Source organism: Schistocerca serialis, chromosome 6 (genome assembly GCF_023864345.2).
Source record: "Schistocerca serialis cubense isolate TAMUIC-IGC-003099 chromosome 6, iqSchSeri2.2, whole genome shotgun sequence".
Taxonomy (NCBI): Eukaryota; Metazoa; Arthropoda; class Insecta; order Orthoptera; family Acrididae; genus Schistocerca; species Schistocerca serialis.
In genome coordinates this window covers 339,461,682-339,605,860 of record NC_064643.1, presented here as the reverse complement: position 1 = coordinate 339,605,860, position 144,179 = coordinate 339,461,682, and the positions used below count along the sequence as shown (strand labels likewise).

Here is a 144,179-nt window from a genome sequence, read left to right as displayed (position 1 = left end):
CTTATAAAAATATAAAAAGCTCTTCTCTTTCGACCTGAAAAACAAACTTGTACAAATTCCGGCATTTCCAGTTGTTGATCACAGCAGTATTAAACTGCAAGGTCTTTCTCAGGAAAGCTGACGACTGTTGAACTGGTGATGAATGCCTAGTTACGATGCATCTGTCGCGTTCGAACTTTTAATAATATTTAGTACTTACTGTTTATCAGTTCTGGAAGACAAACTATTTGCTCTCTTACGTGGATCTTCGTGATTTCACAGTCAATTAAGGATATTTCACAGTCAATTACGGATATACGTCACGTCAGGTATGGAGGGAACAACATGGTGCACCACACATAGTTTTTCTGTTCAAATGGCTCTGAGCACTATGGGACTTAATATCTTAGGTCATCAGTCCCCTAGAACTTAGAACTACTTAAACCTAACTAACCTAAGGACATCACACACATCCATGCCCGAGGCAGGATTCGAACCTGCGACCGTAGCAGTCCCGCGGTTCCGGACTGCAGCGCCTAGAACCGCACGGCCACCGCGGTCGGCAGTTTTTCTGTGTACGTGTAGACAAGTGCACAGATTTCCATACACACGGTGCCCTCTACCGTCTTATCAACGTATACAGGCCCTCCTAACCCTCCTTGACCTCGACGTTGTTGTCTGAACAACGCATCAGACACAGTTACCATCAGAGCGAGTTCCTTTCCATTCCACTCCATCAATCAGCCGCTCTCTCGAGGCCTTTTCAGTAGCAATAGCCTGCATTGTTAAGATCTCTCTCAGAATATCAGGCAAGTGAGTAACATCTCCATCAGTTAATGACATATCTACTGAATCAACAGTAATGTCTGCCTTTATCCTGCACTCACCTCTTACCCTATTACAGCTATGTGCTTTTCCCTCCTACTCGATCTCATTTCCAAAAGCCCTTCACAGATGGAGTCTATCTAAACTTCCCTCTCTCCCTCTCTCACAACTCTCCGTGTCAGTAATTATCTACTGTACACACATATTAAGTCCATCTGTTAAGTTATTGTTATATTTGCGAATAATCCCAATACGACTACGCAGAGTACTTAGACGCGGGAATTTGCCTTCCTCTGCACCCAACCGACTACCGTCTCATCCCCTGCCACTATCGACATGATATGGGGAGCATGTGGTCAGTACACAACTCTCCCTGTCGTTGCTGAGTTTCTCGACCTTGGAACCGCTACTAATCGGACGAGCAAGTCCTCAGTTGGCCTCACGAGGTAGACTACACCCTGTACCAGTCCTCCCACTAAGGGAAAACGCCTGGAGATATCAAGAATCGAACCTGGGTCTTGTCGTCCATGAAGACGAATGCCTCGCCAATATGCTGCCGATATGGTTGCACTATCGGTCGGAGGATGGCATTCACGTATCGTACACCCGCTAAGGCACCTTCCACGACCGCCAGCGGCGTGCGTCGGTCCCACATAATGCCACTGCAAAACAGCAGGGAACCTCCACCGTGCTGCACTCGCTGGACAGTGTGTCTAAAGCGTTCAGCCTGACTGGGTTGCATCCAAACACGTATCCGACGATTGACTGGTTGAAGGCATATGCGACACTCATCGTTGAAGAGAACATGATGCCAATCCTTAGCGGTCCGTTCGGCATGTTGTTGGCCCCATCTGTACCGCGCTTCATGGTGTCACGGTTGCAAAGACGGACCTCCCATGGACGTCGGGAGTAAAGTTGCCCATCATGCAGCCTACTGCGCACAGTTTGAGTGGTGACACGACGTCCTGTGGCTGCACGAAAAGCATTACTCAACATGGTGGCGTTGCTGTCAGGTTCCTCCGACACACAATCCGTAGGTAGCGGTCATCCACTGCAGTAGTAACACTTGGGCGGCCTGAGCGAGGAATGTCATCGACGGTTCCTGTCTCTCTGTATCTCCTCCATGTCCGAACAACATCGCTTTGGTTCACTCAGAGATGCTTGGACACTTCCCTTGTTGAGAGCCCTTCCTGGGTCAAAGTAACAAAGCGGACGCCACTGACCGCGGTATTGGCCGACTAGTCATGACTAAACTACAGACAACACGAGCCGTGTACCTTCTTCCTGGTGCAATGACAAACTAATCGGCTGTCGACCCCCTCCGTCTAATAGGCGCCGCTCATGCATGGTTGTTTACATCTTTGGGTGGGTTTAGTGACACCTCTGAACAGTCAGAGGGACTGTGTCTGTGATACAATATCCACCGTCAGTGTCTATCTTCAGGAGTTCTGGGAACCGTGATGATGCAAAACTTTTTTTGATGTATGTGCAGTAAAAGAAAATAATTCCGTGAAAATTTGCCCACCGTCCAGCTTGGCATAGACAGCTGCACAACTACTAGAAGACAGTAAGCTGTGGCACGTAGGGTAATGCCATACAGCACGTGTTCGCTGCGGAATTCCGGCACTTGCGGCCGGATAGCAAACACCCGTAAAGAACCGGCTGGCCAGATGCGCAATGCAGTGGAGACGGGTGCCCGGCCAATACGAACAATGAGTGCAGTGGAGCCTTTACGTCCAGAAATTGGCGGGTGTGAGCGTGCTCGGCTAATTGCAAGGCACCCTACGCCCCCGGCTCGCCAGCACTTCGCTTGTAATTAGGCGCCGCTGTCCTCCATGCTGGTCCACCGTCTTGCTGACCACGCGATTCACTGAGCGCCGACGAGGACTTCGTTGCAGAATACCGACGACTCTTCACTGGCGACACAACTTTCTCGAGCACTTTCAAGCCTCACCAATCAGATAGGGCGGGATTAAAATATTATACACTATCTCGTCAAAAGTATCATGAGATTAACATGCTGCGACTTCTACTCTTCGACCGAGCGATAGCAGTCCTTGGCACACTGGACTCGCATACGGGAGGACTACGGTTCAAAGAGGACTACGGTTCAAACCCGCTTCCGGCCATCCTGATTTAGGTATTCCGTGATTTCCCTAAATCGCTTCAGGTAAATGCCGGGATGGTTTCTTTAGAAGGGCACGACCGATCTCCTTACCCATCCTTCCCTAATCCGATGGGACTGATAACCTGGCTGTTTGGTCCCTTCCCAAAAACCAACCAATCTACAATTCGCCTGTAAGTCGGCTTGAATTCTGCTGGGAGAACTTTCAGTGAGATGTCAATGTCTGTGGAGGAATAGCAGGCCATTTATCCTCAAGAGCCGAACCCAGAGAAGATAGCGATGTTGAATCCTGCGTTCTGCGGCGAAGCCAACGTTCTAACTCGTACCAAAGGCGTTGCACCACTTTCAGACCGGGACTCTGAGCAAGTCATTCCATTTCAGAGATGTTAATTTCCACGAATCGGTGCTTCACAGAGGGCACTTTATGACAGGGCGCTTTGCCGTACTGATGAAACAATAATGGTCATCGAACTGTTCCTCTACTGTACACAGTACAAAATCTTGTAAAATGTGTTCATTTCCTTCTTCATTTAGCATTTTCTTAAGAAAATTAAAAGGAACACGCTCTGACCATCGTAACAGTACCTCTTCCATACTTCAATGTTGGCACTGTACATCATGACAGGTAATATTCTCCAGGGGTTGGCCAAACGTTAACCGATCGGATTGCCATAAAGTAAAGGTGTATTAATCACTCCAAATTTCAGGCTTCCAATCACTCATTCTACATCTACATCTACGTACATACTCCGCAATCGACCATACGGTACGTGGCGGAGGGTACCTCGTACCACAGCCAGCATCTTCTCTCCCTGTTCCACTCCCAAACAGAACGAGGGAAAAATAACTGCCTATATGCCTCTGTACGAGCCCTAATCTCTCTTATCTTATCTTTGTGGTCTTTCCGCGAAATGTAAGTTGGCGGTAGTAAAATTGTGCTGCAGTCAGCCTCAAATGCTGGTTCTCTAAATTTCCTCAGTAGCGATTCACGAAAAGAACGCCTCCTTTCCTCTAGAGACTCCCACCCGAGTTCCTGAAGCATTTCCGTAACACTCGCCTGATGATCAAACCTAGCAGTAACAAATCTAGCAGCCCGCCTCTGAAATGCTTCTATGTCCTCCCTCAATCCGACCTGACAGGGATCCCAAACGCTCGAGCAGTACTCAAGAATATGTCGTAGTAGTGTTTTATAAGCGGTCTCCTTTACAGATGAACCACATCTTCCCAAAATTCTACCAATGAACCGAAGGCGACTATCCGCCTTCCCCACAACTACCATTACATGCTTGCCCCACTTCATATCGCTCTGCAATGTTACGCCCAAACAGTCAATCGACGTGACTGTGTCAAGCGCTACACTATTAATGAAGTATTCAAACATTACGGGATTCTTTTTCCTATTCATCTACATGAATTTACAATCAACTATATTTAGAGTTAGCTGCCATTGTTTACACCAATCACAAATCCTGTCATAGTCATGTTGTATCCTCCTACAGTCACTCAACGACGACACCTTCCCGTACACCACAGCATCATCAGCAAACAGCTGCACATTGCTATCCACCCTATCCAAAAGATCATTTATGTAGATAGAAAACAACAGCGGACCTACCCCACTTCCCTGGGGCACTCCAGATGATACCCTCACCTCCGATGAACACTCACCATCAATGTCCAGTGGGGCCGTTGTTGACACCACCTCAAGCCTCGTTTAGGACCATTATAACCCATTCCTTTTAACTCATTAAGTACAGTCATTAGGCTAGATGGAGTGCTGGTAACACTTTAAATCTCACGAGTGATTTATTCCCCTGATTACGTACATATTTTACAACCGCCCTCCGTAATGCTCGATGGTCCCTCTCCTTCAGTATATGAAGTCTACCTGGTCTTGGTTCAGCTCTGATTGCTCTCCTGCTTTGCCACTTCACAATCACAGCTTGGGCAGCTATAGAAGGGTTGAAATGTCTCTGATGGTTTTGTTACTCAGGCGACGTCCAATGAAAACTCCATAGTCGATGGTAGTGAGCTCTCGTGATCTAGCCATTCCGTTATTACTGCTTCTCTACTAACGTCGTAGTAGTCCATGCCTGGTCTTATATGGCGGATCCTCCCCTCGTGGCATTTGGTGGTGAATTTGGCATTACATAGCGGTGTCACGACGCTTTTTATCAGACACGGTAATCGACGATGTCCACGGGTTTGTTGGCCTAGACACAGCGCTTGACAGTGCAGTGTGGATGAAAAGGTGCCATCATCGCTATAGTGCACAATCGAATACCGTTAATAATATAAATATGTTTTCTGTATCGACTGCAGTGCATTTTACTAACATACGAGGCGTACTCGGAAAGTAAGATCTGATTTGGCGCGAAATGGAAACCACTGTGAAAATCCGTTGGAACATGGCACATACACTACTGGCCATTAAAATTGCTACACCACGAAGATGACGTGCTTCACTCGCGAAATTTAACCAACAGGAAGAAGATGCTGTGATATGCAGATGATTAGCGTTTCAGAGGATACACACAATGTTGGCGCCGCTGGCTACACCTACAACGTAGTGACATGAGGAAAGTTTCAAACCGATTTCTCATACACAAACAGCAGTTGACCGGCGTTGCCTGGTGAAACGTTGTTGTGATGCCTCGTGTAAGGAGCAGAAATGCGCACCATCACGTTTCCGACTTTGATAAAGGTCGGGTTGTAGCCTATCGCGATTGCGGTTTATCGTATCGCGACATTGCTGTTCGCGTTGGTCGAGATCCAATGACTGTTAGCAGAATATGGAATCGGTGGGTTCAGGAGGGTAATACGGAACGCAGTGCTGGATCCCAACGGCCTCGTATAACTAGCAGTCGAGATGACAGGCATCTTATCCGGATTGTGCAGCCACATCTCGATCAATGAGTCAACAGATGGGGACGTTTGCAAGACAACAACCATCTCCACGAACAGTTCGACGACGTTCGCAGCAGCATGGACTATCAGCTCGGAGACCGTGGCTGCGGTTACGCTTGACGCTGCATCACAGACAGGAGCGCCTGCGATGGTATACTCAACGACGAACCTGGGTGCACGAATGGCAAAACATCATTTTTTCGGATGAATCCAGGTTCTGTTTACAGCACCACGATGGTCGCATCCGTGTTTGTCGACATCACGGTGAACGCACATTGGAAGCGTGTATTCGTCATCGCCATACTGGCGTCTCACCGATCATGATGGTATGGGGTGCCATTGATTACACGTCTCTGTCACATCTTGTTCGCATTGACGGCACTTTGAATAGTGGACGTTACATTTCAGAAGTGTTACAACCCGTGGCCTTACCCTTAATTCGATCCCTGCGAAACCCTACGTTCCAGGAGGATAATGCACGACCGCATGTTGCAGGTCCTGTACGGGCCTTTCTGAATACAGAAAATGTTCGACTGCTGCCCTGGCCAGCACATTCTCCAGATCTCTCACCAATTGAAAACGTCTAGTCAATGGTGACCGAGCAACTGGCTCCTCACAATACGCCAGTCACTACTCTTGATGAACTATGGTATAGTGTGGATGCTGCATGGGCAGCTGTACCTGTACACGGCATCCAAGCTCTGTTTGACTCAATGCCCATGCGTATCAAGGCCGTTATTACGGCCAGAGGTTGTTGTTCTGGGTACTGATTTCTCAGGATCTATGCACCCAAATTGCGTGAAAATGTAATCACATGTCAGTTCTAGTATAATATATTTGTCCAATGAATACCCGTTTATCATCTGCATTTTTTCTTGGTGTTGCAATTTTAATGGCCAGTGGTGTATAAACATGTTTTCTGTATCTATCACTGTGCATTTTACAAACATACGAGGCGTATTCGGAAAGTAAGGTCAGATTTGGCACGAAATGGAAACCACTGTGAATATACGATGGAACTTGGCACAGATGTGTTGGGCAGTGTCTTTAGTGTGCCTGTCGATCGCTTCACTTGGTTCTTTTCAGTTCAGAGCGCAAAGTCATCACGTAAAAATTCATAGAACAACAGTGCCTCCCACCAAGTATGTAGATCTGGTGAGAGATTTCGCCTGCAGCTATGCAACCCATACAACATAACTTTCATGCTTTTCTTTCCTCAAGACAATTCTTAGCCGCATTCTGCTGGGGCAATGAAGACGCTTCTGCAGCGTTTCCGATGGGATCACTTTGATCACCCACAATGCAGCCCTTAATTGGCTCCCTACGATGTTCACCTTTGCTCACATGAACCCTGGCTACGAAGGCAACATTTTGGCGCAAACAACTAAAGGCAGACCAGCGTAGAGAATTTGTGGAAAGCACAGGCGGCTGCCCTCTGTGACGAAGACACTGGAATGTTTGTACAACGCTACGCCAAATGTCCAAGTCGAAGTGGCGACTATTTACAGAGGCAGCTGGAAGGTGTGGCTAGCTGAAGCGAATAAATTTTTTTTTTATTTTCACTGTGGTTTCCATTTCGCGACCGATCGGACGTTACATTCCGAACAGCCCTCGTATGACTGCTTTCAATGTCTTACGCACTAGCATCAGAAACGAAATGCTTGGATACGAATGTAAACTACAATCTGCTGATTATGACGCTGCAGTTAACATTTCCGCAATATTCGTAGCCAAGTATTTTATACCTGATGATAATACATAATTCGTCGAAAGCAGTTACGTGTCCATAAAACACTTTGCGATCGAGACAGAAACTTTCTATATTACTAATTTAAGGTGGTGCAAAACATTTGAAACCCCCAGAAAAAAGGATACCATCTATAGGAGAAAAGGGTAATACACAATATCTACAGAAACAAAAAAGGAAAAATGTAACAAGTGAGAAGCGCACGTATTAAAAGAGGAGTAAGGCAGGAACACCTCTGCTGTTCAACTAGTATACCGAGAATGCAATTAAGAAAATAAAAGAAAGGTTTAGAAATGGGATTAAAATACATTGTGCATCGCTTCTGCTATTCGTATAGACTCATTTCACAAGCACGCAACTTGTCACTCCACTCTTTTCCAAAAAGAACGTGCTTTTAAAATTCGATACCATGCACTGGCCGCTAGGAGCGTCACTGAATAACGTGCGCGTGAGATATCCTACGCGAGTCAGGAGCTTCGGCTTGCGTGAACCAATCGGTTGCATGAACAGGAGCAGTATGCGCTAATTACGTGCTGCAGGCAACTCATTCGGTTTACAGGTGCTCCACTGTAACGAATGAAGCAATTTATACCAAACTGGGCACACGTATCATTTGGAACTTGGAAAAAAATTACTGTCGCATCAAGACCCTCTAGCACCTCTAGAGCTATGTGTGTGCGAGCGGGGGGGGGGGGGGGGGGGGGGGGGGGGGGGATGAGATAAAAGCGTAACTAATGGAAATCTGAAGCATTTTGAACCAAATTTGGTATATACCACATCTACTAAGTTTTCATAAACTCGCTCACTTCTGTGTCTAATTGTCTGTTCGGTACAAATACTGAAACTGATTTTATTTTAAATTCCCGAGAGACTTGAAACTTTCAACATATTTCAGAAATGGATGATAACGCAATATTAACTACCTTTTCTGTCTGGTGGGTGGCGGATGGTACTTTAAGTACTACCACCAATTCACTATTTTCCAGTTTCATTTGTGAGTGGTTTGCAGGAAGAACCATTGCTAGTAAACCTCTGCATGAAATTGTATCTCTTTAATTTTTACATTCAATGTCCTTTCACGAAACGTACGTAGGAGAAAGCAGTATACTAGTTGACAGGTAAAGAGAAACTGAAATAAACCTGAAATTTACCGCATGTCTCTGTTCTTATCGTATCAAGATGTCTGAGATCGATTGGAAAATTTCACACACATACAACACTAGTAAGGAAAAAAAAATTATTTAAATAAAAATAAAATTTTAGTGTTACACGCTTTTAGATCACACTAAAAAGTATAAAATCACTTCTCACAGCCCCAGTATAGGTTCCTAATCCCATACAAATTGTTCTGAAAATTTGTGATTGAATTTATAATACCTATGAAAATGCTTGTAAGCTTTATAACGAAAAACGTAGAGTGCACGCAATACAAACTGATGCACGGATAGTTCATCTCCTATTATATATTGAATCTTAATCTGAGGAAGAAATTTCTGAGAATGTAGGTCAGGAACACGGCATTTTATGGAAGCTCATCACATTCTGTGGAAAAGGGGAAAGAAGACGATCCAAGTCTCTAAGAGCTGGTATCACACAAGGATACTGATAATTAAGTGGAGTGATAAGAGAAGGAATAAGATGGTTCGTCGCAGGAATGGAGAGAAAAGAAATATATGAGAAACACGGACTAGAATATTGTGCAGAATGATAGGACAATTGTCGAGACATCAGGGAATAACTTCCATATTTGAGGGAGTCTCAGAGGGCGAAAAGTGTAGGGTAGCAGAGATTGCAAGGTACAGAGTAGATGAATGAGGACGTTGGGTATAGGTGCTACTCTGTAAGGAAGAGACTGGCAGCCAGCTTGTATAAAACCAGACAGAAGACTGATGATGAGAAAAGACACAGATAATTATAATAGCAAATATTTTCATGATCGCAAAATTATGTTAATGCAAAATGCATTTAATGCAGCTGTTACATAGGTAGTATTGTGTGGAAGATTTAATGAATACTTGCTGTATGGGTACAGAAATCCATATGAGCTAAGTGATAATCTGAAAAGCTAATCTGATGAATATGCAGTTACACTCATTTAAATAGTATTCCATAATTTAAGTTTCAGTGTTTATAGTCTGATAACTGTCTTTCTCTTATATAAGTCTGAAGAAAGAAATACATATTATATATAAAAAGGGAGGTATGCATGTGTGTGCGTGTGTGTGGGGGGGGGGGCCTTGCGCATCTCCTCCTTAAACACAGGATCGATTTTAACCAAATATGGTATGAATACTACTCCCTGTCTGGAAAGAAGTACTGCAGTAGTAAAAAGGGTTGCTAACACCTGACATATAGGCTGCCCTGCATGATAAGTGATAGTGTGTGTTGTATTGGAATGTATTTCTGTTGGTATGGGGGTGGATGTACAATGGCTGAGCAGAGAGAGGAGGGAGGGGGGGGGGGCTGGACAGAGAAAGGAGAAGAAGCTGATGGACAGATAGTGGGACTAGGAGATGGGCAGACAGAGGGAAGATGAGTTGGACAGAGAGGACGAAATGGGGAAACAAAAAAGGGTAGAGTGAGAAGGAGATGGACAGGGAGATGGGAGGAAGAAATAGATGGAAAGAGTGAGCGAGGGAGGGAGCGAGGGAGGGAGGGAGGGGGAGGAGGAGGAGGACAGAGAGAGGAGAGAGAAGAAGATGTGTGATATATGCCATACAGGTACGCAGGCAAAGCAGAGGGTAAGAAGCCAATAATAAAATTACACACTAAAGCAACTAGTGTCACCTGTCGGCAGGAATTTACGTCTTTGTATAAATTTTTTATCCAAACTCTTATTTGACGTCCAGGTTAGGCACACGTTTGGATACTGGAACTGAATCTTGTTTTTCAAGTTCTAAGGTTTTCAGTGAGTGTTCTATTAAAAATATTTTATCATTTTTTAACTTTTCTATTTTTCATCTCTTGCTGCTTGTTTTTGTATAATAAAATGGCTATCACTCATATGTTCCTCTAATCTTCATTATAAGTGTCTAATGATGGCAACAGCAGAAACAGCGTAAAAAATGAAAACATTTTAATAACAGATCGGTTTCATTCGGAAAATATAGACTAAGTTAGTAGCGGATAATTTGTTGGTTAACGGTCCACCTACATTGAGGTCATATTAGACGAAGCACGAGCTTAGTTTGATTAAGTTTGGGGCCGGAATTGGACGACGGATGGAACGAGCACGGTATTCTCAAAGAATTACTTACAGAAACAGCTAACATCTGTATCTGAAATAGTATCTGAAAGTCACTATGTCACTATTTCGTAATACCAGTCTAGTCTATTAATGCGGTACCTATCCACGTCTACGTCTAAACGCTCTACAGCGCACAGAGATTAGCGCATGTTACCAACATTTGTGATTTTCTAAGCTACTTTATTCATAAAAGTTAGTAGACTTCCATGGCCAGTCTCATTTTGAGTAAAATAAACTTGGTTGTTAGGCCGCGTTATTGTAATACACTAAAGCAACTAAACAGCTGCCGTTTGGACCGACTTCCTGCGGTCCTCCTCAGGGCGGTTCACAATGATGTGGCCTAACACCCAAAATTATTTTCTACTACTGTATGGAGCCAGGGAATAAGCATGATTCCTTCTCTCCCCTATTATCAGCAGCGCTACAGGAGATAGAGGCAGCAGAATCATCACAATCTTTCTCGAATACCGGTTATCTGACTTCACTCAATAAAATCAAAGCGAGAATAATTACAATTCTCTGCCACAGACCTATTTCCGATCTCTGTTATATTTTCGTGTGTGTTGTTCCCGCTTGTTATGGTCTTCACAAAGCGGCTCTGAATTCGCTAGATATCATTTCAATTGGTTCAAATGGCTCTAAGCACTGTGGGACTTAACATCTGAGGTCATCATCCCCCTACACTTAGAACTACTTAAACCTAACTAACCTAAGAACATCACACACATCCATGCTCGAGGCAGGATTCGAACCTGCGACCGTAGCACCATCCGGTTCCGGACTGAAGCGCCTAGAACTGCTCGGCCACTGGGCCGGCTAGATATCTCTTGTAATGTCTATTTGATAATGATTCCATACACTGGACCAGTATTCTAGAATTGGACATCCCTGCGACTTGAACGCGATTTCCTACACCGATGCACTGCAGTTTCACAGAATCCTTCCGCACTCCAGTTTCCCGAAACCTTTCCAACAAGTCGATTTTACCTTACATCGATTTTACGTATGAGTGCTAATTCATATCAGTGCTTTTTATTAGCAATAATATTTTAAAAAATAATTTTTAACGATACGTGAAGCATATTTGTTATTATTGAATGTTATCTTTAAGCACAAGGCTCTTAAAAGTATTTACTGCGATTGAAATTCATAAATTTTGCCATTTTCAGTCGCAGTGGGAAGTTAAAGCTCACTGCTCTCTGTGATTGAAAATCACAAAACGTCGAAATTCCAACGGCAATAAATATTTTTAAGAGCCATATGCGGAATGAGTACACATTCGATAATTACGTTAAGGCTGTGGCTCCAGTCCTCATCAAAATTCTTAAATCTTGCTGTAGTATACTATCTGTAATTAAGTGTATGATAAAGTCCTTTCTTATGTGTTACTAATCAGCTGATGGAAACTGCATACCTGAGCCAAACGTTACCTAAACAGGACAGGTGCTCGTCCGGAAGAAACTATGACGTAACTCAAAACAATAAATACGAGTCTGAATATACAACTAATGTCTAGGTTTCGTTAATATCCATATAAGTCCTTCCGTTTTATGGTTTTATACTGGGTGGTCAAGACAAAACAGGCAAGGAAAGTGTTCGCGGCAGTTCGTTACAATGTAATGTTAATAGCTAGTAGGACATTAGAAAATTATCCGAACAGGTCTCGAACACCGGAAAACAACGTTCAAGTGAAAGACAATCTACAAGAAAGTCAGAAAAATCGCATTATCCGTTACATGCGCAAATACGAGTTGAAAGGAAATCCTATCTGTACTTTAGCTATTAGAACCTGCACCTCTGCCATCATAAATATTCTGTTGTACGTAACTTACAGTTACCACACCAGTTTCTGCCGTTAATTTCCGAATGAAGAGGTGTCATGACACATGACATTTGCCACCTCAGCTTTTACTTTACAAGGTAATGCTTAGTTCAGCCCTGACTGGGTAAGTAAACTCACAGATAACGTGTAACTGTGCATTAAAAAATCATCATCGTTACAATGAACAGCGATTGAATGATGTTATGATTGGTGTTTGGTGCGCAATTTCGGGGCGAGCTGTATATTGGGTAATCGGTAATAAGGAGCATGAGATTACCGGTCAAATTAACGGCTTAAAAAATATTTTTTTACGTTGCAGACTAATTTTCTCAGTGAGGCTTACATTCGGAAGGAAAGCTCAAAAAAAGGTCCAGAGCACTAAAAAATTCTATTTTCGTTGTTTCCAGTTCGAAACATTGCTTTGGAGCGACACCTGCCATTCTCTTAATCTTCCAAAGAATAAGGGATATGACGGAAAGAATAAATCCCTTAGATGCCCTCGTACGCTTGAGACCTTTCTGTGCAAACTTCATTAACTCACTGCTCCGTTTGTCGTGCCTAGTAAGGATAGGCAACACGCGAGTCACTGTTACAACAGGGATTGCAGCCGCTGAAGGCAGTTGGCTGCGACCAATGTAGGAACGCACATCAGTATTGTGTTGCCTGATTCGATAAATTAAACCGAACCAAAACGTAGATGGAAAAAAAAAAAAGTGAGACTATGGCATGTAAAGATACAAAAAGAGTGAAATGGGATGGCATTGCTCTTTGGACAAGACCGATATGATATTACAAAAGGAAAAGCGACAAAGAAAGCATAGATTCATAGAAGTAATGCCACCTCCAGTATCAGTCACTACTAACGGAAAGATAGCGGAAGTCGTATTGACGCCACAAAAAGGTCATAGCGACAATTCGGTTAGAGTCGTAGTTATGTTACGATGAATTTCGAAGTAGCAAACACAATTATCTGAATGACTAAGTAACTATATGAATACAGTTCGTGTATGTATTATTCCCTTCGTTCTATAATTAGCGTGGAATTTGGCCTACTAACCGAAGCGCCGGCATAATGAGATCGTAATAAATTTATGAGTTCGTGAGGCGGAATGTGATCTCCCTCATGTAGATTTTATGACTAACTTCTGATGTGTTCACGTATTTATGAGCCATCTAATAAAGCTCTCTCATATACGTGTATGAGGTATCTAAATCTATATTTGTACTCCACAAGCCACGGTAGAGTGTATGGCGGGGGTTATTTTATGTTATTTCTAGACAGTACCTGACATGTTCTACTGAAATGGGGCGATTGAAAAATGATTGCATTTGTACCTATGTGCGAGTCCTAAACTTGCTTATTTTGGTATTAGGATCCTAAAAGCTGAGCTGAACGGAGGAAGCTTAGAATCTAATTGCAGTCTGTCACAAATCCTGGTTGTCTAAATTTCCTCAATAGCCTACCCTTCCAAGTTTTCTCATCTGAGCTCAAGAATCGTTTTTGTAACAGTTTCATAGTGAGCTAACTGAGTGGTAAGAAATTTAGCAGCACCCCTCTAAGTGCTTCGATGTCTTCTTATAAACCGATAAATTTTTGGTTTCCAAACATTCAAACAGTACTGAAAAAATTGAACACATTAACGTTCCGTACTCTTTACAATTCCCTAACACACTCACAATATACCGCAATCTGCCATTCGCCTTACGTGCTCGTTCTATCGCATCTCGTTTCGAAATTTTACGACTAATTTAATTGACAGAGCTATCGCCGGTGAAAGTGAGGAAGAACTGAAGAACTTCTTACATAGACTGATTAAGCTACTCAGCACAGAACACGGACTGAAAGTAAATCGAAAAAGGCGAAACCAGTTAGGAGTAGCTGAAATTATACTAATGATAAACTTAACAGCAAAATCGGAGACCACGAGGTAAACCAATTTTACGATTTCTGCTACCTTTGAAGGAAAATTATACATGATGAACGAAGCAAGGAGGACATAAAAAGCAAAGTAACACAGACAAAGACGGCATTCTTGGCCGATAGATAACTACTAGTAAGAAACATTGGCCTCAATTTGAAGAAGAAATTTTTGAGGATGTACGTCTGGAGAACCGCATTTTGTGAAAGTGAATCGTGGACTCTGGGAGAAATGGATACCGGAGAGAATCCAAGCGTTTGAGATATTCTATAAAATGATGTTAAAAATAAGATGGGCTGAGATGTCGAGATTCTCCACAGAATCGGTGCGGAGAGGAATCTGTGCAAGACATTGATGGAAACAAGGGACAGGATGGCAGGATACGTATTAACACATCAAGGAATTACTTCCGTGGTACTAGAGAGAAGAACTGTAGAGAGTTCTAAGTGCGAGTGGATATATCCAGCGAATTTTTAAAGAACATCTTCTGTACACCGTGAGCTGCACTTAAATGTGTATTAGCCAATCTGGTATTCCGGTGTATAATCCATCGCATCGTCAGTGGCATCTGATATAGAGGAACAAACTACCGTATGTACATTAATTTCTACAAGTCAACTATATACATAACAGCAGGAACATATATGAAACCCGCGGTACCTCACAGAACACAGGTTGTCGTGTATATTACTGCTGGGGGATTGACTTCACTGACATTCAGTGCTCGTTTAAGAGAGTGAAAGCAGTCTGCTAATGACTTTAATAGAAACATCACCATTCTTCACAAAGCGGAAAAAAGTACATTATTAAATATTCAAGAAGAAATCTAAATATTCACATACATGACGAAGCACCTGGACAACATACTTAATGTGCAAAGTTATGGAATATGATGTGCATACAACATTTCAACAGTGTGTTAATCAAGAAAGTTTAGTTCAAAATCCCTCCATACCCTGCTTGTAAAATTCTCTAATTTGACGTGATATGTTGAATTATTTTCTAATTTTGTTCCTTTTGCATATTTTACACTTATACATCAATTGATAAAACATGATTATATCCAAGCGTTTGAGATATTCTATAAAATGATGTTAAAATATAGATACGTATGATTTTCACACATTTATAATAAGAAAAGATATTTACTACAGACTCTCTGATCTGTTAGATCCATGTTTACACTACATGACAGTAATGTCAGATGTGATCAATAATTCTCACTGCCTAACATTTGACAGCAGTAACGTACACGACGATCTGTGTACTGTGAGGTAGCACCGATCTCATACTGTATAGTATTAACGTGAACATGGTGATGATTGGTTTCCAGCTGTAAAGATGGGCGTTTGCTTTCTAGAGGCACATCAGATTGAACATCATGAAAATTTACAGTATAATTCACATGCATGTCATTGGTGTAGAGGTACATAACGTAGTTGGACTTACGTTTCTGCTACTATGTCTTCAGTTGTGAAGATTTTGCATATAAAAAATAATTCAGAACGTTCGGTGAAAGTTCTGCTTATAGGTGAAGAGGCTGGCACAAAGAAATTCTTGGAGGGCCGCATCGACCAGTCAGAAGGCTGCCATTAAAATTGTATTCGAACACTGTAGGAACCAATGCTCAACTTTATCCTACAGTCATCCTCATTTAAAGCTGCTATTCGTCGCACCAAATAGATATTCTGTCCAAGACATCCGGAACCTCCCTACAGCCATTCTGCGACGAGACTTTCTCTTACGCTACAGCGTCATGAGCAGATAGACTGACATTGCTGCCTCCTGTTTATACACTTGGAGAAAAGCAGCTCTCGTGTCGCACTTCTTTGAGGCAATCCTGACGTCACATTCGTATGAGGTGATGGCTCGCCGTCCAGGACAACTCTCGGCGACGTATGCAATACGCAGAAAATAAAACTTTTCAGAATGTGAAATGAATAAACTTGTATGACGTTCAGGACAAAGTAGGAATACACTACAAAGAACGAAGACAGCGTAATGAACGTTTACGAAAACGAGACAACTTTCATTCGTAGGCGAAAACACAACAGGGGTACAGATTCAAAAAAAATAGTTCGCCGATAATGTATATTATTTCCGGTTTTTCATGTCAAATACCTAGAAGATGCACCTGAAGAAATCGATAAATACGTATAAGTCGTGAAATAATATCAGATATGTTCAGATATAGCTTAACTGTGTTAGCGGAAAGTCGAGAAGTTCATGCAAATTCATTGTGCCTACTTCCATTGCTTCTTCGGCATAAAAAACAATCTGCAGTGGCTGTTCTGGCAGTTCTTAGCAAAAATTCGTCGTTTTTTTGGTCTAATACATTTGGGTGTTTGTAAATACTGCAGACTGGTCATCCATGTCCAAACTGTAATCGTCACTCTTACCAAAATTTCGAAGATCGTACTCCGCTTTCTATTGTCGACTCAGGGACCTTGACAGCCAAGCTGTTGGTGTTAGCATAAAGGAGGACTATCTGTGAAGAGGCCAGAATTACGTTTGGTTCACCTTTTGAGTAGGTGCAAGGATAACAGTCTTGATGACTGACTAATGTAGCCTTGTAAAACTATTCAGTACGTCCTTACTATGATGGTACTGTGGCACAGCTGAAAACAATGCGGAGATACAAACGTCATATTTTTCGACAGCATGCATCTGCATTGTTTGATGGAATTCTCCTGGATAAAACACACTCCCCGTTCGGACTACCGAAGAGGTTGTTGTATTCATGCACCGGTCAGCCAGAACATTATGACCACGTACGTAACAGCCAGTGGATCCACTTTTGGCACGGATAACAGCGGCGATGAATCGTGGCTAGGAAGCAATGATGCCTTAGTAGGAGGGAGTTGGCACCACATCAGCACACACATGTCCCTTATTCTCGTTCATTCCGGCCACGTTCAATCACAGATCTGGCGAGGTGGGGGACCAGCACATCAACTGGAACACGTCATTGTGTTTCACGAGCCATTCCATCACATTACTGGCTTTGTGGCATGGCGCATTATCTTGTTGAAAAATGCCACTGCTGTCGGGAAATACGATCGTCATGACAGGGTGTACGTGGTCTGCAACCAGTGTACGACACTCTTTGGCCTTCATGGTGCCTTGCACGAGCCTCACTGGACCCATGGATGCCCACGTGCATGTTGCCCAGCTTGTCTCTGTCCACAATACAGGTGTCGAGGAGCTGTCCCCCTGGAAGACAATGGATTTTCGCCCTCCCATCGGCATGATGAAGACAGTGTCGGGGTTCATCAGACCATGCAACGCTCTGCCACTGCGCCAACGTTCAATGCCGATGGTCATGTGCCCATTTCAGTCGTGGGTTGCCGATATCGTGGCGTTAACATTGGCACATGCATGGCTCATCAACTACAGAGGCCCATCGTCAGGAGTGTTCGCTGCACGGTGTGTCACACACACATTTACTCTGCCCAGCAATAAAGTTTGGTGTTAGTTCTGCCACACTTTTCCGCCTGACCTTTTTTTTACCAGTCTGCCCGTCCTATGACGTCCAACATCTGTAATGAGGGATGACCGCCCAGCCCCACTTTGTCCAGATGTGGTTTCACCTTTGTTTCGCCATGTGATGAAGACACTCACCACAGCACTACTTGAACACGTGACAAATCGTGCAATTACCGAATGCTTGCGGCAAGTCTCTGTGCCATCAGAATCTGCTCTTGGTCAAATGCTGCTGTCATCTGGATGGTTTTACGTCAATAGTAGGTTGGTGGTCATAATGTTCTGGCTGATTAATGTAAAACAGAAGCTATTTAAACATGGTGCAACATAGGACTTTATTTTGGGCTGAAAGTCGTTCCGGTACCTCCTTTGGATTTTTTTCTTTTTTTTTCATCTCGCTGGAACAAGTCAGCACTATAGATTTAAAACAGTACATGCATGTTAAATCTCACCCCTCATCCCCTGGCTGCACCTCTCCTCTCCAACCCCCGCCCCCTGCCTCGCCTTCACTGTTGTGTCCCCCCCCCCCCTACCCTACCCTCCACCACTACACCCTCCATCCCCCTCCTGGATGATGCTCTCTCCCCCTCAATTTATCCCTCCTATCAACTCTGATCCTCCCCTCCCCCTCCCTTCCTCTGTCTTTCTCCTGGGCTCCCCCTCCCCTCCTTCCATCCTGTTCTTTCCCTGCCTATCCTCTCTCTGCCTCCCTTCTCTCCCCTGAGTCCTGTTGCATTTCCCTCCTCTCCCTTTCCTCTTTGTCTCTCGCGTCTGCCCTACCCCTCTCCCCCCCCCCCCCCAATTATGAGTCCTCTCCCTCCTTTGGTTCCTCCCCCCTTTCGTTTTTCCTCTGTTTTCCTCTGCTCCCCCTTTTCCCCCCTCATTTGTCCAGGTACCCCCTCCCCCTTCCTCCTGCCTTTGGCTGTGGCGTGTCATCTTTGTGCCGACTTTTTAGTGCAGTGTTTCTAGTGATTGTTGAGTGTTGTGCGTCTTTTCCGAAGTGTTGCGAACGGCCATGACACTGTCGCTGGGTGTGATTTTTATATCTTTTGCGAAAAGAAACCAGACTGCCGCCGTGTACTTTTAACTGTCTGTCTACTATTTTACCTGTCTGCTTCCTGTGTATTTTACTAGCATCGCCCACCCTTTGTTTTATATTTTAACTTTCCACAATTTTCCGCCGTTTTACAATTTACGTCACGTTTTATCGCCTGCTTTTATTGTTTCTTATCTTCTTCTGTTTAAAAAATTCTGTAGGCTGTAGAACAGTGTACTAAGCTGCTGCCAGCCCGCCCCCTTCGGGGGGAATTGAAATTCAATAAAGGAAAAAAAAATCGCAACGTAACTCAGTATTACGGAAGTTACGAACGACAAAATGTGACTGAAGAATATTATGTACAGTCTGTTTCATAGCAATGTCACATAAGGTGGGGAGGAGAGGAGGAAGATCATGGCATCTGCATGGTGAGGAGTGGAAAGAGGGGTAATGTTTTTAACTTGCATTGCTACTAACTCAGGCGCCACGCACCAATCAGTTGCTACGGTACGAATTCCACACGGAATTAATGTTTCGTGAAGATGTATTATAGCGATGTTCGTGTTCAAATGCTTCATTGATATAGTAATGAATATGAATTTAAATCAATCAAGATGTAATACAGTTCAATTAGTAAATGACAAAAGACATTTGAAGCATTTGCAAAACATCTAACTACGTGCCTCATGTTACATCGACTAGCTACAATGCAACTACTTGAACGTTGCGGCTGGCAGCAGTCGAAACCATGACGTGGTAGTCAGGAAGACTATTCCCTTGAGCCGAATCGTAACGAGCAGAGCTAGGGAAGAAAGTAACACTGTTATGAGGACAGACGATAACACTTATTTATATTAAATGTGGTAGTTTTATTGTTTCTACTATTAATAAATATGTTTTAAAAACCTGAACATCAGAACAGTATTTTGTAAAAAATTATTTCTCATTGTAAATTGTATCGTAAGTTTTCAAAAATCGAAACTTCTGATTTCTGTGGTCTGGAGGGACGGCGAGGGTTTTATGGTTGAAGAGGGGCGTTCCAGTAGCTAAAGTCTTAGAAAGTAAGAACGAGTCCTATGAAGAATGGGTAGCTCAAACAGCTAATGAGACTTTTTTGGGAGACATTTTTTTTTTGGGAGAGGGCGAAACGTGACTGAAGGTAAAGATGTATTCATAGGACACATCAGAGGCATCAAGGAAAGGCTACTTTAGTAATGGAATAAGTGTGTATTTTGGGAAAGGGAGGAACAAAATTTGTAGAGGGAGACTAAGGCTTGAATACAACAACCAGTTTGTAATAGATGTAGGGTGCAGTTATGCATCATATGTGAAAAGACTTGTACTGAAAGACAAAAGGTGAGAGGTGCACAGGACCAATCTTTGCACTGATGAGTAGTACAGCAGTGTTAAGTCTTTCCCAGCTCCACAAAGGAATGTAACAATTTTAAGCTTTCTGTCAGGGGACGGAGTACTTAAAACTTCAGACAGTGTATAAAGCGGACGTCCATTAGCAATTTTGCGACGTGGCAGACTGCGGCCATCAAACACGCGTTGGCGCGACATCAGAAATTCCGGCCGGTGCCTCAGTTAACGGCACCCATCTGGCCTTTAATTGCTGCCACAAATGACCGAAGTTCCGGATCAAAAGGGAGCCGCGGGGGGCGGCGTGGGAGAGGCACGTAGCTCACAGGTGGCCTGCGTCGATACCCAGCAGCCCTGGCCCTCGTATGAACGCACTCCACCGTTCTGTGCAGCTTGCAGATGTGATCACAGTGAAGACGTCGGTACATTTATTGTGATATAGAACGATGGACAGGTCGACCAGCGCAAAACTAGGAGACACTTTGCCAGGCACACAATGCGCGATTTCTGTAGACTTTATCAACACTAATAAGGGGACCGTCAGAACTTTCCCTGACTTACTTCATTCACGTTGACAGGGTGTTTAGGGCACGACGAGAACTTCAACAAATGTCAACAGAAGGACGTAATTCTCAACCGTTTTTTAGAAAATCGAGTTTGATAATCTTGGCGTGCTTATATACTTTGTGTGGTCGCTAGTATCCAAGGATACTGCAGCCGAGTAAATAAGCGCTTGGTTTCATAAGCGTGAGGTCTGAGGATAGTGTCGCGCTGGTGGTACTCTTTTTCATTCCCACTTATCTGTAAGAACAGATTTATGATTCTGCACTTTTCGATATCTACCGATTCATTTGTAAGTAGGCTGTTTAGGTTTTTATGTTGGTAACGCCAAAACCACTGACAGTGCTGTGTGAAGTCTGTGGCTGATTTGCATTGTTGGAATATTCGCTATTGTAGTGTAGGGCAGTTGGATGTGAATAGCGCGTACTATTGCGCAGTTGGAGGTGAGCCGCCAGCAGTGGTAGATGTGGGGAGAGAGACAGCAGAATTTTGAGAGCGGACGATCTGTATGTGTGTCCATCAGAAAGAGTAAATTTGTAATATTGGATATCATGAACTGATTATATATATATATATATATATATTCAAAAGTCATCATTCATATATATATATATATATATATATATATATATATATATATATATATATATATATGATGACTTTTGAAAATTATTAAGGTAAATACATTGTTTGTTCTTTATCAAAATCTTTCATTTGATAACTTTGCCTATCAGTAGTTAGTGCCTTCAGTAGTTAGAATCTTTTATTCAGCTGGCAGTATTGGCGCACGCTGTATTGCAATAGTTAAGAGTAACGAAGATTTTTATGAGGTAAGTAATTCATGAAAGGTATAGGTTATTCTTAGACAGGGCCATTCTTTTGTAGGGATTATTGAAAGTCAGATTGCGTTGCGCTAAAAATTTTGTGTGTCATTTTAGTGTTGATCAGAATAAGTAAAGAGAGAAATGTCTGAGTACGTTCAGTTCTGCTCAGCTATTTGAAAATCGAATAACGTAAGGGGTTTACCAGGACAGTAATTCATAAATTTTTCTAAGGGGATGTTTCACATTTGTTATTTTCATAATTTTTACCTGAGAAAGCGGTTTTGCCTCGAAAATTTGGAAAGAAGTTTCCCATTATAATCGTATTCAGTGTTTATTACATGTACTGTATGTCTCAGTAATTACAATGTCGCCGGCTGCTGTGGTCAAGCGGTTCAAGGCGCTTCAAAAAAATGGTTCAAATGGCTCTGAGCACTATGGGACTTAACATCTATGGTCATCAGTCCCCTAGAACTTAGAACTACTTAAACCTAACTAACCTAAGGACAGCACACAACACCCAGCCATCACGAGGCAGAGAAAATCCCTGACCCCGCCGGGAATCGAACCCGGGAACCCGGGCGTGGGAAGCGAGAACGCTACCGCACGACCACGAGAGGCGGGCCAAAGGCGCTTCACTTTGGAACCGCGCGACCACTACGGTCCCAGGTTCGAATCCTGCCTCGGGCATGGATGTGTGTGATGTCGTTAAGTTAGTTAGGTTTAAGTAGTTCTAAGTTCTAGGGGACTGATGACCTCTGATGTTAAGTCCCATAGTGCTCAGAGCCATTTGAACCATTTGAATTACACTGTCCAATCATATTAATGTTGCCTTCTGAAAAGAAAAGAAAAAAAAAAAAAAAACGCATAGCCGCCTTTTGTAGCGCGGACGGGTGCGTGTCGTGCAAGAAGAGTCAGTGAGGTTCTGAAAGGCACCGACAGGAATGTTTCTCGGCTGACGATGCATGGCGAGAACAGCCGGATCGAGGTGGCCCCACAGATTCTCGATTGGGTTTAAATCAGTGGAGTCTGGTGGCTAGGGGAGTACAATAAACTCATCTTGGTGCTCTCCGAACTACTCACGTACACTGCAAACTGAGTGACATGTTGCATAGTCCTGCTGGTAGATGCCATCATGCCAAGGAGAAACAAACCGCTCGTAGAGATGGGCATGCTTCCAAGGATAGATGCATATTTGTGCTGATGCACTGTGCCTTCCAGAATGACGAGATCACACAGAGAACGTCACGAATACGTTTACCAGACTATAAAGATCCCTCGATTGCTGCAGGGTGGTTGCTTAGAGGCTTTTCACGCCAATGGATCGTAAAGCGTGAGTCATCTAAAAGGGCACCTGTCGTCACTCGGTGGACGTCCAATTGTGGTGTTGGTGTGCAAATTCCAACCTTCGTCGTCGATGGATAGCAGTCAGGATGGTTGCAAGAACCAGATGCCTGCTGCTGAGTCTCAAAACGCAGGAACGTTTGCTGAACGGTCGTTGAGGAGTCTCTGTTGGTAGCTCCTTAGGTCATCTGGCCGTTCAGTCACGCAACAGTTGCGCATGTATTGGCCTGTAAACATCTACGAAGCTGTCGTTGATCCGTGTCATCTGTGGCCCGAGGTGCACCAAAACTGCTTCGGCGCCGTTTCTGAATAGCGTCATTTTCCCATGCACAGTGTTCTGTAACCACGGCAGCAGGTGAAAACTTTACCAACTTATCCGTTTCGGAAATATTTCCACCCTCGGCCCAAAAGCCAATGACCATGCCAGTTTGGACGCCAGACAAATCTCTCCGTTTCCGTATTACAACGTGTCCCCACTGTAGTGGGACGCGAAATTGAAGCGTCACCCATCCACCAGTGTCAGCCCAGTTTGCAGGTGAATATAAGTTTAATTTAGTTTTTTGTTTATGTATTTTTGTAATAATTGTAATGGTTGTGATTTGTCTAAAGTTTTGTATTTATTTTTTATGTTTCATGTATGGAGAGGGCGGCGCAACGGACGGAGACAGCATCTTCGCTACCGGGACCAGAGAGAAAATTGCTGGCCACTATACGTCGCGGATCGACAGCCAAAGAGCAACAGAAGATCCTGAAACCGAGTTGTTGCGTCGTGCTTCTAAAAATTGAAAATCAAGAATTTGTAATGTTTCTACAACAATGACGTCATAGAAAGTTTAATCATGTTGTAAATGTTCAGTTCTGTCTTGTCAAGGCTCAGGTTCACGTCTATATGTAGGAAGATAATAAACTAGTGGATGCTACTAAAGTTTAAATACGTGTTCCGAGAATTTATTTATGAAGAATTATGTTACGTAATTTATTTGACAAGATTATTAATTTTTGACAACGTCCATCGCGAGTTTGAATCTCGAAAGTTTATTCAGTGTGGGTCTAATATTTATTAAAGCAGATCACTTGCATTAATATAATTTCTGAGGAGAAACAAACGACATCTAAATTGAAAAAAGTTTGCGCAAACCAATTGGCCTGATAGATGAAATGCTGCGCATACGACTCAAATGATGATGTTTTAATCACAGTTTCGTTCAAGAACCATTCAGAGACAAATTTAAAAAAGGATTTAAATAATTTTGAAGTGTTTTGTAACTGACGTAGGTGACGAAGTCTGCACATGGTCATACGTCAAAAGAAAATCATTCATACAAAACTTACGTCGTTACACTACACCACCAACACGGTTTATATACCCTCCACCGCTTGTGCTGCCACCTGTCATCAGTGAGTGTTTATTGCACGTTAACATCGAAGATGTGACGCGGTCACATTAATGTAAGTGGACCGTATATTGTTTTATATGTTTCCACGATCACTATCACTCTGATTCGTGCAGTCCCCCATGGGTTAACATTATACTGTACTTACGACAAAAGTACATATAATAACTGAATAAAATTGACTATACTGATCTGATTTAAAGTGCTCGTGTATTCTCTTTTTGTATCCAATCTCCTCATGAAACAAAATTTTCTCGTTGCTCAGGATAAAGATTGTGAAAACAATAAATGTGTCATTAAATTTCCGCAGTCATAATAAATGTGTTAGAATAATGTGGAAACGAAAAAAAATCACATACTAGTCAGATTCGCTCCAGAGACCTCGCGTTTATGAAACTAAGTGCTTACTCTCCCGGCTGCGGACGCTGAATACTAACGACGATACAAAATACGTAAACACGCCTAAACTTTTCAAGCTCGGTTTTTCTGAAAACGGTTGAAAGTTGCTTCTTCTTGTTCATACATGTTGAAGCCCTGTTCATGCTCCACAAGCCGTGTCAATAGGAATCAAATGGGCGAGGGGAATTTCGAACTGCCCCATTGCAGGCTACACCTAGGAGTTAAAGCGTATAGATTTAGGATAGGTCAACGAAGGGTCGCTACACTTTGGACGTGAATGGATGGTATGGAAAGTCACTTCAAAATAGGAACGCGTTCACACTAGGCCAGCACATCGTCACCAACGGTGAAAGGGTGTTATCAGTCATCCCTCGTAAAATAAAACATCGGAATACGGTATCAGAACTAAAAAACGCACAATGATTAAGTATATTTTTACAAACTGCTGCATAACTGCAGATAAATGCAGTTATCCAGAAAAATACAGAATTTTTTTCTTTAATCCCAGTCAAATATCACAAACAATTGTCGCACTATCGATTTCTGTTCATAGTCACCATCTTCAGATCTGAATAGAACTTAAGCAGCGTTACTTAACGTCGTATGATTACACCAAAGCGGCATTGTACTAAGATATAAAAGAAGTTACCTTGGCATAGTGGAACAGGTATAATGTGAACAGCCCAGGTGTTCACAGAACAGCATTTTTTTTTTTTACCTGTGTGGGAGCTTGTAATAAAAGATGGACTCACTCACTCATTCATCCATTCATCCATTCATTCAAGCAAGTTAGAAATTATCACCTTCACACACATGGATACAGTGTGGGGAGGAAAGAAAAAACGGTGTAACCGTCCAGTACAATACGGTTTTTTATTCTTCAGTAAAATATTAATTCCAAAGATAATTAGGAAAACAATTTGGAATCACTGCTGAGTGATTGTTATACACTGAAGTATACACTGAAGACCCAAAGAAATTTGTAGACCTGCCTAATATCGTATAGGGTCCCTGAGAGCACGCAGAAGTGCCACATCACCACGTGGCATGGACTCGACTAATGTCTGAAGAAGTGCCGGAGGGAACTGACACCATGAATCCTGCAGGGCTGTCCAGAAATCTGTAACAGTACGAGGGGCTGGAGATCTCTTCTGAACAGCACCTTGCAACGCATCCCAATAATGTTCACGTCTGGGAAGTTGGGTGGCCAGCAGAAGTGTTTAAACTCAGGAGAGTGTTCCTGGAGCCACTCTGTAGCAATTCTGGACATGTGGGGTATCGCTTTATCCTGCTGTAATTGCCCAAGTCTTTAGGAATGCACAATGGACATAAATGATTGCAGGTGATCAGACAGGATGCTTACGTTGGTGTCACCTGTCAGAGTAGTGTTTAGATATATCAGGGGTTCCATATCACTCCAACTGCACACGCCCCACACCATTACAGAACCTCCACCAGCTTGAACAGTCTCCTGCTGATATGCAGAGTTCATGGATTCATGAAGTTGTCTCCATACCCGCACACGTCGATCCGCTCGATACAATTTGATACGAGACTCGTTCGACCAGGCAACAAGTTTCCAGTCATCAACAGTCCAATGACGGTTCAGTCATCAAGGGTACACAAGTGGGTCCTCGGATCCGAAAGCCCATATCGATGAGGTTTCGTTGCATGGTTGGACGCAGACACTTGTTGATTGCCTTGCATTGAAATCTGCGGCGATTTACGGAAATGTTGCACTTCTGTCAAGTGGAATGATTCTTTTCAGTCTTGAATGGCCCCGTTCTTGCAGGATCTTTTTCCGGGCGCAGCGATGTCGGAGATTTGATATTTTACCGGATTTCTGATATTCACGGTACACTCGTGCAATGGTCGTGCGGGAAAATCCCCACTTCATCGCTATCTCGAAGATGCTGTGTCCCATCGCTCGTGCGCCGACTATAACACCACGTTCAAACTGCCTTAAATTTAGATAACCTGCCATAAGACTAGCAGTAAACGATCTAACAACTGCACAAGACACTTGCTGTCTTATGTAGGCATTGCTGACCGGAGCGTCGTATTCCGCCAGTTTATATATCTCTGTATTTCAAGAAGCATGCCTATACCAGTGTCTTTGGCGCTTCAGTGTACATTGTCGCCAAAGACTTCCGAGTCGGCACTCAGCTTCGAGTTCTGGGGAATGAAACGCGTGAATGAGGGATGAGAAAGTGGGAGAGGCCCAGAACAGTCCTATAAAAGAGGTGGCACCCACAACTCACTATTGCCACGGAAAAAAAGAAGACTAATAGAACTACGTATTCATCAGTTCATATATTTCAGACAGACGTGTTATATATATGCTCCAGGCCTGGACTTCTGAATTCAATTGTTTCCGTTTTAAAAGGCAATTAAGAAGGTCAATTCCACGAGGCGCAGAGCTTCTAGTATTATCCATAATTTAATTAGATTTCTAGTTGAGTGATCAGTTGTTTATTTTACCCAAAGAATCTGTATGACAGTGTAGTTATTTAATTTCAGCTAATCCAGTGAATTCATATTTGAATACCCTACTGATTGTTGTGAAACCAGATTTAACACACATTAGCTAGCACAGTCGTTTAGGTATGAGCTTGTATCATTCTTGTGTGTGGCAGACCTCAAAATAGTCTTCTAAACGTAGAGCTACACCGCAGGTTTTAAACTGGAATGCACTTTCACTTCCATTTGCTCTTGAGTAGTACAAAAATACACCTTTATGTGACATTCTTTTTCTTTTCATTTGGAGGTATGTACATTGGAAACTGAGCTCACGGTCTCACCTGATGTTACATAGTTTTGGTACCCGTTGATGGTATCCCACGAATACTCAAGATAGCTATGCATTCGCTAGCATCTGCAGTTCAAATGTTCAAATGGCTCTGAGCGCTATGGGATTTAACTTCTGAGGTCATCAGTCCCCTAGAATTTAGAATTACTTAAACCTAACTAACCTAAGGACATCACACACATCCATGCCCGAGGCAGGATTCGAACCTGCGACCGTAGCGGTCGCGCGGTTCCAGACTGTAGCGCCTAGAACAGCTCGGCCACACAGGCCGGCGCATCTGCAGTAAACCGCCCTCATCACTAACAAATCCCTTCGTCACGTTGGCTGTTTACCAAGATCAGCTATCAACTGACACATCTAGCCTCTGCTTAGTTTTAGAATGTATTGTAGAGCTGTCTATTAGTTAGAAAATGAACTCCATTCATTCGTATAGTGATTCGCGCGTTTACGATCTGAGCTCGTCATAAGATTTAAATGTCATAGCAACTTCGTGCGACAGCTCTTCGCTCTATGGGACAGCGATACTTGTAAAGCGTGCAGTTTCTTTTTGTTATTAACTAGCGGAGAAATCTGGCGATGCGCAGGTACTACACTCCTGGAAATTGAAATAAGAACACCGTGAATTCATTGTCCCAGGAAGGAGAAACTTTATTGACACATTCCTGGGGTCAGATACATCACATGATCACACTGACAGAACCACAGGCACATAGACACAGGTAACAGAGCATGCACAATGTCGGCACTAGTACAGTGTATATCCACATTTCGCAGCAATGCAGGCTGCTATTCTCCCATGGAGACGATCGTAGAGATGCTGGATGTAGTCCTGTGGAACGGCTTGCCATGCCATTTCCACCTGGCGCCTCAGTTGGACCAGCGTTCGTGCTGGACGTGCAGACCGCGTGAGACGACGCTTCATCCAGTCCCAAACATGCTCAATGGGGGACAGATCCGGAGATCTTGCTGGCCAGGGTAGTTGACTTACACCTTCTAGAGCACGTTGGGTGGCACGGGATACATGCGGACGTGCATTGTCCTGTTGGAACAGGAAGTTCCCTTGCCGGTCTAGGAATGGTAGAACGATGGGTTCGATGACGGTTTGGATGTACCGTGCACTATTCAGTGTCCCCTCGACGATCACCAGTGGTGTACGGCCAGTGTAGGAGATCGCTCCCCACACCATGATGCCGGGTGTTGGCCCTGTGTGCCTCGGTCGTATGCAGTCCTGATTGTGGCGCTCACCTGCACGGCGCCAAACACGCATACGACCATCATTGGCACCAAGGCAGAAGCGACTCTCATCGCTGAAGACGACACGTCTCCATTCGTCCCTCCATTCACGCCTGTCGCGACACCACTGGAGGCGGGCTGCACGATGTTGGGGCGTGAGCGGAAGACGGCCTAACGGTGTGCTGGACCGTAGCCCAGCTTCATGGAGACGGTTGCGAATGGTCCTCGCCGATACCCCAGGAGCAACAGTGTCCCTAATTTGCTGGTAAGTGGCGGTGCGGTCCCCTACGGCACTGCGTAGGATCCTACGGTCTTGGCGTGCATCCGTGCGTCGCTGCGGTCCGGTCCCAGGTCGACGGGCACGTGCACCTTCCGCCGACCACTGGCGACAACATCGATGTACTGTGGAGACCTCACGCCCCACGTGCTGAGCAATTCGGCGGTACGTCCACCCGGCCTCCCGCATGCCCACTATACGCCCTCGCTCAAAGTCCGTCAACTGCACATACGGTTCACGTCCACGCTGTCGCGGCATGCTACCAGTGTTAAAGACTGCGATGGAGCTCCGTATGCCACGGCAAACTGGCTGACACTGACGGCGGCGGTGCACAAATGCTGCGCAGCTAGCGCCATTCGACGGCCAACACCGCGGTTCCTGGTGTGTCCGCTGTGCCGTGCGTGTGATCATTGCTTGTACAGCCCTCTCGCAGTGTCCGGAGCAAGTATGGTGGGTCTGACACACCGGTGTCAATGTGTTCTTTTTTCCATTTCCAGGAGTGTATTTATAGCTGCGCGCACCCCCGTACCAGCCAGCGACTCGTCTTATGCTTCACGTTTATGACCTCATAGCTCCTATTTGTCATACAATAAGTACATTCATGGCATATGCGGATACTGTCTGCAAAATGTGTTGCGAGTGGAGTTAGTGGCAACGAAGTAATAAACTTAAACATCATACACGAAGCTGCAGTTTTACACGCACTTAACTGTTTACGACGTCGTATCTCCTGAAATGTGTATCGTACAAAGATATAATTTTGCATTTACATTCTGTGGTATACGTACATACTGTTTGTATAACGTACATTTAGTAGTAAATAAATAATAAATTATAACGTAATGACTCAAGCTGTGATTTTACTGCACGAACAGCTGAAAAATAAGAAGCGATGAACATTTTTATCTTTCATCCTTCGGCAGGGGCTGTCAGCGAGAAAATTTTTGTAAAGGTGTGAAATAATGTGCAAAGTTCATTGCAAGTCGCTAAGTACTCTCATTCTCAAATACTGAATCAATGAAGTCTGGTAGTTCACGCGTCGCGGGTTACGCTTCTTTTTCACCCCCGGCCCCATGACTGATAGATTCTTACCCCCAACAGCGATTGTCACCTGTCAGTACGGCATAGGTACACCAGGTTTGGTTCATATTGGTCCAATGCTTTAATATCAGATGTGGAACATAGAAATTTAGACGCATATGAGTACTCACTTCCAGTTTGTATGGGATGCTGTGGAAAGCTGGCACCTTAAGTTTTGCCATTCATTATTTTTTTGGAGCGCAACCAAGTCTGTGTGACGGTACGTTATTGACAATGACAGATGCATATTATGGGGCCACAGTCATAATTTTTATGCTAGTAAATTAATATATAGTAGTGGCGGCTCACTCGATTCAAACTAAAAAAAAAAAAAAAAAAAAAAAAAAAAAAAAAAAAAAAAGGCTCTGGCTACAATCCTCATTCAGCATTTCTTAGGAAAGGGAACCGTCACAACATGAGAGCTATGAGAAGTAATTTTTAACATGAAAACTGTTTTTAATCTTCTTAAAAAGATTTTTAAAAAAATCAACAATTGTTATGGTGACCACTGATAGCGGTACTAACTCTTCGTTACTGTGGTCAACTACGAGAGCGTACTTAAAAGTAATGCTCCCGAATTTTTTATTCTCTTCTCAATGTCGGTTTAGTTATTGCATGACATACGTATTACTCGGTCGACTGCCCCGCTTTGCTGACGCAAGGTGCAAAACTCTTCCGCTAGAGGTGTCCGAATTGTAACGTATAACACGGTGGTGTATAACATGATCATGTCGGTGTGTGAGAAGCAGGTTTGTTGTAATCGAATTTCTAACTGAAGAAAAACTGGCCCATATTGAAATCCATAGAAGAATGAAAGCTGTGTACGCTGATGATTGTATCGGCGTCAATAGTGTGTGACGTTAGATTATTCGTGTTAGTAATGAAGGAAACAGGAGGTCAGCACCTTAACATGTGTGACAGAGCTCGGAATGGACGACCTAATACGGCAACCAACGAGACTATCAGAATTGGCTTGGTGAAACCATCCGAGAAAATCGTAGGGTGACATAGCTACAGCTCTTAGGTAAGTGTGGCATATCACGACAGCGTGTACAGGCCGTCATTGGAGAGCTGCGGTACAGAAACTGTGCACATAGTGGTTGCGTCAAATGCTCACTCTTGACATGAAATAGAGGAGACTGGACAACTGTTAACAATTTTTTTGCGTTTTGAGCGTGAGGGTTATGGGTTCCCTATCGACACTGACAGGTGATGAAAGCTGAGTTCATCATTTTAGCTCCGAAAATAAGAGAGCATGAATGGATTTCCGCCGCAAAGGATCACCGAAGATCAAGACCGTGCTATCAGCAGGCAAAGTCATGAAACTTCCTGGCAGATTAAAACTGTGTGCCGGACCGAGACTCGAACTCGGGACCTTTGCCTTCCACGGGCAAGTGCTCTACCAGGAGACCTTCTGTGAAGTTTGGTAGGAGACGACGTGCTGGCGGAATTAAAGCTGTGAGGACTGGGCGAGAGTCGTGCATGGGTAGCTCAGTTTTATTCTGCCAGGAAGTTTCATATCAGTCCGCACTGTAGAATGAAGATTTCATTCTACGGAGAGTCATGCTCACAGTGCACCAGGACATTCAAGGTGTGGTGCATCTGGAAGTCATAACTAAAGCACTTCGTCTTCAGGCCACAAGTGGCCCATCGGGACCATCCGATCGCCGTGTCCTCCTCAGCTGAGGATGCAGATAGGAGGTGCGTTTGGTCAGCACACCGCTCTCCCGGTCGTTATGATGGTTCTCTCTGACCGGAGCCGCTACTATTCGGTCGAGTAGCTCCTCAGTTGGCATCACGAGGCTGAGTGCAACCCGAAAAATGGCAACAGCGCATGGCCGCCCAGACGGTCACCCATCCAAGTGCCAGCCACGCCCAACAGTTCTTAACTTCGGTGATCTGACAGGAACAGGTGTATCCACTGCGGCAAGGCCGTTGCCCCATGACTAAAGGCATGACCATAAATTCAGCAGTGTACTATGAAACCCTCAGAAAACTGGAATTACTAATTCGAAGAGTTCGTCGGCAAATGGATCGCCCTCTCCTTCACCATGACAGTGCCAGACCACAGACGAGAGCACACTGGACTCACAGTCGAGAGGACGACGGTTCAACCCCGCGTCCGGCCGTCCTGATTTAGGTTTTCTGAGATTTCCCTAAATCGCTCCACGCAAATGCCGGGATGGTTCGTTTGAAAGGCCACGGATGACTTCCTTCCCCATCCTTACCTAATCCCATTTACCGATGACCAAGCTGTCAGGGGCCCCCCCTCCCCCCCAAACCAACCAACAGAGGAGCCCTGCGACATCTGCAACAATCCTACGCCTTGAGTTCACTGTCACTTTGGTCCTCCTTACAGCTACGACTTGGCCGCATCCGATTTTCATCGGCTCCGAGACCTTAAAGACGATCTTCGAGGACTTCATTTTGATAGTGGTGAAACGTTGCAAACAGAGGTGAGATTGCAGCTCCGTCCGCAGTAACGATATCCACAAACCTGTCTCTAATTCGAAGAAATTTGTTCATCGCCAGGGTGACTACGTTAAGAAATAGATGTGATCGTGTTACTGTAGTTAACATCAGTTTAGTTACATTCGTGGAGGAATGTTAATAGCGTTTGTTTTATTTAGCAAGAGCTAAGAGTTTTTACTTAAAAAATTCGAAGGCAGTACTTTAGAGCTTGTCCTCGTAACTTAACATTATTAATGTTTTAGTGTAACAACATACTAAATTTTTATTTGGTAATAAAAATATCCTCGGTTGTTACAAATATTGGTGAAAACGTTATACATAAACCTTGAACACATGTGAATTACAAAAAATGTTGGTTTTCCATAATAGCGCTGTTTTTATAAAGTTCTCACATATTTCGATTTCCCAATCATAATGCTCACATTCCTGAATATAAGAGAACTGATAACTACAATTATATTGTCCTAATTTTACCTATAATGTACAATTTGCTTACAGGTAGTATTTGGAGAAACAGTGTTCATTCATTGTCTTCTTCATTACTGAAACAACTTTCACACCATTGCAGCAATGTGTTCTAAGCACAAAAATTACTTTATATGTGGTATCAATGTTTACTTTTCCTTTTCTTGACTGTAGGTCATATCATGCATCTGTAACTTCACCTGCCTTCTGTTCATTTTTTTTAAATTTATTTTTTAATTTTTAGGGGCACTTTCACTGGAAGTTTTGTTATAGGTATTTCCTTTTCAGCCTCAGTTGACGATGTAGACAAAGAGTTGTTAACTGTTCATAATTACTAACTAAGCAATTGAATTAAAAATAATCAACTCATAGAGTACATATAATACGATTATATTACAGTTTGGACTCACCATATTTATAAAAGCAGAGAGACACTAGAACTGTAGTGGGATTTGATACACCTCAGCGGCAAAATAAGCATCTGTGTTCCTCCACGAACGAAGCTAAACTGATGTTAACTACAGTAACACCATCTACAGCTTGTAAAAGTAAGCTACGAAAGTGTTCAAGTACAAATCATGCTCTATTCGTGACAATGTTGACAAATAACGAGGATGTGTGAAACCCTAAGACAGTAACGAAGGGTTAAATAAATTTGAGACGTAACTATTGATGGATCGATTAGTCGCATTTACCACAGCGCGCTATCAAAGCGCTGTCACAGGTTTCCTGGACTCCGCCTAGCGCCAAGCTGTATAAAGCACATGCGCTGAGGAAACGTTGGTAAGTGTGACGAGGTAGTGAACACATCCAGTCGGCGATTGCCGTGTTTACGGCAACAGCTCAGTACACAGTAACCAGGGAGACGACTCCAGTACGTGGGAGAGAGCCCCAAGGTTCCATACTATGCCCACTACTTTTTCTTGTGTATATCAATGACCTGTCATCTGTTTCATTACCAGATGCCAAATTTGTCTTATTTGCAGATGATACAAACATTGCAATAAATATTAAATCAAATATAAATTTAGAAAGGGCAGCTAATCAAATTTTTACTGACATTAATAAGTGATTCATAGCCAATTCACTGTCATTAAACTTTGAAAAGACCCATTATTTGCAGTTCAGAACTTCCAAGAGATTTCCTCTAGTGTGTGTATAAAATATGATGACATGGAAATAGGAGAACTTGAGAGTGTAAAAGTGTTGAGATTACAACTTGATAATAAATACAGCTGGGAGCGACATACTAACGAACTACTAAAGCACTTAAACAAGTCTGTGTTTGCAGAGCGAATGATTTCAGACATAGGAGATATAAATATAAAAAAACTGGCCTATTTTGCTTATTTTCACCCCATTATGTCATATAGTATCATAGTTTGGGGAAGCTCCACAAACCGAGAAAAATTTTTTAGAATACAGAAGCGTATAATAAGAGTAACGTGTAGTGTAAATCCAAGAACATCATGTCGAATTCTGTTCAAAGAATTGGGTGCACTAACCACAGCTTCTCAGTATATTTATTCCTTAATGAAATTTGTTGTAAATAATACATCTCTTTTTCCAACTAACTGCTTAGTACACAGTATCAATACTAGGATTAAGAACATTATACATAAAGATTTAAAATCACTTACTCTGTCCCAGAAAGGAGTCCAGTATTCAGCAGCGCATATTTTCAATAAGTTACCAGCAACAATTAAGAGTTTAGTTTCAGACAAGGCACAATTAAAACATAATTTAAAAGAATTTTTGGTGGCCAACTCCTTCTATTCCATCCATGAATTTCTCAGCAAGTGCAGTAGACCATTTTAATGAAATTTATTATACTTTAATTTTCGACAATACTTGGTTGTAACAGCCAAGTAACTACCTACTGTGTAAATGATGGATGTATGAATAGCAGATGTAAGTCTTAAGTCTGTAAGTAGTAGAAGTTTAATTTTAAATCTTCTACATAATTTACTGTTCTTAACTGAGGATCATTGAAATAAATAATTTACTTTAATTTTTGACAATACTTGGTTGTAATAGCTAAGTAACTAGCTACCATGTGAATGATGGATTTAATGAAAGCAGATGTAAGTATTAAACCTGTAAATATTAGAAGTTTAGTTTTAATTCATGAACATAATATTACTGTTTATTGACTGAGGATCATTAAAATTAATGAAACTCAAGTTTTTCTTACATTTTTGTAATGTGTTTATCCGACATGTTCCACACCCAGGAGGATCCCCTCTTTTGTGGGTCTATGGAATGAATAATTAATCTAATCTAATCGAGTAGTATCGCCGAAGTCAACAAGCACACGGCCAAACTATCCGCGGTCTCAGCACCAATAACCAGGAAGAGCTTGTTGGTTTGTTTCCGTAGCCCAGCAGGTTGCTGCCGGCAATGCACAGCAATAAGGGGCACGTGCTTGGGCCGTATCTATAGAAGCTGTGAACATCACGGTACGTGTCTTACTGAAACGTGTGACTCACCTTGCCTTGCACAATTTTTGAATTATAGCCGAATTAATTGATCTTTGTGTAACGGCATTTGTTTGAAATCAGCTGCAGAAGTCTATGTTACTGCGTTTAGCGTGCTGGAAGTGTTCTTTAAAGAATACTGCATGTCTGAGCTGTTCATCTACTGCTTGCAGAAGAGGCCTGTTCTTTAAATTATTTTGTAATAATTCTATGATCAACTTTGAAGCTGTCGTTCGATTCGTTTTGTAATAATTATCTCGTCACTTTAAAAGCGACGACGTCACCTGCGGCAATGGCACGGATTCTGGGATAATTCAGTTTTTATTAGAAATCTGAAGCCTCTTATGCTACACCGTATAAGTATCTGCCAGATGCCGAAAGTTTTCAAAAGCGTAATCTGGAAGTTCAAGTTACGTAAAGCGGACGACGGTAGTCTGCTGAATTGTTTAATAAATTAACTTAATTTTGTTAGGCAACGTTCAGACTAACGATATTTTAGTGCAATTAGAAATAAAGCTATTGTATATTTTCTTAACACTCCAATGTTTCTTGGTTTTTAAGAGTTTAATATTTGTATTGGGCTTACGTATTCGGTAACTGCTATTACGATTTACACATGTAACAAAATCTCATTTTCAAAATTTCATTTGTTTCCAAGTGTAACTGGAACTGTGAGTAGCCTTACTTTTAACTGGGAAAGCTGTGAACAGGTAATAACAGCTTCTTGGAAAATAATGTATTTTGAGAGAAATGTACTCTTTGCTAGGCAAATCAACCACAAAGCTCCACTGTCTAAGTAACCCGACCTCTACCACCGTTCCAAAAGCGTAACGCGTTTGCTCAAAGTAAGACTTTGTGCAGCCGCAAAGGATGCCGTAACTCCCATATTGCGGCTGAGGAACAGAGGTCACAAAAAAATAGGGAGATTCTGCACTATTCTGTTTCAAAGAGTGTAGACGTTGTTTTGAGGCAAAAATTTATATATTTTTGTGCTTTGCATCTAGATGTGTACTCCGGAAACCTCGTCACTATGTGTGGTGCACGCTACTTTTGGTAGCACTGTAATTCCTGTAATTTCTCCCCTAAATAATGCGTGGTCAGAACAGTCGGGAAGCTACATTCTTCTGTTCTTATAGCCTGCCTAATGGAAACAGCATGGTCGCAAACACCTTGCCAGTTAGGCTACGATAGGTTAGCTTCAATGTTCTCAGAAAACCTAATAATGCAGGTACCGCTATACCAAACTCTTATACACATCCACCCTCCACAAAAAAGCTGCACATAGGTCAATGCTATACAGAGTCCACAAATTTCCACATCAACATACAGAACTCCAACAAGAAATAAAAACTATGAAATACACTGCACTGATATTACAGTGAATTAATATTTGTTCCATAGATCATGAACACGACATTTCGTAATGATGTGGAACGTTTCAGTTTAACATAAATTTTCTTTACATAACATAATCTTTTTACAATTACTACTTCATATCTAACACTTTATCTATCGAGTAGAAGGAGTTGTCATTCAGAAAGACTTACTTTAAAAAAAAAAAAAAAGCTGTTTGGCTATCTGTCAGTCTTTTGATGTTATTTGGTAAAAGAACAAAGATTTTTTGGCAGCATAATTCACACTTTTCTGAGCCAAAGATAGATTTAATCCAGAATAGTGAGGAACATTCCTACTTTTAGTGTTGTACTTGTGTTATTTGCTATTATTTTTGAATTGGGTATGTTATCAATAACAAATTTCATAAGTGAATGTACTGCGAAAGTACTGTGAATATCCCGAGTTCCTTAAATAAATGTCTGCAATGTGATCTCAGGTAGGCTCTAGGTATTACTCTGATTACATGCTTTTGTGCAATGAATATTTTTTTCTCTCTTACCCAAAAACATGATGCCATATGAGAGCAACGAATGAAAATAGGCATAGTAGGCTAATTTACTGATACATTTAGCACCAAAATTTGCAGTAACCCTGATAGGACAGGTAGCTGAACTTAAATGTTTCAGCAGATCATCAGTGTGTTTCTTCCTATACAATTTCTCATCAATGCAAACACCCAGAAATTTTGAATATTCTCCAGTATCAACAGACTTCTGTTCAAAGTCTTTAATTAACAATGATGATATGCCGTTTACTGCACTGAATTGTATATAGTGTGCTTTCTCAAAATTTAGGGAGGGTCCATTTGCAGAGAACCACTTAATAATTTTCTGAAAGACAATATTTACTATTTCCTAGGCTAATTCTTGTTTGTTGGGTGTGATTTCTATACTTGTATCAACAGCAAAAAAGATCTAGCTTTGAATCTCAATGACTACAGAGTGGCATGTCATCAGTACGCATTAAGAACGATAAGAGACCCAAGACTGAACCCTGTGGGACACCATTCTTGATACCGCCCCCGTTAGATGACTCTGTGGATTTTTGCATACTATCCATACTGTTAACTTCAACTTCCTGCATTCTTCCAGTTAAATATGGATTAAACCATTTGTGCACTGTCACACTCATACCACAATACTTAAGCTTATGTAGCAGAATTTCACGATTCACAGTCAAAAGCCTTTGAGAGATCACAAAAGATCCCCAATAGGTGACGTTCGGTTATTCAGAACAATGGATATGATCCTTCACTCCTTAATATAATGTCATAACAGACAAAGAAAGGACTTAACAAACAACAACAGACTACACTCATAACTGATAGCACCCCATCATTGAAATATGTAAAAATGGCGTATCTTGGTATAGTAACTGATAAATTATCTAGGTTATTGAAAAGTATGCACGTAAAAATCAGCTTCAGTGCCACCAAGAACGTTAGTGGGATGCATATTCACAACATGAAACTGCCTGATAGAGATCTTGATGCATCTGGCCCTTACAAAATTACCTATAGTCAGTGCAACAAATATTATATAAGCCAACAGCAGATATTTAAGAACTCTATTCAAAGAACAATAGAGCGCTAAAAATTCGAGAAATGTAACATACTAGCAGTATCAACGCACATTAAAGACATAAAACACCCTCTGATAATCGAAAATAACCTTGAAATTATGCGCCAAATCGAAAAAATTGAAAAAAGCGGTATCAGGGAAGAAATGGAGATTTTCATTCATAACACAAAAATATAGCGATAATATTCATAATGACATAACGGAATTCAAAGCCTCAAAGCCCGTCACCAATAAACGTGGATTGAGCGATCGAAATTGTTCGTTGTTTCTCCCAAAAATATTTTCGAAAATTTATTTTTGTTCGGGGGTTTATCTCTGTTTTCCAGTTGTCGGTGTTGTCAGTGCATGTGTTAAATAATGTGGGTGACAAGCTACACCCATGTCTTAGCCTCTGGGTCGTTCTTAATCTATTCTTCGTCCTCCTGGTATTAATTAAAATGTCGGATGTTTAGAATATTCTTTTTATTATTTTAATTAAATGGCTGGGATATCCTCTGAGGCTCATAATTTCCATAGTCTAGATCTTTTTACTTTATCGAATGCATTTTTGAAGTCGATGAATACAGTATGAGTTTCCAGCTATCACCTGAGCACTTGCGTATACAGGTTTAATTCAAACTCCACCGACCAAATGTATAATGTTGTTTACGGATATTTTCGTGTAATGGAAGCTTGGTGGCTCGTTACAGGAAGGCAACGAAATTACAATTTATTCCCTTTGTTATCCCAATTACGTATTTTTTCCTGTGAAATTACCTTCACAACAGTGAAAATCCGATAACATGAAGTCACCAAAATGCAAAGCACAAAACCCAATGTATTAAAACTATTCTCAGACACAAAAGTACTGCGATATGGTAGCCGTTGCTGTGGCAAGAGTACAATACACTTTGTGCCTGTCTTTCATTGCATTCACTGATCTCATACACAAGGTGCATATTGGCGGACTTTTCCACAGTGCCGTTTATCACTGTTTGCGAAGGACTAACATTGCTGGATAAAAAAGAAACGTAGAGACCAGATTAATACCGACAAGCTTTCTGTTGACAGTAAAAGTGCCCCTAGTGAATGGAACAATATATGCAGTGCATACCATCGACATTTGAACTATTGTGCCGATATTTGCAGTGCAATGCAGAACAAGAATAAACAGAGGTAAGAAATTAAACGAAATGCAGTTAAAGTTTAAGGAGCTGCTGGATTGCTCATACCAAAATAGTCAGAAAGTATCCCTAAAGAACCTCAAAAATGTTGTCGGTGGAGTTTGGGTTCACCTTGTAAAAATTAATGGCGTTACAACACTTCATCTAGGTACACATGAAATTATATCTATCGATTTTGTCCCACAAAGAACGACGTGTTTAATTCTATCAACCTGGGAGCCGTTGTCGATAGCAGTCTGAATCTCATGCACGGTGTGTTACAGATATATACTGTTCCCAAGAATGTATATATCATTTTGAGACACCCTGTGGGGATTGGACAGCCTTCAGTATACTGCTGCCAAATAGCTTGATGCCGTGGTCACAGTGCACGCTGTGAAACGGTGAAACTGATACCGCACTTGCTGCTAGAGCCTAAGAGCCTACTGGGGGCGGCCGTGTCAAATTTAGATGAATGAAGCTGTTCGTGATAGCAGGAGGTACGTCAGGTCAGGCCGCCATTAGAGGCTACTAATTGATATCTGGACCATTTCTCTCCAACTCAGGTACGGCATGGCGCTCCGGACTACGCGCAACATATGCATTAATTTACGGGGTATAGCATTCATCAGTGTCAATGCGGACGATAACAGAATGAGCAGCAGTGGCCGTGTGTGCGGCAATAGCAACCCCCAAAACATCAGTTCGGTATTACCTTCTCATCGTTCACCAATAACATCCTAGAGGGGTTGTACGAAGTGATATGGGTGCCACAGAAATAGAGGGAAGACGTGCATTTTTTTTTTAAATTAAGCCATCTGAGTTGCCTGATGCGATCCACTATCACCTCCTCTCCCATGCCAATTCTACAGCACAGACTAGCTATGACACCCGACGTGCTTAATTATTTGATATATTCCAATTTCCGTCTTCCTCTGCAGTTTTTACCCACCGTAGCTCGCTCCAGTATTCCCCGATGTCTTAAAACGTGTCCTATCACCCTGTCCCTCCTCCTTGTTAGTTTATTCCTCATGTTCCTTTCTTCACCGTTTTTACGGAGAACCTATCTGATTTTTACACTCTTCCACAGAATATCTCAAACGCTCGGATTTTCGCATTTTCCAGTTTTCGCACAATCCATGATTCTCTACCATACAACACAGAGGTCCAAACTTACATTTTCAAAAATGTCTTCTCAAATTAAGGTCCTCGTTTAATACGTACAGAGTTCTTTTGCCCTTGCAATAGCCGGCCGCTGTGACCGAGCGATTCTAGGCACTTCAGAACCGTGCTACTGCTACGGTCGCAGGTTCGAATCCTGCCTCGGGCATGGATGTGTGTGATGTCCTTAGGTTTAAATAATTCTAAGTCTAGGGGGGACTGATGACGTCAGATGTTAAGTCCCATAGTGCTCAGAGCCATTTTGAGCCTTGCAATATCTAGGAATGCTCTTTCTGTCTGGACTAGTCTGATAGCTCACTCATTATGTTCTTCTTACCTCTTCCGTCAGGAGCTATTTTGCTTCTAAGGTACCAGAATTCCTTTACTATACTTACTTAACGGTCTTCAGTTTCGATGTTAAGTTCAGGTTTAGAGCTACAATTCCATTTTATAGTGTCACAGCACAACCAGAGTTAGTGTGACATTACAAAATGGGCTTGTAGTCCGAATCATAGGTCGTTTAAAACTGAAAGCCAAGACGGCCGGAATCCGCTAATAAAAGGTAGTAGGAGTAAGCCACTAAATTACAGGCCCATATCATTAACGTCGATATGCAGCAGGATTTTGAGATATATATTGTGTTCGAACATTATGTCGAGGAGTTCCTTGAAAAATTAAGCTGATTCTTATTGTATTGCTGACAGCGTTTACTTAAACTTATGGACTGACTTTTTTTCAGGTTCATGAACATTTATTTTTATCTGTTATTACTTTTATGTTATAAGTTCATGTACTGACACGATCCATGACCTTGGACATTTGCTCCTCAATTTGGTCCTACGGAACTTGACGTGAAAATAAATAAATAAATAAATGAATTACCTCGAAGAAAACTGTCTACTGACGCACATCAGCCGGCCGGTGTGGCCGAGCGGTTGTAGGCGCTTCAGTCTGTAACCGCGTGACCGCTACGGTCGCAGGTTCGAATCCTGCCTCGGGCATGGATGTGTGTGATGTCCTTAGGTTAGTTTGGGTTAAGTAGTTCTAAGTCTAGGGGACTGGTGACCACAGCAGTTAAGTCCGATAGTGCTAAGAGCCATTTGAACCATTTGGACACATATCAACATGGATTTAGAAAACATCGTTCTTGTGACACACAGCTAGCTCTTTACTCGCACAAAGTGCTGAGTGCTATTGACAAAAGATTTCAAATTGATTCCGTATTTCTGGCTTTCCGGAAAGCTTTTGCACTGCACCACAAAAGCGACTTCTTGTGAAATTGCGTGCTTACGGAATGTCGTCACGGTTATGTGACTGGATTTGTGATTTCCTGTGAGTGTGATCACAGATCGTAGTAATTCATGGAAAGTGATCGAGTAACACAGAAGCGATGTCTGGAGTTCTACAAGGTAGAGTTTTAGGTCCTTTGCTGTTCCTTATCTATATAAACTGTTTGGGAGACAATCTGAGCAGCCGTCTTATGTTGTTTGCAGTTGATGCTGTCGTTTATCGTCTAGTAAACTCATCAGAAGATGAGAACAAATTGCAAAACAATTTAGGAAAGACATCTGAATTGCGCAAAAATTGGCAATTGACTCTTAATAATGAAAAGTGTGAGGTCATCCACATGAGTGCAAAAAGGAGTTTATTAAATTTCGGTTAAACGATAAATCAGTCTAATCTAAAGGCCGCAAATTCAACTAAATGTCAAGTAATTACAATTACGAACAATTTATATTGGAAAGAACACACAGAAAATGTTGTGGGGAAGACAAACCAAAGACTGCGTTTTATTGCCAGAACACGTAGAAAATGTAACAGATCTACTAACGAGACTGCCTACACTATGCTTGTCCTTCCTCTTTTAGAGTAGTGCTGCGCGGTGTGGGATCCTTTTCCAATAGAATTAATGGTATACCTAGAGAAAGTTCAAAGAAGGGCAGCACGTTTTGCATTATCGCAAAATAGGGGAGAGAGTGTCACTGAAATGATATACGATTTGAAGTGGACATCACTAAAACATAAGCGTTTTTTGTTGCGGCGGAATCTTCTCACGAAACTTCAATCACCAACTTCCTCCTCCGAATAAGAAAATATTTTTCTGACGCCGACTTACATAGGGAGAAACGATCACCATAATAAAGTAAGGGAAACCAGAGCTCGCACGGAAAGATATACATGTTCGTTTTTTCCTCGCGCTATACGAGATTGGAATAATACAGAATTGTGAAGGTGGTTCGAACAACTCTCTGCCAGGGTCTTAATGTGATTTTTGTGTGTGGTTGTGTGTGTGTGTGTCGTGACCGAAGAAGAAACACAACTCACTCTTTAAGTACCCAACAGGATATGGCAGCACATGTCTGAGGTGCTCGACAATTTTTGAAGAATCTGCACCCACCTTCGCTGCCGCTTAAAAACAATTAGTCTTGCAATTACTAGTGTGACTTCGATATGAGGCGAGTTCGCGATATTCGACGTTCAAGGGTTAGAATGGATGTTTGTTACGGTAGTTATGCAGATCTGAAGATACTTGTACAGGATAGACCACCGTGGAGTGCTGCATTAAATCACTCTTACAGTGAGGAAGCTGTTTCTCCCAGTGCCTATCTTCTCTATACTCCCATAACATTTGAGAAGTTTAGAAATGTATCTAATGTAATTTTTTTTCATTTTAGGTAACAAAGAAAACTTAAGCGTAGGTTCCGAACCAATACTTGCTATGCATTCGCCACTGAATGAATTGGTTGTACTTTTGTTGAGGGGGGGGAGGGGGGGTAGTGGGGATTACAATAATCGTGTTGAAGAGGATATTCCGTAAGAAACTTCTCTCTTCGGAAGTTTACTGCAAAATGCGATACCAGGTTTCACGCGGCGGGGGTAGAGGAGCGGAAATTTACCGGACTGAGCAGCTCGGCTCCCCCATTTCAGGTGAGCGATGTCGATATAGCGTGACCCACTCATACCAGGAGGTGCCATTCCGCAGCCCACGTGGCGACGTCGGGCAGACTGGAAAAGAGCGTGCATGCCCACTAAATCACTATCTTCGTCTCTAATAACATTTCTATATCTGAGTGTACCCTGTCGACCTTTGTCTTCCAAACAATATTCCGAGATTAATGAGTATCTCTCATGAACTCAACATACACGTAAATTTCCTTGTGTGTACGGACAGCTATTTTACTTGTCTTATGAAATAGAACGACCGTATATGCTAAGTTGTAGATAAGACCACTGGCGGGCTACGATTCATTGCTCGCATACCGGTAGACTCAGTTTGCCTGCATGAGAGAATGCACGCGACACACTTTTACAGGTCGTGCTTCAGTACTGCTCAAATTCGCCGCCTGGCATAAAAAGTGAAGCGCCCAGAAGGAGGAAAGGAAACGAAATGAAACTACACGTGCCGAAATGGTGTGTGATGTTATTTCAGTGATTATCTGAAAAGAATTTAACAGTATGAGCCCAGTTGTCAGTATGATGTTGCACCCCCTCCAGCGTGGATGCATGATCTGATTCGGTTGGGAAGAGTGTTGTAAAGCTGATGTAGCCTCTTCTGAGGCAAGCTAACTCGTCTACAGACACGATAAACTGTGTGCAGGACGTCGGCGTGCTAGGCGAGAACAGGATGATCAAGTCGCGCGGTATTAACATCGCATTTCATCTACATTAGGTGGTGGGTGTAGGCGCATAGTCCACTACATTTCCCAGGTACGAAAATTCTAGTTTAAGTGAGGCAACAACACATTTATTACAGTGGACGTCTCTGATCATTGGGGATTGTAGCTGCGGACAGTGCACCACAGAGCACCAGATAACTCACCAGCTCATCGCCGGACCGCCGGACAGTAAAGCTGGACCGTCCCCTCACCTTCAAAGACCACTGCACAGATACAAGAATGAAAGTCCGTGCTAGGAACAATATTATTCGAAAACTGACAGTCGACAACTGGGGAGCACATCCGAATGTCCTCCGCACATCTGCCCTTTCTTTGTGGAATATAATCACGTGCATATAATTTGTGTGTGTGTGTGTGTGTGTTTGTATGATATTCAACAATATATGTATTATATGTTATGTTCTGGACACGTATAAATAAATAACCATACCAGAGGAAGACCGCATTGCAGTTCCTTCTCTAAATCCCCGCACAAAAGAAAAAATGGCTGACGTCAAAATAAGTGTCCAAGGAACAGAAAACCAACTGAAATCACTCAACAGAGGAAAGTCTACTGGACCTGACGGGATACCAATTCGATTCTACACAGACTATGCGAAAGAACTTGCCTCCCTTCTAATAGCCATGTGCCGCAAGTCTCTAGAAGAACGGAAGGTTCCAAATGATTGGAAAAGAGCACAGGTAGTCCCAGTCTTCAAGAAGGGTCGTCGAGCAGATGCGCAAAACTATAGACCTACATCTCTGACATCGATGTGTTGTAGAATTTTAGAACATGTTTTTTGCTCGCGTATCAAGTCATTTCTGGAAACCCAGAATCTACTCTGTAGGAATCAACATGGATTCCGGAAACAGCGATCGTGTGAGACCCAGAAAATATTACATACAGGCTCCCAGGTAGATGCCATTTTCCTTGACTTCCGGAAGGAGTTCGATACAAAAAAAATGGCTCTGAGGACTATGGGACTTAACATCTGAGGTCATCAGTCCCCTAGAACTCAGAACTACTTAAACCTAACTAACCTAAGGATACCACACACGTCCATGCCAGAGGCAGGATTCGAACCTGCGACCGTAGTGATCGCGTGGTTCCAGACTGAAGCGCCTGGAACCACTCGGCCACACCGTCCGGTGCACAAGCTGGTGCACGCCAATGGCAGAATATTTAAAAAGAGTTTATTCTCCCGCGCGCCTCCTAAGCATCTGTTAGAAGGGTGTTAAAGGTCATGGGGGATGTTTACATCGGATGAAAAGGAACCCCTGAAATGTCTGTCATGCCGTACTACGGATAACGATATCTACAGTCCGATGTGTTTCCATTTATTCGCCTTTGGCACCGCACAGGCGATCTGCCGCGCGAGATTAGCCGAGCGGTCTAGGGCGCTGCAGTCATGGACTGTGCGGCTGTTCCCGGCGGAGGTTCGAGTCCTCCCCCGGGCACGGGTGTCTGTGTTTGTCCTTAGGATAATTTAAGTTATTTGTGTGTAAGCTTAGGGACTGATGACCTTAGCATTTAAGTCCCATAAGATTTCACACACATTTTAACATTTTTTTGAACAGGCGATCTGCATCTTCAGTAAGACTAACCAACGCATTGTTATTCCCGAATTGTGCCAGAATGGTTAGAGGGACACCCCACGGAAATGGTGTTTGTGTGGATCTCCCACGTCCATGTCACCTGACTTTCATGAAGCATCTGTATATAGTATTTGCACCTTTCCATCGGTCTCATTGTGATGTCTGTCTGAGGCTAATCCAAAACGTGGTCCGGAAAAAGTGCCAAAGCGTTTCTCCTGGAGAATGCACCTGCCCCAGTTGTAGTAGCTGTAGATATAGGACGGTCACCCAGCGAATGTATTTGTCTCTAGGTAAAGGTAAATAGAAACATGGAGGCATTCGAATAGGACATATTTATGACTAATGAGAAACACTGGCAAACTACAAGTTATTCAAGAAAGACAAGATTGCTTTCAGAACGGATCATCCTTAGTAGGTGAGTGTTTCTTTTAGTGTAGGGAAAGACGGCATTACTTAACAACAACGAAAATTGCTAGAAAATCATTCAATTGGTGGTACAAAAAAACAAAAAAATACGAGCTGGTGTATGAGATGTGGAGACATACATATCAAATTCTGCAGAACGCTAGGGAGCAAGTGTTTCTCGTATGTGACACGTAACAGCAACATAACAGCAAGATCTTACGTACTTCGTCTGCTGGGAAGGCATAAAATGGTTGCACATGACAGCACTAACTGTCCGTTAGTGATTGCTGATAGACAACTGGCGGAGACCCACCCAACTGAGTCAATAAATGTCACTGCACAGGCGATGCTCTAAGCTAGAGTCTCTGTTATCAACTCACTGTTGTACAGGGTGTTCTAGGATTCGGGGGTATCACAGGAACGATCATTCGAAGTAAAAAAGTCTAGTAAACATAGGCTCTAAAATCCATACCTTAGATCACTTCTTCATCTTCGATACTGTGAAAAAAATTTCTTCTTCTGCGAGCTCACTGCTTACCATATTTTGGGAGAAGTTAGTATGGACCAAAAAAAGAAAAAAATTGTATAGTAAACATGGGCCCCAAACTGCATACCTTAACAGCTACGAGGACTTGTTCAACAGGGCAGATGTGTTTCCCAACAGTGAAGATGAACAAGTTGTCTTCGCTCTTAGTATAAGCACTTTAAAGCCCATGTTAAGTGGACATTTTTTTCTTGTTTTGATCCATACTACTTACATGAATATAGTATATTCAGCTGTATGTCGACTTCTCACCAAACTACTTTACTTACAAGGGAACCTCCCCATCGCACCCCCCTCAGATTTAGTTATAAGTTGGCACAGTGGATAGGCCTTGAAAAACTGAACACAGATCAATTGAGAAAACAGGAAGAAGTTGTGTCCAACTATGAAAAAAATAAGCAAAATATACAAACTGAGCAGTCCACGGGCAAGATAGGCAACATCAAGGAATACGTAAGCTCAGGTGTGCCGTGGTCCCGTGGTTAGCGTTAGCAGCTGCGGAACGAGAGGTGCTTGGTTCAAGTCTTCCTTCGAGTGAAAATTTTACTTTCTTTATTTTCGCAAAGTTATGATCTGTCCGTTAGTTAATTGACGTCTCTGTTCATTGTTATAAGTTTAGTGTCTGTGTTTTGCGACCGCACTGCAAAACCGTGCGATTAGTAGACGAAAGGACGTGCCTCTCCAATGGGAATCGAAAATATTTGATCGCAACGTCGTAGGTCAACCGATTCCTCCACAGGAAAACACGTCTGATATATTCTGTACGACACTGGTGATAGCATGTGCGTCACATGACAGGAACATGTTGTCGACCCACCTAACTTGTACACTTGGCGAATGAGTAAAAACATTCTTCTACCTTGCCCGATTTAGGTTTTCTTGTGGATCTGAAAATCACTCCCAAAAAATTTAATTTTTCACTCGAGGGCAGACTTGAACCAACGACCTCTCGATCCGCAGCTGCTCACGCTAACCACAGGACCACGGCGCTCGTGAGGTATAGCTATCCTTGAAGTTGCCAATCTTCGCTATGGACTACTCAGTTTGTATATTTTGCTTATTTTTTTTCATAGTTCCACACAACTTCTTCCTGTTTTCTCGATTGATCTGTGTTAAGTTTTTCAAGGCCTATCCACTGTGCCAACTTATAACTAAATCTGAGGGGGGTGCGATGGGGAGGTTCCCTTGATAGCAGCGAAGTAATCGGTCATTTTACTCTGCTGTCTATTTAACCAATTTACGCTTTATAAATTACGTTATATGTTCATCATTTCATTTGCAGTTTCACTGCTCCTTCTCCTAGTTTCGTACAACATGTTCACAATTGAAGACATGCGCGGAAAAACGGGGTAGCCATCAAATGTAAAAGCTTAGAGATACGTGTTACCGTCTGTTGCTGAGTATGGGAACTATCAAAATTGACATTGGTCTCACCCCTAACACTCTACTGCATAATGTAGCCATTTGGAAACAGACGGCAAATGTACGTACAGGGTTAAGGAAACCACTCGTACATGCAAGATGTTGCTGTCTGGCAACACAGTCAGTCTGGCTTCATCGAGTTAAACTGTTTAGCGCCATTATGATGGTAGACATGGTTAAAATTCGGTAATCTTTGCTGAAGGTCGAGTGTACGGAAACACAAGCAAAAATAGCCGAAAGAATGAATTATTTCTGCCACTAAGATCACATATAGTTACATTTTTAATGTACGTTAAATGTTTTTTAATGAGAGCACAAATTATATTCCCATACCTCTGCAGCCGGCTGAAGTGGCCGTGCGGCTAAAGGCGCTGCAGTCTGGAACCGCGAGACCGCTACGGTCGCAGGTTCGAATCCTGCCTCGGGCATGGATGTTTGTGATGTCCTTAGGTTAGTTAGGTTTAACTAGTTCTAAGTTTTAGGGGACTAATGACCTCAGCAGTTGAGTCCCATAGTGTTCAGAGCCATTTGAACCAGCCATACCTCTGTAACTCAACGATTAATAATTAATCAATATTTTCGTATGGCAACAAAACTAAAATGTTGAATAAATCAAAATTTCTGTGCTAAACCTGTTACTTAGTATTTTGGTGTCGAATCTTAGTCCAACATATTTTTTTCACTGAAACTGGTTTCCTAAAACAAAAGTCATGCAATAGAGAGCTAAATGATATTTAGGAGTGACACCAATGTCAGTTTTGATAGTTCCCGCACCCAGAAACAGATAGCAACACTGATCTCTAAGTTTTTACATTTGAGGGCTACCCCGTTTTTCCACCCATGTCTTCAATTCTAATGGCTTCTGAAGCGTAACTCACAGCTGGGATAGCCACTTTCTACTTTCTTCTCCCTCTTCTTCTTTTTCATCATCTCTCTCGCTCGCTTCATGGTCACTGAGGCCCTGATTCCTCATTTCATTTGCTATTTCGTCTTCAGTTTGCGCTTCGGTTGCAACAAGGTCATGTTACAAAATGTTCAAATGGCTCTGACCACTATGTGACTTAACATCTGAGGTCATCAGTCTCCTAGAACTTAGAACTACTTAAACCTAACTAACCTAAGGACGTCACATACTTCCATGCCCGAGGCAGGATTCGAACCTGCGACCGTAGCGGTCGCTCAGTTTCAGACTGAAGCGCCTAGGACCGCTCGGCCACAGCGGCCTGCTGCTGCAATGATTGAGAATATCACAGTTGATTTCTGGTAGTAATGCAGATAGCGGCAGATCATCAGTCATCGAACGTGTCTACAGTTTCGGCGGAATTTTCTTCCTTCCATTGTGATTCCCGCATGGCAAAAATAGTTCTTGATGGGATGGGTTGCCGGTCACTGTGGCGGAGCGGTTCAAGGCGCTTCAGTGTGGAACCGCGCGACCACTACGGTCGCAGGTTCGAATCCTACCTCGGGCATGGATGTGTGTGATGTCCTTAGGTTAGTTACTTTTAAGTAGTTCTAAGCCTAGGGGACTAATGACATCAGGTGTTAAGTCCCAGAGTGCTCAGAGCCATTTGAACCATTTGGGATGGGTTGTGATCCGGCTCCAAGCTTTGGTAATGTATCTGATTGCATTCATCAGTGTAAGAGAAAAACACTCTTTTTCTCATTGCATTGTATCATTTCCAGTAATAGTAGCTTGCTATGGTGGCATTTCGGAGTCCTAATTACTCCTTGCTCCATGGGCTGCAATAAGCTTGTCATATTTTCAGGAAGAAAAACAAGCTTTATACTCTCCAGACTAGAGAATGCTGGATGTGCTGAACGGTTGACATCAAGAACCAATATGTTCTTTTTCTGACTTCTAAGCTCCTCGATCCCAACGCCTTATTTCAGCTTTTAAGAGTTCAGAGGTCATCCAGGACATCTTATTAGCACTGTAGTGCACGGTCAGATTTTCACATGCTCAAATTACCTAGGATTTTTTTTTATTTACCTTGCAAGAGAATTGTTTCTTCTCAGTTCCGTCTGCGTTAGTACAAACCAGAACTGTTATTCATTCTTTAGATAACTCGCCAACAACACAGTTTTCGCCCTTGAATTTCAGAGTTTTGTCGGGTATCAACTTAAAGAAAGTGCTGGTCTCGTCTCCATAAAAATGCCAAAGTCTGCATATCCTCCACGCATTGTAAGCCACACGTTGGTTTCACCTCTCACTTTGAGAGAAGTAATGCAGTGACGTTGCTTGAATCTGTCAACCCACAACCTACAGACAAATTCCTTACCTTTTAATTTCTTGACAAAGTCTTCTACTTTCACCATAAGGAAAGGTCCACAAATAGACGCTTCTCTGTTGCTTAAACCACTTAAGCAGCGCTTCATCCACGTCACTCCGTTCAGTTTCTAGTAAGCTTTTAATTTTAAATTCATTTTCTTCAAACGGAGAAACATTTTTATCCTTGTTCTTCCAAATCGTTTGGGCTGTGGAATTTACCAGGCCATATTGACGACACACGTCAATCATTTTAGTTCCATTCATGGTTTCATGAATCACTTTCAATTTTTTTCCACCGTTAAAACTTTTCTTTTACTGGCCATGCTGTTCTACAATGGGTGCACTTTGTAACAGATTGCTACGTAAATTGATGTCACGTGGACTCTTGAGTACACAGACACTTGAAAAATCTTGTTGCTAACTGACGCTAAAAAATAACGTCATGTGTGTGGCACACACACGCGCACATATATATTGCCGATGTAACCGATGTCGTTATGAGAAAGTTTAACTGTATTATTGTTTTCTTTTTATTATTACTGTGTGATGGGAATTTAAAGTTTCTTTTTTAGAATAAACAGCCCTGAAAAGAGTTTTTGTTATGGTCTCCAGTATGCCATAACTCTTCGCGTTACTTTATCCTATACAATCTTCATCATCTCTGCGTTAACTGCTGCAACCTACATCCAAATTGCTTTCTGTAGTCAACCTTTGGTCTCCCACCTCAATTTTTACCCCACACTCTTCCCTCCGTTACGAAACTGATGATTCCTTCGTGCCTAAGGATGTGTCCTATAAATCAAACTTTCTGTTAGGTAAATTGTGCCATAAACTTCTTTTCCCTCCAATTCGCTTCAGTAACTCCTCATTAGCTCTTCGATCTACCCACCTAAACCGAGCGGGGTGGCGCAGTGGTTAGACACTGGACTCGCATTCGGGAGGACGACGGTTCAATCCCGCGTCCGTCCATCCTTATTTAGGTTTTCCGTGATTTCCCTAAATCACTCCAGGCAAATGCCGAGATGGTTCCTCTGAAAGGCACGGCCGACTTCCTTCCCAATCCTTCCCTAATCCGATGAGACCGATGACCACGCTGTCTGGTCTCCTTCCCCAAACCAACCAACCAATCCACCTAATTTTCAGCACTCTTCTGCAGCACCACATTTCAAAAGCTTCTGTTCTATTCATGTCTGACCCGCTTATCGCCCACGATTCACCTCTGTGCATGTCTACGCCCTACATGCATCCAGAAATGACTATCTAACGCTTAAATTTATATTTTGAAACAAATTTCTTTTTCAAATATGCCTCTCGTGCCATAGCCAGACCGCATTTCATATCCTCTGCCTTGGCCATCATCATTTGTTTTTCTGTCTATTACTTCCAGTGTCTCATTTCCTAATCAAATTCCTTTAGCATCACTTCATATAATGCGATTAAATTCAGTTGCTCTTGTTTTCCTTTTGTCGATGTACATCCTACAAATCCTTTTCTTAGCATCACACATTCCATTCACACTTTTGCCGTTGCACGTCCTTACAATGTCGTCGAACCTTCTATTCCTTCTCCCTTAACTTTTATTTCTCCTCCAAAATTTTCTTTCGTTCACTTTACTGCTCCCTCCGCGAAGGCTGGGAACAGGCTACAGCTCTGTCTCACTCCAGTCTCAATAACTGCTTCCGTTTCACGTGCCTCTACTCTTATAACTGTCGTCTGGTTTCTGTAGAAGTTGTAAATAGCATTTCGCCCCCTGTATTTTATCCCTGCTACCTTCAGAATTTCAAGTAGCGTACTCTCGCGAGCTTTATCTAAATCTACAAATGCTATTTAATACGTTAAATAAGATTGTTCCTTGATCAATCAGAAGAAAAATGTATTTGACAAGGAACTAAAACATATAGGTACATCACATATGAATGAAAGAAAAATTCAGTTACAATTAATAGCTCGTCCAGCCAATTGCAAGGCCGATAATTGCTTGGCATCTCCGAGGCAGGCTTGAAACCAAGGTTTCCGCTTATTTATGTGGAAGAGACGTCCAAATCCGTCTAATTTGCTTTGGCAGCTGCTTCAAAGTGAATATCTTTTTTCCGTGCAACTTCTTCTTGATGTAAGACCAAATATTGTCAATAGGATTAGCGTCAGGCGACTGTGAGGGCCAATCTAGTATCTGCACACCTTTCTCCTTTTTCCGGTCGCTTTTCAAAGCCTATTGCCGTGCTTCCGATTATTGTCCTCCTGCAGTAATCAATCTTCATTTTTGTCAATGAACCAACGTTTGGTAATCGGCATCAAACATCTTTGATAAACACAACGCGTAAGCTGCACTCGAGTTTCTTCTTGCGTGTCTCAGTCGAGAATTCAAAGTAAACTAACGCTTTATGGACAATTCATAAAGGACAAAGGGTCCCTCTGTTCGCCTGTGAAAGAACGAAGGTGATATCTTTTATCATCTGTGTGTAGTGCGGACCACGCTCTCACTTTATAGGCCGTAAATGTCGGTTTGCCCTTCTAAGACCTGTCTTTGATACGTCGTAGGCTCAGTACTGCCACACTTGTCGCTGCACCGGAAGGTAGTAACGAAGCGTAATTCAGATACCTCTGTGAAATTCAGTACTTGGTCCACGCATACTCCCAAACGATTTCGCAATCTGACACGAATGCAAGGCAGTATGTCCCACGGTATTTCTTGGTTTTAGAAGGACAACAGTGTCCCTCGACTTCGGCATTTAAGATACGGGCTCTGCCTTCTGCCTGTTCCTTTTTTTCCCCCCTCCTACTTGCTTCTGGTCGCTTTTCTTTCTAGCGAGCAGCGCAACCGACCGCTTCGATTCATCCGCAAAGAATATACGGGGGCTAAGCACTTGCCAAATTGCTTGTAGAGCTTGCCAAGACCAGCGTCGCAAATCTGAGAGCGGACGGTGGCCAATGGTAGGGGTGGAGAGATCTCGCCGCCACTGCCTGTTGTCTTAGCATTCTAACGACTCCCGATACGTACGAAATGTTTCGTGCGTCCTACGATGCTGGCCCGCGCGGCTTTCTCTTCACCCTCCTCTTCGTTAGCATTCTGTAATAACTCCTGAATAAACCAGCTACACGCCAGCGCGATCGGGGTATCGTGGCTGTTGAAATAAGCGCAGAAGAGCACCGTTCTGAGAAACGCCGTTATTTCATGGATACATTTGTGATTTTCATTCACACCATTCCCCATTCAAAAGCGTGGCTTTTCGAATATTGGATCTGATGCTCACTCGCGGTAGCCAGAAATACATTCATTCATACATTTAATTTGTTAGTTCATTCATTCATCTAATCTTTCTCAGACTTTGTTCTGTAAATTTCTTCGTAAAGTAGAATCTTTATGGTTGTGGAACGAGTAAAATTACACAACTGAAGGCTACTTTTTTTTAGGTAAAACAGCAACCAATTAAAACTAGTGCTAATATACTCACTTTCAACTGGCGTGGGGCCGTCCGGTGTGGCCGGGCGGTTCTAGACGCTTCAGTCTGGAACCGCGTGACCGCTAAGGTTGCAGGTTCGAATCCTGCCTCGGGCATGGATGTGTATGACGTCCTTAGGTTAGTTAGATTTAAGTAGTTCTAAGTTCTAGGGGACTGATGACCTCAGATGTTAAGTCGCATAGTGCTGAGAGCCATTTTGAACCAACTGGCGTGCCTAACTTTTCTAGCTGACATAACTTTTGATTCCTTAAAGATAATTGTAATCTCTCTGTTCCTAGACAAATAGTGATCGCCGACCGCTGTGGCCGAGCTGTTCCAGGCGCTTCAGTCCGGAACCGCTCTGCTGCTACGGTCGCAGGTTCGAGTCCTGTCTCGGGCATGGATGTGTGTGTTGTCCTTAGGTTGGTTAGGTTTAAGTAGTTCTGAGTTCTAGGGGACTGATGTCCTCAGATGTTAAGTCCCATAGTGCTTAGAGCCATTTGAACCATTTTGATCAGTGGCTCGCGCAACAAACACCTTCGAGTTTTCGAAACTTCAGTAATCAACGACAAACAGACAATGGCTTTAGTGTTTTACTAGAAGCACCGAAGATTTTTGCCATGTAATAATGTCAATAACAGTAATAATTTCTTTTGGTTCAAACGGTCCAGTGCAAGTATTCTGAATTCAACGCCACTTCGACGACTTGCCTGTCCCTAACCTACCTGTTTGATTTCTACGCTGGTGTCCAAAATTAAAACAACAATCCGCTATTTCTCCTTCCTGTGTCCAATTCACGATATAATTATACAAAGTGTCTACAGATGTCCGTACGATCGTGGTCTGCACGGAAGAGGGCATTCCGGTCAACGGAAAACCACACCAGTGATGGCGGCAGGGCACCCATTAAACAGGGTAATATTTTCCAGGTAATCCAACATCCACAATCCGCTGTGTACACAGTCATAGACGTTGGAGTATGGTACAGAGAAGACACCTACCGGTTTCTCTGCAATGGAGAGCCATAGGAAGAATAGAAGTAGGACAGTCGGAAACTGATGTGGCCGGATGGCTTACTGTTAATCGTTCTATTGTTTCTCGGATATGGCGACAGTTGGTAGAGACCGAAACTGGATCCCAAAGACCAGGGTGGGGCCGACCACGTGTGACGTCCGAAAGAGAGGACCGCTATTTGACTAAGGGCAACTGGCATCTGATCTCGCAGCATCCACTGGATGTGTTGTATCAAGGCAGGCGGTGTACATAAGGTTTCGGCAGAGTGGCTTTTATTGTCGGAGACATGCTGTACGTGTACCTCTGACGCGCCTTCACAGAAGGGAACGTGTAGACTGGAGTCATTAACATGCCAGTTGGACGGTCGAACAGTGGGCCAATGTTCTTCTCACAGATGAGTCCCGATTTGGTCTGGAGAATGATTATCGACAGAGTCACATCTGGAGGTAACGTGGAACGCGATTTCGGGACCCAAGTTTTGTGGAAAGGGACCGATATCGAGGAAGGTCCCTATGTTGACCACTCTAACAGCTCTTCATGAAATTGTACAGGTGACTCGACAAGGTTTAATTGCTGTCAGGTATCGTGACGACATCTTAGGACCTCATGTGCGATTGTTGCGAGGTGCTGTGAGCGAAGACTTCTTATTCATGGACAATAATTCTCAACCTCATAGAGCACGGGTGGTTGATGTTTCTTGGAAACGGAAGATACAACATGCATGGCGTGGCCTTCCCGCTGTTCCGATTTTAATCCCATAGAGTATTGAAACACGTATGCAGCGATGGCGAGCCATGACAATCTCTGACCAGAGAGTAGTAGCGCGTGCGAGTTGCGAGAGAGCAGTTGCGAGCAGCAGTCTGTCGGCAGTAGTAGTCTTGTACAGTTGCGGGTAGAGTCGCGAGTGGGACGCAGTCCGCGGGCGTCGACATGGGTCTCTGGTCAAGATGCTGAATGAGGTATATTGTTAAACAAGGTAATGAAGCTGCATTGCGCACATCAGATAATGTAATGTATATTTATTGTACACTCCTGGAAATGGAAAAAAGAACACATTGACACCGGTGTGTCAGACCCACCATACTTGCTCCGGACACTGCGAGAGGGCTGTACAAGCAATGATCACACGCACGGCACAGCGGACACACCAGGAACCGCGGTGTTGGCCGTCGAATGGCGCTAGCTGCGCAGCATTTGTGCACCGCCGCCGTGAGTGTCAGCCAATTTGCTGTGGCATACGGAGCTCCATCGCAGTCTTTAACACTGGTAGCATGCCGCGACAGCGTGGACGTGAAACGTATGTGCAGTTGACGGACTTTGAGCGAGGACGTATAGTGGGCATATGGGAGGCCGGGTGGACGTACCGCCGAATTGCTCAACACGTGGGGCGTGAGGTCTCCACAGTACATCGAAGTTGTCACCAGTGGTCGGCGGAAGGTGCACGTGCCCGTCGACCTGGGACCGGACCGCAGCGACGCACGGATGCACGCCAAGACCGTAGGATCCTACGCAGTGCCGTAGGGGACCGCACCGCCACTTCCCAGCAAATTAGGGACACTGTTGCTCCTGGGGTATCGGCGAGGACCATTCGCAACCGTCTCCATGAAGCTGGGCTACGGTCCCGCACACCGTTAGGCCGTCTTCCGCTCACGCCCCAACATCGTGCAGCCCGCCTCCAGTGGTGTCGCGACAGGCGTGAATGGAGGGACGAATGGAGACGTGTCGTCTTCAGCGATGAGAGTCGCTTCTGCCTTGGTGCCAATGATGGTCGTATGCGTGTTTGGCGCCGTGCAGGTGAGCGCCACAATCAGGACTGCATACGACCGAGGCACACAGGGCCAACACCCGGCATCATGGTGTGGGGAGCGATCTCCTACACTGGCCGTACACCACTGGTGATCGTCGAGGGGACACTGAATAGTGCACGGTACATCCAAACCGTCATCGAACCCATCGTTCTACCATTCCTAGACCGGCAAGGGAACTTGCTGTTCCAACAGGACAATGCACGTCCGCATGTATCCCGTGCCACCCAACGTGCTCTAGAAGGTGTAAGTCAACTACCCTGGCCAGCAGGAGATCTGTCCCCCATTGAGCATGTTTGGGACTGGATAAAGCGTCGTCTCACGCGGTCTGCACGTCCAGCACGAACGCTGGTCCAACTGAGGCGCCAGGTGGAAATGGCATGGCAAGCCGTTCCACAGGACTACATCCAGCATCTCTACGATCGTCTCCATGGGAGAATAGCAGCCTGCATTGCTGCGAAAGGTGGCTATACACTGTACTAGTGCCGACATTGTGCATGCTCTGTTGCCTGTGTCTATGTGCCTGTGGTTCTGTCAGTGTGATCATGTGCTGTATCTGACCCCAGGAATGTGTCAATAAAGTTTTCCCTTCCTGGGACAATGAATTCACGGTGTTCTTATTTCAATTTCCAGGAGTGTAATTAATTTTCAAGAAGTGCCCCAATAATAATTTTGTTTTGAAAGTATTTTACCAAAGAGCTATTTAATTAAAAAAATATTTCCCTTAACAAAAGTTTCAGTTAAATTAAAAAAAAATATTTGCGATGCATTTCCTCCAAGCTATGGCGAAAAATAAGAGCAGATGCAGTTATAGTGAGGTAAGAAATCAATTCTAAATTTTTGAACAGGGCCAAAAGATCGACATTTCGGTCTATTTGCGTTTTTCATTGTCACTGAGATTTAATTGTCATTAATTTGTCTTTCATTATTTTGTGGGGAGCTTACACTTGGGTCAGATTGCGATTTTTACATTTAATTGTCATTGTCAGCAGATTAAATTGCTGGGAGGATACACTTGGCTCCCATTTATTATTTTTTGTTTAAATATTTCTGTGGGGACGATATTGCTTCGTGGCTCCATTATTTATTAACTTTGTTAGTTACGCTTAATTTTCGGTGGGGAGGTTACAGTGTGCCTGGGATGCACTACGGAGAGGGGTTGCATCACGTCAGCATCCACCAACAACTCCCCGAGGCGTGCGAGCAGCTCTGGAGGAAGAACTGGCGTTATTGTCTTAACATGAAATTGATGGCATCATACAAAGCATGCCCCGTCGTTGTCAGGCCTGTATTTCTGCCAGTGGTGATCACACCCCATACTCAGCACAGTATTCAGTTGTCACAATCTGTGTGCAAATCCCTTAAGTTGGAAAGAACAAAGCTCATTTTTGTCTACCATTATGCACGTTGCTGTTTTTTATGTTCTGCATTCTTTACATTGCTTCTCCTTTACTATCGCCTGTTTATACTGTTTTGTGGCAAAATAAACGCAACGTAGCAAAACTTCTTTTTGTTGCTTTAATTTTGGACACCAGGTACATATTCAGCAGATCGTATGGGGCGGTAATTATGTGGATTGCCGTATTGCTATGATATTGTGTGCTGTCTATTTAATATATCATTTTTTGTCAGTATTAATTTATACCATGTATGTGCAATTAATAGGATTTTACGCATTTATTTACGATGCCTTTTTTAAATGTATGAGACCACGCTGAAAAGTAATGCATCCGCATTTTTTTTGTGAATATTCTAAAAACTTTTTAAATGAAAGAAATATTGTTAATATTCTGCATCTTTTTTATTCATGTCTACACATTTTCTTCTTAACATAGTGACCCTGGTGACAAACGCATTTCATCTAACGAGAGACCAGTTTCTTGATACCGTCACTGCAGGTTCACGGAGCCACAACGCCAACTCTGCTCGCACCACTCCATCTTTACCAAAGTGAATTCTTCGAAGGTGTTCCTAAAGTTTTGGAAAAAGACGAAAATTCGATGAGACCAAGTATGAAGGGGGAACCCAAGGTGTCGGATTTTTGCAGATGTTGCAGCACTCCTGAGGTCTGGCACTGTCTTGCTGAAGGAGACGGTGCTCCACGTGTGGACGAACTCTTAGAATTCGAAACGCTGTTACAGCGCGCCATCTTTCATGCATCGACATAGTAACGCTATACACCGACGAGTTATACGCTACATTTCAGAGCCCTCTAGCGTCAGTGGGCTGCAAAAATGTAGACATGAAGAATAAAGATGTAGAGTTAATAACGTATGTTTTATTTAAAAATAGAGTTATCGCCTTAATGATTCGGAGGTATTACTTTTTAGCACGTCTTCGTATTCATATACCGTGATGACTGTGTAAACCAAAACTGGTAGATATAACACGAAACAATTAAAGAGCTTGTGTCATGTGTTTTAAAAAATGGTCCAACAGGTTGTCTCTCATGCCTTCAAAAGTGTTCATAATTACATAATTGCTGTCCCCCCCCCCCAAATTCTATCAGTCCCTCCAGATCCTCGAGCGCCATGCACTCCGCCACACCTTCCGTATACGCCTCCTGTCCCTTACACGGATCCTCTACGACCTGATTCCTTTCCCCCATCTGCTCCTTTTCCTCTAACATATCTGCGTCCTCTAGACCTCCCGCCACCTTGCTCCCCCTCATTCCCTGGTTGCTCCTCTCCTCCCCAAAACCCTGCCTTCTGCCGTGCCTTCACCGTTTTATCCCTCCTACCCTCCACCTCTACACCCTTCATCTCCTTTCCCAAGGTGGCTTCCGTCAATCCTCCCTTGACGATGATGCCCTCTCTCCATCCATTTATCCCTCCTATCAACTCTGATTCTCACCTCCCCCTCCCCCTCCCTTCCTCTGTCCTTTTCCCAGGCTCCCTCTCCCCCCCCCCATTCCATCCTGTTTTTACCCCATCTACCCTCTCTCTGCCTACATTCTCTCCCCCGAGTCCTTTTGCATTGCCCTCCTCTGCCTTTCCCCACTCCCTCTCACGTATGCCGGCCCCCCCCCCTCAAGAGTCTTCTCCCTTCATCGGTTCCCCCCTCCCCCACTTCGTTTTTCCTCTCCTCCCCCTTTTATTCCCCTCATCTGTCCAGGTCCCCCCCCCCCCCCCACCCATCTGCCCTTGGCTGTGGTGTGTCATCTTTGTGCAAACTTTTTAGTGCAGTGTTTCAAGTGAGTGTTGAGTGTTGTGCGTCTTTTCCGAAGTGTTGCAAACGGAAATCGTACCATCGCTGGGTCTGATTTTTATATCTCTTGCGAACAGGAACCAGACTGTCGCCGTGTTTTTTTTTTAATTGTCTGTCTACTATTTTACCTGTCTGCTTCCTGTGTATTTTATTAGCATCGCCAACCCTTTGTTTTATGTTTTAACTTCCACAATTTTCCACCATTTTGCAATTTAAGTCACCGTTTTTATCGCCTGCTTTTACTGTTTATTACCATCTTCTTATGTTTTAAAAATTCTGTAGGCTGAAGAGCGGCATACTAAGCTGCTTCTAGCCCGCCTCCTTCGGGGGGAATCGAAACTCAATAAAGGAAAAAAAAATTGCTGTGTAATGAGTCACCAGAGATCGAGGGATCCTCGTACCGAAATATGGTGGAAAACAGGACAAGCACCACAATTTTGACCGAGCGGGATGGGCACGCGCATTCGGGAGGACGACGGTTCAAGCCTGCGTCCGGCCTTTTTTTTTTTTTTTTTTTTTACTTTATTGTTATTTTAAAACCTGTACAATTCAGGTAGGCTGGCAGCGGCACACTACGCCGCTCTTCAGCCATAGCGTTTTACAAGAGTATAAAACATGGTGAATAACAATGAACAAAGTGACGGGCAAAAGAGAGAGGTCACAGAGACATAAAAAAAACACGGAGTCGTTCACATGTGACGATAACAACACGGAAAACACGTCGGCACGGCGCACAAAACACTGGGGAGTCCGACGGCACAAGTGAACGTAGGAGTGGGATGGCGGACACCAAAAACACTATACGACGTCACACACACGAAGCACAAAAGGCGACGATCTCCGGCGCGCGAATGTTCACTATACGTGTGCGAGTCCGGGGACCTGCCAAGAGAGGAGGAGGAGGAAGGGGAGTGGGAGAGCGAGAGGGGAGAGCAGAGATGCCACGGGCAGGGGAGATAGGGGGGAGGGAGGAAGGGGGAGAGGAAGCCCGGGGGAAGAGGGGGAAGGGAGGGGACAGGGAGATGGAAAAAGAAGGGAAGAGAAGAGAAGGGAGGGAGGGTGCCGAAAGGAAAGGACACGGGAAGTGGGGGGTGGGGCAGGGTCAAAGTTGATAGGAGGGGTAGATGGAGGGGACGAGGACATCATCAGGGAGAGGGAGCTGGCGGAAGCCACCTTGGGAGAGGGTATGGAGGGTGGAGAGATGGAGACCGGGTGGGACGTGCGAATACAGGCGCGGCAGCGGGCGGGGGTGGGAGAGGAGCGAGGAAACGAGTGGGTGAGGAGGATCAAGTTTACGTGAGGTGTACAGGATACGTATCCTTTCAAGGAAAAGGAGGAGGTGGGGGAAGGGGATGAGATCATACAGGATCCGTGTGGGGGAGGGGAGACGGATGCGATAGGCAAGGCGGAGAGCATGGCGTTCAAGGATTTGGAGGGATTTATAGAAGGTAGGGGGGGCGGAGATCCAGGCTGGATGGGCGTAACAAAGGATAGGGCGGATGATGGATTTATAGGTGTGGAGGATGGTGGAGGGGTCCAGACCCCACGTGCGGCCGGAAAGGAGCTTGAGGAGACGGAGTCGGGAACGTGCCTTGGCTTGGATTGTCTGGAGATGGGGAGTCCAGGAGAGGCGACGGTCGAGGGTGACGCCAAGGTACTTAAGGGTGGGAGTGAGGGCGATAGGACGGCCATAGACGGTGAGATAGAAATCAAGGAGGCGGAAGGAAGGGGTGGTTTTGCCTACAATGATCGCCTGGGTTTTGGAGGGATTGACCTTGAGCAACCACTGGTTGCACCAAGCGGTGAACCGGTCAAGATGGGATTGGAGAAGGCGTTGGGAGCGTTGCAGGGTGGGGGCAAGGGCGAGGAAGGCGGTGTCATCGGCAAACTGGAGAAGGTGGACGGGGGGCGACGGCGGCGGCATGTCCGCCGTGTACAAAAGGTACAGAAGGGGGGAGAGGACGGAGCCTTGGGGCACACCGGCGGAGGGGAAAAAGGTGTAGGAATCGGTGTTATGGATGGTGACATAGGAAGGACGGCGGGAGAGAAAGGAACCGATCAGACGGACGTAGTTAATGGGAAGGGCGAAGGTTTGGAGCTTGAAGAGGAGACCGGAATGCCAGACGCGGTCATAAGCGCGTTCGAGGTCAAGTGAGAGGAAGATGGCGGAGCGACGGGAATTAAGCTGTTCGGAAAGGAGATGAGTGAGGTGAAGGAGAAGATCGTCGGAAGAGAAGGATGGCCGAAAGCCACACTGGGTGACGGGAAGGAGGCGGTGCTGGCGGAGATGCTGGTGGATGCGGCGGGTGAGGATAGATTCTAGGACCTTGCTGAAGACCGAGGTAAGGCTGATGGGACGGTAGGAGGAGACGGCGGACGGCGGTTTGCCAGGTTTAAGGAACATGAGGATACGGGAGGTTTTCCACAGGTCGGGGTAGTAACCGGTGGACAGGACTACATTGTAGAGCCTGGCCAGGGTGGAGAGGAAAGAGACAGGAGCTTCACGAAGGTGACGGTAGGTGGCACGATCGTGACCAGGAGCGGTGTTGCGTTTTGTGCGGAGTGTAGCAATGAGATCCTGTGTAGTGATAGGGGCATTGAGTTCCGTGTGTGTAATGTTGTCCAAGTACTGGAAGCCAGGAGCGAGGGGAGGGGAAGAGGTGTCAGTTCGATCGCGGATATCTGGGAAGAGGGAGTAATCGAACTGGGGATCATCGGGGACGGAAAATACATCGGAGAGGTAGGAGGCAAAGTGATTGGCCTTACTAAGGGAGTCAGGGAAAGGGTGATCATCATGGAGAAGAGGATAATAGGGGGAGGGTTTAGTTCCGGTAAGGCGACGGAAGGCCGACCAGAACTTGGACGAGTTGATTGGTAGGGTTGCATTTAAACGGGTGCATGTCTGTCGCCAGTCCCGGCGTTTCTTAGCCGCGAGCAAATTACGAACGTGTCGCTGGAGTTGCCGGTGGCGTCGTAGTGTGTCCGGGTCACGCGTGCGGAGGAAGGCACGGTAGAGACGACGGGATTCACGGAGGAGGAGAACGGCCTGTGGGGGTAAGGTAGGACGGTGGGGGTGGATGGCGACAGTAGGAACGTGGGCCTCCACGGCCTCAGACAAGGTCCGCTGGAGAAAGGAGGCGGCATGGGTGACATCGTCAGGGTGGTGGTAGGTGAGAGGGTGGCTATCGACCTGGGTGGAAAGGGTATCCCGGTAGGCATTCCAGTCGGCTCGGGAATAGTCGTGGACATACTTAGGGGGAGGGTCAGTACGAGGGTCGGGGCGAGGGCGACGACCGTCTGAAACGGTGAGGAGGACAGGGAGATGGTCGCTACCAATAGGCTCCAGGACATCCACCGTGATGCGGCCAAGGAGGTTGGGGGAGGAGAGGATAACATCAGGAGTGGAGTTGGATTCAGGACGGGTATGCCGGGGGATGGGGACGAGGTCACCTTGAAGGGTGGAGAGGAACCGATGCCATCGCCGTAACTGGGCAGCGGAACGACTATGGATGTTGAGGTCGGCGGCGATCACGTAGGAGGAAAAGGTACGATCGACGTGGGAGAGGAAGTCAAAGGGAATAGGAGCGTTGGGGCGGACATAGATGGTGGCGCAGGTAACGGTAAGGCCGGGGAAGAAGAGACTAAGGATCAGGTGTTCGGTGGGGTCGGGAAGGAGAGGTTGGAGCCGAACGGGGATCTGGCGGTGGTGACCAATGGCAACTCCGCCACGCGCAATCGGGAGGGGATTATCGGAGCGGTGGAGGAGGTAGGGCGAAGTGTGGACTGTGTGGTGGGGTTGCAGGAAGGTTTCATTGAGGAGGAAGGCATCCACGCGGTGGGTGGCAAGGGTGTGCAGGAACAGGTTTTTGTTGGCGGGAAGGGAGCGTATGTTGTTGAAAAGGATACGTTGCTGTCGCGCCATGACTGGGATTTAAACGAGGGTGTCAAGACGGGAGAAGGTGAAATGGGCCTGGTTGTTGGAGTAGGTGGCGTACATCTTGAGTTGGAAGATGGAACGGGCAGCAAGGGAGATCTGCTGGAGGGTGTGAGGGCGCTGAAAGGGATGAACATTCTGGAGGACGATGGTGAGGAACCTGATGACGTCCTCAGCGGTGGGTGGGGGACGAAGGGAATTGCCAGGAGGGGTGGGGGCGTCCAGAGGACGGACAGGTACGGTGAGTTCAGGAGTGGTTGGAGGGGGTCGGGCTTTACACTTTTGGGAGTAGGTGGGATGAGGGAGATTGCAGGTATTACAGGAGGGAGGGGATTGGAGGTTAGGGCACTGCCGGAGGAAGTGCGCCTGCCGACAATGCGGGCAGGTGGGGGCCTCGCGGCACTCAGCTGTGGGGTGCGCATTATAGCGCAGACACCTCTGGCAGCGCAGGGATTGAGGAGGGGAACGGGAAGGGTCGACCTTGTACCGCTGGTGGAAGAGGAGGGCACCCTCCTTCAGGAGACGGTCAATGGAGGGGGCGTCCTCAGAGAAAACCCGCATAAGGCGGGTGGGGCCGGCCGAGTTGAAAATGCGGCGGACCGCCCGCACCTCCAGCGTGGGATGGGCCTGGAGCTCCGCCAACACCTCCTCCTCCGTGATCGACGGACTGAGCCGCGTGATCACGGCGGTGAGGGTCGGCGGGCGACGCGGGGGTTGGGGTTGGCGGGTAGGAGATGGAGAAGGAGCAGGGGTAAGGGAGGCGTTGGGACCAAAACGGGTGATGGGGAGACGGGAGAGGATGTCAGTATGGAGGGTTGGGCTGGGGGAGGAGATGAGAACAGAATCTCGGCGAGGAGTGAGGAGGGAGATGGGGGCACCAGGACAATGCTGGCGAAGGAAGAGGGTGAGGTTCCGGGCTTCAAGGAGAGAGGGATCAGGACGGGAGAGGAGGTAGCGGTAGGAGGAAGGGAGAGAGGAGGAGGATGAGGGGGCAGGGACAGGCGGGGAGACTTCCATGGCATCAAGGGTGGGGGAAGGAGGACGAGGTGCAGCCTTTTTGGAAGCAGAGGAAGCAGGGGTGCCACCGGGGCGCTTGACGGCGGTGGAGGAGGTGTGGGGGATGGGAACAACGGGAATGTGGCGGGGAGGGGCAGGTCCCGGGGCCGGAGTCGGCGCCGGAGATGGTGACGGTGACGGTGAAGGCGACGATGACGATGACGGCGGCAGAGGCGGCGGTGATGGCGAAGGTGACGGGGAGAGCTGGGCGTGGGCAGTGGCCCGACGGGCCACCACCCGAGCTGGAGCTGCAGTGACAGGCTGGGGGAGTGGGGGGAAGGGATCAGAACGAGAGGAGCGGGAGGAAGAAGCGGGAGAGGGGGCGACAAAGATAGAGGGTGAAGGGACAGTGAGGAGAGGTGGAATGGAAGGAGGGAGGTGGGACTGGGCACACCAAGTTATAGTGGTGGAGGCGGCGGAAGGGGAGGTATAGACAATGGCGGTGGTGGTAGTAGTGACAGTGGTGGTGGGGGCGGACATGACGGGAGAGAGAAACAAGAACGAACAGAACGAAGAGGAGAGGACAGAAACCGGGGACAGACAAAGACAAAGACGAAGACGGATGAAGACGAAGACGGCCGTAGACCAGGGTCAGGACGGCGGCGATGGTGGCGACCAGGCGGCACCGGATGGCGGCGGCGGCGGCGGCGGCGGCGGCGGCGGCGGGCACCGGCGGCGGCGGCGAGCACCGGCAGGCGGCGACCAGGCGGGGGCGACGGGCGACGAGCCCCGGCAGGCGGCGGCGGCGGCGGCGGCGGCGGCGGCGGCGGCAAGGACCGGCAGGCGGCGACGACGAGCCCCGGCAGGCGGCGGCGGCGGCGGCGGCGGCGGCAAGGACCGGAAGGCGGCGACCAAGCGGCGGCGGCGGCGGCGGCGGCGGCGGCGGCAAACAGACGACACGGCAAGGATCTTCCACGTCGAAGGCGCACCCTGAGAGTAGCCCAGGCAGTGAAACTCTTCGATGAAGAAGAGAGGGAATCCAACCCTCGAATGTGCGTCCGGCCATCCTGTCTCACGTTTTACGTGGTTTCCCTAAATCACTTAAGGCGAGATGGTTCCTTCGAAAGGGCATGGCCGCTTTCCTTCTCCCTCCTTCCCTATTCCGAATTTTTGCTCCGCCTCTAATGACCTCGTTGTCGACGGGACGTTAAACACTAATCTCCTCCTCCAAAGTTTTATCGGTGCTGTTGAGATGTGCTCTCAGAGACCGGAGAGGGCCACACAAGAATCAGCTCCTGGTGAGCTGGTTTGCCGCAGCGTGGCGCTGGCTGCCTGCGAAGGGGCCTGGGACGCTGTCATAGCCCACGCCGGCCTCGGCTCTTGTGAATTGCGGGGACCGGCAGTGAATTGAAAATCTTTGGCGAAGTTAGGCGTCGCTGTCCGCTGACCAAGTTAGGCCCAGGCGCCAGTTGGCGGCCGCATTTCCATGCGCCACAAGAGGTTTCGTTGCCTGCGTTATTCGACGACTGACTTCCTCCCTCTGCTTCAGACGCCTCAGCCGGTAGCGATCCACTATTTCGCTTTTTTCAGTGGCACAAACCGACGTTACAGTCCTCCCCTATAGTCCACTATTACGGAAAGCATCACAAAATCAGCTCCCTCGTAAATCTGTGATTGCGCATTTATTTATGTATACAAGGTAAATTACGTAAAATTCGCGTCTCTCTTATTTCGTGAATGGTTCAAGGTATGGAAATGAGGTTTCTGCCACATGTTAATAGACAGAAGGCTCATAGCTGTGTGCGGGTAACATTTTTAACCGTCCTGTCAACTGACACACTGGAGCAACCGTGGAGATTGTTTTGGAACTACGTAAGTGGTGGCCGAAATAAACTTGGTCTAGAATATATTTCATATACCTTAATATGGACAACACAACTTATGGGAGGGTCGGAAGTTTAATATTGGCAGCTATTTATTTACAGCTCGTACAAAATAGATAAGTGTTTCAAAGTTTTATTGACCTTCAAAGTAGTCACCAGCATTGTGTATAACCTGTTGCCAGCAATTTGGAAGTTGTAGGATACCCTTAGCAATACCAGTTGTGTTGACAGTTCGTGCCGCGCGGTCTATTGCCTAACGAATTTGTAGAAGTTCTGAAGCGAATGCCGTGAGGTCTTTCCTTCAGTTTAGAAATCGAGTTGAACTCACGATGGCTTAAGTCAGGGGAGTGCAGTAATTGGTATAGCACTTAGCAGACCCATCAGTCAAACAAATCAGTAACAACTTGCACTGAACGTGCTTGAGCATTGTCCTGCAAAATGATGGTCAGGTCCTGCAGAAAGTGTCATCATTTCTGTCTCCAAGCTGGTCGTAGGTTGAGTTCCAAAAATGAACAGACAGAAGTGATGACACTTTCTGCACGACCTGACCATCATTTCGCAGGACAATTCTCAAGCACGTACAGTGCAAGCTGTTACTGATTTGTTTGACTGATGGGCCTGCTAAGTGCTATACCAGCTACTGGACTCCCCTGACTTAAGCCTTCGTAAGTTCAACTCGATTTCTAAACTGAAGGAAACACTTCACGGCATTCGCTTTAGAACTGCTGAAATACGTCGGGCAATAGACCGCGCCGCTCGAACCGTCAACACAACTGGCACGGCTAAGAGTATCCTATGACTTCAACATCGCTGGCAACGGGTTATATACAATGCTGGTGACTACTGTGAAGGTCAGTAAAACTTTGAAACACTTATCTATTTTGTACGAGCTGTAAATAAATAGTTACCACTATTAAAGTTCCAACCCTCGTACATCTGCACCGCACCTGGGATAGATGATCTAAGCTAGGTTGCGTAACTTAAGGTGCATAAAATATTTTCTGTGCTTAGATCTACTCTCATGTAAAAAAAAGGGAAAAAAAAGACAGAACACCTTCAACGACAAGAGATACGAAGTTCATATTGGCAGAACATGTGCATTAGGATGTTTTGCAGAAATTATTAGTATTTCAGTCACCTCAGTTCAGCAAGTGTCTGTTGCCTAGTAGGCACGGGGTACGCCATGGGCCCTGGTAACTTGTTTCATGCGTGATGCCATCGACACGTATAAGGACATGTCCGAAAGAACAGATACCATCTTCATATTATTCTAGGAAAGTCTATCGTATATTCTGCAACCACTGAAGTGGTTGGTAGAGGGTACTTAGTACTCCACCAGTTATTAGGGCTTGTCCCCGACCCATTCTCGTATGGAGCACGGAAAAAATGAGTGATTAAATGCATCTGTGCGCGCTGTAATTAATCTTATCTTGTTCTCACGATCCTACGGGAGCGATACGTAAGCGACTGCAGGATATTGCGAGAGTTATCATTTAAAGCCGGTTCTTGAAGCTTTGTAAATAAGCTTCCTCTGCATTTCTGAGACTAGCACAGGCCAAACAAACCAACAACCATTTACGCTGCCGTTCTCTGTATATATTCAATATACAATGTTAGTCCTGTACGGTATGGGTCCCACACATTTGAGCAATATTGTACGATAGGTAGCAGGAGACATTTGTAAGCGATCTCCTTTTCAGACTAATTAGCTTTCTCTAGCATTCTACCAATAAACCGACGTCTTCCACGAGTGCTACCAGCTCTGCCTATGACTGAGCATATGTGAACTTCATAGACCTACAAAGTGCTACAACCAAGTATTTTTACGAGAAGCTGATCGATTCGAACTGTGACTTGTTAGTACTTTACTCATAGGATACTACGTTTTTCGTTTTGGGAAGTACACAGTTTCATATTTTTGAACTTCTGAAGCAAGTTGCCAATCTTTGCACCTCTTCGATATGTTATGAAGTTCCCACGGAATATTTTTACAGCTTTCTTCACACAGAATGTCACAGTAGTTAACAACATCTGCGGTAAGTCAGAGATTACTACTGAAATTGTCTCCAAGGTCATTAACACACAGCGTGTACGGCAAGGGTCTCAATACACTTTGAGGGGTCAAAGTTACTTCTACATTTGTTTATGATTTTCCATGTAAGATAACATGCATTTTCCTCTTTACCAGCCGGCCGGTGTGGCCGAGCGGTTCTAGGTGCTTCAGTTTGGAACCGCGTGACCGCTACGGTCGCAGGTTCGAGTCCTGCCTCGGGCATGGATGTATGTGATGTCCTTAGGTTAGTTAGGTTTAAGTAGTTCTAAATTCTAGGGGACTGATGACCTGAGATGTTGAGTCCCACAGTGCTCAGAGCCATTTGAACCTCATTACTAAAGAATCCTCGATCCAGTCACAAATTTTGCCTGATACCTCATACGATGGTACTTTTCTTAATAAGCGTAGATCTGGTTCTGACGCAAATGATTTTCGGAATTTAAGAAATACTGCATCTTAACAACTGCCGTGATGTAAAGGTTTCAGGATGTCATTTTCAGAGACCAGTTTGAATACTCCCAACTTGTACTTCCTTTAATGCCACTAGACTGAGCCACAGGGGGGTCGCAATTAATTTCGCATGCCTTGATTTCGCGCATTATTCATTATTCACTGGCGGGCAGCGCGAATCGATTGTAGCTTGTCGCCGATTATGTCTGGTAGAGCGAGTCCTCAAGTAGGTGTTGAGAAGCGTTGCTTGGGCCAGTAAGAGCTAGGCAGCTAGTGACAGCGGACTAGAGGGAATCACGGGCAGAGTTCCGGACATAGGTTTGTTTATGTCAAGATGGCGAAGTTGGAGTTACGACACTCAGTTGGTACTAAGTCCTTCTGTCCGCGCCCGTTGATTTGTCCGACTTTGATATTCCATGCTGTGTGGGACTGGGTACCGGGAGTTGCACTCGATATTTCCGGCATTATCAACTATCTGCCACATCGTGCGTTTTTGGTTAATGTTTCTCACACTACGATACACTCACCTCTATTGCCTGCGCTTCGCGTCTTACTGAAATATCTGTTTGAGCGTAATTATCTGAGCTCGGGCTCTGTTGCTTCACATTATTTATATTTCTGATCAGTCGAATATCTGGCTGTATATATAATTGTGCCTGTACTGGGGATTTCTGTGTATCACTTAGAGCTTTATTACAGCGTACTTGTGTAGGCTACACGTAGTGTGAAAGGCTAAATTCAGTGGTTAACCTTTACGTTAAAGTTTCCCATTGATATGGCCGTCGGCTTTCTTGTGCCGTAGTATTCTGAGAAAGTGTTTTCGCAATGAGCCATGACAAAAATTTTGCAGGTTAAATTGTAAACTTAAATGTTTTTAAGGATTTTGCATTTAACGTTTTATATTTTGTGTGCTTTAGCAGAGGTTTCCTGTACTAGCATATGTGTTAGCATTGTGTTGTGGAGTTCCATGTCTAAATACCACCGAGGAAGCATTGCTTGTGAGATCTAATTATTAAGTACTGCCTCATGGAAGTAAGCTTGTAATTTTCTTTTATAATTGTTTGGTTCACACAAGGTTCCTTGCTGCGTGGTTTGGCTAAATTTTTGTCAGATTCCTGTGTCAAATTTCATTCGGATGAATGGTTTAAGAGACATTACCTTCACCACTACTACGCATTCTTGACATTTTGTAAACTTTGTGAATTTGGTTAAAGATAATTTTTTGAAATTTGGTGGCATATTAAGAGTCCTTACGCTGACCATTTCTCGAGAAGATGGCCATTAATATTTGCTTAACTTGTTTATTTACGTGAAAAAGGAGTTTGTTAAGAGCCCTACTTAGTCTTCTGAGCTCCGCGGCCGGTTTTTCAGCGGCTGGTGGCCGCAAGGGCTTGCTGCTGTTACACACCACCTTGCCGTTTACTGGCTGCCCTTAAGGGGCTTCTGCGATGTCCTTAGCGCGCGCCGGCCTCTGTGGCCGAGAGGTTCTAGGCGCTTCAGTCCGGAACCGCGCTGCTCCTACGGTCGCAAGTTCGAATGCTGCCTCGGGCACGGATATGTGTGATGTCCTTAGGTTAGTTAGGTTTAAGTAGTTCTAAGTCTAGGGGACTGATGACCTCAGATGTTAAGTCCCAAACTGCTTAGAGCCATTTGAACCTTTTTGAACTCCCTCCATCGTCCAAATCGAACTGGGGTTGTTTTCTAGGTCAGAATGACCGTTACAGGATATTAGCCGATTGTTTGTTCGGAGTGTTTATTTTATCCCGATTACTGGTGACATTTCATTTCTTGTCAAAGTACAAGTGTAAGGGTCCTTTGCTCAGACAACGGACGTTCAGTTTTTACTTCAGGCAAAGATCAGCGATAACAGTACAACTGTGCTACCGACATCGTCTTGTGACACGTATTGACTGAAGCCGCGGTCTCTCACGATGAAAGAAAAGGGGGGAAATGTCTACGCCGGAGGCCGCCACATCTTCACGCCTCCCCCCTCCACCCCGTTCCCCCCGAACTTCTCGGCACTACTTGGTCCGCCCGGGGCGTGATTCACTTCGCCGCCCGATAATAATATCAAAGCGGCCGAGAGGGACACGGCGTCCGTTCTCTCTACTGCACAAAAAAAGGAGACTAGCGTGGAAATACGACATCGCCCTGCCACGTGGCTCTTCAAGCCGACGGACTGTTTGAAAACACAGATAAGCTGCCGCTAAAAACCAAACTTGGACGGACAGGCAAATGGTCACCGGTAGTGCATCATTCACTGCTGCTGTGTCACGCTAGCTTTTTTCCATGTGCAACTACTCGCGGTCCAAGCTGAAAACACTAGTCAATTACATGTTCCGTAGATCATTCGCACAATTTTTAGCCGAAACGATGTACAACCAATCAGTATCCAAGCTGTGTACACAGTGGACTCTTACTAATTCGAACATAGAACGAATTACTCGATAAATCGAACTGCTCAAGAGCCTTGAATAAATCTCGATAAATCGAATAAATCTTACGTTCAAATGGCTCTAAGCACCATGGGAGTTAACATCTGAGGTCATCAGTCCCCTAGACTTAGAACTCCTTAAACCTAACGGACCAAAGAACACCAAACACATACATGCCCGAGGCAGGATTCGAACCTGCGATCACAGCAGCCGGCAAATCTTGTGTGTTTTAGTAGACTCGACAAATCAAAGCAATTTTGGGGATAGACCACTCCACGTACACTCTATATTTAGAAATTGGAAATTTGTGGTAAGGTCTTATGGGACCAAACTGCTGAGGTCATCGGTCCCTAAGCTTACGCACTACCTAATCTAACTTAAGCCAACTTACGCTATGGACAACAAACACACCCATGGAGGTAAGACTCGAACCTCGGACAGGGGGAGCCACGTGGATCGTGACAAGGCCCCTCAGATCTCACGGCTACCCCGCGCGGCACTATACAGGGCTATTACAAATGATTGAAGCGATTTCATAAATTCACTGTAGCTCCATTCATTGACATATGGTCACGACACACTACAGATACGTAGAAAAACTCATAAAGTTTTATTCGGCTGAAGCCGCACTTCAGGTTTCTGCCGCCAGAGCGCTCGAGAGCGCAAGTGAGACAAAATGGCGACAGGAGCCGAGAAAGCGTATGTCGTGCTTGAAATGCACTCACATCAGTCAGTCATAACAGTGCAACGACACTTCAGGACGAAGTTCAACAAATATCCACCAACTGCTAACTCCATTCGGCGATGGTATGCGCAGTTTAAAGCTTCTGGATGCCTCTGTAAGGGGAAATCAACGGGTCGGCCTGCAGTGAGCGAAGAAACGGTTGAACACGTGCGGGAAAGTTTCACACGTAGCCCGCGGAAGTCGACGAATAAAGCAATCAGGGAGCTAAACGTACCACAGCCGACGCTTTGGAAAATCTACGGAAAAGGCTAAAGGAGAAGCATTTCTTAAACAGGAGATTGGAAAACCGATGGATCGGTCGTGGTGGACATCATGATCGGCAATTCATGTCATGGCCTCCACGCTCTCCCGACTTAACCCCATGCGATTTCTTTCTGTGGGGTTATGTGAAAGACTCAGTGTTTAAACCTCCTCTACCAAGAAACGTGCCAGAACTGCGAGCTCGCATCAACGATGCTTTCGAACCTATTGATGGGGACATGCTGCGCCCAGTGTGGGAGGAACTTGATTATCGGCTTGATGTCTGCCGAATCACTAAAGGGGCACATATCGAACATTTGTGAATGCCTAAAAAAACTTTTTGAGTTTTTGTATGTGTGTGCAAAGCATTGTGAAAATATCTCAAAAAATAAAGTTATTGTAGAGCTGTGAAATCGCTTCAATCATTTGTAATAACCCTGTATATTTAGAACTCAGCGGCTACGTAACACTCAGATTTCCTCTCTTCGTCAGCGTTTACTACGAGCTCTGCTGTACTCAGGCTTTGGCAAATTTATTTTATCCAAGTTTGCGACCGGGTAGCCTTCCATTCGCTGCAGCCGTCAGTTACCTAACGGAGGGAAGTCGTGCACGCTAGCTGTTTGCGGATCGTGTAAACTTGTTCTGTGTTCCGTTCTACTTTAACGGTTTGTGGGTCGTATTTTTTGAGGCGGAAAGGTGGGGACCAAGCCAGCATTTGCTTAAACGAGGGTAGGAAACGATCTAAAAGCCACTCACGCCGACCAGTGAACCGCCACGTATGTTAATCATCCGTCTCGATTGCATCCCGGTCAGAGCCGCCTTCCGGTCTAGCGAGATAGCGCGATGCGCGTTACGTTTTAGGAGCAGCTTGTGCAGCACTTGTTAAGTCAAAGTATTTCGTCAGTTGTTCTGCTAATTATTTTCTCGTTCAATTCTTAACGACACTCCTGTTTATTGTCAACGACGTTTAACATACTGTAGTATGCACGTCAGTTGTAAAAATTATTTGAATGAAGTACAAGTGTGACTATCGAAGAAAACAAGCTGTGAAATGTGGAATGGAAAAAAATAAAGGATGTACCAAAATATTTCGGGGTTCGGGCATACGAGCTGTGGCCAGCCCTAAATCAGATAGAGATTGTTGTGTATTACTTCGCGTATGATGGAAAGAAGAAGTAGGCTACACAGTGGTCAACTTGACTGGAATACTCTCTTTCAAATTCTGAAGCTGGCAGGGGTAAAATACAGGGAGCGAAAGGCTATTTACAATTTGTACAGAAAGCAGACGGCAGTTATAAAGAGTCGAGGGGTATGAAAGGGTAGCAGTGGATGGGAAGGGAGTGAGACAGGGTTGTAGCCTATCGCCGATGTTATTCAATCTGTATATTGAGCAAGCAATAAAGGAAACAAAAGAAAAATTCGGAGTAGGTATTAAAATCCATGGAGAAGAAATAAAAACTTTGAGGTTCGCCGATGACATTGTAAATCTGTCAGGACTTGGAAGAGCAGTTGAACGGAATGAACAGTGTCTTGAAAGGAGGGGTATAAGATGAACATCAACAAAAGCAAAACGAGGATAACGGAATGTGGTCGAATTAAGTCAGGTGATGCTGAGGGAATTTGATCAGGAAATGAGACACTTAAAGTAGTAAAGGAGTTTTGCTATTTGGGGAGCAAAATAACTGATGACGGTCGAAGTAGAGAGGATATAAAATGTAGACTGGCAATGGCAAGGAAAGCGTTTCTGAAGAAGAAATATTTGTTAACATCGAGTATAGATTTAAGTGTCAGAAAGTCGTTTCTGAAAGTATTTGTATGGAGTGTAGCCATGTATGGAAGTGAAACACGGACGATAAATAGTTTGGACAAGAAGAGAATAGAAGCTTTCGAAATGTGCTGCTACAGGAGAATGATGATGATTAGATGGACAGATCACATAACTAATGAGGAGGTACTGAATAGAATTGGGGAGAAGAGAAGCTTGTGGCACAACTTGACTAGAAGAAGGGATCGGTTGGTAGGACATGTTCAGAGACATCGAAGGATCAGCAATTTAGTATTGGAGGGCAGCGTTGAGGGTAAAAATCGTAGAGGGAGACCAAGAGATGAATACACTAAGCAGATTCAGAAGGCTGTAGGCTGCAGTAGGTACTGGGAGATGAAGCATCTTGCACAGGATAGAGTAGCATGGAGAGCTGCATCAAACCAGTCTCAGGACTGAAGACCACAACAACAACAACAACAACAACACACACACAGTAGTGTGACAACTGTAGTCGTAGGAAAGCCGGACAGGAGCAAAAATTATCACCAAACAAGTTAAGGGAACAAAACTGTTCAAATGTGTGTGACATCTTATGGGACGCAACTTAACTGCTAAGGTCATCAGTCCCTAAGCTTACACACTACATAACCTAAATTATCCTAAGGACAAACACACACTCCCATGCCCGAGGGAGGGCTTGAACCTCCACCGGGACCAGCTGTACAGTCCATAACTGCAGCGCTTAAGACCACTCGGCTAATCCCGCGCGGCAGTTAAGGCAACAAACAGAAGATTTCTTAACTTGTGTTTCTCCACGTGTACGCAGACTCATTACAAATAAAGCAGCAAGAAAAAGAGTCCAGCTGTCACAATGTCAACTTGGATGAAGCTCGTTGTTCTAAGCACGAACGATGGTGTATTGGTGCGGAGACCCAAAGCGCAAGTGAGATGAGCGGCTGTCGCCGGCCGTCGTACACCGCGGCGGCAGAGGGCGCTTTGTATTCCATAGCCGCTGGGGGCATGGTTCAGTGGGCGTGCACCATTGGGTCTGCCAACCCTCGCAACCGCTATCGGCGTCATAGGGAATCTTGCAATTCCGCTGCCAACTTGACGCCCTTGGGGTGGTATCGATACGTGTTACCACCCAGACAGGCGTCTGCAGTGGTGTGTGGGTGGGAGGGAGAGGTGGAATTGTGCTTTAGGGGACAATTTACTCCTCCTGGTATCTGGGTACAGGCTATTTATTCAATACAGAGTTCTCTCGAATTTATAGCATTGATTGTCTACGACCTTACTGAACTCTGATTTAACATTGCCGAGTGTGTTGGGAAATACTATAAGTTCAGCAATCACTACCCATGCCGGGACCTTTTTTTGTTTTGTTTTCACTTTGTTTATGAGAAATTATGCTGATTCCTTGGTGCTATGGCAGTTTCGGAGCTATTCCGCAAACAAGATCGGTGCAAACCTCTACAGAACAGTCTTTTCATCGCACAGCTCTTTCCGAGCTAATCCAGTAGTCTAACGCACGGATTCGTTGCAAAACATAAGCATGACATAAAAAAACTCCCCTTCCCTTGCTGCACAAAGGATCCTCAATAACAGTTTACCGTTCACCTGTGGACAAAGAACACCCGTGATGGGTTACGAACACTACATTCACGTTTACGTGGTAGTATTTTTTTTTTTTTTTTTAGCAGTAAATTTGGAAATTTGTAGTAAGTTTCTATGGGACCAAACTGCTGAGGTCATCGGTCCCTAGTCTTACACTCTACGTAATCTTACTTTAACTTACGCTAAGGGCAACGAACATACCCCTGCCCGGAGGAGGACCCGAACCTCCGAGGGGGCAGCCGCGCGAACCGTAGCAAGGGGCCTAAGACCGCGCGGCTATCCAGCTCTGTTGCAACACACGGAAGAAAACAGACTACTACTACTACTACTACTACTACTACTACTACTACGTGATCAGGCCCAGTGGACCGCACGCATCTACAAGTTTCCTCCTCCACTGCATTCTGTCCATTGCTGCTATCCGCCATTCGTCCACATCTATTGACACTTGGTTTAAATCTTCATGGAGTCCATCCCTCCAACGCTTCTTGGGTCTCCCTGTCGGTCTCTTTCCTGTAGGTGTGAAATCCAGGAGCTTCCGAGGTCATCTGTGATCCTTCATCCGGGCCACATGGCCAGCCCACTGCATTCGTTTGGCTTTGACAGTTCCTGCTATGTTGGGCTGCTGGTATAGTTCCTCAAGCTCTTGGTTATATTTGATCCTCCATTCCCCTGTATCTGCATCCAGAAGAAGATGTTCCGAAGCACTTTTCTCTCAAAAACAAGGAGCTTATGGAAGTCCTGTTTCCGGATACTTCATGTCTCACAGCCAGATAGAACAATAGGCTGGATCAGGGTTTTGTACAGTCGAATCTTGAACTGTCTGGAGAGAGATTTGGACCGAATCAGTTGTGCTAGGCTGTGGTAAGATCGGTTTCCTGCTTGTATTCTGGCATTGATCTCTGCTTCAGATGACGAGTTCTCAGTGAAAAGTGCCCCTTGGTATTTGAATTCTTGCACAGACGTCTATACTAAATCTATAAATCCAAACGCACCAGTCGAAACAGAAAATCGCATTTTATGCGCTAGAAGAAAGGGAGTAAGTAGTGATATTTCATAATCGAAAAGAAGTTTTCTCCAGGAATTGGAACCTCCTAAGCTTTATGGGGTGTAACACTGCGCCACACCCAGTCGTAGAACAACAAATGTCGAGTTGGTATGGCGCTTCACAATAATTTGACAGACAGGGATTGTCTTTGTTCAGTCCTTGGCAGCTAAAAGTCGATTCTACAGGCAGATCTGAGGGAAGTTTCCGAAGATTGCTCATATGAGGATTTTAGATCGTTGAATTTTTTTATTGCAGTCAGTATTCATATTAATAATAAAATAGATGCATTTTGCATAGACAGCTGGATATGCTTATCGTTTGGATATTAAAGTAATCTACCTTTAAAAAACTAGTTTGATAACTATCAATGGTACGAGGTACAGCAAGTTTCATGTACTTCTCGTCATATTTAGTTCCTGGGGAACGACACGTTTACAGACTTACCGAATGAGATACATCAAAAATGGCAATTCCAGAAAGTTGCCTCGTTCTGGAAAAATTACTGGGACGCCCGTACAGGTAGATGAGATTGCTGGAAGCTTGTCACAAGGATGAAAGAGCACACCCGCCGAAGTGAGTTCCCAACTGCTGGACAATGCTTATGAACGTAGTGAACAAAAAGAACCACTAGGAGGTTATAAGCTTTAAAAAAAGACTTTGTAGATCATTTGCAGTTTGTTTGTGATTGAAGGGTTCACTCACATAAACTATAAAAAATAAATAAGTTCATTTGTAAGAATATATGTGAAGAAAATGCGAGCGTTGGTGACAGTTTGCTTACTATGGAGAAACGAATGAAACTGAAGTTTTCTTAAGTATTTTCGGAAAATTGTTATGTGCCTTTCGTATGAAATCCTAAAATAGACAAATAATGATAATTAAATAGATAAAAGACTAACGTCTTTGTTACTGTCCGCTTCCCTTTGTCAAAAAACACGGTTTTTGTTGAAATTACAGTATCGTTTTCGAACTTATACTCTTATTTCGACGTTTTCTTGATTCCACCTTTATTAGTCACACTTACAGCTTCAATGCTAGTCAAAAGTTTTAACTTTCGTTTCGAAAGAAAATAGAATTCTGTAATTAATTTTTTGTTCATTTGCGGTTACGTTTGCAGTCCTCATACACACTGACAAACCCGCGCCAAAGTACCATCATACATCGCTAGAGAAGCCAAACTGAAATAGAGCACGTTACAGTGGAATATTGTACGGTAATTCGTTTCCTACATTTCAATGGCAAATTGACTGCAACAACCGACGCACAGGTGTTGGTTTTGCGGCAACAATGCATCATATTATATGGCACAGAGGTTGGGTAATGCAGACGCTTCGACTATAGGCAGATAAGTCTGAACGATGAAGAACAAAGTGGCAGACCATCTCTTCGTGAAGAACAGGGAACCACGAGAGAAGTGGAGGTGCCCTAATCACCATGGCCGAGAGCTTGGTGTATCAATACGACTGTGAAACAAAGGAACAAAGCAAGCGATGGAATCGTGTGGCTTCACCACCACCAAGAAATGCGAAGACCGAAGGTGAATTTAATCTTGATTATTGGAATTCCCAATTCTTTATCTTGAAACAGTGTGGTGATATACGAGGGCAGTTCAATAAGTAACGCAACACATTTTTTTCTGAAACAGGGGTTGTTTTATTCAGCATTGAAATACACCAGGTTATTCCCCAATCTTTTAGCTACACAACACTATTTTTCAACGTAATCTCCATTCAATGCTACGGCCTTACGCCATATTGACGCCATATTGAAATGAGGGCCTGTATGCCTGCACAGTACCATTCCACTGGTCGATGTCGGAGCCAACGTCGTACTGCATCAATAATTTCTTCATCATCCGCGTAGTGCCTCCCGCGGATTGCCTCCTTCATTGGGCCAAACTTATGGAAATCCGACGGTGCGAGATCGGGGCTGTAGGGTGCATGAGGAAGAACAGTCCACTGAAGTTTTGTGAGCTCCTCTCGGGTGCGAAGACTTGTGTGAGGTCTTGTGTTGTCATGAAGAAGGAGAAGTTCGTTCAGATTTTTGTGCCTACGAACACGCTGAAGTCGTTTCTTCAATTTCTGAAGAGTAGCACAATACACTTCAGAGTTGATCGTTTGACCATGGGGAAGGACATCGAACAGAATAACCCCTTCAGCGTCCCAGAAGACTGTAACCATGACTTTACCGGCTGAGGGTATGGCTTTAAACTTTTTCTTGGTAGAGGAGTGGGTGTGGCGCCACTCCATTGATTGCCGTTTTGTTTCAGGTTCGAAGTGATGAACCCATGTTTCATCGCCTGTAACAATCTTTGACAAGAAATTGTCACCCTCAGCCACATGACGAGCAAGCAATTCCGCACAGATGGTTCTCCTTTGCTCTTTATGGTGTTCGGTTAGACAACGAGGGACCCAGCGGGAACAAACCTTTGAATATCCCAACTGGTGAACAAGTGTGACAGCACTACCAACAGAGATGTCAAGTTGAGCACTGAGTTGTTTGATGGTGATCCGTCGATCATCTCGAACGAGTGTGTTCGCACGCTCCGCCATTGCAGGAGTCACAGCTGTGCACGGCCGGCCCGCACGCGGGAGATCAGACAGTCTTGCTTGACCTTGCGGCGATGATGACATACGCTTTGCCCAACGACTCACCGTGCTTTTGTCCACTGCCAGATCACCGTAGACATTCTGCAAGCGCCTATGAATATCTGAGATGACCTGGTTTTCCGCCAAAATAAACTCGATCACTGCCCGTTGTTTGCAACGCACATCCGTTACAGACGCCATTTCAACAGCTCCGTACAGCGCTGCTACCTGTCGGAAGTCAATGAAACTATACGAGACGAAGCGGGAATGTTTGAAAATATTCCACAAGAAATTTCCGGTTTTTTCAACCAAAATTGGCCGAGAAAAAAAATGTGTTGCATTACTTATTGAACTGCCCTCGTACACTGATGAGCTAAAACACTATGAACACCAGTTTAATAGCTTGTTTGCCGGCCAGGGTGGCCGAGCGGTTCTAGGCGCTACAGTCTGGAACCGCGCGACCGCTACGGTCGCAGGTTCGAATCCTGCCTCGGGCATGGGTGTGTGTGATGTCCTTAGGTTAGTTAGGTTTAAGTAGTTCTAAGTTATAGGGGACTGATGAACTCAGAAGTTAAGTCCCATAGTGCTCAGACCCATTCGAACCATTTTTTAATAGCTTGTTTGCCCGCGTTTGAAACGAAATACTGCACTTATTCTGCGTATCTGGGACCCGACAGTTTGTTGGTAGGTTTGCGGAGGTATCTGACATTCGATGTCTACACACACGTCATGTAATTCGCGTAAACTGCGAACCGCTGATCTGCGAACTCTGTGACGGCGCCCGATAATGACCCAAATGGGTTCCATAGGATTTACATCAGGCGAATTTGGTCGTCGAGACACCAACGTGACTTCACTATAGTGCTCCTCAAACCACTGTAGCACGGTTCTAGATCCGAAACACGGACAATTATACTGCTGAAAGATGACATCGTCGTCGGGGAAGACAACCACGAAGGGATGTAGGTGTTTTGCAGCTGTCAGCGTGTCTTCGATCACGCCACAGGTCCCACGCAGGCGCAGGAGAGTGTCTCCCACAGCATAATACTGCTCCCACCAGCCTACGTCCGTGGCGCGCTGCACGTTTCGAGCCGCCGTTCACCTCGATGACGGCGTTTATGAAGACGACCATCGACCTAGTATAGGAAAAATGTGGTTCACCCGAAGAGCCGATAAGTCTCCACTGATCGACCGTAGAATTACGATGGTCCCGTGCCCACTGCAATCGTAACTGACGATGTCATTGCGTCAAGATGTGAACACGTAAGTGTGGTCTGCTGGGAAGCTCCATGTTCAACAATGTACGTCGATTGGTTCAATTGGTTCAATTGGCTCTGAGCACTATGGGACTCAACTACTTAGGTCATAAGTCCCCTAGAACTTAGAACTACTTAAACCTAACTAACCTAAGGACATCACACACACCCATGCCCGAGACAGTATTCGAACCTGCGACCGTAGCAGTCCTGCGGTTCCGGACTGCAGCGCCAGAACCGCTAGACCACTGCGGCCGGCCAATGTACGTCGAACGGTGTCTCCGAAACACTTGTGCATGCACCAGCAATGTGCTTTTTCCGCAGAGATGACACAGATCACCATCTATCTTACTATACAGAACATACAAGCCTCCGAACTCCTTGTTTTGTGAATAGCTGTGGATGTCCAACCATATAGCGCCTAGTGGTAGTTTAACTGTCCTACCTCTTTCTGTACATGCTCACGACAGTAGCACGTGAACATTCGACTAGCTTCGCCGTTTTCGAGATACTCGTTCATAGGCTCTGCGTAATAATAATCTGCCCTTTGCCAAAATCACTTTTTTAAATGGATTTCCCCATTTGCACCCTATACCTCCGCTAGGGTGATCCTCCGTCCGTGTCCGCTCCGATTACATACTTTTGCTACCGCGTCGCACCTCACAACGCCAGCAGACAGCATCCAAAGGGCAGTGGTCATAATGTTTTGGCTTGGGATGTATCTTTTCTTTTGAAGAAGTGTAGTGGTCTGTGTTCACTTCTAGGTGAAGGTGCCCTCCGTCTGAGTGCGTCCATCATTTCTTAACTTTAATTCGTAAGTCCATAATTAAATAATACAATACACCTACAATTACTTTTGAGTTATCTCTTATTATGTAGTATTTGTTTATCAGCACTAACTGTTATCATACACCACTACCACTCACTGCACCTCATTTTTTCACGATACCCCACCAAAGTCATAACAGTCACACGGTCTCATGTCCTCAGTACTCTGTTTAAAGAGCGTCAATTACGTCGGTATTCGAACAACACTCCCATATCGTTCTCCATTGTTCACTCTTGCACCCGCCACTCTTAAACCCCTCGGCCGTTCTCGTATTGTGCTGTATTATTTTGTTTCGCTACCTAGGTGTCACTTACCGCAGTTTAGCATCCCTGCGTCGCACGCTATGCTTTTTCACCGAGTGCACCATATGGCCTCACGTGATTTGCCAATGAGTACAACTTTCTTTCAAACAATTTCCTTTCTTGTAGGTGCTTTTTACTACCGGAATACTATATAAAACCGGGGCTGACATCAAGGAGACTTTAACTATTAATATACCTACACAACAGTTTTAATTATCTTCCTATTAATAAAAATGAGAAGTGACATGGAACGTTCCGCAGATACGGTCACCTTATAACACTCCGTCCTGTTGCCCCGCCGCTTCTTACTATTCGCAATTCTCTCCCTCATTTCAACGCTTTTGCATCGTTCGGAATGTCAGAAAGTATACATCTTGTAACCTTTATTGTTGACGTTTATTTGTTAAGCGTTAGTAACAAAGGCTCATTCACACTTTCCCCTCCGATTTTAGTTAAACATATTTGTTTCCTTAAAAAATTATAGATCTACGGTATTAAACATAAACTCCTGGAAATGGAAAAAAGAACACATTGACACCGCTGTGTCAGACCCACCATACTTGCTCCGGACACTGCGAGAGGGCTGTACAAGCAATGATCACATGCACGGCACAGCGGACACACCAGGAACCGCGGTGTTGGCCGTCGAATGGCGCTAGCTGCGCAGCATTTGTGCACCGCCGCCGTCAGTGTCAGCCGGTTTGCCGTGGCATACGGAGCTCCATCGCAGTCTTTAACACTGGTAGCATGCCGCGACAGCGTGGACGTGAACCGTATGTGCAGTTGACGGGCTTTGAGCGAGGGCGTACAGTGGGCATGCGGGAGGCCGGGTGGACGTACCGCCGAATTGCTCAACACGTGGGGCGTGAGGTCTCCACAGTACATCGATGTTGTCGCCAGTGGTCGGCGGAAGGTGCACGTGCCCGTCGACCTGGGACCGGACCGCAGCGACGCACGGATGCACGCCAAGACCGTAGGATCCTACGCAGTGCCGTAGGGGACCGCACCGCCACTTCCCAGCAAATTAGGGACACTGTTGCTATTGGGGTATCGGCGAGGACCATTCGCAACCGTCTCCATGAAGCTGGGCTACGGTCCCGCACACCGTTAGGCCATCTTCCGCTCACGCCCCAACATCGTGCAGCCCGCCTCCAGTGGTGTCGCGACAGGCGTGAATGGAGGGACGAATGGAGACGTGTCGTCTTCAGCGATGAGAGTCGCTTCTGCCTTGGTGCCAATGATGGTCGTATGCGTGTTTGGCGCCGTGCAGGTGAGCGCCACAATCAGGACTGCATACGACCGAGGCACACAGGGCCAACACCCGGCATCATGGTGTGGGGAGCGATCTCCTACACTGGCCGTACACCACTCGTGATCGTCGAGGGGACACTGAATAGTGCACGGTACATCCAAACCGTCATCGAACCCATCGTTCTACCATTCCTAGACCGGCAAGGGAACTTGCTGTTCCAACAGGACAATGCACGTCCGCATGTATCCCGTGCCACCCAACGTGCTCTAGAAGGTGTAAGTCAACTACCCTGGCCAGCAAGATCTCCGGATCTGTCCCCCATTGAGCATGTTTGGGACTGGATGAAGCGTCGCCTCACGCGGTCTGCACGTCCAGCACGAACGCTGGTCCAACTGAGGCGCCAGGTGGAAATGGCATGGCAAGCCGTTCCACAGGACTACATCCAGCATCTCTACGATCGTCTCCATGGGAGAATAGCAGCCTGCATTGCTGCGAAAGGTGGATATACACTGTACTAGTGCCGACATTGTGCATACTCTGTTGCCTGTGTCTATGTGCCTGTGGTTCTGTCAGTGTGATCATGTGATGTATCTGACCCCAGGAATGTGTCAATAAAGTTTCCCCTTCCTGGGACAATGAATTCACGGTGTTCTTATTTCAATTTCCAGGAGTGTATTTGAACTGTTTTGTCAAAAACGGTTCAAATGGCTCTGAGCAGTATGGGACTTAACATCTGAGGTCATCAGTCCCCTAGAACTTAGACCTACTTAAACCTAACTAACCTAAGGACATCACACACATCCATGCCCGAGGCAGGATTCGAACCTGCGACCGTAGCAGTAGCGCAGTTCCGGACTGAAGTCCCTAGAGCCGCTCGGCCACCGCGGCCGGCAACTGATAGGTCCAATTGGGATTCTTTCCTGTGTTGTGGCTGATTTACGGTCTTTCCCGTCCACCCATATCGTCATAATTAACCTTGTATGCGAACCGACTACTTCATTCACACCTGTTAGCAGGATGGACTACAGCACTTACATCAAGTAAGACATTTTGGGTTTGTACATGTAAATTGCGAGTATGAATATCTCCGAGAATAGTATTACTCCACAGAACAGTAGTAGTATTGCTGAGGCTACACGGACCGGCATCTCTGTTGGTTGGTTGATCAGGGAGGAGGGGACCAAACAGCGAGGTCAGCAGTCCCATCGTATTAAAGAAGGATGGGGAAAGAAGTCGGCCGTGCCCTTTGAAGGGATCTATCCTGGCATTTTCCTGAAGTGATTTAGGGAAATCATGGAAAACCTAAATGGGGATGGCCGGACGCGGGTTTGAACCGTCGTCCTCCCGAATGCGAGTCAAGTGTGCTAACCACTGCGACACAGACCTCGGTGCGGCATCTCTGTTGTTGACTTCCACTTCTAAACGTGTGAAAAGCTTAGGTTTATCCTCTCAACACTTCGGGGTCTGTGTGACTCCAGTCAACAAGTTAATCTCGTAGTTGCCGGCCGGTGTGGCCGTGCGGTTCTCGGCGCTTCAGTCTGGAACCGCGTGACCGCTACGGTCGCAGGTTCGAATCCTGCCTCGGGCATGGATGTGTGTGATGTCCTTAGGTTAGTTAGGTTTAATTAGTTCTAAGTTCTAGGCGACTGATGACCTCAGAGCCATTTGAACCATAATCTCGTAGTTGTCCTTTATTCAAGTGCAATATTAACAACAACTTAACGATCACCCGTGCGGACTGTTGACGAACGCGTCTGAGCATACAGTGGGTTCCCAGATATGTGAGTGGCTCGAAGACCTTTAGGTAATAGAACCCAGTAATGTTGACACTAAACACTATTTTAAATTCTGAAAGTTCCTGGGATAAACCAGAGGGAGCGAGAGGTTGTGTAAAACTTATACAGAATCCAGACTTCAGCTATGGAAGGAAAGGAAGGGGAAGCACTAGTGGAGACAGGAGTGAGACAGCGCTGTAGCCTATCCCAGATATTTTTTAAACTGCACTTTGAGAAAGCAGTATAGGAGACCAAAGAAACATTTAGAAAAGGAATTAATGTTCAAGGTGAAGAAATAATAACTTCGAGCTTTGCCGATGATATTGTAATTCTATCAGAGACAGCAAAGGACCCGGAAAAGTGGTTGAAAGGAATAGGTAGGTTCTAACATCAACAAATGTAAAACAAGGCTAATGGTATGTAGTCTAATTAAAGCAAGTGTTGCTGAAGGAATTGGAGTAAGAAATGAAACAATGACAGTAGTAGATGAGTTGTGCTGTTTGGATAGCAAAGTAACTGATGACAGCCGATGTAGAGACGATGTAAAATGCAGACTGTCAATAACAAGAAAAACTTTTCTGGAAGACAGAAATATATTAACATTTAATGTAAATTTAAATGTTAGGAATTTTTTATAGTATTTGTCTGGAGTCTAGTTTCGTAAAGTAGTAAAACGTGGTAGATAAACCACTTAGGAAAGAAGACAATTGAAGCTTATGATACGTGGTGCAAAAGAAGGATGCTGAAAATGAAATGGTGGCGCGCGGGATAGTTGCACGGTCTAGGGTGTTTTGCCACGGTTCACGTGGATCCCCCTGTCGGAGGTTCGAATCCTCCCTCTGGCATGGGTGTGTGTCTTGCCATTAACCTAAGTTAGTTTAAGTTAGATTAAGTATTGTGTAAGCTTACGGACCGATGACCTCTGCAGTTTGGTCCTATAGGAATTTACAACAACTTTCCAATTAAATGGTGGATCGAATAACTAGTGAAGTATTGAACCGGATTGGGAAAAAAAAAAAGATTTGTAGCACAGCTTCATTAATAGAAGTGATTTATTGATGCGATGCATCTTGAGGCATCACGGAATCGTCCGTCTGGTAATGGCAGGATGTGTTCGAGGGGGTGGGGAGGGGCTGGAAGTTGCAGAGCAACGTACTAACGAAGTGAGCAGATGCAACTGCATTTAAACAGCAATTGCTAGGCAGAGATAAGGAAGCTTGTAAAGGATGAGTGCCATGGACAGCTTCATCAGACCACGTTCAAGACAAGAAAATAGAGATAAATACTAAAGTAAATGTTGATACGAGCATACTGCTTGTTCAAAATGTTCAAATGTGTGTGAAATCTTATAGGACTTAACTGCTAAGGTCATCAGTACCTAAGCTTACACACTACTTATCCTAAATTATCCTAAGGGCAAACACACACACCCACGCCCGATGGAGGACTCGAACCTCCGCCGGGACCAGCCGCACAGTTCATGACTGCAGCGCCTGAGACCGCTCGGCTGATCCCGCGCGGCCATGCTGCTTGTCGGTTGATACTAAGGTGTTACTCCTCTATGGGCATGGGTGCATGTTTTATCTCGGTCATACAGCCGTTGTGTCGTTCGCGTCTATTAAATATTTGGACTTTAGCTGTTATAACTGGCCCTCGAAATATCGGGCCTGGTACAGAGTCGACGTCCTAGCTTGTCCCTGTTCTACTTGGTCAGAGCCTTTTACAGAACGTTAGGGTAACAATATTTGTAGCCATAAATGATACACATTTCACATCCGACTGAACATTATCGTCTGCTTTAAGTTCACTACCACTATTAAGAACTCGAACATTAAATGGGGTAGTCTGAAATACAGTATTACGTGTACCACATTGTTTCTCAATACTACTACAGTCCGTTACTTTATCCAAAGGACTGATTTCTCTGGCCTACTATAGGTAACAAAACAATAAGAATTTTTACCCGTATACCTGTTCCAAGGAACAGGCCGTTCATTCAGATACATACTATGTGTGAACGTGCGTTGTCGTGACTTTCCCAGCTTTGCCCAATCCTGACGACCTCGTCACTTACTGGACATAAGACTCTAATATTTCATTCTTCCAAAGCCGCGAATTAGCTGTAGAATTTCTTGTTAGATTGTACACAATATCCATAACTGTATTTTATCCTAGAAACAGTAAAATTTTGTCAACAACAACCCCGTGTTTACCCTGCACGAGATTCACCAAATGGAAATGTAGTTACTTTTGTCTGCGCGAATGTACCAACGTGAAGCTACGTGGCCATTTACTAATGGCTCCATCTTTAAGTCTCTCAGTTACCTTGAACATATTCATCGCGTTTCCAGTCTCTGAGACAGCCTGTATGTCTGGTTTTAATTCTGCAAAACGCTATTGTGCTAAGAGATAATAACGAGGGGTATTTGGGAAGTAAGGTCCGATCGGGCGCGAAATGGAAACCACTGCTCAAATCACATTGTTTTTTTTTTTATTTGCAAAAGTTAGCTACAACTTCCAGCTACTTCTCTACGTAGTCGCCGCTCCGACATAGAAGGCATTTGCCTGTGTTTTCCGCCAATTTTCTACACTCGTCTACACTTTCCTGTCTGTGACAAAATGTTGTCAGCGACTCATGTGAGCATAGATGAAACTCAGGACTGAGCCAGTGACGGGCTATATTGCGCGTGATCAAACACTTCCCATTGAAAACGCTGCAGGAACAACTTCATGGCCCCTGTAGAGTGCGGCCGAGAATTGTCACGAAGAAAGAAACGCATGAGTTACATTATGTAGGCTGCGTTGTACCAGGCCAAATCTCTCATCAGGCCCTCATACTTGGCGGGAGACACTATTTTCCAGGCATATTTATTTGCTCGCTTTACGGTCAGAACAGAAGGAAAGAGCGACATGACGCGATCGACGGGTATATTCGAAACACTGCCCAACACATCCGTGCTAAGCTTCATAGGATTTTCATTGTGGTTTCCATTTCGCGCCCTGTCGGACGTTTCTTTCCGAACAGCTCTCGCAGTTGGTGTCACGGAGAAAATCTTAGTAACTGGTAGGGGTAGACTAGTTCTGTTGTAAATCATCTGCCTCCTCGAACGTAAGGACGACTACTCACGGATCTTGTAATCCCCAGTTAAGTCTAGTTAAGAGGGCCAATTGTATTAATAAATAAATCCACTCCTTGCGTAACAGGCTGGTTGGTTTGTGAGATTAAAGGGACCAGACTGCTACGGTCGTCGGTCCCAGTAACCTTGCGCAACAGTAATAAATTATTAGGAAGTAGCGTGAAAACGTTTAGTAACTTTGTTGAAGGATGAATAATTGGAATTAGGTGTGAAAGATATTACAGAGGATAAGTGAAGATTGGAAGGGTAGCTGGATTAACCAAAAAGAACCATTGAATTCAGTTGGGGAAAAGAGCTCTACACATGACTACAACAAGCAGTTTCAAGTGGATGCTTGGTGCAGTAGTTATGCAGATATGAAAATGCATTCGACAGTCTGGTGTGGAGCGCAGTTGCAGACAATCTTCTGGATGAAAACCATAATGAAAGTAAGTAAAAAAACCTCTTTCTTTCACTCTCTCTCTTTCAATTTCTCTCTCTTTCAATTTCTCTCTCTTTCAATTTCTCTCTCTTTCAATTTCTCTCTCTTTCAATTTCTCTCTCTTTCAATTTCTCTCTCTTTCAATTCCTCTCTCTCTCTCTCGCTTTTTCTTTTGCGCTCTCTCTCTCTCTCTCTCTCTCTCTCTCTCTCTCTCTCTGATACACACACACACACACACACACACACACACACACACACACACACACACACACACACATACCGTCGGCTACATTAACTACAGCTCTCTTTATACGTGACACGTTTAGAATGTGTACAGACAGAGGCGGCGAAGGATACGAAAGCAAACTTCTGCGCTGGCATTACCGTCGCTGAGAACCGGAGGAAGGAACGTCTTCTGGTGGAGAGCCGCGTCGGACAGATGTCGCGCTGTTTGTCCCGCCTGACAGCCGACTGGGCTGTGACGTGACGGGGACAGATCTGAGGGCCGCCAGCTGGCAGTGTGTTGGCTCGAGGCCAGTCCTATGGTGGCCGAGGCACAAGTAAGTGCTCCTCACTTTGGAGCTTACTTGGTGTCCGTTATACGCGTTCATACTGTACAGTGTAGCATTTACAAAATTTTTATTTAACAAATTACGTCTTTCCAGTGAACCTACATCTCTGCATTTATAAACATTCTCTGCGTGCCATCCTATGGTGCCTGGAGGAGGGTACTACGTACCACTACTAGTTATTTCAGTCTTCTGACTGCTTTGACGCGGCCCGCCGCGAATTCCTCTCCTGCGTCAACCCTTTCATCCCAGAGTAGCAATCCACGACCTCGATTATTTGCTGGATGTATTCCAATCTCTATCCTCAGTACGACCCGTAATGACTCTCATCTTATCTTCGTGATCGTTACGCGAAAAGTATGGTGGCGGCAGCAAGAACCTAAAATGCCTGTTCTTTAAATTTCCGCAATAGTGCTTCACGAAAAAAGCGTCGTATTCCCTGGAGGGACTCCCATTTGAGTTCATGAAGCACCTCCGTAATACCTGTGTGCTGACCGAACCTACCGGCAACAAATCTTGCGGCATGCCACAGACTGGGGATCCCAAACGCACGAACAGTACTCAAGAATGGGTCACACTAGCACTCTATACGGCGCCTCCTTCATAGATGAGTTACGCTTTCCCAAAATTCTCAAAGCAAAACGGAGTCGAGCATTCGCCTCCCCTACTGCCAACCTGACATGCTCATTCCATTACACATAGCTTTGCGTCAGTACACACATATATGTAATCGATGTGACTGTATCAAGTAGGACACTACTGTTACTGTATTCGAGAGCTACAGGAACTTTTTTCCTACTCATCTGCATTCTAACATTTTTCTGCATTTAGAGTAAGCTGCCATTTATCACATCGATAAATTCTGTCTAAGTCATCTTGTATCGTATTATAGTCACTTAGCGGCGACACCTTGGCTCTGAGCACTATGGAACTTAACATCTGAGGTCATCAGTGCCCTAGAACTAAGAACTACTTAAACCTAACTAACCTAAGAACATCACACAACATCCAGTCATCACGAGGCAGAGAAAATCCCTGACCCCGCCGGGAATCGAACCCGGGAACCCGGGCGCGGGAAGCGAGAACGCTACCGCACGACCACGAGCTGCGGACGGCGACACCTTACCGTACATCACGGCGTCATCAAGAGACAACCGTAGATTGCTGCTTTCCCTGTCCGTCAGATCATTTATGTAGACGGAGAGTAAGAGCGGTCCTATCACACTTCCATGGGGCACTCCTGACGACACCTTTGTCTCTAATGAACACTCGCCGTCGATATGAAGACGGTATCTGTTCTTTCGGACATGTCCGAAAGAACAGATACCATCGCCGACCCTGCAGCTCTTTAGAATGAAATGATAATTAAATCAAGACCTTAAGCTGTCGACAGGCGTTGATATACATCAACGGGGACAGTTGAAAATGTGTGCCCCGACCGAGACTCGAACCCGGGATCTCCTGCTTACGTGTCAGACACCGTATCCACCTGAGCCACCGAGGGCACAGAGGATAGCGCGACTGCAGGGACTTATCCCTTGCACGCTCCTCGTGAGACCGCTGACAGTAGCGGTCACCCGGTTCCAGACTGAAGGCACTAGAACCGCTCGGCCACTTCGGCCGGCTTAAACACTTCCGCTGGCCACCAAACTTCCCAGACATGAACGTTATTGAGCATATCTGGGACGCCTTACAATGTGGTGTTCAGAAGATATCTCCACCTCCTCGTACTCTAACGGATTCGTGGACAGCCTTGCAGGATTTATGGTATCAATTCTCTCCAGCACTTCTTCAGAGATTAGTTTAGTCGTTGTCGCGTCGTGTTGTGGCACTTGTGCGTGCTCGCGGGGGCCCTACACGATTTTAGGTAGGTGCACCAGTTTCTTTGGCTCTTCAGTGTATATCATATTGCTTTGCAAACATTAACAAATCCAATAACGTCATCAAATATAACCATCTTATAGCATCTTATGGTATTTCCGCGGCGTGCAGTAGCCAAATTATTAATGGAATGTCGCCTAAGATGCAGTGCTGTTTATTGTGGTGACGAGAGAATAGCGCTCGCACGTTCATTTCGGAGTTCAAACCGTTACTAATTCAGATCGGTTTCAACTAATTAAAAACAAACCCATTACACGCTAGAATAAGAAGTACCCTCTGCTAGGCATTTGACAGGACAGATGTAGATGCGCGACGGCGCAGCTTCCCCGGGCGGGGAGGTTGGCGGGAGTCGGCGGCCATCCATAATGCAGCCCGTCTGCGAGAGGGGCGGCGATGGCAGCTTTTAGAGCGGCTGTCTGGCTCGCTTGCGTGGATCAGGGTGAGGGGGTGGGGGTGGGAGGAGGAGGGGTCGCCAGCCAAGACTACGGCAGAGCTGCGGGAGGGCCGCGTGCCGACTCGCTGCGACTGCCGCAAGCTTTCAAGGAGGCCTCGACATGCTACTAGCGGCGCTCAAATAAGCGCCTAAAAACCTGCACCACTAACGGTGCCGCTGGCTGAATCGCAAGCAGCACTGCATTTACTACAGCACCGTCGTAGGCAACGCCCAAACAAAATTATTTCAATAAAAAAGGCGTGGATCAAATGTAAGTTATTTACGCTGTATGGTGAACGGTTTCGTTCTCTTATCGGCACATCAGACCGTATTTACTCTATGATAAAGAGTAATAAACGTTCTTAGAGGTCAAAGAACATGAAAACAATCAAAACAGTGTAAGAGGTCCATGACTAAGGAATTTATCGCTAGCGAACTCGAGCAGATCCATTTGTTGTGGGTACCTTCCCACTCTGGTATCCTCTATAATGATGAAGTTGATGCATTAGCCAAACAGGCGGCAAACTTAGGCACCGTCCTGGATCTGCACCTTCCTTATACAGACTACTTACGTGAATTCAAGGATCACGCAAGACAACAATGGCAGGAAATGTGGAACGTTTCTCAACAGACAAAAGGCGGTTATTACGCAGTGCTACAACCTCGGATTCCTTCACAGCCGTGGTTCATGAGGACACATCTGGACCGATCCACGATTTCTACCTCATAAGACTCCGCTTCAATCATGCCTCTTTCCCACAACATCCACATCGGATCATCGTTTACAGTTCACCAGCATGTGAGTGTGATCCTGAGTCGGAAGCTGATGTCAACCACATCTTATTTATGTGCCCCAAATTTGACCGTGAACGGTTGGTCTTTCCGAAGACGTTGCTGAGAATGGGCTACCATCTTCCTCAATCAGCTTCTTCTCATTTACTTTACTAAAGACGTTCGTCTATATAAAGTGATAGTTAACTTCATCAAGAGTACTGGTTACAATCTGTAGGTTTTAATGGTGTACGTAAATTATAAATATGTCTTGCTGATGAAGATATTTCAGAACTGGTGTGAATTGTAAGCCAAGACACTTTTAATTATTTTCCAATTCAATTCAATTTTTATAACATTATGTACAAAACTGTAACAGTTAAGCTTTTTATTCTTGTAAATATGCATTTCTGTATTTGTTTATTCAATTATGTGTACATTGTCACTATGTGTTGCCGATGGCTAAATTGAGTACACACTCAAAGGCCAAATAAACAAAAAAAAAAATCGAGCAGATGTAATTTCGATGGATTGCTCACGCGCTGCCTACGATATGTAAACTATAAGAGAATCTCAGGCCTGAGAGAAGTGTTGACTGCAGTAAGAGCAGTGTCAGTAGGAGTAAGTAGTAGCTAGCAGTTTGGTGATGGAGTTGGCGGGACTAGTGGGGAGAGATGGCGGTGCCTGAGCAATGTAATATAATGTAAAAGAAGCCGCGCGCGTATGTTATTTGCTACTACAAAATATGTACTATTTTTGTATCAAGTCCCATTTAAATGTTTCAAAAAAAATCTTTTAATAATAATCCTTTTTATAAAATTAACTTCCTGACAATCATTCATCTTAATTTAAGGAATTTATTAATTTCTGCAATCCATGGTCATCCCGATTATCGTAAAGAAAAATCAGTCGTTTCCTTTTATACATGACAAATCTAGCGGCCAGCACTGCACTGGGCTGTGCCAGAAAAATTTCTTATAGGAGCAGATATATACGCGTTATCCGGCGACTTCATTGAAGTAAGCATTTTCAGTTTATTCAGTATCATCTTTCAGGGCCATGACGCAGTACTGCTGACGTCTAAATTTACCACTTTAGATTCACAGTCAGTTAATTATTGAAAGGTTACATATGAGTCATTTTTTATATTGGGACGTTAGCCACGTTATTATTGCGAGGTCACGGAATAATAAACTGTTGGGAGGTTACACGGAATGTGTGTATATATATATATATATATATATATATATATATATATATATATATATATATACACTCCTGGAAATGGAAAAAAGAACACATTGACACCGGTGTGTCAGACCCACCATACTTGCTCCGGACACTGCGAGAGGGCTGTACAAGCAATGATCACACGCACGGCACAGCGGACACACGAGGAACCGCGGTGTTGGCCGTCGAATGGCGCTAGCTGCGCAGCATTTGTGCACCGCCGCCGTCAGTGTCAGCCAGTTTGCCGTGGCATACGGAGCTCCATCGCAGTCTTTAACACTGGTAGCATGCCGCGACAGCGTGGACGTGAACCGTATGTGCAGTTGACGGACTTTGAGCGAGGGCGTATAGTGGGCATGCGGGAGGCCGAGTGGACGTACCGCCGAATTGCTCAACACGTGGGGCGTGAGGTCTCCACAGTACATCGATGTTGTCGCCAGTGGTCGGCGGAAGGTGCAAGTGCCCGTCGACCTGGGACCGGACCGCAGCGACGCACGGATGCACGCCAAGACCGTAGGATCCTACGCAGTGCCGTAGGGGACCGCACCGCCACTTCCCAGCAAATTAGGGACACTGTTGCGGCGAGGACCATTCGCAACCGTCTCCATGAAGCTGGGCTACGGTCCCGCACACCGTTAGGCCGTCTTCCGCTCACGCCCCAACATCGTGCAGCCCGCCTCCAGTGGTGTCGCGGCAGGCGTGAATGGAGGGACGAATGGAGACGTGTCGTCTTCAGCGATGAGAGTCGCTTCTGCCTTGGTGCAATGATGGTCGTATGCGTGTTTGGCGCCGTGCAGGTGAGCGCCACAATCAGGACTGCATACGACCGAGGCACACAGGGCCAACACCCGGCATCATGGTGTGGGGAGCGATCTCCTACACTGGCCGTACACCACTGGTGATCGTCGAGGGGACACTGAATAGTGCACGGTACATCCAAACCGTCATCGAACCCATCGTTCTACCATTCCTAGACCGGCAAGGGAACTTGCTGTTCCAACAGGACAATGCACGTCCGCATGTATCCCGTGCCACCCAACGTGCTCTACAAGGTGTAAGTCAACTACCCTGGCCAGCAAGATCTCCGGATCTGTCCCCCATTGAGCATGTTTGGGACTGGATGAAGCGTCGTCTCACGCGGTCTGCACGTCCAGCACGAACGCTGGTCCAACTGAGGCGCCAGGTGGAAATGGCATGGCAAGCCGTTCCACAGGACTACATCCAGCATCTCTACGATCGTCTCCATGGGAGAATAGCAGCCTGCATTGCTGCGAAAGGTGGATATACACTGTACTAGTGCCGACATTGTGTATGCTCTGTTGCCTGTGTCTATGTGCCTGTGGTTCTGTCAGTGTGATCATGTGATGTATCTGACCCCAGGAATGTGTCAATAAAGTTTCCCCTTCCTGGGACAATGAATTCACGGTGTTCTTATTTCAATTTCCAGGAGTGTATATATATATATATATATATATATATATATATATATATATATATATATTGTTGGGAGGTTTCAAGAGTACGACAATGAACGTTGAGGCAACAAGTCATGGGCCGGCCTCTGTGACCGAGCGGTTCTAGGCGATTCAGTCCGCAACCGCGCTGCTGCTACGGTCGCAGGTTCGAATCCTGTCTCGGTCACTGATGTGTGTGATGTCCTTAGGTTAGTTAGGTTTAAGTAGTTCTAAGTCTAGGGGACTGAGGACCTCAGATGTTAAGTCCCATAGTGCTCAGAGCCATTTAAAACACTTTTGTACAAGTCATGGCAAAGCGGTATGCACGTACACAGATGGCGATATTGTCACGTACGTAAGGTATAAAAGGGCACTTCATTGGCGAAGCTGTCATTCGTACTCAGGTGATACATGTGAAAAGGTTTCCGATCTGATTGTGGCCGCATGACGGGAATTAACACAAAAAAAGGTTCAAATGGCTCTAAGCTCTATGGGTCGTCAGTCCCCTAGACTTCTACATCTACGTGATTACTCTGCTATTCACAATAAAGTGCCAGGCAGAGGATTCAATGAACCACCTTCATGCTGTCTCTCTACCCTTCCACTCTCGAACGGCACGCGGGAAAAACGAGCACTTAAATTTTTCCGTGCGAGCCCTGATTTCTGTTATTTTATCGTGATGATCATTTCTCCCTATGTAGGTGGGAGCCAACAGAATGTTTTCGCAATCGGAGGAGAAAACTGGTGATTGAAATTTCATGAGAAGATCCAGTCGCAACGAAAAACGCCTTTGTTTTAGTGATTGCCATTCCAATTCACGTATCTTGTCTGTGACACTATCTCCCCTATTTCGCGATAATACAAAAAGAGCTGCCCTTCTTTGTACTTTTTCGATGTCAGCCGTCAGTCCCACCTGATGCGGATCCCACACCGCACAGCACTACTCCAGAACTACTTTAACCTAACTAACCTAGAGACATCAGACACATCCATGCCCGAGGCAGGATTCGAACCTGTGACAATAGCAGCCGCGCGGTTCCGTACTGAAGCGCCTAGAACCACTCGGCCGCAGCGGCCGGCTGAGAATTAACAGACTTCGAACTTTTGAAGTTAGACGAATGAGACATTCCATTTCAGAACTCATTAATGAATTTGATAATCCGGGATCCAGTGTCTAGACTGTGCCCGAGAATACCATATTTCAGGCACTATCTGTCACCCCAGACAACGCAGTATCCAACAGCCTTCAGTTAACGACCGAGAGCAGCGGCATTTGCGCTGAGATGTCGCTGTTGACATACAAGTAATACTGCGTGAAATAACAGCAGAAGTCAATGTGGGATATACGACGGAAGTATCGTTAAGACGGTGCGGTGAAATCTGGCATCAGTGGGCTATGCAGATGTCGACCTACGAGAGTGCCTCTGCTAACAGCAGGATGTCGCCTACAGCGCCTCTCCTGGGCTCCTGACCATATCGGTTGGACCCTAGACGACTGGGAAACCGTGTCTTGGTCAGATGAGTCACGATTTCAGTTGGTAAGTGTGTGGCGCAGACCCCATGATGCCACTGACCCAGGTTGTCAACAACGCACAGTGCAAACTGTAGTGACCCATAATGGTGTGGCTGTGTTCACATGGAATGGACTGGGTCCTCTGGTCCAACTGAACCGATCATCGACTGGTATTGATTATTTTCCGCTGCTAGGAGATCATTTGCGGCCAATCATGGACTTCATATTCCCAAATAACTATGGAATTTTTATGGATGACAATGTGCCGTGTCATCAGGTCACAGTTGTTCATGATTTGTTTGGATAACTTTCTGGACAATTTGAGTGGGTGGTTTGGCCTTCCAGAATGCCCGACATGAATCCCACAGAACACTGATGTGGCATAATCGAGAAGTCAGTTCGTGCACAAAATCCTGCACCGACAACACTTTCCCAGTTATGGACGGCTGTAGAGGGGCCATGGCTCAGTGTTTCCGCAGGAAGCTTCCAACGACTTTCTGAGTCCACCCCGAGTCGAGTTGCTGCACTACGCCGAGCAAAAGGAGGCCCGACACGGTATTAAGAGATATCCCATGACTGTTGTTGTCTCAGTGTAAAAATATGGCTGATATACCCTTGCTGACAGTGGCGTGGAGCATGCTACTCTGGAGATTCGTGAAGAACGCTGCTGAATAAGACTCAGTCGGTAGTAATTTAATAGCGGAAGCTCTGACATCGCCTGTGGCATAACCTAAATTGTTGTGACTGACAATTCGCAATTTTTCACAAACACAACTTTTATTGATGTAAGTTCACAAGATTGATGACTGAACATATAAACGAAAGGTAACAATGACGAAAAAAGTCTTCTAATTGAGGCAAACAAAAGTTCACTTCTAATGTTCCACAGAGGTTCATGGTCACACATTCACACACTAATAACAGTCAAATTCCGAGACGAAGACGTAATCTTAAACGGTCGCAGTACACGAGGTCAGCATCCGGCGTTAATTGAACTTCGGGCTTGGTTCTAGCCCCTAAAGAGCTGTCTCCAGCCAATCAGGTTTTGGTGTAGTGATACTTCCTGCAGGCCGTGGCTCGAGCTCCTCCCTGCAGGAAGTAGTGCTCGGAATGTCCGTTTCCATTATCTTGTATGTAAATAGCCAGTGTTTACCATGGTGCTTTTGGGTACGCCTTGGTCATAGACAACCTCGTCCTCTGTGGTGTTATATGGGTTGCCGGCACTCAGGGGCTACCTTGGCTCCGGTATAACAGAAATAACAGCCGATTACGTGATTACTTTCCTCGGAATAAATTTGAAACACGGTCATAGATTAAACAGCTAAGGACGTTTTAAATATTACGCAAAAATGTGCTTCATAAAAAGTTCAGAAACAGAAAAGAAATCGTAAACCAAAGACACTGGCTCATTTAATGTCAGCTGCCTTCGAAAGAGACTTATAGCAGATGTGAGCGTTAGAAAGATGGTTGGTAGGACGTCAACTGTTAACAAAGGAGACGACACACGAATCAGTAAAAGATGTTGCAGAACCCATTTGGAAGGAAGGACGCCAACCAGTAACCAAGGAAACGTTATGTAAATCGATAAGCATCGCGAGTCATACATGTGACGGAGTTACCTGAAGCAACATGTAAACATGAACCTATTACGCGTAAAATTATCTACCTGTTACATCGTTATGGTAATGCTATAGTTTAAAAAGCTAAGCCATTGTTTACAAGTAAAACAGCAGCGTAAAACGTTATAATTAAAGGCTACGACAAGCTGGACAATAGGTTTGAAGGTCCTGTTTCTCTCCTGCAAACGGGTAAAATTACCCTAAACATCGAGACGTCTGAAAGACGAACTGACACCAGCCCAAAACACGATGACTCTACTGAATCCTTGGGACTCCGTGCTCGAGGATCGCACTGCCACCTGCTAGTGTCCACAACCCTCTACGACGATCATCAAGTGTCAGGCAAATTCTCCAGTCGTACGTGAAAGAAACTCAACGTTTCATGCCATGTGCTCCCTTGCCTACTTGCTTTGCTCACCAAGATTCTCGGCAGTCTGTACTCTTGTTTGAAATGGAGGCCCAGGGGCCAAATTGATCACATGGAGATCTTTGTGGACATGTGCGAAGATGAATCCCACCTACTCTCCTCCAAAACGCCTCAGATCAATTCTGTTGCAATCTCTTTGAGGTACATACAAGATTTTCCAAGTAGGGGCCTCCATTGTGAGGTGCATGTGCTGTGCTGTGGGGCGCTCGGTATGGTTGGAAATGAACATACTTCATACGTCGCGATCACAGTATAGACGCTTTTATTGTTCCATTAGGACCAGTTTCAACAGTCTTATGCTGCCATTATCAGATGTAAGGGGAAAACAAATAACAGGAGAGAGGAGTGGGGGGGGGGGGGGGGAGTGAATTGGAGTCTCCCTCCACTCCTTGTTATTATCTTTGTTTTCCCCTTACATCAGATTGGAAACGGGAAATTTGTGGTAAGGTCTTACGGGACCAACGTTCTGAGGTCATCGGTCCCAAAGCTTACACACTACTTAATCTAACTTAAACTAACTTGCGCTAAGGACGACACACACACCCATGCCCGAGAGAGGACTCGGACCTCCGACGGGGGACAGCCACGCAGACCGTGACAAGACACCACAACCGCGCGGCCAACCCGCGCGGCTTTACAGCAGATGATGGCAGCATACGACACTTGAAACTGGTCGATTTGGAACAACAAAAGTGTCTACACTGTGATCGCAACGTACGAAGTGTGTTCATTTTCCAGTGGCTTTCAGTTGGTGTTGTTGGCGATGGAAGATTACTAAGAGGCAGATCTTTAATGTTTTGTACCATATTGCAGCGCCTCTGATATTCTGAATTACGATGCAAAGTTTGTTTGGACATGCATGCATGTCCACAGGAACTCTGCATCGTAATTCATAGCAACACCGTCACTGCAGTATCGTATGTATCCGCCGACACTGGACAAGCGACTTTCGAGTAAAATATCTCACATGTTCGGTAATATAGATAATTGATGTACGAGTATAGGTTGTAGACGCATGGTTGACGTCATATGGAAAATTGGGTCTGGTCGTGAGTCGTGCACGGATAGTCAAACTGTAAGGCGTCCGCTCGCGATAAGCGGGAAATCCGGGTTCGTGTCCCTGTCCGGCACAGACTTTCATTGTCGTCATTTCATTCTTTGCTGATGATTGTCCATATTCACAGTGGCGAAAAAAATTAATAAATTAACTTTTTGTGTCCCACAAAAGCGGTTAACTATATGAATAACGTCGTTTTTGTGTATCCCATTTCTGTGGGCAACTTCCCATACTGACAACCACTCTTGCAATACAGCGACAATGCAACTCAGAGTCTTAGTTTAGAATAACTCTCTGGAACATGCCGCCAGACTGAAATGACACTACTGCGGTCACGATTGGAGTTATTGCACTTTGCTGATTACACAAAGTGTTGTAAATGGGCTTACACCTACAGTCTCAGCAACACACATTACATCCAACTTAAGCAGGCATTCGGCTACCTCACAGACGACACTCGAGAGCTACCGCTCTACATACAGCTACTAGACAGCAAGTGAAGCGCCAGCAGAGATCACTGGTCCCATCGACTTCTTTCCTACACTGGCCACGTGACAAGAAGCAGAGCAGCTTTATCCTGGCGCTGAAGGCTGTACGTCAGCCAGTGCACCGACCCTGAGAGGCCAGTTCACACCAAGTGGGCGTACTGGGCCAGGCACCGAAAGCTTATGCATACCTTCAATCAAAAGTCCACTCCAATTCGAGCCAGCTCTCTTATCCCAGATCCTGGAAAGAGGCCATCCGAAAGAAGACGTGACCTTTACGTAGTGACCGACCAGTGGACTTCAATATTTCAGTATTTGTTTTAATTTGGCTTTGTCAGACTTAGTATATTTTCTCTTTATGGATCTTGACACAAAGTAGTGCCTTCCAGACATTGTTTCCACACTAAGTGCACCAAGAACTTAAACCAGACCTTTCGTTTTCTCCAGTACCAGGCCATCTGCCTTAAGTACTGTTTTCTCTTCAAACCAGAAGAGTTTATTTTGTTCACGACTATTTCAAAACTTATTCCAAGAAGGAATATTGTGTTCTTTTGATTCACATAAACTTGGTCTTCACTGTATACATGGGCTTTTACTTTTTGACTACTTCACAAAGAATAAAGTTTTACTTTCACCTCAAGATTTCCAGTCGCTGAAATGTTGTGCCTGTGAACTGTTCTATCAGCAATAGGTCAGGCGATCAAAATCATACTGAATTCGCTTGTTGGACAACCAGTCAAGATATATGGTTCAGATGGCTCTGAGCACTATTGGACTTAATTGCTGAGGTCATCAGTCCCCTACAACGTAGAACTACTTAAACCTAACCAACCTAAGGACATCACACACATCCATGCCCGAGGCAGGATTCGAAACTGCGACCGTAGCGGTCGCGCGGTTCCAGACTGTAGCGCCTAGAACCGCTAGGCCACCCCGGCCGGCTCAGATATGTGTATTGAAGCTTGTTGGTACTTGCTATTTAAGATATACTCAAACTGGCTTAGAAACTTTGGGAACTTTTCCACGATTATCAACAACTGCTCGGCTACTTATATCTGACAAACAAATATTCGTTCTGAATGGTGGTAAAAAGAACTGATACACTGTAATGCTTGCAGACCACCTCACTTAAGAACGTGATATTGGCTTAAGTAAGGGTTCCACACTGACATGAGCCGATAAACTCAAACTGAAGTACGGAGACCGGAACCCCTCTTCTATTATAATCAGGGGCATGACCAATTCTGAAAAACTCACGACTCACGGAAGGAAAGAACCATATACCAGAAGTTGCACAGTACGCAACAATGCGTGATAATATCAGAAATCATTACAAGGAGGTCCACTTTCGTAATTAAAATTTTTGTCTGAAAAGAGAATGAAAATATGGTAGGCCATTTTTGACTGGGATATCCCACTGTGCAGTTTTAGTCACCTGTAGGAGCGCACGCTCGCCCCTTTCCTTGCGGATCTATGAGAGTTGTATCGTACGAGTATTTGTGGAGCGTAGGTGACTAATGGATGTGCGTGTACTGTTGTGTTATTTTCGTGTTGCATGATGACGATGAGAGAACGAAGAGAGTGAAAACAGGTGCCAGTATATAACCTAGTCCTCTCAAATAGGGCCACGCTTAACGTCTCCATCTGACGCACGGCTCACCACAACGATGTCACATGCGCTCACTTCATGAGGCGCGGCGGGGAGAGTTGGAGTTTAATCCAGGATATTGGCGCCAAGACTGGTGATTAGGAGTTTGCCTGCCAAACACCGACAGTGAAAATTTCATCAGTCACCAGGATTCGAACCAGCTTATCTCTGAAACGACCGCCAACGCAGAGACGTACGATAGCGGCGACTGAGGCGGGTTTTTTCCTCTAAAGAAGATCAATGAGAAATGGGCTGAAGCTATAGTCTGCAGTGTGTCAGCGACTAGCCCTTTCGCTTCCCGTCACCGACCTCCGAACGAGGTTATAAAGCCACAAGGCAGTGGAGAAGGCGATCGATTTGAACGACCTCGCAGTGCCAACAGCGATATAGATCTAAAGGTTCCTCCAAGTGCTGTCGTTACGATGAACGATAAATTGATATAAGTCACGCGATATCCGAGCGCGGATTGTTCTTTGAACCAAAGCTGGACAGCTCACCGAATATAAAGAACGTCACAAGAAGGACATGATCAGCCAATTTAATTTTGCAGATCAAATTGTCTTGAATATTTACGCTTAAACTTCGGTGCGATTTATTTGAAGCAAAAACAAGTCCACATCTAATTACACCATAGGCGGGTGTTATGGTAGTAGCGTGCGGGTGGATGGTTATTTTATCTATTTATTTTTAATATTTATATGTTAAAGCTGTAAATTAGATTGAATATTGTCGTTCTGTTATTGCTTTGTTGGTAATGAGCATGTTTTCCTTTTTCTGTACGACCCTTTGCATGGAAAAATGAAAATATGCTCAATGACCAAAAATGCAATAAGACATTACAGCATTCCCAGAATTTCACAGCTTACCACAGATAATACGTAACTCAATTAAACAAAAAAACACTCGTGCGCGCGCTGACCAACTATGCCACACCCAAAGAAAAATGTGATTATTTTGTGCAGAAAACTGATCTTTGTTTAGCTTCATTTCTGTTCAGCGTTATAGTTAGTACCGTCCTGAGTTCATAGGTCCGAACCCGTTTCAGTAGTAATTCCCAAAGAAAAATGTGTTTATTTTCACAGAAAACAGATATTTGTTTTGATTCATTTCTATTCGGCGCTGCCTGTCGCAATATCTCATACGCTGTTGTTATTCTGACATCACGCGAGTCCACCGTGAGCATAATGAACCGTCTCTCCAGAATGGCGATTCGTTGTTTACATTCCAACTGTTTCGTAAACATTTCGCATACACGTCCATATTTGCGACCGTAATACGCGTTACGTAAACAGTTTTTATCTGCAGTGTGGGATGTCTCTCTCCTCAGCACGAAAATTTCTCACATATTTCACGCTGCGCCGGACCAGAATTCGTTTGAAAAATAAATAAATACAAAAATTATCGAGTTGTTCTAATCTGAGCCTGGTGAAAGTTCTCACCGGAGCTCCATGTAATACGAACATTCCTTTACTGAATTTCTTACAAGACGACCAACGGAATGGCTCTCTTCAAGATTCTTCCGACATACAGGATTGCTAAATTAAGTTCCGGGACCTCAATTTCCTGAATTATTATTACGATATTCTCAAAAAATCTGAAGATTAGAATCCTGAGCGCTGTTAAGCAGAAATGTTTGAGCTAATTAACATAGTCGCCAGCAAATGAGTGCATAGGGCAAAGTCTTGAAATTAAGTTACCTGTTCGAATCACACTAATTACAACTTTTTTGATTTTATCAAATGAAAATCTGAAGTAGTAAACAGTGAATCATAATATCAAAAACAACATTTTTTATTATTAGTTATTGGAATGTGTGAAACCATGTTAAAATTAGGAAGAGACATGCGAAAGGGCGTAACCAAGATAACAATACAAACAATATACGAGGTGTGGCTAGGAAAAAACCGGACTAGTACTCGTGAAACAATAAAACGAATGCAATAAAGCTGAAAGTCGCGTGGCCTGTCACGTGACTCTCGCTCCGCCTACTGCTCGAGTTTCATCTGCCTCCTGCACTCAGTCTGCCCGTGGCGTCTGTTTTAAGTAGTTGACGTTTTGTCTGTGCGTCGGAAAATGTTGAGTGTACAGAAAGAACAGCGTGTTAACATCAAATTTTGTTTCAAACTAGGAAAATTTGCAAGTGAAACGTTTGTAATGTTACAACAAATGTACGGCGATGATTGTTTATCGCAAACACAAGTGTTTGAGTGGTTTAAACGATTTAAAGATGGCCGCGAAGACACCAGTGATGACACTCGCACTGGCAGACCATTGTCAGCAAAAACTGACGCAAACATTGAAAAAATCGGTAAACTTGTTCGACAAGATCGCCGTTTAACAATCAGAGCAGTGTCTGGGTTAACAGGAGTTGACAAGGAAAGTTTTAGGCAGATTCTTCATGAAAGTTCCAACATGAACAAAGTGTGTTCAAAAATGGTTCCAAAGTGTCTCACAATTCAACAGAAGGAACGCTGAAGAATGATTTGTTCTGACATCCTGGAAAACATTGAAAGTGATCCCACCTTCTTACAAAATCGATGCATTGGAAAACTCCTGATTCTCCACGACAGAAAAAAGCACGAATGTCAAAATCGAAATTCAAGGCAATGATGATTGTTTTTTTTGACATAAAAGGGATTGTGCACATTGATTGGGTACCAGAGGGAAAACAGTGAATCAACGTTACTACATTAGCGTTCTGGCTACCCTACGTGAGCGAGTACGGAGAAAACGGAACGATTTGTGGAGAAAAAAGTCATGGATCCTTCACCAAGACAATGCCCCAGCTCACAGTGCGTTGTCAGTGAAGACGTTTTTGGCAAAACACAACATTCCCATCTTAGATCATCCACCCTACTCACCTGATTTGGCCCCCTGTGACTTTTTTCTTTTCCCTAAAGTCAAGTCAGCTTTGAAAGGAACTAGATTTGAGACTGTTGAAGCAGTAAAAGAAAAAGCGACGGAAGTAATGTATGGACTTATCGAAAATGATCTGCAGCATTGCTATGAACAGTGGAAAATTCGTATGGAGCTGTGTAGAGACCGAGGAGGAGAGTACATTGAAGGAGATAACATGAAATTGTAAATAATTGTAAATAAATGTTTTTTCCAGCATCAGTCCGGTTTCTTTCTAGCCGCACCTCGTACACGCATACAGATTCCAGTAGTATCGCGAATACGTTGTATAACAGGACAGGGCATTAGCGGAGCTGTCCTTTGTAGTTTGGTGATTCACTTGTAAAGGTCTCAAACGTGATTTTGTGGGCACACCAGGGGAATGAACAGACACGGAACGCGAAATGATAATTGCAGCTAGACGCAGGGGCCGTTCCATCTCTGAAATCGTTAAGGAATTCAATATTCCGAGATCCATAGTGTCAAGAGTGCACCGAGAAAACCAAATTTCAGGCATTATCTCTCATCACGGACCAGTGGTGGCCGACGGCCTTTAGTTAACGATCGTGAGCAGCGCCGTTTGCGTGGAGTTGTCAGTGCTAACAGACAAGCAACAGTGCGTGGAATAACTGCAGAAATCAACGTGGAACATACGAAAAACGTATCCGTTAGGACATTTGGCAAAATTTCTCGTTAATGGATCATGCAATAGACGACCAACGTGAGAGCGTTTTCTAACAGCACGACATCGCCTGCAGTGCCTCTCTTGGGCTCGTGACCATATCGGTTGGGTCCTAGACGACTGGAAAACTGCGGACTGGTCAGGGAGTCCCGATTTCATCTGCTAAGAGCTGATGATAGTGTTCAAGTGTGACACAGGCCGCAAGAAGCCATTGACCTAAATTGTCAACTGGGCAATGTGCAAGCTGGTGGTGGCTATGTAATGTTGTGGGCTGGTTTACATGGAGTAGACTGGGCAATCCATGGAGCGGCGCCACGCTATCTCTTCTCCGTATTAAAAGGTTAAAGCCGAACCCTCAGCCAATAAAGGCATGGCAACGATCTTCTGGGACTCTGAACGGATTGTTCTGCCAGAATGAGATTTTCACTCTGCAGCGGAGTGTGCGCTAATATGAAACTTACCGGCAGATTAAAACTGTGTGCCGGACCGAGACTAGAACTCAGGACCTTTGCCTTTCACGGGTAAGTGCTCTACCAACTTACCCGCGAAATGCGAAGGTCTCGAGTTCGAGTCTCGGTCTGGTACACAGTTTTAATCTGCCGGTAAGTTTCATATTAGCGCACACTCCGCTGCAGAGTGAAAATCTGATTCTGGAAACATCCCCTAGGCTGTGGCTAAGCCATGTCTCCCCAGTATCCTTTCTTCCAGGAGTGCTAGTTCTGCAAGGTCTGCAGGAGAGCTTCTGTGAAGTTTAGAAGGTACTGGCAGAAGTGAAGCTGTGAGGACGGGTCGTGAGTCGTGCTTGGATAGCTCAGATGGTAGAGTACTTGCCCGCGAAAGGCAAAGGTCCCGGGTTCGAGTCTCGGTCCGGCACACAGTTTTAATCTGCCAGGAAGTTTCGGATTATTCTGTTTGATGTCTTCCCTCGTACTGCAACGAGCAACTCAAGTGTATTGCACTACTGACAGGAAACTGAAGAAACGACCTCAGCCTGTTCGTCGGCACAAAAATGCAAACGAACTTCTCGTTCTTCGTGACAACGCAAGACCTCACAGAAGTGTGCGCGTCTGGAAGGAGCTCACAAAACTTCATTGGATTGTTCTCCCTCAACCATCCTACAGACCGGATCTCGCATCTTAAGGCTTCTATCCGTTTAACCTCATGAAGGATGCAATCGACGGGAAGCAGTACGTGTATTATAGTGAGATTATTGATGCAGCAAAACGTTGTCCTCTACATCGCGCCTAGACTGGTACCTTGCAGGCATACAGACCCTCCCAGTAAGGTGGCGTAAGGCCGTCGCATTGAACGGAGGTTATGTTGTAAAATAGGATTTTATAGTAAAATGGTTCAAATTGCTCTGAGCACTAACATCTGAGGACATCGGTCACCTAGAACTTAGAACTACGTAAACCTAACAAACCTAAGGACATCACACACATCCATGCCCAAGGCAGGATTCGAACATGGGACCGCAGCAGTCGCGCGGTTCCAGACTGAAGCGCCTAGAAAGACTTGGTCACAGCGGCCGGCTTTTATAGTCCAGAAGAGTGAGGAAGAATATGGTGTATTGTAATCCTCAATATAACCAACCTGCTTTCAGAAAAAAATGTTGCATTGCTTACTGGAAGTTACTCGTGTTCTGACCGGTGATCTTATACGTATCCCTCAATACTCCAAATCTTAGTCTCCAGACGTGTTTGACGTTAACCGCTAAGATAATATGTGATTGACCCTGTGATACTTGTTAACCGAAATTGTTGTCCACCTTTGATAATATGAGTGAGAGACCAGCAGCAGAGGGGCAGGCTGTTGCTGTGACGCAGTTCCCTGCGTTAGAGAGCCTCCTCCGGCCGTGTCTGCCCTGTGACAGGGTGGCCCTCGAGTTATCGGCCCTGGCGGGCGACGGCGAGATAAGTCAGCGCCCGCCACGTGCTATCGCGTCCACGTGTGCCCGTGTCCACACGGCGCGTCTTCCCCGCGGCTCCGAAGCTTTTCTTTCCTCGACTGTTTCGTGCGACTACTTGCCGCCACGCTGCGATCAGCCCCCAGTCTACGGAAACAATAATAGCGCTGCTGAATACCAATCGCTGCTTCACCGGGTCGAGACATGGTATCAAGGAAAAAAGTATTTCGCATTTTGAGAAGTGGTAGTCTGGAGCAAAGCAAGAAAACAAAGTTTAGTAAACATGCGCTCTGAAATGCATACCTGAAGAGCTATGAGCACTTGCTGATATTCCCTACCGTGAAACACATCTCTTCCACAGCAAGCTCTTTGCCGTTAAGAACGATCCACAGATTAAATTAAACCGTTTAGTACATCTACATCTACATGGGTACTCTGCAAATCACATTTCTCTGGGAATTCTCATTAGTCGAGTCGATACTACGTCGTGCTACGGCACTTCTTCGTGCTTGCGGGGGGCAGGAGTACCAATTTCTTTGGCTTTTCACTGTACACATTTTGCGATATTCTTAGTTTTAAATATGTGCACAGCTAGGTATGATCTAGTTTTTAATGTCACAAATTTACTTTTAATTTGAAGCAAGTTTAGCATGATAAAGTTTCAGCCACTATCGCGCGCTCTCCTTGTGCATACTATTAGTGCCCTCTCTTACCAGAAGTTGTCCTTAGCGCAAGCGTGAGGCGACGTTAGTGCACTAGCTGTACATTGCTGAGGAAATACCATGAGACAACAACCATGTGCTCTACGTTTTAATTTAATACGGAGATGACATTTTGTATTTGACTGACGCCTTTCGGTTATATTTTAACGTACCTCTGCCACAGTACATAATCAATTAAGTCTGAATATGTATTTGTATTCGTAACGAGATGTAATTTTATCTGTGTAAATATTTATCTTAACTGTTAACTTGCTTCCTACACCTTTTTCCCCTCCGCCAGTGTGCCCCAGGGTTCCGTCCTCTCCCCTCTTTTGTATCTCTCGTACACAGCGGACATGCCGCCGCCTTCACTCCCCATTCATCTTCTCCAGTACGCTGATGCAGGGCTCCCAACCCCTTCTCCAATCCCATCTTGACCGGTTCACCACTTGATGCAACCAGTGGTTGCTTAAGGTCAATCCTGCCAAATCCCAGGCAAAACCACTCCCTCCTTCCGCCTCCTCGACTTCTAGATCACCATCTATGGCCGTCCTATCGCCCTCACCCCCACCCTTAAGTACCTTGATGTCACCCTTGACCGTCGCCTCTCCTGCACCCCCCACCTCCGGGCGATCCAAGCCAAGGCACGCTCCCGCCTCTGTCTCCTCAAACTCCTCTCTGGCCGAAATTGGGGTCTGGACCCCTCTACCATCCTCCATACCTATAAATCCCTCACTCGCCCTATCCTTTGCTACGCCCCCTTCCCCACGCGGATCCTGTACGACCTAATTCCCTTCCCCCACCTTTTCCTCGAACGGATACGGATCCTCTACACCTCCCGCAAACTCGATCCTCCTCACTTGCTGGTCTCTCCCATCCTCTCCCGCCCCCATCCGCTGCCGCGCCTGTACTTCCACATCCCACCTGCTCTCCATTTCTCCACTCTCCACACCCTCTCCCAAGGTGGCTTCCGCCAGCTCCCCCTCCCTGATGATGCCCTCCTCCTTTCCATCTACCCCTCCTACCAACTTTGATCCTCCCTCTCTCTTCATGTGTTTGTTTCCTTTGGGCACCCTCTCTCCATTCTCTCCCCGTTCCTTCCCTCCTCCCTGTCTCCTGACTCCTCCCCCGGGCTTCCCCTACCCCCGTCCCTCTACTCCTCCTCCCATCTCCTCTGCCATTGGCATCTCTGCACTCCCCTCGCCCTCCCCCTCATCCCTCTTCCGCTCTTGGCAGGTCCCCGGACTCGCACACGTAACGTGGACATTCGCGCGCCGGAGATCATCGCCATCAGTTTCTCATGTGTGTGCCGTAGTGTTTGTGTTAGTGTTCACCGTCACACTCCTACGTTCACCTGTGCCATCGAATCATCAGTGTTTGTGCGCCGTGCCAACGTGTTTCAGTGTAATTTTCATCGAGTGTGAACGGCTCCGTGTTTTGTATTGTGTGTCTACTGTTTTTTACCCGTCACTTTATCTCTTATGTATCTTCTTAATGTTTTTTTCTCATTGGCTAATCGAAGGCTGAAGACCAGCGTACGATGCTGCTGCCAGCCTACCTATGTATCTGTATAGGTATGAAAATTACAATAAAGAAAAAAAAAGTTAACTTGCTTAGGTTGTCCATATTTCCTTCTGAAGAACACGTGTTTATAAGCGATGAAATAAAGGTCAAGAGGTTTTAATTAATCTTCCAGTTTGCTACCGAATGGCTATTTACTACTTCTACAACACGGTTTCATTCTACGCTTGCCGATCCAGCCGTGTACAAAATTTTAAAATTACACATAATGTTGCAGGGAGTCCATTATCTGTTCTTGGATGGCAGGCGCACATGTGAAGGGGTTAGAGTGTGGTAGGTGCACAATAAGGCGATCCTTACACGTGATGTTCAGACTTAGTTAACCGGAACCTTGACGATAAGTCTGTCTGTCCTCACATTCCCATACCATTCAGCATCGGGCCACTGTCACAACTGATTGTCCCCCAAATATGAATATTGCACGATTCGACCAACTACCCAAACGGAGACCGACAAAGAGATGACCTTCCGAGGGTGCCAAGTGTTGTGGCTATGACCTTCCGAGGGTGCCAAGTGTTGTGGCTATGTACATTTCCCTGGCGTGCTAACTGTTGATATTATTGTTGGGTATGCAGCCGGATCATACAGTCATCTGGACACCATATTTCAAAGGACCTTCTCATTGCCATCATCAGTTGAGAGCACTGTATACTTGTCACGCCAGAACTGATTCAAACCGTGAACGGCAGCCATGTTATACGTTGCAGAAGACGAACGCCGCGTGTACCAGAAATCGTCGCTGCTGTCCCTAGCACAAGTGGAGGTTCTGCACTGCCAGTGGCGAAAACTGGCAGAAAACATTTCAAAGTTCTCAATTTCCCGCAGCTCGTGTCTTGCGGTAACGTTCTCGCTTCGCGCGCACGAGGTCCCGGGTTCGATTCGCGGCGGGGTCAAGGATTTTCTCTGTCTCGAGATGACTGGGTGTTGTGTATCCATCATCATTGACTCGTAAGTCGCCGAAGTGGGGTCAACTGAAAAGGATTTGCAATATGGCGGCCGAACTCCTCCGCATGGGGCCTCCTGCCCAACAATGCCCTATGATAATTTTTTCAGTTCACAATTCAGATAGAAACGGTTGAAAAACTACCGTTTCTAGACGTTTCTGTGTACAATAACTATGATCTGACGCTGGGACATAGTATTTATCGAACGACGACTCACACGGACATGTATCAGCATGCAACGATTTGTCGCCCATCTTTACAAGGGACGGGACTCCTTCGGGCGACGCCGAAAGATTGACCTGAGGGCTAGAACGCCTTAAGCTACTGTTCAAGCGGAATTTTGATGACGTGGAAATAGAAGAAATGGAAGTCGATTCGGAAGAGACAAACTCAAAGATGTGGCAGACGATCAGTTTGGCTATCGGAAAGTTAAAAGAACTTGAGACATTTCTGACGTTGCGCTTGATAGTGGAAGCACGACTTAACAAAAATCAAGACAGTCGTACTATTTGCCGACAGTTAAATTGGAACAACTTTTTCGAAATTATTAAGAAAAGTATTTTTAAGCTACGGGGAAAGACGGATAATATACAATATGTGCAATAACCCAGTGGCTTTTTTTTTTTTTTTTTTTTTGTCATCAGTCTACTGACTGGTTTGATGCGGCCCGCCACGAATTCCTTTCCTGTGCTAACCTCTTCATCTCAGAGTAGCACTTGCAACCTACGTCCTCAATTATTTGCTTGACGTATTCCAATCTCTGTCTTCCTCTACAGTTTTGCCCTCTACAGCTCCCTCTAGTACCATGGAAGTCATTCCCTCATGTCTTAGCAGATGTCCTATCATCCCAGTGGTAACAATAAGAAAGACCAAGAACGCAGTCGTCGGATTAAAGAAGTTGTAAAACAAAGGACGCGCTCTTTCGCACATACTGTTCAATCTATACATCAAAGAAGCAAGGACGGGAATAAAAGAATGATTCTAGAGGAGGGTATTATTCAGGTTGAAACGCTATCAATGATGATATTCGCTGTTGACAGTAAAAGTGAAGAAGAATTACAAAAAGTGTAAAAAGCATTCAGAATATACATCCAGAGTAAACCGAAGAAAGACGGAAGTAATGCGGAATAGCAGAAATGAGAAGCGAGAAACTTTTCAAAATTGTGGATCGCAAACTACGAAAAGCTAAGGAATTATTCTACCTTGGACGCAAAGTAACACGTGATCTAAGAATCAAGGAGGATATAAAAAACAGATTAGCACTGGCAAAGATAGCATTCCAGACCAAAAGAAGGTTGCTAGTATCAAACATTGGTCTTCACTGAGGGAAGTAATTTCAAAGTCTATATGTCTGGAGCAGAAAACTGCATGGAAGTGAATCAAGGACAGCGTAGGAAACGGATGAGATTTAAAACTTATAAGATGTGGTGCTTTAAAAGGATGTTGAAAATCAGGTAGACCGATAAGGAATGAAGAGGTTCTCTGCAGAATCTGGAAGGAGAGGGACATGTAGAAGACATTGACAAGAAGAAGAGACAGTAAGGCAAGACGTGTGTTGATGCTTCGATAAGTATGTTCCAAGGTACTAAACAGCTGTTGATGGTAAAGGCTGTTGAGAAAGGGAGAGATTGGAACACATCCAAAAAATAATTGAGGGCTTTGGGTAAAAGTATTACTGATACGAAGAGATTTGCAAAGGAGAGAAATGAAGCCTGTCAAAAGGCTGATGATCTAAAAAGGAATGTAACCTGCTTCTAACATGTGTGAAAATTAGTAGCGACTAGGCAGGAACTGCAAAGATACAGAGCACATTTCTGGAGTTACGTTACCAATCATTATTTCAACAACGAATTTTTATAATTTTTGTATAATTTGGCTAACCTTAACTAATTTTTACTCAAAGATCCCTACCTCCTGATGATAAAGGCACATTATTAAAATTTGTGGTGGTTACTCAAATTGAGACGTTCTACCCGTCTTTATCGTTTGCAGCGTGCGACACATTAAAAGGTACTTAAACAAACGCTACCGTCAGAGGACCGGTATAAATTTTTCTGTCGGAATAGAGACAATTTGCATGTCATTCCGGTCACTCCAGTGTTACTAAAAGATGAAGAAGACGTTTTTAAATGTTCCGCCGTAAACATGAAAGTGGGCTATGAGCACTTTACAATCAAATGCTTTTCTCAATCCACCAAACTGGTCACAAAAGAGGACTATAAAGAAATGGTGCAAAGTACCGTATAAACTAAACGAGATTAACACCTCACACACACACACACACACACACACACACACACACACACACAAACACACACACACACACAGAGAGAGAGAGAGAGAGAGAGAGAGAGAGAGAGAGAGAGAGAGAGAAACATGGTGCCTCCTTTTCTCCTGAGCTTCAAGCAGAACTCTCACATTTTCTCCCTCAAAATACAGCATGGTACACCACAGAAGCAGTGGACAGGCTGACTGGATTGCTCGTGACCATCACATCATGCCATTTGACTAACGAAGAATGACATGATGTAGAACGTGGTCCATCTGCAACGGTGAGCAACTACTGTGCATTTTATGCACAAAGAGCGGCAATAACGAGCAAGTCGACCTCCTTGCAAAGGACACAACGCACAAGGGGCTCTTATTTACACCCGGTTTCAATGCATCAGACCGCGTCCGAAACATAAAACGACGGCACGTAAAGGGAGGAAAGAGGAATGGAGTAGAGCGATGGTGCAAGGACGACAGTCTTATAATTTGCAACCCCCGCAATATACATCTCGCTCCCCTGTAGGTCCCCGTTCATGGATGGGACATTGGGCACATGATACCTAATGCCCATAATAATGTCGACAGGAGGTCGCTAGTCTTACAGTTTGCAAACCCTTCTCTCCTTTGGCCACGGTTCACGGATTGGAGATGGCGCGGACGATACGCTCTTGGTAAAGGTGTGCCTCCATTACGACAACTTGCCTGGTCATCACCACAGGATAGGTGTCAGAAACTCCCTAATTTTCTTGTGCGCCTCAACATCGGAAGGTTATTTTTAAAAAAATGGTTCAAATGGCTCTGAGCACTATGGGACTTAACTTCTGAGGTCATCAGTCACCTACAACTTAGAACTACTTAAACCTAACTAACCAAAGGACATCACACACATCCATGCCCGAGGCAGGATTCGAACCTGCGACCGTAGCGGTCACGCGGTTCCAGAGTGAAGTGCCTAGAACCGCTCGGCCACATCGGCCGGGGAAGGTGATTTAAATTACCCATTGTTTTCCTGGGAGTGGTAAGGCGATCAACAAATAACTTTGCCCAAAACACTAAACAAAATGAACACCAATTTCGCACAGATATCACCACTTTCCTCGCATAAGAAAATTCAACAACCTGGAAAATGATTATGAACTTTGGAAGAAACCGTAAGCCGCGCGGGGCAGCCGCGATGTCTGGGGCGCCTATCCACGGTTCGCGCGGCTCCCCCTGTCGGAGGTTCAGTCCTCCCACGAGGATGAGTGTGTATGTGTTGTCCTTAGCGTAGTTAGTTTACGTTAGATTAAGTAGTGCGTAATCCTAGGGAACGATGACCTCAGCAGATTGGTCCCATACAAACTTACCACAAATTTCCAAAAGAAAGCGTAACATGCACATAAAATGAGAGTCAGTTCCGACTGAGAACTTGTGTGCTATACTACAGACTGCCAGCCGACGGGGCCACATTCTCTTCGCAATGCCTAGTCTTCACGTCCTAGGCAACAGCGTAAATCCAGAACTTAGTACTACATTGTCACTCCAGAACCAATAAGCAGTAACCACGATATTGCCAGACTCCACAGTTTAATAAGTTTTGAATGTGTTGTACACTGCATACTCTACCAGAAATAAAAACAAAAGTCGGCAATCGAAAGTCGTGTGAATGATCCTAAGGTTCTCTTTCTTGAAATTTCCCACTTGGACAAAATAATCATTGCCTAAGATTCAAGACAATCGGCCATTGAACAAGATCAAATATTTACACCATGCTATCTTGTTCTCTAAATAATTAATCAATTAATATTGTAGACTCTGTCTCTAACCATCGACCTTGGGCTATTGGCAGGAGCGAGGCTATCGTACATAGGTTTAAATTCCACTGCGGTTTCTCTTATTTAAGATATTCATATTACAATATCGTTTCCGGGACTATACAATCCCATCTTTAGATGCTGATGTAGTTGCTCTGAATAACTTAAACCATATAAGTTATCCAAATCAAAACAGCTCACTTGGCAAGCCAGTGCAAAGCAAAGAAGGAGAAGTTGAAATAAATATATAGAAGGGCATAATAAAGCAAAGAAACTTGACGACAACGTTAGGGAAAGGGAAAGCGTATGAAGAAAAGATGGGTGATTCGATGCCGCGAGAAGTGTTTGATAAAACACTGAAAGACCTACAAGTCTAAACAAGGCACATGGAGAAAAGCTTCCCGCACAACTGTTAACATCTTATGAAGAAACAACCATGACAAAAGTACTCCTCCTAGTATGCAGAATATATGAGCCAGGCAAATATCCAGAAAACAATAACGATCTAACTAAACTATACTAAACCAAACTAAAATTATAACGATCTAAAACAGGTGGCCGGCTGGTGTGGCCGAGCGGTTCTAGGCCCTTAAGTCCGGAACAGCGCTGCTGCTACGGTCGCAGGTTCGAATACTGCCTCGGGTATGGATGTGTGTGATGTCCTTAGGTTAGTTAGGTTTAAGTAGTTCTAAGTCTAGGGGACTGATGACCTCAGATGTTAAGTCCCTTAGTGCTTAGCACCATTTGAACCATTTCTTTAAAAACAGGTGATGGCAGGTAGTGCTGACGAGAATAACACCGAACCATTTGCTTCATGCGGCATGGATGTCAAACACGAACGCAAATTATTTACCGAACGATGGGAGAGGATCAGTTTAGGTTACGGGGAAATGTAGGAACTCACGAAGAGTAATGACCTCCCTACTTACCTTATCAGATAGTTTGCAGAAAGCCAAACCTATGTTTGTGGCGTTTTAGAGTCATAAAAAGGTTTTTATTGTGTTCACTGGAATAACTGAAACTCGGATGGTAGCAGGGATGAAAACAAGAAGGGAAGGCTGCCTAAAACTTGTATAGAAGTCAATAGTCCGAGGACATAAAGGCGCAGCACCTGAGAACGGAGCGATCAGATCTTCTGTGGTGTTCGATCTGTAACTAAATCCAAGGTAAATTTTGAAAATATGATAAAGTTCAGAAAGACAAGATTAGAAGTTACGATTTGTTGATGACGTAATTGTATTGGAGACAACAGATACTTAGAATATCAGTTGAATTATCAAGGATATTAACTTAAAAAGACGTTTTAAGTTGGCTGTCATCAATAAAAAGAAGAAAAAGAGTAGTGGAATGTAGAATTATATCAGGTGATGTTACAGGAATTAGATTACGAAAAGAGACTAAAAGAAGCGGACGAGTTGTGCAAATAAATGGCTCTGAGCACTATGAGACTTAACTGCTGTGGTCATCAGTCCCCTAGAACTTAGAACTACTTAAACCTAACTAACCTAAGGACATCACACACATCCATGCACGAGGCAGGATTCGAACCTGCGACCGTAGCGGACGCGCGGTTCCGCACAGTAGCGCCTAGAACCATTTGACCTCCGCGACCGTTTTGATGGCTAATATCGGGTGGTCGAAAAGTCAGTATAAATTTGAAAACTTAATAAACCACGGAATAATCTAGACAGAGAGGTAAAAATTGACACATGCTTGGAATTAGATTGGATTTTTTTTAGAACAAAAAAAAACACCATATTGCTAGACGCGTGAAAGATCTCTTGAGCGCGTCGTTTGGTGACGATCGTGTGCTCAGCCGCCACTTTCGTCATGCTTGGCCTCCCAGGTCCCCAGACCTCAGTCCGTGCGATTATTGGCTTTGGGGTTACCTGAATTCACAAGTGTATCGTGATCGACCGACATCTCTAGGGATGCTGAAAGACAACATCCGACGCCAATGCCTCACCGTAACTCCGGACATGCTTTACAGTGCTGTTCACAACATTGTTCCTCGACTACAGCTATTGTTGCGGAATGATGGTGGACATATTGAGCATTTCCTGTAAAGATCATCATCTTTGCTTTGTCTTACTTTGTTACGCTAATTATTGCTATTCTGATCAGTTGAAGCGCCATCTGTCGGATATTTTTTGAACTTTTGTATTTCTTTGGTTCTAATAAAACCCCATGTCATTCCAAGCATGTGTGTCCATTTGTACCTCTCTATCTACATTATTTCGTGATTTATTCAGTTTCCAAATTTATACTGACTTTTTGATCACCCTGTACATTCACAATTGCAGAAGTAAGGATAATGTAAAATGCTGTCTGACACTGTCAAGAAAAGCTTTACAGAAAAAGCAAACATGTTAACGTGGCATTTAAAATGAAGTGAGTTATATTAAGAATAGAGTAACCTCATATTAAAGTGAAGCTTGGACGATGAAATGTGCGAACAGAGAAAGAATAAAAGCTTTTGGAATGTGCAGTCAAGATTAGGTGGGTAGATTGAATAAAAAATGAAAGGTACTGAGTCGAACAGGGGTGAAAGTAATACTCTGAGAACTAAAAGAAGCGATATGTTCATAGGACACAACATAAGGCATCAAGGAATAGTTAATTTAGTAGTGAAAGGTAGTGTAGGTGAGGGACAAAAAATGTAGACAGAGACCAATGTTTGAATGTAGTAAGAGGTTTCAAACGAATACGGATAGATATAGGGAGTCGTAGTTACGCAGTTGTAAAAAGTAGTTGAACGAATTAGACTAAAGTGGAAAGATGTATCAAATCAGTCTTCAGGCCTATGACTACAACAACAGAAGTTGTGTATCAGTTTTACTAATAATTTCACTTCCCCAAAACTTTCGATGTTTTGAACAGTTTATGAAATATTTTCTGTTCCCACGTTATGCCTTCCGGAGGTATTAATGACGGTCATCCAGAGCCTTTCGCCGTGATGTTTTTGAAGGTGATTGAAGCTGCACTCACGTGCAGAAGCTAGAAGACACAGCACCAAATGCCAATAACGTTGCAGCGCAGGTAATGTGCGTTTTGCTTGCGGGTCTGGATGCGACGCTTTTAAGCGCCAGCTCCCTGGCCAGGTCGGACGGGACACGTATGTGTGCACAGTGCTCGAGACGCGCGCTAGTGTGACGGGCCCAATATGCCGACACCATCCTCAAAGTCAACACCGGCTGCCGAATACTAAGCGAAGGTCAGCTACACTGACACACAGCCATGCAGTTCCTTCCGCAGGTGAGAGTGTCTGTAGACTTCCTCGATACCCAGTTCCACACTCATTGTTAGCAGTGGAACAGTTCAAAAGTTGTTTAAAATGAAGAAAAGAAAATGCACATCGTCGGAGCCAGTTCTCTGTACTAGCGTTTATCTCGTCGTACGGAGTTCACTGTCATCGTAATATGGAAAATTCATTTTTATTTTAACTTTGTAACTAGATGTGCAATCGTCGGTTAACCTAAGGTTGAGAAGTAATTTCCACCAAGTGTCTCTGGACCTGCACAATTTACGTAAATCTGCAGGTTTTCGTGGCCTTTGTCACTGAAGGTAAAATCTTCTGGGTTGTTAGGCCGCGTCATACCGCACTATATGATCAAACGTATCCTGACACCTGGCTGAAAATGACTTACAAGTTCGTGGCGCCCTCCATCGGTGAATAAATATGGTGTTGGCCCACTCTAATGACAGGATGTGAAACCATATATTGAATACTTACACTAGTGCACACATCCCTCCTGATTTCAGTGTAAAATATACATTTTCCTGTTTGCGTATAAATCTTATATGAGGAATATGTTTAAAGTTAAAACTAACATTTGTAAAACTTTCTCCCCACAGCTCAGCTTACGCCAGTACCTCAACTCCTGCCCTTCAAAATTCTCCTGCGAAATTTGCGGAAATACGGCTTAGCCTCTACCTGGGGGATGTTTCCAGAGTTCGAGCCTCCTTCCGGTAAACAGTTTTAATCTTCCAGGAAGTTCCGTGTCAGCACACGTTCCGCTGCCGAGTGAAAATTCATTCTGGTAACATCCTCAGGCTGTGACTAAGCCATGTCTCCGTAATACCATTTCTTCCAGGAGTGCTTCCCCTGCAAGTTTCGCAGGAGAACTTCACCGAAGTTAAGAAGGTAGGAGATGAGGTACTGGCGGAAACACAGCTGTGAGGACAAGTCGTGAGTCGCGCTTGGGTAGTTCAGTGGGTAGAGCACTTGCCCACGGAGATCAAAGTTCCCGATTTCGAGTCTCGGTCAGGCTCACAGTCTTTAATCTGCCATGAGGCTTCATATCAGCGCACACTCAGGAGCATTTTAAAACCATATGTATTTCGTCCATTGTTATGATTGTTGTACGGCCCAACCTGTTCCCCTATACAGGGTGGCCAGAAACAGGTAGAAAGCCTTGTAAGGATATTGTTGGGTAGGTTATGCTGAGAAATAATTATTAAGAAAAAAATTCGAAATGTAGCGCCTTCCTCGAGTGAACTGCGATTGAACTAAGCCAGTCAGGCCTTTGCGCGCCCAAACTGAAGCGGCCCGCCAGAGATGATGGCACCAGACGTGTTTTTAGTATAATTTCCTAAACCGAACATGCGATCGTTGGACGCTAGTAAGGATCGAAGCCAATCCGGTCTCGAGCGCTACTATCGATACTATGAGAACAATTGACAGTAATTGTATCTGGCAGGCCACATGAAACTGCTCGCGCAAAGGCTCGGATAAGTGAATGCTTATTAAATCGGAAAAGGCGCAAGGTAACGAATTTTTTCCTAACAATTATTTTTAAGCACAAGCCATCCAACAAGACGCTTCCAAGACTTTTAGGCTGTTGTTGCCCACGCTGTACACTATCTCTGTTCCAGTTTCGGGGCACATAGTCCGCCAGCATTGCAGGGCAGCACCGCTGGTAGCGGAAACACAAGATGTTAGGCGTCACAGCAGCGAGAACCAAAATAATACACTACTGGCCATTAAAATTGCTAAAGCACGAAGAAATGCACATGATGAACGGGTATTCATGGTACAAATATATTATAATAGAACTGACATGTGATTACAAATGGTTCAAATGGCTCTGAACACTATGGGACTTAACTTTTGAGGTCATCATTCTCCTATAACTTAGAACTACTTAAACATAACTAACCTAAGGACATCACACACATCCATGCCCGAGGCATGGTCACGCGGTTCCAGACTGAAGCGCCTATAACCGCTCGGCCACTCCGGCCGGCTGACATGTGATTACATTTTCACGCAGTTTGGGTGCATAGATCCTGATAAATCAGTACCCAGAACATCCACCTCTGGCCGTAATAACGGCCTTGATACACCTGGGCATTGAGTCAAACAGAGCTTGGATGGCGTGTACAAGTACAGCTGCCCATGTAGTTTCAACACGATACCACAGTTCATCAACAGTAGTCACTGGCGTATTGCGACGAGCCAGTTGCTCGGCCACCATTGACCAGACGTTTTCAGTTGGTGTGAGATCTGGAGAATATGCTGGCTACGGCAGCAGTCGAACAGTTTCTGTATCCAGAAAGGCCCGTACAGGAAATGCAACACGCGGTCGTGCATTATCCTGATGAAATGTAGGGTTTCGCAGGGATCGAATGAAGGGTGGAGCCACGGGTAGTAACACATCTGAAATGTAGCGTCCACTCATCAAACTGCCGTCAATGCGAACAAGAGGTGACCGAGACGTGTAACCAATGGCAACCCATACCATCACGCCGGGTGATACGCCAGTATGGCCATAACGAATACACGCTTCCAATGTGCGTTCGCTGCGATGTTACCAAACACGGATGCGACCATCATGATGCTTAAACAGAACCTGGATTCATCCGAAAAAATGACGTTTTGCCATTCGTGCACCCAGGTTCGTCGTGAAGTACACCATCGCAGGCGCTCCTATCTTTGATGCAGCGTCAAGGGTAACCACGGACATGGTCTCCGAGCTGATAGTCCGTGCTGCTGCAAACGTCGTCGAACTGTTCGTGAAGATGGTTGTTGTCTTGCAAATGTCTCCATATGTTGACTGAGGGATCGGGACGTGGCTGCTCGATGCGTTACAGCCATGCGGATAAGATGCCTGTCATTTCGACTGCTAGTGATGCGAAGCCTTTGGGATCCAGCACGGCGTTCCGTATTACCCTCCTCAACCCACCGATTCCATATTCTGCTAACAGTCATTTGATCTCGACCAACGCGAGCAGCAATGTCGCGATACGATGAACCGCAATCACGATAGGCTACAATCCGACCTTTATCAAAGTCGGAAACGTGATAGTACGCATTCCTCCTCCTTCCTCGAGGCATCACAACAACGTTTCACCAGGCAACGCCGGTCAACTGCTGTCTGTGTATGAGAAATCGGTTGGAAACTTTCCTCATGTCAGCACGTTGTAGGTGTCGCCACCGGCGCCAACCTTGTGTGAATGCTAATCATTAGCATATCTCAGCATCTTCTTCCTGTCGGTTAAATTTCGCGTCTGTAGCACGTCATCTTCGTGGTATAGCAATTTTAATGGCCAGTAGTGTAATGCACTGCGGAGCAAAACTAAGCATCACTTTTTCTAAACCCCGTAATTGTCTCCGATTCCGACACGTAAGTTTGAAATTTGACTCAAAGGTGCGCACAACTTTCCTCTGTAATAGTACAAAAGCTAGTGACCCTGCTACCTATCTCTGCTTCTCGGTAACGCTTCAAATAGCAAGGTATCGGCACATGAGAAAAAGCCACAGATCAGATGTTCATTTGAGCTGTATTCATGTAACATTGGCACACATATTCACCAAAATTCTGCCCAGCGCCACCGTGGACTTGTCACAATCCCTCTTACATCTCATCCCTTCTTTTGATACGTCTGGAATGGAGGTCACAACCACGACACCCAGAGTTTAAATCACGCTGTTTTCTGATGGTTGGCCGAGAAAACATTTGAGACACGCCGCCGCCCAGCATCGACCAGCTTCTTCACGAAAGGGCCTCAGAGGGTGGCACGAATGGTGTCAATGAAAGCACCCCTTCCCTTGGTGCCTTGATTCCCACACATTACGCGTTCGAAAACAACATTTGACAGTGCGATATAAACAGGATGACTTTCTTGTCACAATTTGCTACTGATGCCACCCTCTGGGCGTTTCCAACTGTTCTCTGAGCACTATGGGACTAACCTTCTAAGGTCATCAGTCCCCTATAACTTAGAACTACTTAAACCTAACCTAACCTAAGGACATCACACACGTCCATGCCCGTAGCGGACGCGCTACTTCAGACTGTATCGCTTAGAACCGCTAGGCCATCCCGGCCGGCTCTTCTCTGACATCGCGGGGTTGCGAAGCCATTGAACGTTATATCACTACTTTGCAGTGTACACTTGGTTGTTGTTTTGGGGAAGGAGACCAGACAGCGAGGTCATCGGTCTCATCGGATTAGGGAAGGACGTGGAAGGAAGTCGGCCGTGCCCTTTGAAAGGAACCATCCCGGCATTTGCCTGGAGCGATTTAGGGAAATCACGGAAAACTTAAATCAGGATGGCCGGACGCGGGATTGAACCGTCGTCCTCCCAAATGCGAGTCCAGTGTCTAACCACTGCGCCACCTCGCTCGGTCGCCAGTGTACACTATCTGATCAAAAGTATGTGGACACCTGGCTGAAAATAACTTACAAGTTCGTGGTGCCCTCCATTGGTCATGCTGGAATACAGGTGTTGGCCCACCCTTAGCCTTGATGACAGCTTCCATTCACGTAGGCATACGTTCAATCAGGTGCTGGAAGGTTTCTTGGGGAATGGCAGCCCATTCTTCACGGAGTGCAGCACTGAGAGAGGTATCGATGTCGGTAGGTGAGGCCTGGCACGAATTCGGCATTCCAAAATATCCCAAAGGTTTTCTACAGGATTCAAGTCAGGACTCTGTGCAGGCCAGTCCATTACAGGGATGTTATTGTCGTGTAACCACACCTCCACAGGCCGTGAATTATGAACAGGTACTCGATCGTGTTGAAAGATGCAATCGCCATCCCCGAATTGCTCTTCAAAAGTGGAAAGCAAGAAGGTACTTAAAACATCAATGTGGGCCCGTGCTGTGATAGTGCCAGGCAAAACAACAAGGGGTGCAAAGTCCCTTCCATGGAAACACGACCACACCATAACACCACAGCCTCTGAATTTTGCTGTTGGTACTACACGCGCTGGCAGGTGACGTTCACCGGACATTCGCCATACCCACACCCTGCCATCGGATCACCACATTGTGTACCGTGGTTCGTCACTCTACACGACATTTTTCCACTGTTCAATCGTCCAATGTTTACGCTCCTTACACCAAGATAGGCGTCGTTTTGAATCTGCTGGCGTGATGTGTGGCTTATGTGCAGCCGCTCGGCCATGGAATAAAAGCTTTCTCACCTAACTGTCATAGCACTTGTAGTAGACCCTGATGCAATTTGGAATTCCTGTGTGATGGTCTGAATAGATGTCTGCCTATTACACATTACGGCCCTCTTCAATTGTAGGCCTGTATGCTTTTGTGTTGTTCGTGTCCCTTCACGTTTCCACTTCATTATCACATCAGAATCAGTGGACCTAGGGAGTCTAGAAATCTCACGTACAGACGTATGACACAAGTGACACCCAATCACGTGACCACGTTCGAAGTCCGTAAGTTCCGCGGAGCGCCTCATTCTGGTCTCTCACGATGTCTAGTGACTACTAAGGTCGCTGGTATGTAGTATCTGGCAGTAAGTGGCAGCACAATGCACCTAATATGAAAAACGTATGTTTTTGGGGTGTCCGGATACTTTTGATCACATAGTGTAGCTTGACAGAAATTTTTGCTGTGCCATACAGGACGAAACCGCTAGGGACCGTTCAACAGCATTTGGCGAAATGTGAACGTGAACCGAAGTAGTAAAGTGTTTTATGGTAGATAGAAGTGTGGTAATAGCAATTATGGATTCTATGTAATAGTAAAATAACCACAAGTAGTTTTGCGACCACTCTCTTTAATGATGCGTTTCGAAAATATCATCATCAGATTCAGTTAAGTGAACAAACATCATACAATGTACTGAGTCAACTTAAGCGTGCGATATGGAATAGGAACACTTAAGTTGACTCAGTACATTGCATGGTGTTCGTTCCCCTAATTGAATTTGATGATGATAATTTCTAAACTTGTCATTAAAATGAGTGTCACAAAACACCTTTGTCTATTTTATTATTATCATAGCGTCGATAATAGCTTCTCCCATTCTTCTATCTAACATCAACATGAACACACACCTCACTCCCGATATTACGAGGAGCGTTTGAAAAGGCCGTGCAAAGTCCAAGAGATGGCACCACCGACGCGCATTGAGGTCATGTTTAGTTAGTAGCATCTTTGGAAAGAATGCACTCCAAGTTTCAGTCATATTTCTCTATTTCTTTGTGTTTGGCATTCGTGTGAATCAAAGAAGTCGAGTTATTTTCAGAAAATGGACGAAAAAGAATTTCGTGTGTTGATTAAACATTACTTTATCAAAGCGCCTCAGGAGACTAAAGAGTAGCTTGATAAATATTGCAGTGACTCTGCACCTTCGATCAGAACAGTTTATAATTGGTTTCAAAATTTTCGGAGGGACCATAGGGACACAAGTGATGCTGAACGTTCTGGACGCCCTGTGGAGGTTACGACTCCAGAAATAATTGATAAAATTCATGATATGGTGATGGAAGACAGAAGAGTGAAAGTGCACGAGATTTATAGTGCTGTGGAAGTCTCAAATGAACGGGTACATAATATTTTGCATAAACATTTGGACATGAGAAAGCAGTCCGCAAGATGGGTTCCGCGATTGCTCACGCTTGATCAAAAACGGAATCGTGTGAAGTGTTGCAAGGATGGTTTGCAGCTGTTCAGGAAGAATCCGCAGAACTTTAAGCATAGTTTCGTCACTGTGGATGAAACATGGATACATTGCTACACTTCTGAGACCAAACAACAATCTAAACAATGGGGAGAATCTGCACCAAAAAAAGGCGAAGACCATTCCTTCGGCCGGAAAGGTTATGGCTTCTGTCTTTTGGGATTCGCAAGGGATAATCCTCATCGACTATCTGGATAAGGGAAAAACAATTACAGGTGCATATTATTCATCGTTATTGGACCGTTTGAAAACCGAGCTGCAAGAAAAACGCCAGCAATTGGACCGCAAAAAAGTCCTTTTCCATCACGACAATGCACCAGCACACACGTCAGCAGTTGTGGTCGCAACATTAATGGAAATAGGATTCCCCTATTCTCCATACTTGGCTTCGTTGGACTACTATTTGTTCCCCAATTTGAAGAAATGGCTGGCGGGACGAAGATTTTATTCAAACGAGGAGGTGATTGAAGCAACTAATAGCTATTTTGTAGACTTTAACGATTCCTATTATCTATTATTCGGAAACGATCAACAAATCAGAACAGCGTAGGGTGTAGTGTGTAAGTCTAAAAGGAGACTATGTCGAAAAATATAAAAGGTTTACCCCAAGCACGTAAGTACACTACTGGCCAAGAAGAAATGCAGATGAAAACGGGTATTCATTGGACAAATATATTATACTAGAACTGACATGTGATTACATTTTCACGCAATTTGGGTGCATAGATTCTGAGAAATCAGTACCCAGAACAACCACCTCTGGCCGTAATAACGTCCTTGATACACCTAGGCATTGAGTCAAACAGAGCTTGGATGGCGTGTACAGGTACAGCTGCCCATGCAGCTTCAACACGATACCACAGTTCATCAAGAGTAGTGACTGGCGTATTGTGACGAGCCAGTTGCGCGGCAACCATTGGCCAGACGTTTTCAATTAGTGAGACATCTGGAGAATGTGCTGGCCAGGGCAGCAGTCGAACATTTTCTGTATTCAGAAAGGCCCGTACAGGACCTGCAACATGCGGAGTGCTTTATCCTGCTGAAATGTAGGGTTTCGCAGGGATCGAATGAAGGGTAGAGCCACGGGTCGTAACACATCTGAAATGTAACGTCCACTGTTCAAAGTGCCGTCAGTGCGAACAATAGGTGACCGAGACGTGTAACCATGCCATCACGCCGGGTGATACGCCAGTATGGCGATGACGAATACACGCTTCCAACGTGCGTTCACCGCGATGTCGCCAAACACGGATGCGACCATCATGATGCTGTAAACAGAACCTGGATTCATCCGAAAAAATGACGTGGTGTAGCAATTTTAATGGCCAGTAGTGAAGTTTTTATTTTTGAACGGACTTTTCAAACGCTCCTCGTACATGGCAGATGCAATGTGTTTTGCTGTTCCATCCCTCCTTTTCCGCACTCTCCTGTGGTGCATTGACGGTAGGATTCGAGATTGACACGTGCATGAATAAAATGGATTGCTCTGAAGTCAGCCACTCCGTCAATATCGACGGTACCACTCTTGCACTTTTGCTGAGTAAGTTCAAAATGTACATGTCAGAAATTTGGACACCATTCACTCACACGGCTGCTTTAGCGCCTGATGGTAGACAGACTCTGCCTTAGGGTATCGTAGGCTTCCCTAACTCTGTGATAGGTACATTTTTAGTGTGCTCAAGAAAGGTGCGTGGGTGGCCAAGGAGTATGTTGCCGCGCTGGGTTATCTCAGAGGCACATTTTGCCGTTTTATTCACGGATGTGTCAATGTCGAATTTTCTCGTGGTTATGCTACAGGAGGACGTAAAAAAAGGAGGGATGAAAAAGAATAAAAACACTTTATTGCTTCGGATCACGTCCAAATTTCGTCGAATGCTCCTGAACGGTCACTCGTAGTGCGACTCTCTACGGCAGAGCAAAAGTTTCTTCCACGCTACACTCCAAAGGGGTGAGATAACGTTCAGTGGGGTTGCAACCCCGCAATGTCCTTCGAGTAGGTCTTAAACCGTACGTCGCGGAGCCGAAGCGTGAAGTCACAGGGCGCCAATCTGCCGTGCCATTTGAGGCTTTGAACCAGATTTGAAACTTATACAGTGGGAGACAATTACGGGGTTTTGAAGAAGTGGTCATTTAATTTTGTTGTGCTCTGCAGTTCTGGATGACAACTGCAATAACAGTGTGTTGTCAAGTGCCGCTCTGGACGCTGCCGTTGCGACCAGATGACCACGCCTTAGCGAGAGGCGAAAGGCACACAGCCCCTAAGAGACATAGCCAGCAGGGATCTATTTGTTTCCGCCCTAATGTGTGTTCCCAAACGGATCACCACGTATTCTTCTGCCGGCACTGTATTTAAGGCGATGTATGGCCAGTGCCCAGCAGTCGAAGCCAACTCACCAACCTGGAGACCGCTACCTTACAGAATCGTCCCTCCACAAAGAAGCAACGCTGGGACCGGCCTCAGGGAGTTCTGGCGCCTGGAGTTTGGCAGTCGCCGGTCTTCTTTCGTATTACTCCTACTGCAAAGCCGTCCAAAAACAGTGTTCCTTATCCGCAAAGATTTTTGCCCTTGTGACATTCAATGAATATTTTTAATTACAGACTGCTAATATAAACTTTTCACACACTACTTACAAGTGGACAATAGACAGTTTTTGTGTCAAGAAGAATTGTTGCGGCCTTTCTTGCAACTTTCGGAGCATTGTAAAGTGTTACATTATTACGCTTACATGTTTTCTTGTTCTTTCCTTACCGAGTCCTAGTCCAGACACTTCACCCGTGAGAAGCTTTGATTAATCGGTGTTCAAATTTACTACTTGAATCATGTCTGTGAGCAGGATCGAGTCAGTCGCTTCTATCAGTACACAGTATGGGTTCCACATGTTAGAAAAGGGATGACTCAGTTGACATGAACCACAATACAAGGTATTGGCAAAATCACATCAACAAATTGCCTAACTTTAATCACAATTTTTCTATACGATATGGTGTTTATACATCAGTTTCTGTCTCACTGTAATTGAATTTCAGACATATTTTCAGCATGGTTCCATTTGTTGTTCGGTTTATCTACAGTGAAGGCAAGCAGCACAATATCTTCAGTAAAATTTTCACAAATATCTGTATGGCGCAAAAATTGGCAATTGCCTCTAAATAACTGAGGGTGTGGAGTCTACTAATGAATCTTAAAAGGAATCCGTTAAAGTTCTGTTTCACTGTAAGTCACACAGATCTAAAGCTTGTCAGGTCAACTAATCAACTAGTGATTACAATTACGAACAACGTAAATTTGAACCATCACACAGAAAATGTTGTGGGGCGGGAGGACCAAAATTGCGTGACATTGGCAGAACACTTAGAAACTGCAACGGATCTACTACCCAGACTGCCTACATTACGCTTGTCCGTCCTCTTATAGAGTATTGCTGTGCGGTATGGGATTCTTATCAGATGGAACTGACGGAGAAAATTGAAAAAATTCGTTCCATATTTTCGCGAAATGGGGGGAGAGTCACAGGTATGATGCGCGAGGTGCGGCGAATATCATTGCCGTTGTGGCAAAATATTTTTCACGAAATTTTAATCGCCAGTGTCTTCTCCGAATGCGAGAACATTTTGTTGGTGTCACCTGCATAGGGAGAAATGATCATCGTAACAAAATAGAGGGCTCGCCCGGAAAGATTCAAGTGTTTGTTTTTACCGCACGCTGTTCGGTAACTGTGGAGAAATAGCGCAAAGTTGGTTCGATGAACTCTTTGCCAGGCACTTAAGTGTGAATTGCAGATGTACTAAGAAGAATTACCTCTTCACTTCCCTCGTTTCCAAAATTGGAAACTTCCTCTAGCACTGTTGACAGTAGTTTTGGGAATGTGGAATTTGCGTGCCTTATTCTTCTCCTTTGAATTTCGCACATTGCGTAGCATACAATTTATGCTATGTGAATCCGTTTAGTGGTAATTAGCTCTGTACTTCTCAACATTAAAAGAGGATGAACTTTGTATCTCAATCTTTCCTATGAGGAAGCGCCAAGAAAGAGAACCGCTCGAAATACGCCCATAACAGAAATTGGCTGTTCCAGCGAATTAACGCCAACGGCTGATAAAATTACGGACACCTTTGCGGCTCGCAAAACTCTTTCCGGTCGGCACCGACCAAACAAGCTAGAACTTATTCCCTTTCTTCCACGCCTTCGAGATTATACCTCGTTAAAAGGAAAACGACCTGCTCGTGATGATTTATGCTGAGAGAACAAGTCGAAGCCCATAAAATCCCAGAAATCTATTTCGGCATTCATTACGCCGTAATTTATAGTTCAGTTTTACAAAAATCTTGCGTAACAGAACGAATTTAAAGTTACTCCATCGTTTTGGAACTGCCCCGAAAACAACAGTCGCTTACTGCTCAGTTTATGTATTCATACGTGTCCAAGGATGCCGGCCATGGTATATGTTTCTTCTCAGTGATAAAAGCTGTCATGGGCCGTTAAGTGTACAAAAAAACTTTCACTCAGAAGCACGGACTGCCTAATGATTAGTTTAAAAGGAATTTTCTCCGGCTTCGACAATTATGCTGCATGGAGACTAAATAAACGTCTCTTGATGAACCAAATAATATGCACATATAATATATGTGTGAATTTGACGATACTTCCAAAACCACCCACCGCCAATCGCTGGATTTTGTTCCTTGTCCTACCCCCAGTTGCATTGTAGTGGCTGAGTGGTGGTAGGTGTTGTGGTTGCGGAGATGTGTTGGAAGTGGTCGCGATAAATTGCAGATTCAGCCAAGACATCTTCTGTCTCTGTTGCAGCAACCTAGCTTTCACTGATCTAAAATGTTCAAAAATACAATATGGAAATGGCACATAATCCATTAACTCGCACTCCGTTTTAACCGATGGGTTGCTCAACTTAGCAAAGACACAAAATCAGCTCATCTAAAAAGTGTATCCGGTTATAGAGCGAAAGTACGTAAACAATGGATGGTCGTGGGAAAGAATAATTTTAGTAACAAAATATCACCAAGTGCAACATACAGCCAGCGAATACAGCATATGAAATAAAGAATATGATACCATGGGATGAAAAAATATTTAAATCCGTAGACACAAAGACGGACCAGTCGCAAACTTTCCAATACGCTCAGTGTTCCCGTCATTACCTATATCAAAACTCCTAAACATCACGTAAGTGGAAATTTTAAACAGAAAGGAAAAAGACACGTCACTATTCACATCACGAATTTTACTAATTTCCACTAATTTACCGTTAAGCTTTAAAGGCTGCAACTTTTGCTGTACGGTGGGACTATTATTAAAGCACAATGACGAATCCATTGTGGCACAGTGAAATTAAAAAAATGCATGCATGTTCGAAGGACCGTTGCTTCGCTTTCTTAACAACACAGGCACTTCTGTATCGTATTTATCCGGTGATACCAGGGAGCGATTTTCAATTAAAATCTCCTCCCTTGTACGGGAATTACATTATGTGTGTACGGGTACAGGTTGTGACGCGGGAACAAAAATATATGGACGTTTGAGTCTGGCCGTGGGTCCTACATGGGTAGCCAGGCGGTGAAGGCGACCACTCGCCTAAAGTGGGAAGTCCGGGTTTGAGCCCCGATCCAGCACAAATTTTCATTTTCATCATTCCCTTCCACAGCTAATGGTTGTTTGTACTCGCAACTGCGAATACATTTCATATACTTTCAATAAGTTAGATGTTATAGATATGAATAAAAGACTTTTGGAATAGTGCCATTGAGCACATGATGGTTCACACTGCCATTTGATAGTATGACAAGGAAAGAAAAAGGAATGCAGATGCTTATTGTGCGTTCGAGGACGTGGTCATTACAGGAGGAGTACAAGCTTAAATTAAGGAACGAAATTGTGAAAGGTTACTGTATATACGAGGATGAAGTTTTATCGCTGTCTTCTTTTCGCCTCAGTAGACGAAAATGTTCATTGGCTCAGAGACCTCCTGATACTACCAATTCACCTGAAGCAAAAACTCTTTGTGCCACGGCCAAGTGTGCATTCCGGTGTTTCTCTGGTGGGGTCTGTCAGGGAACGTGAGGCGAACTTTTGTTGGTGGAAACGCATGCAAAAGTCTTTTGCAATCCACCACCACTTGGCTAGTGACCGAGGGGCAGCGAAGACCCAGTCCGGTCGCCTTAGATGGATCGCGCTGCGAGCGGTGGAGTTGGTAGCAAACATCACACCGTATGTTAAAAAACATCAGGCTACACACTACGGGCTGCATTTAAAATGTTAAGGTGACAGACCGACATTGCGGCAATTAGCACTTCATGAAATGCATCAAGTATCCCGAAAAAATTTAGTGCGTCTGGAAAAACGACGTCGATTTTGATCTGATGACGGCATATGCCACGGGGGGGATAGTAGATGTACTGATAAGGTTTCAACGTCGTCCGCCAACAGACAGTGTAGTGGCATAGCTACCAGAGCGCCGTTTGTGTCTACCCTTTAATACAGTTGCTCATAGCCAAAACTCTCTTTTCCCTTACCATCTGCGCTCGTCCTGCCCGCCTCTCCCCCACTCTCACCCACCTTGGACTCCTCTGGATCACTCATCTCCACTATATCCAATCCAAAGCCCACAACTGCCTCCATCTCCTTAAGCCCCTCTCTGGCCGGACATAGGGGTTGCACCCCTCTACCATCCTCCACACCTACAAATCCTTAATTCGTCCCATCCTCTTATGCCAGTGCCGCCTGGATATCGCCCCCCCCCCCCCCAGTTCTATAATTCCCTCCAGATCCTGAAGCACCATGCCATGCACTCCACCTGTTATATACACCTCCCATTCCCCAAGCGGATCCTCTATGACCTGATTCCTTTTCCCCCATCTGCTCCTTTTCCTCGAACATATCCGCATCATCTACACCTCTTGCCAACTTGATCCCCCTCATCCCCTGGTTGCTCCACTCCTCTCCTCTCCAAACCCTGCCCTCTGCTGCGCGTTCACCATTTTGTCCCCCCTACCCTCCACCTCTACACCCTTCATCTCCTTTCCCAAAGTGGCTTCCATACCCCCCTCCTAGATGAAGCCTTCCCTCCCTCCATTTATCCCTCCTATCAACTTTCATCCTCACCTCCCCCTCCCTCCCTCTGTCCTTTTCCTGGGCTTCCTCTCCCAACCTTCCATCTTGTTTTTCCCCCATACCCTTTCTATGACTCCCTTCTCTCCCCCGAGACCTTTTGCTCTCCTGTCCACTGCCTTCCCCACTCCTTCTCGCATCTGCCCTGCCTCCCCTTCCCCCTTTTTTTTGTGCCTCTCCCTCCATCGGCTCCCCTCTTTTCCTCGCCTCCCCCTTTTCTGCCTCCAAGTCACCTCTATAGCGTTGTTGAAGTGAATGTTCAGTGTTATGCGTCCTCTGTCAGTGTTGTGAACAGCCACCATACTGTCTCTAGTTGTGTTTTTTATCTCGTGCAAACAGAAACCAGACTGTCGCCTTTTTTTTTTTTTTTTTTTTTTTAAATTCTGCCTGTCTGCATACTGTGTGTCTTCCTCCGCATCGTCAACGCCGCGATTTTACATTTTAAGTTCCACAACTTTCCGCCATTTTACAGTTTTTTTTACAATGTCACCGTTTTATCGCCTGTTTTTATTGTTTGTTTATAATATCATTATGTTTTTCAACTTTTCTGTAGGCTGTAAAGCGGCTTATTACGCTGCTTCCAGCCCGTCCCCCCCCCCCTACAATCTAAATACAATGAAGAAAAAAATACCGGAAGGCTAAGTGTGGTGCAAACGTGTGAAGCAAGCAGGCAACCATGCCATGGTGACACATTTGTGATGCCTACAGACAACTGAGCGAGTTTCAAAGTGATCACATTGTGATCTTCTGAGTGACAGGATGGGCCTTTCGGAGAATTGCTACACAAGCTGCAAGTGCTGCTTCAGTTGTGCAACAATGCTGGCATCAGTGATGACGTGAACATTCTCACACCCGCAGACGAGGTTCTGGAACGTCCACGCAGCACAGACGCCCGCCATGACCGACGTACTGTAAGGGCAGCAGTGGCAGGACCTACATCTGTCGTAACTCGGGTAAGAGGGCTTGTGAGCCCAGATGCGTCAACACGAACTGTTGCGAACCGGTTATTATTACGGGATCGCGCATCCACTCACGCGACAGCTACGACGAACACTAGTCGACTGGTGCCGTAAGAGGATCACGTGAAAGATGGAATGGAGCGCCGTGGTCTTCAGCGATGACTGCAGATTCTGCCTGCATGCAAGTGTTGGCCCCCACTGGCCCCATCACATGCCTTATGGTCTGAGGTGCAATAAGCTACAGCTCTCGTTCTCCTTTAGTATTTCTGGAGGAGACGCTAACCAGCGTTCGGTACGTGGAGATTATTGTTGTAGCTGTTCTTTTGCCTTCATTGTAACGGGGAAGTGGTGTGGGAAGGTGATGTTTCAGCAGGATAACGCTCGCACACACATCACTCGTGAAACTCAATGTGCTCTGAAAGACGTGCAGCGACTCCCCTGGCCAGCACCATCTCCGGACTTGTCTCCAATCGAGAGTGTTTGGAATACGAAGGGAAACCAACAACTCTTGGTATGGGTATTGCAGCAAGGTTCGATACGTGGTGCATCCGAAGCGCTTGTGGTATTCATCTGCAAATGTAATCATTTCATGTACTCCATGCACACTGTTGCAACAATAAATCTTGCATGAACTGGAAACCACTAAAAGGGTGTATTAATTTCTTCTGGTAATTTATTTTGTACATGTTATAGAGGCTAACAGATATTGACAACGGTTTAACACGTTACATCGTCTCAACAGAGCGTGAGAACAACGGGAGTATTAATTTTTTGGCTGAAAAATTTCAAAAGGGAAGGGGATGTCCACTTAATCAATATATACGAAAATCTGTGGTTGATCAAGTACCCTTTAAATGAGGTGAACATTAATACTGAATACACTGAAAAAAGTAGGACTTACCAGTTGCTTTGACCCAACATGAGGTTATAAATGAAGGACTGGAAAGAGCAGGCAAGGAGTACAGACGAGGTCAGACGAAGGCTAGATAACACGACGACTGATCATAGTCGTGTTACCAGTTTAATGATCGTTACGTTTAATCACACTCAAGTCAGTTTTGTGCTGGTTCTGTAAATATTTTATGACTATGATGGTTTTCAATTGATCCAATGGAAAATTTAATTGCATATCCATCTAATGCACAGCTTTTTTTTCTTCATGTGGAGACGCTAGGAAATGAATAAGACAGCTGATGGCAGACGTGCAAGTCCTCGTCTCAGCTATTCATTATAAATAGTGATTTTCTCGCAAATATTGCATATTCTAAAGATGCAGACGTGCAGTCTTCAAAGTCTCATTCTGGTCGCTTCACAGCAACACATGGGAGTATGTTGCAAAATTAATTAATGTTTCGTGGATTCTGTACCTTTTGGAAGTATCCCTCGCCTTTGTTTTAATTATCGATAAAACAAATGCCGCTATTTTGTCCTCATTATTACTACGAAACGAAAAGTAGGTGACACTCGCGATTCTTTAATGAAGCTAATCGCCGACTAGTAACTGAAGGAGTGCTCGAGTGCACAAGACCAACTTTGCTTCTCGTTATCTTCCTTCATAACATATTGTACCATCTCTCAGTGCTGTTGTACGTGCGTTAAGTGTATAATTTCTTGTAGTATGGATAACAGTAACACGTGGTCACGCTCTGTGTGTCCCCAGCTTTTTTTTCCTGCGTACATGTCTGTTGTTTGTAATTGGAACCCTCGCTGACTTTCCACATTACGCTTTCAAATGTAATGATTTACACCAGATCTTTTAGAGTTTTCTTCAACCTAAGCGAATAATTTTCCACGTCTTTCTTCCCATGGTTCTCAAACTGATAATTACATACAATTGCGACAGATAACACTACAAACACAGCGAGAGAGTAAATTCGTAGCTACACGAGTCTAGGAAACGCAAGACAGACCTAGCACACGTTGTCCGTTGCCCATAATTACCGATCCAACAAAAAACGTTTTTCAGTTTCAGGGTATAAATCTGTCAGTAAATTCAAACTGAAGTTTAGGTTATTAATGTTTATAACTGTAACAGCAGTCATCCACAAGAATCGTTTAGAAAGGTTTTTTGTATCAAAACATGCATGTTTCGGATTTCGTACAAATTTTTTGTTAGTGTTTGGTAAAAGTTACTAGAGAGTTGGTTAATTTGACCTGTATCAAAACGCTTACAAAAAAGTTTTAAAGTTATTAAAACGTGAAATGTGGTGAAAAGTTACGTGCTGTTTGATTCTGTATGACGAAATCACCTTGTGTTTTGTTATGAATTTTGGAATCAGCACATTTGAGGACATGTACAAGAATCGTTTTCTTACAAATGTTGTTTGTCTTTTCTAGGAAAGAATTGTATAAACACGGTTTCTCTGAAGAGTGTTGGGTGGAGGGTGAGGGGATTCCTTTCTTGCCTCATTTGCGTTAAAATTTGATTGTGAATGGCGCAATTACTATTAAGAATCTCACGTAGTTTTTATAGTGTTTATGTGTTTCAGTTTTTTGTTGTGTTCCATAGCAGTATAGTTCCAGCAATCACCCTGACTTGTCTCTGTTTTCATCGTCGTCACGGAACGTGTGTAGTTGGCCAGTAACCAACAGCAGGCTTCCTTTTTTTCATTTTATGGTACGACGTCTTGTCCGGAAGCAGTACATTTTTTGTCGTCATGTGAGGCGTTGTCTTCGTTACGACAGCCAGTTTGTCTTTCTCCGTTTCCCATATAGTCGGTGTTTCACAACTTATCACTCTGTGCTCTACTGTCTCTTGGAAGTTACATGACGGGCACACGAGTGAGAGAAGTCCTGTTTCGAAGAGTTTGCTGTTTGTCGTGACGTTTCTCTGCACCGTGCAGTACTACATCGAGTTGTCATTGCAACTGATCAATATGTTGTGTATGATAAGCCAGATTTGTTTCAAATTCTGATGTGTGTATTTCGCATTTTATACGAGATCTCTGCCTCGTGATGTCTGGGTGTTGTGTGACGTCCTTAGGTCAGTTAGGTTTAAGTAGTTCTAAGTTCTAGGGGACTGATGACCATAGATGTTAAGTCCCATAGTGCTCAGAGCCATTTGAACCATTTTATACGAGATCTGTCGATGTATTCCACTCCACAATTTTATAGTTGTTACGTTTCTGTTTTTGGCCCTATAAAGAAAGCTCTGTCTAAGAACAGCGTGTAACCTCTGGCTTTCTGTATCTTACTATAAGTATTTTTTCATGTCGGGCGGCGTAGTTGCGTATAATGATCCTATTACGTACGCTGATAGCCATAAACGTTGATAAGACAGCGTCTTTTCTCATCTATACAAGGCATCTATATTCGTTTGTAATGCTAAATGAAAAAGAAACGATTTTTTTTGTTACTAAATCAATTCGTCATCGTGCTGTCCGGACTTTGCGGCATCAGAGCGCTCGGGTATCGACCTCATTAAAAAATAAAAGTTAAGTTTCTCTAATTTCACAACTGTCACTGATCTCGCAGTTTATTCACGTTCAGACTAGCAGAGTTAATCTTTGTAAGAAATTTCAGCGCCAGCTAGCAGAGACTGGCTGCATTACTTCCAGACAGCGGACGGAGCCACAGCCAAGCATACAACTTTTTAAAACACGCGAGATTTTTCTTTCAGATCAACAGCATGGGTCGGGAGGTGATAAACATTCCGAAACTGCCTAGGCAACAACTGATACTCGAGAGCACATTAGTGACGAAACGTACCAGGACACCATTGCGGAACTGACCACTAAATGTCATGAGATGCGGATCCACCAGTATACAGGGTGGCCGCAGTTATACTTTCGCTACTTGTGGTAGTATAGACGGAAAACTATTTATCGTATGGGTACCCAACTTTATAGGACAGTTGGCAGTGTTAGTGTCATGACACTACTTCGACGTAGGATTGAAACACAACAATCAGTATGCATTACAGTTGCGGATATTCAGCATCGGTCTGGACAAGGTGAGCAGCGCTTTACTCGTAAAGCTTCGTCTGCCTTTTTCTTTTCTTTTTTTGTCCAAACAACAGCAATAGTGCTGTTATTCGCGGGTGTCGAAGCACTAATGGAATATGCGAAGATCCTCTTTCCGCACCGGGGTTGGAAGAACATGATTCGGAATTTCGAATTAACTTAAGATTAGCGAAATGCTCCTGGAAGAGTCCGACGGCCAACTGCGCCACCATTTGTTGAAGAAAGTACTTTTGTCAATGCCCGCCCGGTTAGCCGTGCGGTCTTCCGCACTGCTTCCCGAGCGGGAAGGCGTGCCGTTCCCCGGCACAAATCCGCCCGGTGGATTAGTGTCGAGGTCCGGTGTGCTGGCCAGCATGTGAATGGTTTTTAAGGCGTTTTCCATCTGCCTCGGCATACGCGGGCTGGGTCCCCTTATTCCGCCTGAGATACACTATGTCGGCGATTGTTGCGTAAACTCTGTCTCCACGTACGCGTACACCATCATTACTCTACCACGCAAACATTGGGGTTACACTCGTCTGGTGTGACACGTTCCATGGGGAGTCCACGGGGGGCCGAAGCGCACGATAACCCTGGGTTCGGTGTGGGGCGGCGATGGGATGAGTGGACTGCTGCAGCCTGTTGTTGGGTTGTGTACCACTTAGGGCTACGGCGGGGACGAAGCCTCTCCGTCCTTTCTAGGTCCCCAGTTCAATACATACTTTAGCCATGACACAGTATGCAATCTTTAAGTAGTGCAAGCGCTGTGTCGCGATATCTGGGCGTTCCATGGTCTACCGTGTGAAAAGTGCTGTGAACAATTGTGAAATGGTATCTCTAGTACGCTTCCAGGCTGTCGTGTATGCAGGTAGTCATCACAATCAGCAACATTTGTAACGTGGAACGGAAACATGATACGCACTTAACAAATGCTACCCTCTCACGTGAAATTAAAACGTATTTCTGTCAATGGTTTATCCGTAATTTCTCTTCCCCATGTCGTTGCAGATGTTCGCACGCAGTTTCACTGTCCTACGATCACTCATTTTTCATCGGAACGTTCTCAGGTAGCTGAAGTTTCATTACAACCATCCTATAGAAGCAGGCGCGGAATATTGTCAGTGAAGAAGCAGTAACATCAGAATGGGTCTGTCAGGAGAGTCCAGTGACTTCTAACGTCATTTAGTCATTGTACGTCCCCTGAGTAACAAATCCATCAGGGATATTTCAATCCAACTATAGCTGCCCACGTTGACTGTTGGCGATGTGGTTGTGAAGTGGAAACGTGAAGGAACAACCGCAGTAGAAACACACCAGACAGATGTCGTTCAGTGACGTACTGGGTCCATCGACGGTTGCGGAGGGCAGTTGTAAGATATCGCAAGAAATTAGCGGAGTAAATTTCAAAGTGTTACCAACAGCCAAGCTAGCGCAATGGCTGTGCATAGGAAGTTGTAAAGAATGGGGCATTGCGGTCGAGAACCTCCTTATAACATAAGCCACCCATTACTATAGTCATATTAAGCGGCGCTTGAGGTGATGTAAAAAGCGACGCCATTAGACAGTGAATGACTGGAAAAGAAGGTTTGGAGGTATGAATCACGCTTTATCCTACACCAATTCGATGGAAGAGGATTTAGCGAGTGAGTGGAGAACATTACCTGCCTTCAGATACAGTGTCAACTGTAAAATACGGAAGATGTATTGTTACGCGAAATTATACGAACACATTTTGAAACATTGTGTACAATAGCGGAGTAGTTCCGAGACGATTGTATAAGAATGACAATGCACCCCGTTACAAAGCACCATCTGAGGGGCAATGGTGGGTGGACAATAACATTGCTAAAATTGACTGGTCTGCCAAAGCGCCTACCTGAACCCAATGGAACGCCTCTGGGATGAGTTAATAATGTCAACTTAGCTCCGGACCCCAGCATCCAGTATCACTAACTTCTCTAGTTTCAGCTCGTGAAGAATGGGCTGTGGACACTCATATCTTATTGAAAGTGTCCCTAGCATAGTTCAAGCTGTCATGAAGGCGAAGTGCGGAGGCAACCCTCATGTTAATGTCCACCGACAAGTGCTAGGCTACTTTGATCAGATAGTGTATATAATCACAAGATTTGTGGAAACATTAGTACCCTATCTCGTCATTTAAATACTTAAGGGTGATACTAGGATGAGATATAAAAAAGGGTTGAACACGTATAATCAGTAGTAAGCAAGGCGGTGGGAGCATTATATTTGCCGCGCGGGATTAGCCGAGCGGTCTTAGGCGCTGCAGGCAAGGGCTTTGCGGCTGGTCCCGGCGGAGGTTCGAGCCCTCCCTCGGGCATGGGTGTGTGTGTGTGTTTGTCCTTCGAATAAGTTAGGTTGTGTGTAAGCTTAGGGACTGATGACCGTAGCAGTTAAGTCCCATAAGATTTCACACACATTTGAATTTTAGCATTATATTTGTTTCAAAGGTCCTGCGAAAGTAGAATGTCCGTAAAGGAAATCGCAAAGCTGCAACCGACTCTAGAGTACCGCTCCAAGGTTTCGAATCATTACGAGAAGTAGGCATATTAGCAGACAGCGAACGAATTCAGAGTCGCGCTGTTATAATCGTAGTAGGACGAAATAGCCCTTATGAAAGTGTAATGGAAATGACCAGGGAACATAAAATGGGGAACTGTGGAAGGAGGTCGCATTGGTTGACACGAAACACACTGTTTCGCAGTGTATATCAGTCGTGTAGGGTGCACTGTTTCTATCGTTTGGTAAACTGATTTCGTTATTTTAACTTTGTGGCCTAATGAAGCATGAGTACAGTATCTTTGATACTTCCTCTCTTCGGCTTAGCGTGCATTTCACACAATCGATTTTTGTCACAGTTTTCACAGTGGGAAAGGGAAAATTTACTACTGCCATGTCTACTTTTACAAAAATAAAATTGCTTAAAAGTAATCACGGTAAGCCGGCCGGAGTGGCCGTGCGGTTCTAGGCGCTGCAGTCTGGAACCGAGCGACCGCTGCAGTCGCAGGTTCGAATCCTGCCTCGGGCATGGATGTGTGTGATGTCCTTAGGTTAGTTAGGTTTAATTAGTTCTAAGTTCTAGGCGACTGATGACCTAAGGAGTTAAGTCGCATAGTGCTCAGAGCCATTAATCACGGTAATAAGAAAAACTTAATTAGTGACTTGAGAAAAAACTGAAATACTTCACGAACAGCTGCTGCTAACTGCGTAAATTAGCGTCAAAAAGTTCATTTCTTCATGGTATAGCTATACGCATTTAAAAATTTATACTAATAATAGCAGAATACAGATAGGTACTGAAATACGTTCAATTTCGTGTTTTCTGAACAAAACTTCAGAACAAAAAATGAAACAGTAGTCAAATGTTTTGTGATACGATGTTTCCAAAAGTAAGAGCTGAAACAGGTTAGATAACTATCTGACGTGTCTCATTTTCTGTACATGATTTCCAGCATCATTTAATCTACTTTGTTTCTCACTCTTACGTAAGTAATTTGATAAAAAGTTTACTACTTTTGTTTCAAAATTTTGTTGTTCTTGATGTTACTAGGCTTCTTTTCTAGTGTGTAGGGCATTATTGGGTCGCTCTGATAATGCTTGCATAACAAACAGGGGGAGTCAGTAGCGGTTTTAAGTTAAATGTAGAAGCCGGGGTAATGGACACGTGAGTCGTGAAATAACTTACGCAGTTATATCGAGGGTTATATTATTTGATACGTAAAAATAAATTAGAAGATGTGAATTCGAGAGTGTTTCACGTTACGCAGAATTTACGGTACCAGATGTCAACTTATGCGATACATGTGAATACTCATTGATAGCATAGACGCCGGCACATGGAGTAAATTCTTTCTCAGCCAACATTTACAAACTGTGTCATCTCTGGAACAAGCGAGCTATTATTTGTAAATTTCATCAGTGTGAAAAAGAGGGACATAGTAGGTGATCATACTGTTTGATTATTAGTTAGCTTAGTCAATGGGCATCGTCTTTCATTGTAGAGGACACTTGTGATCACTAGTTATCAATTTTGTGTGGCCGTCAATTACAGGCACGTTGTGGGCAGTAGCAAAAAGTATTCACCATTTGCTGGGCATTATCATAATATTTTACGTCGTCTACCTTCGAATGATCAAATAGCCATCAAATTAAATCAACTATACTATTTCAAAAATGGACGCAGGGCTTTCACTCGCCACTGCTGTCAGTTGATTCGAGGCAGGAAAGATGTGTACGCCGCCTCTCTGTCAACCCCGTAGAGATTGTTCTGTGTTACTGTACAGGGTTATCCAGAAGTATCTATGGTTTGTTGGAAGACAATCGCGGGAAAACTGCAAGACGTACAGAAAATAGAACCAAAAAAAGTGGATAGAAAATCTCAACGTTCTTAAGCCACGTGGTAAGTGCTCAATATTAGCGCCGTTTGTGATGCAGGAAACGTAAGTACGCGAGTGCCGTTCATTGAAGTCAATGCTGCTGCGTTGCGAACGCAGACCGCTTTGGAAATAAGCTCATTGTGTAACCTATCTACAGAGGCGAACTAATTCAATGAGACAACATGAAGGGCTTATTTCAATAGCGGTACAAGTCCATTTTTGTTCATTCTGAGATACAGAGTCCTAAAGATAAATGAGCGCTGAAAAATCTGCAGTTGAGATACTAGAAATATTCAAGTATATACTCTGAGATACAGAGTCCTAAAGTTAAATGAGCGCTGAAAAATCTGCAGTTGAGATACCAGAAATATTCAAGTATATACTTGAATGTATATACTTGAATGTTTCTGGTATCTCAACTGCAGATTTTTCAGATTCAAGTATGTACTTTAATATTTTTGGTATCTCAACTGCAGATTTTTCAACGCTCATTTAACTTTAGGACTCTGTATCTCAGAATGAACAAAAATGGACTTGTATCACTATTGAAATAAGTCCTCCATACGGAGTGAATGATTTATGTTCCGAGCCGGCCGCGGTGGCCGTGTGGTTATAGGCGCTGCAGTCTGGAACCGCGGGACTGCTACGGTCGCAGGTTCGAATCCTGCCTCTGGCATGGATGTGTGTAATGTCCTTAGGTTAGTTAGGTTTAAGTAGTTCTAAGTTCTAGGGGACTGATGACCTAAGATGTTAAGTCCCATAGTGCTCAGAGCCATTTGAACCATTTATGTTCCGAAACGCCTGTCCGCTAGTGGCCCGTTCTGCAACTACGCCGCGGCACCTATCACGAATCGAAAATCGAATCTCGGAGACGTACTCTATCCACTGATCTACGTCTTCTGCCCGTACATCTGAACTTTTTATGTAGTCGTCTTCTGAAACCCTACAGGTACTTACGAATAATCCTGTATTTCAGCTACTTGCACACCGTATTTTCGCAAGCGGAGACTGAGATAAAACTCAGCATTTGCCTGTGTTAGCATAGGAAACCGACTAAAATCCGCACACAGGCTTTCGTTGTACTAGCCTAACGGTTCTTAATGTGCCACACGTATTTGATGCGGGTATGTTACACCTCCCTTTCTCGCAAGTTATCGAGCTGCACATTAAGCTACACGAGCTAATCGCTGTTGTCACGTAATACTCTTGGATTTAGATAACTGATATTCATTAAAGTCTGTGCGACGATTCTGCTGCTACCATACTACATCTCGCGTTTGTGTCACGATAATAGCGTAAGTTACCCATTGCGTAGCTTCATATACTTTCTCCGTCTCTTCATCTTCTGCTTGTGACGTCGTCATTTATACCTGAAGTCTTGTTGATGGCGTTGGTTTGTGTCGATTCTGATGAAAATCATCTATCACTGAACTGTTACAGAAATCCACGCTCTTACCTAGCTTTCCAATCGTGACGAATCCTACACGCTTTGAAAGGGGATGTGTTTTAGCCCACTTTCATGTTATTTGTAGTCGCATGCCTTGTTATCTTTAAAGACTCACAGATGTCGTTTCTGCGATCTATTTGTGCTTATGACTTGTACTTGGGAAAAGAATAAATGGAGCAACCTTGCTTTGTTTACTTTAAAACCAGCAACCTCTTCATTTTCTTGCCACGCCTTGAATAATTTCTGTAATCCGTGGATCCTTGGCTGAGTGATTTCAACGTTAGCGATGGAGACCAGAGACATTTCATTTACGGAGAGTGTAGGAGCACCAACCTCACTGGTGACATAGTCGACTGTAGATACAGTGCTTTCCCACTTTCTATGATTTGTTCGACGTAATGGAGTCCTTCCTCTACCTTCAAAAAAAGAGGTCCCGTTTTCAACGGCTGTGCGTTAGCTCATTTTTTTAAGGCTCTTGTTGTAGTCTTCCACTGCTGAGCATCTCTGTTCTTCGGAACATGATCCGTTGAAACTGATTTGTGCAATTCAAAATGCAGATTGCGATGAGGCAACCAATGCTTTTATATCGGTTTAGCAGTCATTAAAGTTAAACTTATGACTGTGCATTGTCCTTAGTCGTGATCAGATCCTATGCTCTCAGCATGTCTGTTTTGATGAAGTTCAACCAACCTGCATACGGATAATGTTTCTACTACTTGTCTTCGTGATTTCCAAAAACTACCTTGTCCAGCAAGGTCGCCGGATTTCTCACCAGTTGAGAACGTGTGCAGCATTATGGGTAGGGCCCACCAATCATCTCGGGATTCTGACGAACTAACAGGCCAATTAGAATTTGACACGTTATCCCTCAGAAAGACATCCAGAAACTCTGCAATCAATGCCAAGCCGAATAACTGCTTGCGTAATGGCCGAAGGTGGACAAACACTTTATTGATTTTTTTTGGCTTAGAGTTAAAAAGTATTCATCATTGCGTTTCTGTGGGCTAGTATTAAATGTGTGTAGGCTTTGTATGTCAAAGTGGAATAACATCGTTTAAGAGAGTGCAGAAAGAATTTATTGCTCGATAAGGAACACAGTAAACATACTTCATCGAGTGGTCAGAAATAAGATACGAGGGTTTTTCGGAAAGTAAGGTCCATTAGGTCACGAAATGGAAACTACTGTAAAAATCAAAAATGTTTTATTTGTAACAGTTTGCTACAACTACCAGCTGCTTATCTACATTGTCGTCGTTCCGATTCAGATATCAGCGTTGTACCAACTTTCCAATACCATTGTCATAGAAGGCAGCCGCCTGTGCTTTGCGCCAATACTCTACGCTGGTCTAAAGCTCGTTGTGTGTAGCAAATGTTGTCCTC

At 44.8% G+C, this 144,179-nt stretch overlaps 1 pseudogene; it reads right to left on the bottom strand.

The window, feature by feature from the left end:
- Positions 1-32,192: 32,192 nt before the first annotated feature.
- On the bottom strand, positions 32,193-32,310 carry LOC126485292 (5S ribosomal RNA; annotated as a pseudogene).
- Between the last annotated feature and the right edge of the window lie 111,869 nt (positions 32,311-144,179).